We start from the raw sequence: 133,582 nt of genomic DNA on the forward strand, positions 1-133,582 counted from the left end.
GTTTAGTATGCAGAAGGACCAGCCCTGCAAGGCCACCGTAAATCCTGCCCCTGTCCTACAGCAGATCAATCGCCAATCGGCTCCAAATCCCCTAGATGTCTCAGTAGCTTGGCCCAGCTGTAGGAGCCATGGCCATGGCTGGCTCTAGATGCTGCTGGCTACATATATTGAACTTGAAGCATCAGATTACATGTTTGTTCAATAGCAATAAACTCCCAAGTTTTATGGGGTCATAAAACCGCTGTCTCGGCTCCCACTTAGGTGGTATGTAATGTACACAGGATGGTTTCCCCGCTAATGGGGCGGCACAGGTGATTTGGGGCTATTAGCTGGAAACATCACATCTGCATTTCCCAAATTCTCATAAATAAGGTGGCCCCACCGGAGTGCACCAGACCCAGCCTTGAAGTTCGAGGAGAGGAAGAAAACAGAGTGGGTTGGAGCCATGAGGAATGATTAGAGAGGGAGGGAGACCGGGCAGGGTGGGGGGAAGGCAGGGGATGTCAGGAGAAAGGAGGGGGCAGGGCTTAGCCCAGATGCCCACTGCCCTTGAGCACATCCCTGCCCAGCCTCTGGCTTAGGAGGACTCAGAGGACAGGCACCTCCTCCCAGGGTCCTGGGCCCCAGCCTTGCCCTCTAGAGAGGGCAGTTGAGACACCTGGGGAGCTTGGATGAAGGGCTGAACTGTGGACGGTGGACAGAGTGGAGGGAGCCAAGTGCGAAACAGCACCCAGGTGGGGCCACAATGTTCGGGTCTCCACAGACCCCACAGGGAGTCAAAGAGGAAGACAGCAGAAACATGGAGGCCGAGGCCAAAGCAGAGAGATGGCCAGGTGACCTTAAGCAGGCCGAGGCTGGTGTGTGCATTTGGGGAGGTGCCCCTCTGTGGCCCAGGGTCAGGGTGAGGCACTACTGGGGGTGGAGATGGAAGAGGCAGCTTACGAGGTAACGAGTTCCCATCTAGGGGTAGGGCCACAGTGAGAGCCCGAGGGAGGCGTCGTGTGAGGGCCCTCAGCTCTACCCTGGACCCGTGGTTACCATGTGCAGAACTGCTCAGGTCCTGGTGCCAAGCACCCCATAGGAGTATCCGGGATCCCGACGGGAAGACACCCAGACAGGACTGGGAGAGGCAGCCATGCCCCCCAGGAGCTGGGCAGGGGGCAGGCCCGGGGAGGTGCAGAGACAGGCAGTCGAACTCTGACAGTCAACCCCAACTTGCTCGTGGCCAGGTGAGAGTGAGGGGCCACACTGCCTATCCCCTGGGGTAGCCCAGCTGGTGGCACTGGCACCCGGGACATGGCCAGTGGCCTTTTAGCTCTGGCCAGGCTCTTCTCAGTGCTGGAGTTGAGCACGTAGATGACTTTGCCCTGATCCTTGTAACTTTGTTATCGACCCAGGTCCTTAGAAATGCATCGATTTGCCCAAATCAATATTTATTGTGGCTTCAAAGACTGGGGGTTGGAGAGGGGTGCCTGCGGGCTGATGAATGGAGTTAAGGCAGCCAGGGAGCAGTCACCCCCACCTCCAACCCAGCAGGCCTCACCGCCTCTGCTCCTGCCCTGCCCCCACCCAGCCCCTGCCTCCACCCTGAGAGCCCTCCGGGGACAGCCCACCCAGGTGTGAACAAAGGATGAGCTGGCGGAGGTCACTGGCACCCAGGCGACCCTGCCCACTCCTGTGCCTCCGACACCGAGTGTCCTGCCCTCTGGGGCTATTTGTTTCCTGGAGGCTCGAAGTGAGTTCCTGGGAACCAAGCCCATCGGGGTTAATTTCCTAGTGGAAGTCCCTCCCTCAGGAAGTCCAGAAGTCAGGGGTGTTGGAGGAGAGCTCCTCTGGCATCCCCACCTTCCGGGCCACACAGGGCCTATAGGTGGGCTCCTGTCTCAACTCCACAGGGCCCCTCGCGATGGGCCTGGGGCCAGCAGTGGGCACACTGGATGAGGATGTGGGGCATCCACCCAGGGGTCCCCTGCCCCAGGGCTCAGGGGAAGGACAGGAGACCCCCCACATCCCAGGGCCCCGAGGCCACAGGACAGAAGGACAGGCTACTGTGAACCCTGGGGGACTGGAGGGGGGGCGGCCCCTAGCCCACACAGGACCGGGAAACTCATTTCAGGAGGCTCTGATGAGGCTAAGGAGGCCTGTGGAAGGCAAAACATGTTCACAGAGAGAAACACACGTTTACAGAGAGGAATTCTCAAGGCCAAGGACCGACAGCAGCAGCAGAGCCCAGCACGCGGTGAGCGAGACCCCATGGGGGAGCAGCAGCTGGCGGCCGCATTCAGTGAGCACACGGAGAGCCTGAGCCAAGGCGAGAGATGGGGCAGACCTGTCCATTCCCTCGGAAGGCCACTGGGGCTGTGAACCCCAGCGCTGGCCACAGGCCGCCTTGGGCAAGCCCAACCCTGCGGAGGCTTCTTCATGTCTACTCTTGTCCCGTGGCTCCTGCTCTCCTCTGAGGGTCGGGAAGGGCCCAACCACATGCCCGAGAGTTGAGGACCTGCCCCTGGAAAATCCCAGCTCCCCTGGAGACACGGGTGCAAGTGGGAGCTGTGCAGAAGGCGGCTCTGCGGCTGTGTGCCCTGCTCAGACACCGTTGCCTCTCGAAGCCTCAGTTTCCTTCTCTGCAAGATGTCCCGGGATGTCAGGGAGGTGGTGTGCAGTGGGCTTCCCCCGTCCCGAGGCTGGTGGTTCAACCCCTCAGGCAGAACTCAGGGACAGAGGAGCCCCAGCAGAGTGGGCAGGGGTGAGGATGAGATGGACTGCCCTATCCGCAGGGGGAACCTGTGAGGACCAGGGGCTCCTCGTGCAAACACAAACCCACCCAGGCCCAGCTGGGGACTCAGAGGGGCTCCTGATCTGCCCGGCATCTGAGGCAAGCACAGGGCAGATGAGTGTGGAGGAAGCGGGCCTGGTGGTCTGGAGCTGCCTCTGGGAGCCTTCCTAGAGGAGGAGGCTGTGTCTCCAGCAGCCTCATAGAACAGCTAATGTTTCTCCGTGGCATGGCCGCTGCCTTCACTTCTCCCAACTCGGATCAATTTTTAATGTAGAATGAAAGCCGGGAGACCACAATTTGGCAGACTGGCTCCTCAGTCACTGAGTTCAATCTCAACCATGGCCTGACTGCCCCTCCCTCCAGCCCCCTCCCCTCTCGCCTTGGGAGGGCCTTCTCTGGCTCCACTGCGGGCCCCGCCCAACATCGTTAACCCACCGGCGCCTGCCCCGCATCTCAGCCTTCCAGAGTGAACACAGGTGTGTTTAGGGAACTCCTCCAAGACTCAGTGAATGCTGAGGGCTCCTGGCAGGGGTCAGGAGAAAGGCGTCCTGAGGGCAAAACAGCAGGCACCAGGCTGACCCCATGGCCAGGAGGGCCTGAGGGACGGGCCGCTCTAGGGTAGGCTGGAGCCTGGGGCAGGGTAAGGACGGGTGAGGAAGTGCAGGGAGGGCTCATGGGCAGGAGGAGTTCCCCTGCGTGGTGGGAGGGTGTGTGCCTGCTGTGGGGCCCAGCGAAGCACCCCGGGACCACGGCCCCCAGATTTTGGCCCCGGGTTCTCTGCCCCCAGCTGAGAGTCACCTGGCAGGTGCCTAACCAAGCATCCAACCTAAAAGCCTCCCCCACCCAGGGCCACTCTGTGGAAAGCTGCCTGGCTGGGACACCTTGTAGAGTGTCTCTGTCAGGGTCACCACGTGACCTGGCTCCTGGGGCTCTCCGGTTTTTCAGTGCCCTCAGTGAGTGCTATCAGCTTGTAGTTAGAATGTGCCACATGCCCACATGAAGGGGGTGAAGGGGGAGACGGGGAGGCCGCACAGGGCCTGGCCAGAGCCACCCCCACCCCAGGCCCACGGACTGGAGAGAAAGGGTCATAATGGGGGCCGCGTCCAGCCTGGAATGAACAGGGAAGCAGTGGCTCCCAGAGGAGGGGCTGCAGGGGGAGGGGTTCCTGCCAGGAGCTGGGGCCTTCTAGGGTGGTGCACCAGCCCGGGGCCCCACCCACCCTCCTTCCTGGGGCCCATAACAGAAGAGGGAAGAATCTACAGCGTTGACCAGGGGTCTGCAAGGAGACACTGGCACTTCCAAGCTGTCGGGCCCCCTGCCAGGCCAGACGGATGGGCTTGGGGCATCAGCCTGTGGTGAGCCCCCAAGGACGCTGGGTGCCCATGTGGGGCCAGCAGCTCTCGAAATAGGTGAGGGAGGGGCCCGGGTGGGATGCTGGGAGATGGCAGCACCCCCACCTGACCAGGGCCTGGGGTGGGGCCGGCTGTGGCTATAATCTCAGTCCTGCTGTGTGTCCAACAAGGAGACATCCCCTTGCTGATTTTTACAGATGAGGAAACTGAGGCTCAGAGAGGTAAAAACCCTTGCCTGGCATGGGCTTGGCTCACAGACCCACACACTGAGGACCCAGCCAGGCCAGGAGCTCTCAGAGGCCCTGTTTCCTACCCATGAGACGCTTGTCCACAAGCAGCCATAGCCCTAGAAAGGGTAGGCGGGACCCAGGAAAGGCAGGGCAGAGGGGCGGCTGGCAGACCCAGGGCTGACTTTGTGGGCCAGAGCTGCCTGACCCACCAGCTCCTCCAATACAGGCACCAACCCCATGTCCGGGGGGAGGGTTGAGGGATACCAGGGTGGGGGTGGGGGAGGCCAAGAGCCTTGCCCAAGCTCCCCAACCCGGAAGCTGCAGGCAGGACACGAGCCCAGGACATAGCAGCAGACGGCTGTCCCAGCAAGTCCTGGGCACCTCCTGGGTGCAGTGCCCAGCAGGCCAGGGGCGAGTGCTTGCTGCCCATGGAGCCTGGCACAAAGGTGCACACTCAGGGCTGGGGCTTCGGAAGGTCATGAGATGGTGGTGAGAGCCCCTCCTGGCTGGGAGCCTGAGATCCAAGGGATGTGGTAGGACCCAGAGATCAAGATGCCACATGCATGGGGAAACAGGCCCCAACCAGCACCTCGAGAGGAGGGTGGGGCTGTCCCGGCCCTCAGGCCGGGTGAGCTGCATCCAGAGGCCCGTGAACCTGTGCCCGGGCCAGCCCAGCACCCATTCTCTCCACCTGCACGCGCATTCCCCGGCCGGTTTGTTGGCTACTTCATTCGCTCGCTGACCCCTCAACTATTATTTATGAGTATCTCAGGTGGTAAATAAAGTCAGGGGAACGTGGCAGGAGCCAGGGTAGGGGGTCATGTCCAGGTCCTGCTTCCTTTTTGCAGAGGAGGGTGCTGAGGCATGAGAGGTGCCCCTCAAGGCCAGGTCCCCAAGAAGCCACTGGTCTGACCCCCAACGTGCTGCCCCAAGTCCGGGTCACTGGGGGAGCCGCACAGGACATGTCTAAGGTCGAGAGCTCTGTTCACCTGCCTGCCTGTCCTGTCGTAATCACTGCCTGGGGTCCCAACACCACACTGCTCCTCAGGGGCCAGCCTCCCTGTTCAAGTGAGCATTGATTTCTGTTTTTCCAACAGAGTTTGGAATTAGTAGCTGGCATTTGTTTGGGCAGAAACAGCATCAATATTGTCTCTGGGGTGTCCCAGGCCTGTTCCTGCCTGCAAGCCTGGAACAGCCCCAAGCCCGACTCCTGGCTCAGTCCACCAGCCCACTAAGGAGGAGGACACAGAAGGCAGAGTGACCTGCCTGAGGCACCCCCAGTGTCAGGGCAAAGCCAATCGCATGGGATGGGAGCTCCTTCCGCCTGAGGCTACTGCCTGAAAGCCCCCTTAGCACCTCGTTCCTGAGGCCTGAGAGCAGGAGCTCCCTCCATTCTTAGAAAGGAAACTTCCTCCTGCCCAGTGCTAAGCAGGCAGTTGCTGCAATCTGCCCTGACTAGGGCTGGCCAAATGCATGGATCCGAATCCATCAACTGAGCTGGGCCTGCCACATACCTCCTCCCACAGAGACCTGACACAGCCCCAGATGGGACAGCCTTTACCGCTGCACTGTGTATATGCCTTGAGAGGGATGTGCTGAGCAGCCCAAGACCCCCAGTCACAAGTGGTGTCCAGGCCTGGTCTCTTGCCGCCTGGTCCTGGTAGTGGTCTGACTTTGGTTTTCTTCATTCCTTCCTCTAATCCTTGTGTGAGCAGCCTGGAGGCCAGCATGGAGGAGGCAAGCTGAAGGAGCAGCAGCAGGGCCCTGAGAAGGGCAGGTCCTCCTCCTGAGGCTGGGGTGATCCCTCGGGACAATCAGCGGGACTCCTGGCTGTCCCACGGACCCTGCTGCCTGCTGCCTGCTGCCCTGGTGGGGTTGAGGCATTTTCAGGAACAGATATGTGCAGCAAAGTGCTTGCGGGAGCCCTGCCCCTAAGGTCCCCGGGGTCCGTCCCCCAGCTGAGGGCTGACAGCATCAGGGCCAGGTTGGGGAGATGAGCATGGGGTGTGGACGATGAGGGAGCTCAGGATGCATGTGGGCTCTGCCCTCCCGTCCCCCTGCACCTCCAGCAAGCCCCTTCAATCCAACCAAGCCTCCCCATCTGGGTAAGGCCATCCTGGAGTTTAAGCAAAAGGTGGGTACACAGCAGCTGCTCGCAGGCCTCGGCAGAGGATGGGGTGTCTTGGGAGGGGAAAGGAAGGCTGCTCTGGGGACCAGCACAGGAGACCAGCCATGGCAGCCCAGGACCACCTGCCGCCCAGCGTCCATCTGAAGGCCAGTCACCAGGAAGGCCAGTCTTGACCCAGATCTGTCACCTCTAAAGCATCTGTGGGGTGTGAAACATGGCCTCGCTGAGAGGCAAGATAGGGCTTCTCATGCCCAGCCCTGCCCCTGGGAAACGTGATGGGTTCCTGCCAGCGCTCAGCCCCCCAGAGGATCACTCAGTGCACGGATACACAGCAAGGCCCCCTGATGCCCCCACAGCCACTGGAAGAGCCAGCACTTCCGGGACCCCCATTCCCTGTCTCCCACCTGGGATGGCTGCAGCCTGCTTCGCAAATGCCAGGCCCTTGCATACAGTAGGTGCTCAGGGGCGGTGTGGTCTCACTCCCCCTAACAGCCCCCTCCAGGACCCAGGAAGGAAGAGGGGGCCCAAGGGTGGAGTGTGGGTCTTCAAGAGCTCTGCACGTTAAGACCCAGAGCCCAGCATGGCCTCCAGCAGAGCACCAGGGAGGGGTCCAGGGGTGTGCCTGCCCAGGAGGCTACGTGCAGGCTAGGCCCTGTGAGGGCGATCAGAGGGGAAGGTCACAGCAGCTTTGTGCTCTGTATTGCAATGCATACCCTGTTAATCCTCATGCAGGGCTCACACAAGCCCCTGTGTGACCCCATGGGTGGCCTTCCCCCTCCTGTGATGCTGACCCCCAACCCCCACCTGCCCACTCGCCTGCCTGCAGCATCTCCAAGGCCTCCGGAGCAGAACTGAGAATTACAGCAGCTTGTCGGGCAGCACTCCCAGCCAGGGTTGGGACCCGATCCATCCCGCAGCAGCATCTGTGATCTTCTAGAAAGGTCTCTGCCTGCGGGGGCAGGCAGGTGGGGTCCAAGGCCAGTTCCCTGAGATCCGCTGCCAGGAATCGACCTCACTTAGCCGGCAACACCTGCTTGAGCTTGGTGTTTAAGGAGCTATCCTGGAGTCGTCTATGTCCATGAAATCTCAGACACACCTGCACAGCCAGCTCCTGGGCTTCATGTAGCACAGGAGAAAGCTGCCGAATGAGTGACGGAGCCTCAGGCTCCCAGTACAAGTTGTGGACAGAGCCCAAGCCGTGCCGTCCTCTCAGCTCGGGGCAGAAAAGCTGGACAAGGCAGTGCGGACCATTCCCTTGAAACAGGAAAATTCCTTTGTACCCCTCACAGGGCATGCAATGAGGGTGTGGCTTGCTTTTTCAGTGCCCTGCTGCTCAACCCTGTAGGGGAGCATACCGACGGGCAAGTTGTGGGGCACTGACCCCACGGCAGTGTCTAGGGGTGGATATTGACAGCTCGTGAAGCCCCAGTGGGCGTGTTACAGGGTGCTCTTTTAGTTTAGCCATGTATAGGCAGCTTGTGTTAACCAACTCAACCAGACCCCTGCCTTATCACAGGGACAGAGGGCTTTCTGTATCCTGGGGTTCTTGCCTTGTGTAAATCTGACCACAGGTGGGCTTGGAGAATGAGTGCAAGGTTTTATTGAGTGGAAGCAGCTCTCAGCAGATGGAGCCAGAAGGGAGATGGTTTTCTCCTGGGTGACCTGAGCTCTCCTCCGACTGCCCCAGCCAAACTCCGCATCATTCTGCTGCAGCCAGCTTCACAAATGCCAGGCCTGCCAGTGCCTGTCAGTGGATTCCACTCGACGTCCAGCCTCTTGTGTGTTCTTCCACTGATCCACTCCTCTCAATGTTCAGCTGCTTGAGTATCTGCCTGCTAGGGTCTCAGGGGTTTTATAGGCAGAGGATGGGGCATGGCAGGCGAGGGTGGTCTTGGGAAATGCAACATTTGGGCAGGAAATGCCTGTCCTCGCCTAGGTCCGTGGGGGTGGAGCCCTAGCCAGGGACCACGCCTTCCTCTACCCAGCACTTTCCTTCCCCTCTTTTGAGACGGAGACTTGCTCTGTTGCCCAGCTGGAGTGCAATGGCCTGATCTCTGCTCACTGCAGCTTCCGCCTCCCAGGTTCAAGCAATTCTCCTGCCTCAGCCTCCCAAGTAGCTGGGACTACAGGGGTCCACCACCACGCCCGGATAATTTTCATATTTTTAGTAGAGACGGGGTTTCACCATGTTGGCCAGGCTGGTCTCGAACTCCTGACATGGGGTGATCTGCCTGCCTCAGCCTCCCAAAGTGCTGGGATTGCAGGTGTGAGCCATCGCGCCCAGCCCCCTTCCCCTATTTCACATCATTTAAAGGGACCACACTCTTCCATTTCCAGCACTTCTGTATCACCCCCAGGTTGGGTTCTGGGGGCTTCTCTCTTCCTTAGCATGTGGGCATTTCACACCTTTTGTGTCAATAGCGAGTACTGTCTTTGTCATGGGGTGGTGAAAGGACAGGAAAATACATGCTTTTTTGTGTTTTGTTTTTGTTTTTTGTTTGTTTTTTAGAGAAATAGTCTTGCTCTGTCACCCATGGTGTAACCATACTTCACTGTAGCCTCAAACTCCTGGACTTAAGCAATCCTCCTGACTCAGCCTCCCAAGTATCTGGGACTATAGGTGCAGATGACAATACCTGGCTAAGTTTTTTTGTTTTTGGTAGAGATGGGAGTCTCGCTATGTTGTCCAGGCTGGTTTTGAACTCCTGGCCTCAAGTGATCCTCCTGCCTCGGCCTCCCAAACCATGCTGGGATTATAGGTGTGAGCCGTTGTGCCTGGCCTCAGTACATGCCTTTTCTGTGGGACCATAGTAGGTGGGTATATCTATGGGGTACATGAGATATGAAGTACATGAGATATGTTAATACAGGCATACAATGGTTAGTATCACATCCAATGGAGTGTCCATTACCTCAAGCATTCATCAATTCTTTGTGTTACAGACACCCCAATTATACTCTTTTAGTTTTTTGTTTGCTTGTTTGGTTTTTTTTTTTGAGATGGAGTCTTGCTCTGTCGCCCAAGCTGGAGTGCAGTGGTGCCATCTCGGCTCACTGCAAGCTCTACTTCCCAGGTTCACACCATTCTCCTGCCTCAGCCTGTGGAGTAGCTGGGACTACAGGCGCCCGCCACCACGCCTGGCTAATTTTTCTTTTTTGTATTTTTAGTAGAGACAGGGTTTCAGTTTCACTGTGTTAGCCAGGATGGTCTCGATCTCCTGACCTCATGATCTGCCCATCTCGGCCTCCCAAAGTGCTGGGATTACAAGCGTGAGCCACCGTGCCTGGCCTCTTTTAGTTATTTTTAAACGCACAATAAATTATTGTTGACTGTAGTCCCAATACATGCTTTTTTTTTTTTTTTTTTTTTTTTTTTTTGAGACAGAGTCTCACTTTGTCGCCCGGGCTGGAGTACAGTGGTACAGTCTTGGCTCACTGTAACCTCCACCTCCCAGGTTCAAGCAATTCTCCTGCCTCAACCTCCCAAGTAGCTGGGACTACAGGTGGCAGGCACCAGGCCCAGCTAATTTTTGTATTTTTAGTAGAGATGGGGTTTCTCCATATTGGCCAGGCTGGTCTCAAATTCCTGAACTCAAATGATCTGCCTGCCTCAGCCTCCCAAAATGCTGGGATTACAGGTGGGAGCCACTGCGCCCAGCCCCAATACTTGCTTTTTTTTTTTTTTTTTTTGAGACAGAGTCTAGCTCTGCTGCCCAGGCTGAAGTGCAGTGGCCAGATCTCAGCTCACTGCAAGCTCCGCCTCCCGGGTTTACGCCATTCTCCTGCCTCAGCCTCCTGAGTAGCTGGGACTACAGGCGCCCACCACGTCACCCGGCTAGTTTTTTGAATTTTTTAGTAGAGACGGAGTTTCACCGTGTTAGCCAGGATGGTCTCGATCTCCTGACCTCGTGATCCACCCGTCTCGGCCTCCCAAAGTGCTGGGATTACAGGCTTGAGCCACCGCGCCCGGCCCAATACTTGCTTTTTAATGGTCAAGTCCAGTAGGCCCATGGGGCCTGAAGCAGGCATGCCCCTGGCATGGCCCAGGCTGATCCAGGTGTGGAGGGAGGCGGTGGCGGTAGCTTCACTCTCAAGTCAGCAGTAGGAGTCATGCCCCCAGGCGGCAGGAAGAGGGTGGGCACCTGGGGATCCCCTCATGGGGGTGGACAAGCCTGGGGTGGCTCCAGCTGTCACCTGCTCTCTGTGAGGCCTGGGCAGGGAACTCAAGGGCCCTCCTCAGTTTCCTCGTCTGCACGGTGGACGCAGTGGGCCCTCTCCGGGCTGAGTGATATCAGGGGCTGTGGGCTCTGGGCTCCCATCCCACTTTCTGGGAGCATCCCCTGGGCTCTGACAGCCCCTGCCCAGTTGCTGAGGCCGCCCACACCACAGGGCCAATGCTGTTCCCATGGAGCCCACAGAGTGTCCCGAGTTCCCACCGCTTCCCTCTCACTCTGACTCCCATCCCTCTGCGGCCTGCTGCCAGCCCCATGCCAAACCCAGGGTGGAGGTGACAGCTGGGCACATGCTGGACACCAGTGTCCCCGGCCTGTGACTGTCCTCACTACAGGGTGCCTAGGTCAGGATTCAAACCCAGGCCCGAGCTGCCCTTGTCTGTGCAAAGCTCTATGTCCCCTCCTTCCAGCCCATCTCAAGTGTCCGACCCCAGAGTGCTCGTGCCGGCCACTGGCCGTGTGGAAGACGCCTCCAGCCACAGGGAGGCCCTGCAGCCAGGGCCTGCGGTCCTTGCTCACCAGGGTGCGCACCACTCACCTGGAAAGGAGACAGGGCCACCTTCACACAGCCCCAACACACGGGCCTCAGGGGCAGGGACTGTGAGATGGAAGGAGGGCCTGGCGCCCTGGGGCACCAGTCGACTCAGCATCCAAACACCTGCCCTGGGCAGGTGAAGAAGCAAAGAGGTCAGGGCCTGGCTCCACCCAGCCATGCAGCCTCAGGCTAGAGGCAACACCCTAGGCCTCAGTTTACCCTCTGGGAAGAAGGCGCGTGTGAGGAGCTGGCTCAATACAGCAGGTCCTTACCGCTGCTCATGTGGGTTTGCGGGTGGAAGGCCCCCAGCTGCATTGGGTTTGGCTGTAGAGTCCTGGGACACAGACACCACCCAAAGTGGCCTGGGACAGGAGTCCCACTTTTCCAGCAGCCCCTTGCTGGTGAAGGACACTTCGGACTTTCGCCCCATTCCCCGTCACTTTGGTCATGAATAAGTATGCTGGGAGGTTAACAGGCAAATAAAAAGCACAGCTGGAAATAGTGTGAGGCCCCAGTGGCTATGGACCAGGAGGACTATGGAACCCCAGGGCTGGGCAGCATCTGGGCAGCCAACGCCAGCCTTGGCAGACCCCATGGCACCTGCCCAGAGGCTACGTGCAGGCGTGGCCCTGCAAGGTGGGTGGTCAGAGGCAAAGGTCACAGCAGCTTCATGCTCTTTACTGCAATGCATTCCCTCTGTTAATCCTCACGTGGGGCTCAGACAAGCCCCTGTGTGTCCCCCCGGGTGGCCTTCCTCCTCCTGTGACGCTGTCCCCCAACCCCTGCTGGTGCAGACCCCATGGCATCCGGGCAGCCAACGCCAGCCTTGGCCACCACACAGCAGCCCAGGGGGCCCAGCAGAGCCAGGCAGTAACAGAGGTCGGGGGGGGAGCTGGGAGTTTCCCAGGGAGGGTCCCCACACCCCCTGCTCCCCTTTCCTCTCCACCCCGCCCCTTCCCGCTTGCCCCCAGCCCACACACCGGCTCCAAGGACCGGCTCCACCCGCCCACCTGCTCCACTATTGTTTACTCGAGGATTTTCTCTGAACGGGCTTTTTTAACTTAAGTGATTACATTTTGAAAGGAAGTCTTACAGCACCACTGGAAATGGAAAACAAGCATCGCAGGTGGCAAATAGAAGGTATCCGTGCAAACAGAATGAAAGCAGAGTGCGCCATGAGATCCCACACAGCTGGGCCTGTGGGAGGCGCAAGCCCCTGCCCTTCGGCTCCAGCTCCACTCAGCCCCGGGAGGGGATTTCTTCCCGGTCACACCGCGGAGGACAGGGCTCTGCCTCCCAGCCCCACTCACCAGGAGAGCGCCCCCACCTGATGGTTGGAAAGCTCTACCTTTAATCAATGCAGCCCATATTGGGCAACACCTGTAAGCACTGCCTAGTGGAGACATGAAATGACTGAATCTTGGCCCCACTTCAGAGACAGTGTCTGGGGACAGAGACTCCTACTTTCCACAGTTTCCCCAGGCCCACCCTCAAGTCCCTCCCTGCACAGGAGTGTAAGCAGAGGAGACAGACAGCAGCCCTCGCCTGGTGGTGTCCACACCTTGACTACCTGGCCATCTCTTAGACTCACCTACACCCGCCATGCTCAAGGCACTGAGAAGTCCTGCAGAGGACACGTCAGCCTTGTTTAACTCAGTATTTCCCCAGGACTCCTTCTTCCCAGCTCTACCCTGGGTGTGGAGGGTCCTCTGTAAAGGACAGACAACAGGCAGCCTCCTGGTCAGAAGTCACCCATCCACACCGGTGAGCAAACTCACAAATCCAGCTTTGCTCAAACAGCAAACTGATTCCCACACAAATGACATATGGCAGCTCTTGTTGTGTCCAGCAAAGCCGTGGGACAGGCAGGACTGCCCAAGGCTCCATATATCCAGGCCAGGAGTGGTAGCCTCACCCAGCCCACTCCAACCCCCAACACCAGCCCGAGCAAGAGAGATAGCCCCCACTCCAGGCTCAGTCCTTTACAGTGTATTCCCTGCAGACCTTATCAGTGCCTTGGCCGATGACCCTCTATCCAGACATCTCAAACTCAGCCATGAAAGGAAAGTGAACATGGCTCTCTCCTGCACATGGCAAATGCTCATGCTCCAAAAAGGCTCTTGGACAGAACAAAGATGCTCGCCCCTCCCCGCTGGTCCTTGCAGGTGCTGCTGAGAGAGGCACACCCATCCCTCAGGGATTCGTGGGGAGGGCACCATGTGACTGCAGCCCAGCACCCAGCATAGGGACCTTAGAAGAGTCTCTGTCACCTCCCAGTTCAACCTACCCAGGAGGGTCCCATGACCTGTGCATGGCGCAGCTCCCAGGAAGCTGCCCAGGGAGGCCCAGTTCGTACGTCTGCGGCTGCAGAGCCCATGCCCAGCTACATTCTGGGAGGGGCAGCATCTGCAGTGGGGACTTTGGGATGGGGCAGAGCTTTGGGGAGGGAGATGCCAGGTGGAGGGAAGAGCAGAGAGTGTTTGGGAACCCGGCTCCCATAATCCCAGGGCTTTGGGAGGCCAAGAAGGGAGGATTGCCTGAGGCCAGGAGTTTGAGACCAGCCTGAGGAACAAAGTGAGACCCCCCATCTCTACAAAAAATAATTAAAAAAAAAATTATCTGGGCATGGTGGCACGCACCTGTTGTCCTGGTTACTTGGAGGCTTAAGCGAGAGGATCACTTGAGCCCAGGAGTTGGAGGCTGCAGTGAGCTCTGACTGTGCCACTGCACTCCAGCCTGGGCAACAGAGCGAGACCTCGTCTTTTTAAAAGGTGGGGAGGGGTAGGGGCTAAACAGAACAGTGGTCGCCAGAGCCTGTGGAGAGGGAGGGGTGGCCGCCCTGACCACTGGCCAGCCTGAGTGGCCCCAGTGTGCCTCTTCCCCCTGGCCTTCAGCCCGCAAGGCAGCATCCTCACCTGTCTCACAGAAGCGGGTTTCTCCCCAGGTCACTCTGCCCAGAGGGGCCCCACGGAGGCCCGGGGCGCTGCAAGGAGCTGCTTCCTAGGTGTCAGCCTCCATCCTTGGGCAGGTTCGGTCTGAGCCAACGCCCTAGGCTGGGCCACAGCAGGGACTCTGTCCAGGTGGCCAGGAGGGTACAGGAGTCCCTCAGCCCCAAGTCCAGGGCTGGGGAGAAATCCTTGGGTGGGGGCAGCAGCATTAGGGCTGACCATCCACCCTGTGGCCCTGAGCCCAGGGGCTCTGCTACCCGGGAGTCTCTTCTAATTGGCCCCAGTGCCTCCCGGGCTGAACATTGTTCAAACATGTCAACCTTGCCGCTTGATTGACAACCTGTCACTGTTTCATGAGGTTTCTGAGGTGTTCCTGGGACTCGGCAACCTTGAAAGTTGGATGAAGAACTCCAGGAAACCGGCAAGTCAGTCAGCGGCCAGAAGCGAGGCCCTCGCATGGGGGCTGTGAGGGGCTGCGGGACTCATAGGAGGCCGTGGGGCTCATGAGGGCCTGTGCGGTTCACGGAAGACTGTGGGGTTCATGGGGGACTGTGGGGTGCATGTGGGACTATGGGGTTCATGGGGGACTGTAGGGTATGGGAGCCTATGGGGTACATGGGGGACTGTGGGGTGCATGGGGGCCTGTGGGGTATGGGAGCCTATGGGGTACATGGGGACCTGTGGGGTACATGGGGGCCTGTGGGGTACATAGGGGACTGTGGGGTGCATGGGGGCCTGTGGGGTACATAGGGGACTGTGGGGTGCATGGGGGACTGTGGGGTGCATGGGGGCCTGTGGGGTACATGGGGACCTGTGGGGTACATGGGGGCCTGTGGGGTACATAGGGGACTGTGGGGTGCATGGGGGACTGTGGGGTACATGGGGGCCTGTGGGGTACATAGGGGACTGTGGGGTGCATGGGGGACTGTGGGGTGCATGGGGGACTGTGGGGTACATAGGGGACTGTGGGGTACATGGGGGACTGTGGGGTACATAGGGGACTGTGGGGTGCATGGGGGACTGTGGGGTACATAGGGGACTGTGGGGTGCATGGGGGACTGTGGGGGTACATAGGGGACTGTGGGGTACATGGGGGACTGTGGGGTACATGGGGGACTGTGGGGTACATAGGGGACTGTGGGGTACATGGGGGACTGTGGGGTACATAGGGGACTGTGGGGTGCATGGGGGACTGTGGGGTGCATGGGGGCTTGTGGGGTACACAGGGGACTGTGTGGTGCATGGGGGACTACAGGGTACATGGGAGCCTGCGGGGTATATAGGGGACTGTGGGGTTCATGGGGAACTGTGAGGTGCATGAGAGTCTGTGGGGTTAATGGAGGACTCTGGAGTTCATGGGGGACTGTAGGGTTCATGAGGACTGTGGGGTTCTTTCGAACATGCTTCTTTTGTAATGAGAAGAAACAAAAAGTTAAGGCTGGGTCAGGCAGGAGGGGCCCCTGAACCCCTGGGTCCCCGAAGCCGTGTGGGGAAAGTGACAGGGTGGGTAGACCCAGCCCCACCATAGGCCTGGAGCCCTGACACAGGGCAAGAGACCGCCCGGTGCCCGGGCCCTTCCCACCCTGGCCTCTGTGTCTGCCAGGTCCTTGCTCCACGCCCAATCCAAGGCATCCGGCCCCGAAGGATGGGGGCATGTGTCCTGCCAGCAGCCATCTGTCTCCACTGTGCACAGGCGCCCCAGGCAGGATCCCCCACTGGGGGCTTCAAATAGCCACCTGTCCCTACCTCACTGGCCCTGAGCTTTCTCCTGGGGACCTCCCAGAGGCCCTGCACAGAGAGGTCAGGCTCCAACTCTGGACCTTGGGCCATACCTAGTTGCTAGGGACACACTCAGCTAGGCTCTGAGCTGGAGTCACTGCCCTGGGGAATCCTCCAGTCTGAGTCTGAGCAGAGCTGGGACCAGATTGGGAGGTGAGTGGACATTGCCCGAGACTCTTCAGACAATGCCAGCCCCGTGGGCGCTCGTCTGTAGACCAGGCTTGTGGAAGGGGCTAATATGCCCAGGTCCACACAGGGCAGAGGGGGGGCACAGCCATGTCCATCACAGAGTGGCCAGACCTGAGGAGGCCAAATGGCTTGGCAGTCACACACAAGGCAGATGCCCTCAGCCCTGTGTGGCAGATGGGTAAACTGAGGTACAGATGGGACCAGGGTGCACAGGAAGCATCATGAGCCAGGGCTGAGCCAGGTCAGCGTGGGGGCAGCAGCCATGTGTTTCCATGATCTCAGGTGGCCCAAGAGCCGGGAAAGGCAGGTCCCAGTCTAGGGTGGAGACATGAGGCCGGGGAAAGTGGACATTGTCACACGGGCTGGTGACTCTATGAAGCAAGGCCCAGAGGAATGAGAGATGGAGACGAGGAGCAGAGAGAAAGAGGCCAAGAGAGGAAGCCAGTGGGAGAGGTGTGGGGCCAGGGGAGGCCAGAAGGAGGAGCAGGGCTCAGGGGACGAGACCTGGGGAGGAGAGGCCACTCACTGTCCACAGGGCCACGCCATCTGTGAGGCCCAACCCAGCCCAGGGCCCTCCCACCCCTGCCTCTCCTTGTCCTTCAGCCCAATGTGGCCCAAGGAGCCAACATCCCACTCAGAGCAGAGGAGCCTCCTTCTGTGGCCATGCTCCTCTGTGTGGCAGTCGGCAATGGAGCCCCCGCCTCTTCAGGGAGCACGGACAGAGAAGGGCATGACAGCCCATGCAATAATGACCACTGGATTAGCCACTGCTCCTGTCATTAAACTGGCACCATCATGAGACCTATTTCAGAGCCACAGGTGGAGAAGGGCCCTTCCTCATCGAGGGCCAAGGCCTGGGGATGGCAGTCGCATAGTCCTAGAAGGTGTCAGGGTCGGGGTAGCAGCTGGGAGCAAACCCGCTGTTTGGGAGCCCGGAGGAGGCCACAGAGCCCTGAGCTTTGCTGCGTGGGCAGGAGGCTCCTCCCAGGGCTCAGCTGCAAGGGCTGGTGCTCACACAGGGGACAAGAAAGATGGACCAGGTCCAGAGTCCCAGGCCTCTCCTGATGCCCCAGACCCAGGCCCCTCCATCCCACCCCCGGGGCCCTGCGTTGGTGTCACCCGTGCCCTCTGCCCCATGCCCGTGCCCATCCTGGGATGTTGTCTCCCCTCTCTCAGGTCTACCTCCCAGCACAGACCCTCGCAGAGGCCTCCTTTTGCTCCCCCAGGGACCCCACAGCACTCTCATCACAGCCCACAGTGTGCCCATCTCGGGGCTCCATCCGGGCCCAGCCAGCCGACAGCCAGAGTCCATCCATCATGCTGCCCACCACCCTTTCAGCCTGATAAGGTTAGTTCTCAGGGAGCATGGTGGCTGCTGCCAGCAAGGGGCCCCCAGGGAAATCAGCCGACATCAATAAACCTCCCTCCGACGCCCCACCGCCCCACGTGCACCATCACTCTTCCGCATCGACCGGCCCACCAAGGCCGAAGCTGCGGCGGCAAGGAGAGGCCCCTCGTCCATCAGCCTCAGATCCCCCGCAGCCTGGGAGCTTCCAGCCAGCTCTCCCTGCCCAGCCGTGTCGCCTGGCTCCCGGCCTGGCTCCATCACTGGGGCCCCAGCCTGTGTCCAGCCTCTTGGCGTGGGAGCAGGGATGAGGTACTGGGCAATGCCGCCACCCATCAGCCTGACATTTCCGAACAGCCTGGTACCACCTCCTCCGCGGGCAGGACCAGCACTGTCAGCAGCTCCCCAGGCTCCACATGCCAGCATGGCCACCCAAGCTTGGGAGCGAGAAGCCCAGAGGCCCTGCTGGGCATCAGACAGCCCAGGATGGGCATGGGCAGTGGGGGCTGCAGGGTCCCTGGGGCTGCTCCTCCAGCCTGACCTGGAGTGAGCGAGCTCCTGGTTGAGAGCCCGAGGAGCCACCCCAGGCCTCCCCCAGCCTCCCCCATGGCAAGTGTCCCACTGCAGCTGGGGGCAGGGGTGGAAACCGTGCAGCCCTGGGCAGGCTGGGCCATCCAGGGCCCTCTCCCTGCCCTGCCCTGCCCCGCCCCGCCCCACTGCTGTGTGGCTCTGCCACTGCAGGACTCTGCCCCCACAGTGACCCATGTGACCTGACAATCCAAGCCATGTTGGCCCCGGGAGATCTTCCCACCCGCAACGCTGAGCCCCAGCTGGAAAGTCACCCCCGGCACAGGCACTGGGGACAGGCAGTGGCCAGCCCTGTATGCTCAGTTGTTGTTTCTGTTTAAAGGATGAACAGGCTGAGTGTGGTGGCTCACATCTGCAATCCCAGCACTTTGGAAGGTCGAGGTGGGAGGATCACTTGAGCCCAGGAACTTGAGACCAGCCTGGGCAACATAGACAGATCCCCTCTCTACAAAAAAAAAAAAAAAAAAATTCACCAGGTGTGGTGGCACATGCCTGTAGTCCCAGCTATTCAGGAGGCTGAGGCAGGAGGATTCCTTGAGTCCAGGAGTTTGAGGCAGCAGTGAGCTGGGAGTGAGGAGCTGGAGCCACATCCCACAGGTAATATGCCGGGGGGATCTCGCCCACTAGTGCTGCATTTGGGGTGGGACAGCAATGAGCATGTAGCATCATGTGAATGACTCATGGGTGTCAGAGCCATGCGTGGCCCACTGGGTTCCACTCAACGCCTTGATCTTCAAGCTCTGCACCCAGCCTGTTCACCCTTTAGACAGAAATGACTGAGCTACGGGGCTGGCCACTGTCTGTCCCTAGAATACTCTTAGGACAGTACAGGTCTATGATAATAGGGCTCAGAAAACACGGGGCTTTTCCCATTCAGTTTGAAAGATTTCAATGCTACATGTGGGAGGTTCTGCCCACAATGACACTGAGGCGGAGTGACTCGCCCCCGGTCCCAGAGGACACGACCCTGGGAGGACCCGACCCTGACTTAGGAGTCCAGTTTCACTCTGACCCAAGCGGGCTGAAGGCAGGACAGGGCCACCACGCCTTCAGGCCCTGTGGTCACCGAGATACACTGGGCCCAGCCGCCACCCTCTATCTGCCTGCCTGCCCCTGGTGGTCACCCTGGCAGCAGCCAGGCCGGGCTCGGGGGCACTTGGGGCACTGCCGCAGGGGCAGGCTGGGTGGGCCAGGGTCTCTCTAGGGTGGGGTCTCAGAGCCTTGGCAGAGCCAAGCGCCTGAGGACTGTGCCTGGCCCATGAGGGCTAGGGCCTTAGGCAGGAGGCCAGGGCAGGGCGTGACTGGAAAGCCCCCTTTCAGCCCCCCGTGAGCAGGGAGCCACAGGCCGCCTTGGGAGTCCACACGCGACTTCGCAGCCCCGGGATGAGGGAGTATGCCCGGGGTGGCAGGGCAGACCTCTAGCAGCGTCATGGGGCGAGACTGCCAGAGGGAGGGTCCATAGATGTGGGCTCCCAGCAGGGCAGGAGCAGAGTGTCGAGTTGCAGGGGCAGAGGCAGTCCTGGAGACCGAGGTACAGTGTCTGCATTGGCGGGGGCTGCCCTGCACCAATGGGCAGCAGGTCTGGGCGTGAGATGCCCCAGCTGGGGACCAGGTTGGCTGTCAGAGCAGCTGGGGCAGCGCTGCTGGGCAGTGAGGACAGCCCTCCACCTGCTTACCCGGACACCACCCTGACCTGGTGAGGCACCTTGCCCATGTGCAGATCACCCAGGATGAACACTGGGCAGGCTGGGACACGAATCCCAGGGCGCAGGGAAGGGTGGCCTCTGCAGGGAGAGAAGCCAATCCCTGGCCTAGAGGGTCACTGGGGCTGGGGGAGCCCACCTCCCGTCACTGTCCCATCCAGCCCCCCTCCCCATGAGCAGCCAGCCGGGCATCTGGGAGACCACCTGAGATAGGAGGCGCTCAGTTAGGGCTGCTGTGTGCTGGCCTAGCAGTGCCCAAGAGGCACAGGCTCTCCCTGGGTAAAGGACCACGGGGCCTGGCTTTGCCGCCAACTCAACCACACCAGGGTCAAGGTGAGACAGGATCCGCTCTGTGGCCCAGGTTCCCCGACCCCCACTCCTGAGCTGTTCTGACATCCAGTTCAATCTACCTCCCCTGCCCACCTCCCCTCCCTTCCCCCACCTCCCCTCCCTCACCTCCCCTGCACCAGCCACACCTCCCGTGCCCACATCCCCTCCTTTAACTCACCTTACCCACATCTACATTTGCACAGATCCAGGTGGGCCTCAAGCCCAGGCCGGGAGGTCCTCCCAATGACAGACCCAGGTGTTCCCTCTGACAGCCAAGGCTTCCCTCCCTGTTAAGTGGGTCATACCTGGTCCCTCCCTCCTAGGGATGGGGTGCTCAGGAGGCAGGATACCCTGCCCCTCCCACTGAGTGACCATGGCTGGCCAGGGCCCCCCAGGCCCCCAGGCGCCCAGCATATGGGACACTTAGTCCTGCCCTTGATGATGCTGCAGCATCTTCCGGTGGGTCACCCTCAGCCCACCTGGGGTCACACCACCACGTGGGAGGCCGAGGGCTGCAGTCGGGTGTGAATGTGGACCCTGGGCTCCTTCCCTGAGTGGCCACCTCCCCAGAGAGCTGCGCCCTGCCACAGCACAGGGCCAACCTGGGGTGAGACCTCGCCCAGGCTGTCCTGCCCTCAAAGGCAGTCCTGCCCCTCAAGGGGTCTTGCTGGGCCATGGCCGCCCATGCACGCTAATGGGGCTGCCAGCCCCAGCAAAAGCCGGTTGGTGGCTGATTGATGGGTAATTGTTTTACCTCTGAGCAGCCTGAGCCCCATAATTTGGAGGCATAAATCCCAGCCTGTCGGGCTTGGCTGACATGGAATGACACCCAGAATTAAATGAAAGCATAACAATTAACAGCCCATAAAAATGTTCTGAGCGAAGCCCCGCCACAGGGAAGCGTGTCTCCATCTCCGAGTGGGGCTCCCGAGGGCTCTGTGAGGCCTGCCTTGGGGTGGCGCAGTGCCAGGTCTGGCAGGACAGGCTGCCTTCTCCTAGAGAGATAAAGCTCCTCTCCAGGCCCATGTTGCCTGCTCAGGTCCACTCTCCGCTCACCCCTGGGCCACCCAGAGGTCACTTATGAGCAGGTGTGGTCACAGGCGGGCACTGAGCTTGGGGCAAACACCAGCCCTCACGCCCCGCAGAGCCCACAGCAACCAACTCCCGGTCCCCATCCTGCTCCACGCACCACCTCCCCAACAAGCTGCTACACCAAGCCCTGTGTCAGGGGCCAGTGTGCGGAACCAGCACCAAGACAGCGCTCAGCAGGCTCTCCCCACGTGCCTGTGGGCGCACATGTCCCCAAGCCTCCAAGCGCCCACCCCTCACAGGCAGAGTGCTGTGGCCCCAGGCCCTCAGTGGGGAGCGTGGGTGCCTGAGGGATCCGAGGTTCACTGGGAAGAGGTGTGCCCCACCCCAGGGCCTCTCTGGCCCCAGCCTCCTCCCTTGGGGCTGCAGGGAGGCTCCACCAGCCTTGGCACCCTGAGTTCTAGCTAGATGGGGCAGAGGAGCGACATCCTGCCCATGGCTGGAAAACAGGACCCCTGCTGGGCTGGGAGGGCGCCTGAGGATGAGGACGTGAGGAACCAGAGGGTGCAAGTCCCCAGACCCAGTTTCCCGCCAGTCCCCGTGGACATGATGGTGGCCCGTAGGAGCCACGCTGGCCTTGGGGACAAAGAACCCCCAACCCTGCCAGAGGCATGCAGTGGATGCTTCCAGGCTCCAGCCGCAGCTGGGCAAGGTTCTGCCTGCGGTGGAGGGCTGGCTTGGGGCCCCAATGCCTGGCCACAGACTGAACACCTCCTCTGACGGATGCGCAGCCCGCGTTAAGACTCAGTTCCTAAACAGCCGCTTTCCCGGCATTGGGCACCGGTGGGCGGTTGCCTAACTCAATTGCCTCTTAGCTGTTTTGTGACTTGGTGATTGTGATTTTGTTTTCTTATTGTCATTGTTTTAAGCCTCCCCTGTGATACTCTCTGGGTTCCTCAGACAGAGTGAGGCCTCAGGGTGCACAGCAGGGCTGGGGCTCCCAAAGGCATTCTCCAAAGAGGCGCATGGATCCCAGGAGAGATTGGCTCACCTAGACAGGCCACCCACCCACCGCACTTGCCCACTGCACTCGCCGAGGGGGTCCTGGAGGGCAGAGGTGCTCTGGGCAGGCAAGGCAGGGAGGGCTTAGCATGATGCTCAGGGAGTCTGGGAGGTGGCGCCCTCGGGGTCAGCGCTGTAGCTGGCAGCAGGGCATGACCTTGACCTTGGATGTGCCACAGATAATTTGAGGAGTGTCCAATGGTCCCAGCAGGAGGACTTCAGCCAAAGGGTGCCCGGGGGAATCTGGGGGGAACCTGACATGACCGGCGCATTCCTGAGACAGCCCAGCCCACCACATAAAGCTGGAGGGCTGCCTTGGAGAAAGCAAACTTGGGGTGGCCACATGCAGCCCCCCAGGCTCCAGGCCCAGCTCCCTCCCCAGGTGCTCAGCGGGAGCCGCACCCACATTGGGAATTCGGGGCAGGTCCGGCCTGCATGCTGTGTCGAAGAAATGCAACACAATTAATTAGCCCCTAAAAAAAGCGTTTGAAGTGTTTATTGCGGGACGGCGCTCCTGGTTTTATAAGCAGATGGGGAAATAAAGTGGTGGGGATGACAAGCCGAGAACAGCTGCACAGGGACCCGGAACCTAATTCATAATTCAGCAGACTAATCAGAGAACATCTTCTGCGGGCGCCGTAATGAAGGGACGTGAGGCCGCAACTGATGAGCCAACCCCCATGCGCCCACCATGCCGGCCACACCCCTGCACTGCCTGACCCCAGGCAGCCCCTGCCTCCAGCCCTGGCCTGACAGAAACACCCCAGCCCCATCCCTGGTCACAATGACTTCCTGCCAAGCTTTCAGCAGCCATTTTCTCAGCAGCTCCCTGCAACATTTACAGTCGCAAGCCCACTTTTCAGGAGAGGAAACTGAGGCACGGGGAGGCTGAGCCTGAGGGACCTGCCCTGGTGGATGCATACCCCCAAAAGCCCTGCATCCTCGATCCACTGCCCAGGGTTTGGGTCCTCCTGGACCATCCTGGATCCTCTTGTGCAGGAGGGACTCCAAGTAGACTGAGGAGCTCTTCCCTTCCAGTAGTTGAGATGTGGAGGGAGAAGGAAGAAGGGGAGAGTATTTACCAGCCAAGAGGATGTGGGGTGGGTGTGGGGCTGGCCTTTGCTGAGCATGGGCTGGGCAGGGACCTAGGGGTGGGTTGCACATGGGAACCTGTATAGGTTGCCTGTAGCAGGGAACCTGGAATAATTGAACATAAAAATTCACATGCATTTGGCCAGGCGCGGTGACTCACGCCTGTAATCCCAACACTTTGGGAGGCCAAGGTAGGAGGATCACTTGAGGTCAGGAGTTTGAGACCCGTCTGGCTAACATGGCGAAACCCCGTCTCTACTAAAAATACAAAAAAATTAGCCAGGTGTGGTGGCACACGTCTATAATCCCAGCTACTTGGGAGGCTGAGGCGGGAGAATTTCTTGAACCCAGGAGGTGGAGGTTACAGTGAGCGGAGATCACGCCACTGCACTCCAGCCTGGGTGACAGAGTGAGACTCCATCTCAAAACAATAAAATAAAATAAAATAATTCACATGCATTTTATGAATCTTCTAGCTCTGACAGGAGCCCAGCATTCACGGCAGTCGTGGACTGTAAAATGCACAAGATGAAATGCTTGTGACAGCCGTGAAGTCCTTGTTTTCTCCTAGGCTGCGGTGGAAACAGTGGGCAGCGGGGGCGTGGGTGCCAAGCCTCCCCATCCCCCGCTGGTCCCGGCCCCTGCCGCACATGCTCGTGTGTGCCCTGTGCGTGCCCAGCAAGACATGGGGACCCAGGGAAGAACCCAGCTTACATCTGCCCTTAACAGCTCACGGCCTCCTCAGGCAGACATATGGGGTCAATTAAACTCAGCAACAAGCCTTTTACTTAAACACATCAAACCACAAATACCATCAGAGTGGCTGATGTCATAGCAGAGGAAGGCAAGGGGGCTGCGGTGCCCTAAAGGGATATTTCAGGGGCCTTGTGGAGTTGGGCTCTGAGGCCTAGGTAGGAGCTTGCTAGTGTGAGCAGCACCAGTCACCCTCCCCTGTGGCATTGGTGCTGGATGGGACTCAGACTTGGGTTAGACAGCCCCGAGTCAGACCCTCACTCCAACCTCCACTGGACCTCACTTGCTTTCTCCCTACAGGATTTGAGACGATGGCAGGGGAATGGGGAAACACGGGCCCGGTTACCTGCTGCTGCATGACAAAGCAGCCGGGTCTCTTGTGTGCTTGGTCTGTGGGTCTGGAGTCCAGGCAGGGCCCAGCAGGGCAGTGTGGGTGGCTCTTCTGCTGCGCGTGGCATCGAGGGGGCACTCAGTGTACTCAGCCCCAGCTGTGTACCCAGGCCTGGCCTCGGCAGGCTGGTCACAGGGCGGAGCCCCACAGGTCCTTCCGCTCCATGGGCTCTCCCTGATGGTCAGATTCCTTCAAGGTAGCTCAGGGTCAAAAGCAGAAAGCAGAACAGCTGGGTTCTGAGGGCCTGGAGTGCAGCCCAGCACCATGTCCACCCAACACCAATGGTCAAAGCTGTCCAGCTCCTGCCTAGGTCCAGGGAGGGATGAAGACTGACAGACACACAGAGGGTCAAGGAATGTGTGGCCACCTTTAATGGCCCCCTGGAGTCTCTGCAGGATGGCTCAGTACACAGTGCTGGCAGGGCAGAGGAGCAGAGCCCACCTGCACCCCAGCCAGGAGCCCACAAATGCCAACAGCTCCCTGGGAAATAGGACCAGGGCCCCCAGCTCCTGGGTGGGCAAGGTGTGCAGTAACTGGACCCTCAGGGGGTGGAGCCAAACTTGGGGACCCCTGCCGAGGCAGGGTCTCAGTGCTGAAGCGGGATTTGGACCCACTTCTTCTGCACTCTGACCCCCTTCCCTAAGTCAACCTCTCTTGATGCCCTCTCCCCAAAACGCCTCCTGACCAGCACAACCCTCCTCCGCATGCTCCAGGCAGACCCCTCCCTCTTCCTACACCACCTGCCCAAGGTCCCCCAGCTCTTGAATGGCAGAGTGAGGACATGAAGCCAGCATCCCTGACTCCAGGGCCGTGCGTGTTCTTGGCCCCAGCCCAGCCCCCTACATGCATCCACATCTGCTGTCTGCACTTGATACCTGCCACGCTTTCCCGGCCCCACTGTCTCAAAGCGAGACAGAACCCCACTCAGGCTCCCTGCACAGAGGGAAGGGGGCTGCCCCTCCAACCCTCCGCCCAGGTGGGGTGCTACCACAGGCTGCTCAGAGCCCCAGGAAGTTGACTGGAGGGCAGGACAGCACCTGGTGTGGTGGGGCCACCGTGCAGGTAGAAGCAACATGGGACCGGGGTGGACACAGCCCCACAGGCTGCAGGGCTTAAGCAGGGCAGCCAGGATCCTCCCTCAGCGCCCACCCCTGTTGTTTGTGTGGGCATAGTGTCCAGCTGGACTGCTCCAGCCCTCAGGCCTGCAGAGCCGTCACTTCCAGAGTGGTCCGGCTGTGGACAGAGTCACTCTCGGGGGGTGTTCAGTATGCACAGAGCCCCCACCCCTCTGTGCCTGGCCTGTCCCTTGGGCCAGGCCCCGGCAGAAGCAATCTTACTAAACAAACATGCCCCGGATTTGCTCTCTATGCAAACAGCAGCAACGGCTGTTCTGCAGATGAGGGGCTCAGAGGCTCCACAGTGAGGGCTTCCAGGGCTGCATCCTTCTAAGCAGGAACATGGGAGGCAACACCTCGCTCCTGCTCCACAGACACTGAGCTGCGGGGAGTCCTTAGAGGATGCAACCAGGTGGTGCTGGGACCCGCTGTGATCTCCTGAGATACCCAGCCTCTCACAGGCACCAAGCTAATACCGCAGAGGTGCAGCACGGAGACAAGGTGCATGCAGCCCTGGCCCCAAAGAGGAGGACCCAGACAGCAAACAAGCTTGAGAGAGAGCCAGGCCCTGCAGCCCACGCAGCAGAGATCTACCCTCCGCTCCACAGCTCCAGGGCAGACTGGGTCTCTGCCACCTGAGCTGGCCTCCAGAGGGAGGCTGCTCCTGCCTCAGAACCACCGAGTCTAGCCTGGGAGCCCAGTGCAGAGGCCGCTCAGTACCATCGGGTAGGCAGACAGGGAGACCTGTCCAGGGCGGCCCCCTCGCTGCCCACTTTGCCACCTCCTCGCCCCACTCAAGCCCTCTAGAAGATTGAACCAAGAGTCTGGGCTGGCCGGGCATGGTGGCCCAGGCCTGTGATCCCAGCACTTTGAGAAGCCAAGGTGGGAGGATCGCTTGAGGCCAGGAATTTGAGACCAGCCTAGGCAACATAGTGAAAGCCCCACTCTACAAAAAAATTTAAAAACTAGCCAGGTGTGGTGACCTGCACCTATAGTCCCAGCTACTTGGGAGGTTGATGCAGGAGGATCACTTGAGCCCAGGAGTTCAAGCTTGCAGTGAGCTGTGATCACACAATTGGACTCCAGCCCGGGTGACAGAGCAAGACCCCATCTAAAAACAAACAAACAAACAAATAAATAAATAAATAAGTTTTTAAATATTAGCCGGGTGTGGTGACACACACCTGCAGTCCCAGTTACTTTAAATATTAGCCAGGTGTGGTGGCGTACACCTGCAGTCCCAGTTAATTTAAATATTAGCCAGGCATGGTGGCGCACACCTGCAGTCCCAGTTACTTGGGAGGCTGAGGTGGGAGGATCACTTGAGCATGTGCGTTCAAGCCTGCAGTGAGCTGTGATGGTGCCACTGCTCTTCAGCCTAGGTGACAGATCGAGACCCTGTCTCTAAAATTAATTATAATTTAATTTAGTCTAATTTTAAAAGACTCTGGAGTGATGGACCAACCAAGCACAATGCCCTTGACCACTGGCAGAAGGCACCCTGAGGCTGTCCTGGACACAGGGCCATCAGGGTGAGAGGCTGGCACCAGAGATTGGTGGGTGCACCGTATCACCCCAGCATCCCCAGCCCGCCTCACCCCCATTGGCTCCCAGCCCTGCCCCCCCATCCTAGAACTTCCGGCTCCCGAGGAACCAATGGCACCTCACAACGTGGCCTCCGCCCGACGACTTCCCAGAGCTCCTGCCCCGGCCCCTACTGCAGGCCCTGGAGAGCATCTTGTAGCCCCTATGGAGCCCGAAAGGCAGGCCTGTGGGAGGACGGCTTGTTTCTGGGGTGGGGGGTCCCTACTTTCCTTTCTCTGATTTTTCTGCATTTTCCAAATGTTGATACACCGGTTTGAGTTTCTCATGGAGTTGGAACAGCAAACTTCAGCAAGAAGCAACCAGGCTGCCCTCGGGCGTGCAGAGGAGATGGAGGCCAGGGGCCCACAAGGGGAGTCCTCCCCGAGGGGCCTGGAAAGGGCCTTGTGGAAGTACTGGGGCTGCTGAGGGCTGGCCAGTGCGGGCTCAGTGCAGCCCTGTGTGCAGCTGCCTGGTCGGGCCACACCGTCCTCCAAGATGCATTCTGCGTCCCTCCCTGGGGTCCGTGCCAGCCTCATTTCACGGCCACTGCGACAGTTGCATTAACTTGTATCTAATGGGACGCTCAGCTATTGGACATGCAGCAATTCCAGTTTAATTAAGCGTCAGGAAGCTGGGCATTAATTAAAGTAACAAAAGACTCAGCACAAAGCAAGCCGGGCCCTGCTCGGAGAGGCTGTGGTCTAGGCATGCAGGGTTGACGAAGCGCAGGACCCAGGCCCGGCACTGTGCACATGTCCACACCCCCTGGCTCATCGCCCACCTGAAGGTCACCAAGGCCTCGCACTCTGACCTCCCTGGCCACCATGGCCCAGGCCCCAGGCTGGGCTTTGCGTGCTGAGCCCCCAGGGGCAGGGGATGGGGACCCCTGGAACACCCAGGGCCCTTGTTAAGGCGAAAGGCATGTCCCAGGAATGGCCACAAGGTCCTGGCAACCATGGAGACCCATCACACCCCAGCGCCTGGCTTTGGCCAAAGCCCCCTCCCCACTCCCCTCCAGCCCTCCCTCCACTAGAATTTGGACACCCCTCGATGGACACAGATCCTGGCCACCCTCAGCTTCCTCCTCCCACCCCACCGCAGCCAGGAGCCCACAGGAGGTACCTGGGGACACGCCAAAGGCAGAGGTCACAGGAGATGAAACAAGGACACCAAAGCCAGTATTGCCACCTGCAGTGGACTCAGACCACCATGCGGCCCCTCCCAGCCTCTACCCTTGGCCCTCACACCCCTCCCCTCCCTCCTCCTCTCACTCCTGTTGGGCCTTTGGCACCTCCAAGGCCATGAACAGAAATCACATGAGGTTTGCCTCTGTTGTATTTATGAAGACATTTTATGTGACTTTGGTTTGTTTGTTTGTTTTTTGCTTTGTTGTTGTTGTTGTTGTTGTTGTTTGAGACAGGGTTTCACACTGTCACCTGGGCTGGAGTGCAGTGGTGCAATCTCAGCTCACTGCAGCCTCCACCTCCAGAGCTCAAACGATCCTCCCATCTCAGGCCCCCAAGTAGCTGGGACTACAGGCATGCGCCACCACGCCCGGCTAATTTTTGTAGTATTTTGTAGGGAGGGGGTTTCCCTCCCTATGTTGCCCAGGCTGGTCTTCAACTTCTGGGCTCAATCAATCCACTTGCCTCAGCCTCCCAAACTGTGGGGATTCCAGGCATGAGCCAATGCACCCAGCCTGTCACTTTCTATTTTAAGGGCCCGTGAGTTGGGGGCTATGTCTCTCTTTTTCCAAGGAAAAACAGAAAACTAGATTACGATCCCCAGTCAACCCTCCCCGACATTAGCTGCCTCCGGGTCTCCTCTGCCTGGTCCTGCACTTGAGGCCTCACAGCTTGGATGCCTCTTGGCCCCAGACCAGGCTCCAGGCTGCCAGGCCAGAAGAGAACCTCAGGCGCTCTGGTCTAAGGCACTTCTCTCCAGCCCCCGAACAGCATCACCTCCTTCCGCCTTGCTATTCTACCTCTTGATGTTCTACCTGCTTTCCACCCTTGCTTCCCTGCTGAGGCTGGACGGAGAAGTCTGGCCTTAGCTGCCTCTTACAGAGGTGCTGACCTCTGCTGCCCAGTGGGCCTCGGGCTGGGTCCAGGCCTCAAAGCCCACGTAAAGCGAAGGGTGCAGCACTGACCAAAGGGCCCTTCCCTCTTGCACTGACTCACTGGGGCTGACTGGGCAGGAGCCCTGGATCCCCAGTTAGACTTGGTCCTGCCAGCCCAGGGCCCCTGGTGCAACACTGAGAGGACCCCAGCCACGTGACGAGAGTAGGTGGTCTCCATGGAGCACTGGCTGCTGCTGGCCCCAAGACACGCACCCTTGAGCCTCCCATCGGCCCAGCAGGATCCCGGTTCTGTGAGGCCCCTGGGTTCAGTCAGGGGTGAGAATTCAGGGACACCCAGGCAGCAAGTGGCAGACCCTTCTGGAAGGACCTGGACAAGGGTTCTGCATGAGAGCCCCGTGGCTGGGCCCAGAGCGGGGGCTCCGTTACTGTGTTGGGCCCAGACCGGCCCTGTGCCCAGGTACTTCCCATCGACGTTTCCCATGATGATGATCATATTTTCCCCATCAGTCAAGACCCAAATCAATGGCATCTGAGTCACTGGAGATTGATTTTAATTAAGTCTGAGAAGTTTTGTAACCATGCCTGATGGAGGACTCCTCCCTGGTCCACCAGATGAGGCATGGGTAGGGCTCCCCCGGGTGGCCTTGGGCTCTGGCCTGGGACTCCCCCGACCTGCCCCCAGGACAAACCATGTCCTCCACCCGGGCTAAGTCTGATGCTCTGCCCATGGGGCAGAAACCCACAGGCAGGGCTGACAGTGCGGGGCCCTGAGGAGTGGGCAGGGGCAAGGGAAAGACCCTGGCTGATGGGGGTGGGGGCAGTGCCTCTTCCAGGCCACAGTCCCCAGCTGGGCCTTCTGACCATGATTTCCAGGACGTTGCCACATTACTCCCTTCCGTCACCTCCAGGAGGGATCACCCCACACCTGCCTTCAAGCCTGTTTTTATGCAAACCTTGTTCTGTAACAATCCCTGGGCTGCTGCCCCCCAGGGCTGTGGGCCACTAGCACTGCCCTGCCCTTATTCCCATTCCCACAGCGCAACGACCATAGGACGAGGAGGGCAGCCCCCAGCCTGGCCCCTGTAGGCTGTTTTCTGCCCTGCCGCCCCCCAACCCCGCAAGCATCTCATGATGTCGCCCAGAGCTGGAGCCCCTCTACCTATTCCCAGGTGGTGCACCAGCCCTGTCCCCTCCTGCCCCCAGCCTCCCAGGGTCCCCTCTTTCCTGGGGGTCTGGGCCTCCCCAGCCACCACCAGTTGCTCCACTACCCACCAGCGAGAGGATGTGTTTAATGACACACAGTAGGGAAGGTTATTAGCAGAATGCATTATTAACGGGAGGCCCAGCGAGGCAGGCCACTGAATCACCCGAATCCTTGAGGACTCATGGTGGGTGCTGAGACCTGGGGAGGGATTGCCATGTGGCAGGTGCACTGGGGGAGCCTGGGTGCTGGGGCGGCACCAATCACAACTCATCCAAGCCCTGGACAGGAGCTCAGAGACTTTTGATGTTTTGTCCCTGAGGGCCCCGGTTCCACCCCAGCCACTGGCTGAGCCCAGTGCCTCTGAGAGCATAAACCACCCTCATCCCACAAAGCCTCTGCCACTGGCTTTGGGGCAGATGTAAGCAGTGCCCTCCGCAGTCCGCAGATCACTCATGGGGGAGGCACCTAGGGTCTGGGAACAGCTGCTCCCCAGGACAAATGTCTCCAAGTAGAGAAGGCTCATGGCTTTGGCCTTCTGCCCTCATGGCCTTAGGGTGGGACTTGGTGTCCTCACAATACATGAAATAGCAGCTGGGATCATCTCCTGAGACAGCCCAACCCCACCCAGGGGGTCACACGGGGACTTCACGCTGCACTGGCCCAGCTCCAAGGACCCTCAATAACAAATCTCGCCATGGCAGTGCATCACCTTTACCGCAAACCCACACTACACATGGGGAAACTGAGGCCAGCGTGGGGAGGGGGCAGCCCTCATGGCTGAGCAGGGACTGGGACCAGCCTCCCAGCCTCCCTGGAGGCCTGGACTTCCATCCCTGTCCCAGGCCCCGCAGTTGTGGCAGGATCCTCCCCCAAGATCATCAGCCCCTCCCAGGCTGATGCCAGGCACTAGGAGCGAGTTGGGGCATAGGGAGGTGATGGGCTCTGGGCAGCAGCTGAGCTGCGCTGGTGGGGAGCCATGACGGGGGAGGCAGGGCAGGGGGTCAGGGCCGTGGTGCTGGTGCTCTTATGGGAAGGACATTTGCAGGCACACAAGGTGGGTGGCAGGGCTCCTGGAGGAGCCTCAGTGAGCAGCCAGGCCCGGAGGACAACAGCCCCAGAGCTCTGACCCCAGAACACAGAGCTGGGACGCTGTTAATGAGGGAGTGCCAGTCGGGGCACACTCCCAGCACAGTGACCCCAGGCTGGAGGGCAAGAGGTTCTGGACCTGATGGCCTGGGCTGGGGGTAGCGGCGTGGGGGCCGCAGGGGCCAAGTACCTGGGGGCTCCCACACCGGCCTTCAGGACCTTGGACAAACCCAGCCACGGGGCCTCTGTTTGCCCATCCAGAAGTGACCTTGAAACAGAGGCCACAAGGGAGGCACAGCTCCCAGAAGTGGGAGACGAGAACCTGAGGCCGGGACCACACCTGCCGGGCCCATAGCCTATAGCACCCATCTGTGCCGAGCATCGGGAAGGCCCCCAACGGCCCTCCCCACGAGGCTGCCACCCGTGGCCTTCATGTCTCCAGGTGCCTCCTTTTTAAAATCTTGTGCCTTGAAGCATGTTACTCTCGAAGCAGCAAGAGCAGTTTAAGCGCCCCATCTGCCGTGCCCTGGCCCTGCCAGGGATGGGAAGCTGAGGCTGGGCCTGCACCTGTCTGGCCCACAGCCCACTGGGCTCTCATCCACCCCGTGGTCACTGTCATCTTTGCCATCGCTGTGGGATGATGACCTCTGAACAAGGGAAGCAGTGCAGTGGCCGCGGACAGTGGTCTGCATTTCCTGGTGACTTGGGGAGCGGCAGCTGCAGCAGGGGCACCACGTGTCTCTCCTCATGGGCTGAGCTCCGAGGGCTCTCCACCGGGACGACACCTTCCCCTCTCTGGAATTAGGATCTTGTGGGGAAGCTGAGCTCAGCCACAGGCCCGTCTGCATCAGCCTTTCACCCAGTGATTTCTGGGCCATCGGTGGTCCTGCCCAAAGCCATCATTACCACTGTGGTTAGAATACAGTTGTGGCCTCCAGAGCCAGCCGATCCCCACGTGGCCCCAGGGTGATCCGGAAGCCCTTCTTCTTTTGTTTTGTTTTTTTTTCTTTTGAGACTGGCTCTCACTCTGTCACCTAGACTGGAGTGCAATGGCACGATTATGACTCACTGCAGCCTCCAACTCCTGGGCTCATCTCCTGAGTAGCTGGGATTACAGGCACTTGCCACCACACCCAGCTAATTACTTTATTTTTCGTACAGACAGGGTCTTCTATGTTGCCCAGGCTGGCTTTCAGCAGCCCTCCCATCTCAGCCTCCCAAACTGCTAGGATTACAGGTATGGCCACCTTGCTTGGCCCCACCAAGACCCCAAGGTGGTCACAAACCCTTCAGACGTTTTCTCCCTTTCTCCCCTCTGGGTCTTTGTGGGTGAGCACCCAGCATTCCTGAGATGCAAAGTGCCAAGGTCCCTCATCCTTGGTGTCCAGGCCAGCATGTCCACTCAGGGCTTCGTGGAAGGCCATGTCTGGACAGCATCAGCCTGATAGGGGACCCGGTGGCTTCGAGGGGTCTGGAAGCTGTGACAACTCAGGATGGTCCTGTTCAGAGGATGAGGTGAGGGAGCTGCACAGCGGTGTCAGTTGGGAGGCATGCCAGACAGGGCAAGGAACCAGGATCAGAGAAACTGGCTTATGTGATGGGCAATAGGTCCCCAGGGCCTGCCCCGACCTGGGCTCCTGGCAGCTCCCAGCCACTGTCCAGGGCTGCAGAGTCAGCAGCCTAAGGGTAGAGGGAGCAGGCCTGCTTTGCCTGGGATCGCCCTCTTCATCCCCCTGCAGCTGAAACCTCCACACCAATAAACACATGAGGCTGCCAAGATTAGGGTAGCGCCAAGCAATCACTCACACTTTAGCGAGAATTGGCAGATGAAGTAGCCCTGGGCTAGATACCCGGAACATGGCAGGTCAAGTTGGATGGTGGAGAGGCTTCACCCAAGGCCTGGAGGGACTGGGGCAATCGAAGAACCAGAGACTGGCCCATGGGGCAGATGATGCCCCGCCCACTAGCCCAGATATCCAGGACACCTGCGGGCACAGGGCAGACTCCTGAGCCAACCCCATGGCCATCCACGATCCCAGTGAGGCAGGAAGAGAGACAGACTCTGCCCACCTGGCCCAGTACTAAGAGACACCCCTGCCTTTGCATGTGTGTGCAGGGTCCTCACCCCGTGTGTGATGCAGGGGGGTCCTCACACTCCAAGTATGGGTAACAACTCCCCATACGTGCCACCAGGATACAGCAGGCCAGGGGGGCCAGTCTCGGCCCAGTCGACGTGGCCACCCCCAGCACTAAGGTGCCCTCTGTACGGGGCCTCAGCAACTTTGATGAGTTTTCATTTAACGTTCTCTTTATCACAATTACTTTGAAAACTATTCAGTGCAGTTATTAATCATTGAGTAATTATTATCTGCTCTTATATTAATTATCTGGCCATCGGGAATGTCACCAAGATTTAACATTTTTAATTGTTAATAATATTTCCTGGACATGGGAGAGGTTTCCTGTACGTCCACACATTCCCTCCCTGCTCTGGGTGAGGCTGGCTGGGGCCCACCCTGTTGTGGGGAGCTCCCACTCTTGCTGGCATCGCCTGCAGGCTGCCCCCATCAGTTCATCCTGGGCCCTGAGCAGGGCTCTGGGCGGGCCTGGGTGACTGAACCCTCCCTCCAGCTGTTTCCACCGGGCCCTGGGGGGCCCTTGCTCGCAAGCCCTGTGGCCGATACAGGTCCCCAATGGCCCCCAGGATGGGCCTCACCTGGCCCCAAGTCCTGCCGGTTAGATTGCAGTGGGAGGCTGTGAAGCACCTGCCACATGAGAGGTGGCATCAGTGGCCTGCTGTGCTAGGTCAGCCCCAGCTGCAGATCCCAGGCTGCTGCAATCCCGCAGGCTCCCGGCCAGCCCCGCAGCGGCCTCCAGTGTCCTCATCAGCCCTGTGACCAGCAGCCTCGGGGAGCCATAGGAGAGAGGAGACACTCCATTGGGTGCACACAGACGGGCCCGGAGAGGACAGGATGGGCCACATGGACGGCTGGCTGGGGCTGCAGAGCCCAGGGGTGCTGCCGCAGGCACTGGGAGGTGGCATTATGTGACCATGGCAGCCTAAGACCACCACTGTGGGCCCAAGCTCGCAGCTCACTTCCCACTGTTCTCAGCGAAAGGACACAGGCTACCCCTCAAGGCCAGTCCACAGCTCTCTTACGAGGCAGCACCTTACGGCCCCTCACTCTGTCCTGTTGCTCTGCCCTTGTGGCCTGCTGTGCAGCAGGCACCACGTCACCCCTTTCACAGATAAGCAAGCCAAGGCTCGGGGCAAGAGATCTGTGCAGCAGGCTCTCACCACCTCATGGGAGCAGATCTGCACACGGCATGCTCTCGGGCCCCTTTGGCTGAGTGCCCAGCCCCAACCCCAAGCAGGCCTCCTTGGCTATCCAAGCACTGGGTGGGGTCTGGAGGCGAGAATGGCTAGGTGCTTCCTCTGGGTGGCCCCTCGCTTTATGGGAGACCGGGAAGCTGTTCTCCAGCCTAGGTAGAGGTGGCTGTGGCCGCCCCTGCCCCTTCTCCCACCTCTGCCTGCTTCTTCTGCTCCAGCCCAGTCAAGGAGAAGCGTGAGGTGCTGCTGAGACAGAAGGAGGCTGGGGAGATTGCCCATGACATGAAGTCCTTGAGGCCTGCCCTAGCCTCTCCCTTCCCACTCCACAATGCCCACCCCTTAAAGAGCCTTGTCAGGCATCCCCTCCATTGCAATCAGACCAGCATGGAGTCTCCTGTGCCTGAGAAATTAGTGCCAAGCAATGGCAGCCCTCAAATCCACTGTGGGCTTGACAGTGCCAATGACAGCAGTGATGATGGGCTCAGTCACAGTGACCATAGTGATGGTGGTGGTGGTGGTGGTAGTGATAGCCATGGTGATGGTGGTGGTGACAGAGGTAGTGATGGAGGTGGTGTTATTGCTGATGGTGGTGTGGAACCAGTGATGGTGGTAGTGGTGGTGATGGTTGTGGTGGTGATGATGGTGTTGGTCATGGTGGAGGTGATGGAGGTTGTGGTGGTGATGGTGGTGGTGGTGGTCATGGTAGATAGAGGTGATGGAGGTTCTGGTTGTGGTGGTGGTAGTGGTGGTGACGGTGGTGGTGGTGGTCATGGTGGAGGTGATGGAGTTTGTGGTGGTGATGGTGGTGGTGGTCATGGTGGAGGTGATGGAGTTTGTGGTGGTGATGGTGGTGGTGGTAGTGATGGTGATGGTGGTGGTGGTGGTGGTGGTCATGGTGGAGGTAATGTAGGTTCTGATTATGGTGGTGGTAGTGACGGTGATGGTGGTGGTGGTGGTCATGGTGGAGATAATGTAGGTTCTGGTGGTGGTGGTGGTGGTAGTGATGGTGGTGGTGGTAGTGCTGGTGATGGTGGTGGTAGTGATGGTGATGGTGGTGGTGGTGGTGGTCATGGTGGAGGTGATGGAGGTTCTGGTGGTGGTGGTGGTAGTGATGGTGGTGGTGGTGGTGGTCATGGTGGAGATGATGGAGGTTCTGGTGGTGGTGGTGGTAGTGACTGTGATAGTGGTGGTGGTGGTGGTGGTCATGGTGGAGGTGATGGAGGTTGTGGTGGTGGTGGTGGTGGTAGTGATGGTGATGGTGGTGGCGGTGGTCATGGTGGAGGTAATGGAGGTTGTGGTGGTGGTGGCGGTAGTGATGGTGATGGTGGTGGTGGTGGTGGTCATGGTGGAGGTGATGGAGGTTCTGGTGGTGGTGGTGGCAGTGATGGTGGTGGTGGTGGTGGTGGTGGTCATGGTGGAGGTGATGGATGTTGTGGTGGTGGTGGCGGTAGTGATGGTGATGGTGATGGTAGTGGTCATGGTGGAGGTGATGGAGGTGGTGGTGGTAGTGATGGTGGTGGTGGTGGTGGTGGTGGTCATGGTGGAGGTGATGGAGGTTGTAGTGGTGGTGGTAGTGATGGTGATGGTGGTGGTGGTGGTGGTCATGGTGGAGGTGACGGAGGTTGTGGTGGTGGTGGTAGTGATGGTGATGGTGGTGGTGGTGGTGGTCATGGTAGAGATGATGGAGGTTGTGGTGGTGGTGGTGGTGGTAGTGATGGTGATGATGGTGGTGGTGGTGGTGGTGGTCATGGTGGAGGTAATGTAGGTTCTGATTGTGGTGGTGGTAGTGATGGTGATGGTGGTGGTGGTGGTGGTCATGGTGGAGGTGATGGAGGTTTTGGTGGTGGTGGTGGTGGTAGTGATGGTGATGGAGGTTGTGGTGGTGGTCATGGTGGAGGTGATGGAGGTTGTGATGGAGGTGGTGGTGGTAGTGATGGTGATAGTGGTGGTGGTGGTGTTGGTAGTAGTGATGGTGATGGTGGTGGTCATGGTAGAGGTGATGGAGGTTATGGTGGTTGTGGTGGTGGTAGTGATGGTGATGGTGGTGGTGGTAGTGGTGGTGATGGAGGTTGTGGTGGTGGTGTTGGTAGTAGTGATGGTGGTGGTGGTGGTGGTGGTGGTCATGGTGGAGGTGATGGAGGTTGTGGTGGTGGTGGTGGTAGTGATGGTGGTGGTGGTAGTGGTGATGGAGGTTGTGGTGGTGGTGTTGGTAGTAGTGATGGTGATGGTGGTGGTGGTGGTGGTGGTCATGGTGGAGGTGATGGAGGTTGTGATGGTGGTGGTGGTGGTAGTGATGGTGATGGTGGTGGTGGTGGTGTTGGTAGTAGTGATGGTGATGGTGGTGGTGGTGGTGGTGGTGGTCATGGTAGAGGTGATGGAGGTTGTGGTGGTAGTGGTGGTGGTGGTAGTGATGGTGATGGTGGTGGTGGTAGTGGTGGTGATGCTGGTGGAGCTGGCCATGATGGTGGTTATGACCATGCTCATGGTGACAGTGGTGATGATGTAAATGGATTCTCCACCTGGAGTTTCCTGGAGAAACAACTCTGCTCCCCCAGGGCTGCCTGGTCCCTCCCTGCCTGGGGGAGTCCCCGGAGGCAGGAAGAGTAGAGAGTGGACTGAGCCTGACAGGGCAGTCAGTATCTTGAGCTCACAGAGAACATTTAATCTTAGTTAAAAGTAAATAAGTTCAATTACTGGGAAGGGAACAAGAGCCCAGTATTTACTGCGAGCATGTGGAGTGATTACTCCAGGAGGTTCCCTGGGGATGCCAGGCTCCATCCCCACTCCTGTCAGGTTCACCTGTGGCAGATTAGAGGGAACAGCATGGCCCACCTTGCCCATCGGGCCCCTGGGGATGCATCTTCCCCTATCCCCCAGGGCAGGGGCTACAGGGTTGGCAATGCTCCCTTCCCTCCCCCAGCCCCCAACTATTGGCAGGGCCCTGGCCCAAGGACCCCTGGATTCCTGCATGTGGGCACACCTCAGCCCCTGGCAGGATACCCCGAGGCCCTCACTGGCTCTGTTGCTCACCTGCTGTGTGACCTCAGAGGAACCCTGCCCCTCTTTGAGCCCCTGTCCTCACCTGGGAAATGGATGATAAAGGCAGGTGTCCCCGGCAGGGAATGGAGGTTGGTGCTGGTGGTCAGTGTCCCCATGACAATGACCTACTGGCTGTGCAGAAGGTGGGCCTCATCTTCCAAACTCAAGGAGTCCTCCACGAGCACAACCCTCAGCCACCAAGTTCCCCCAAACTCCCATAGTTCCCGAATCTCTGGCCCGGTGCTGAGACAAGAGCCCTGGGGCTCGAGGCCTCTCAGGCAGGGTGCGGTGAGGGCCCCTCGGAGGAAGGGCTTCCTCCTGCCCATCCTGGCTGGGCGCTGTGCTGGGCTGCAGGAGCCTGAGTTGGGGTAAAAAGACTTGAGTCAGATCCAAGGTCAACTGCCCAGCTCAGCCCAGGACTCCAGCCCCTTGCGACAAGATGGGCCAGGCCCCTCCCCGGAGTCTGCTCATCGAGGCTCCTGTGGGTCCCTGGGCAGGCACTAGCTGGGTCCCACCTTCAGCCTGGGGCCTCCTTCCAGCCTCCTCCCCGGTGCAGCCCAGCTAGAGCTCGTTCATCCTCTGGGGGCTCCCGCCTCCCCCTTCCCTGGCCCCGCACTGGGTAAGGGCGCATCTCCTAGAAGCAGCCCCCCCAGGGTCTGCTGAGATTAGGGGACCTGGAGGTGACTCCAGGGACACCCTGCCCCTGTGCCCCAGACCGGTGTCCCCCCCACTGCGGGTGATGAATGTCGAGGAGTTGCCATTATAATTAGCGTGGAATGTGCCGCCTCTGCCAGGGAGGAAAATCCCATCTTGGAAATACACCTCGGATGCAAGTTCAATTTACCCACGGGGCCATAAAACCCTTTTTCCAATCACCTGGTGCTGTTGGCTGCCGGCACCATTAATCCTGCAAATGTTATTTAGAGCCAAGACATCACTTGGGGAAAAAATCAGGTCCCGCATTCCACGAGGAACCCCTCTGTATTCCCCGCAGAGGCCTCAGCAGATGGATGAGACTGCTCAGGCACCAGGCAGGGAGGCAAAGGGATGCAGCCACCCTCACAGCCACCCTCATGGCCCAGGAGTCACGGCTCACTTCATCAACCCTCATCCCAAAACACAGACCCTCCCTACCAGAGATGGGCCCATCGGCAGACGGGAAGACTGAGGCCAGAGGGCTGGAGGAGCTGGAGGGCTAGAGGAACTGGTGAGCCAGGTGGCTCAGCTCCACTTGCCCTGCCTGTCCCCAGCAGACACTGCCCTCCTTTTCGTCCCCAAAGCCCCCACCCAACCCAGATCCTCTCCTGGATCAGTGTCATCCCACGGTCTTTTATAAAAAATCGTTTCCTTGATTACCGAGGGTAACAATGAAAACACGTAATTGAATCTCCAAGAAATTACCATTTTTATAACTTACGCCCAGTTCCCGAGATAAATTAAACGTTTATCACTCACTGCACATCAGCGAGGGGTTGATACGGCCCTTTATCATTGATGCGGGACTTATTAAGAAGAATGCCTCACACCGCCTCCCGGAAGGCTCCTGGCACCTCCAGCTCACGGCCCTGAGTGGGCAGAGCTGTCTGGCTGGAGGTGCCAGGTGGGTGGCCGGGTGGGCCCCTCCTGATCACTCCTGGCCCGGTTGCTGGCTAGCTGGTTGGCGGTGTGGGTGGTGGGTGGGAGGGCTGGTCAGGGTCTTTTCTTTGGGAGCCCAGGCTCCCAAGAAAATCAGGCCTGCGAGCAGCCCGGCAGCGACAGCTTTCTGAGCAGTGCAACCCTGGGAGCCAGAGTGGGGTAAAGACAGGGAAGCCGGGCAGGAGGAGGAAAGCGGAGACAGCATAGAGGGAGGAGGATTTACCCACCTGTCCCCAACCTGCTGGCCAAAGCTGATCCCACCCAACTGCGCCGGTGCCCAGAGGACCCATGACATTGCCAGGTCAGGCAGCAGAGCAGCTCTGAGAGAGGCAAGGCTCCGCTGAGTTGAAGCACCGCTTCGCACAGGGTCCGGGAGCAGGTGGGGGCAGCAGGGCGGCCACACCCACCCAAGGAGCTGCTGGGTTGGTCAGCAGAGGGGCGGGGAGGTGGGGTCAGCTGCTGGGATGGGCTGTCCATCTGTGAGCGGCTGGTAGTGGTTTTCCTGCTGGCAGGTGCTAGCGGCTGGGTTGTCGTGGCTCTCTGGCTGGCTGGGGGCCATTTGGGTTGGGGAGAAGCCCAAGCCTCCAGCTGTGGATTGAGTTTCCTGAAAATGTTTGCAGGCTGCACTCAGCAGAGCCAACTTCAAGCAAAGGACCCAAGTGTGACACTATTCACGTGCAAACCACCACCCAGAGTAGCCGGTTGCCTGAGGGCCCAGAGCCACCCCCTAGGGAACATCCACAGGTCAGAACCCTGGCAGTGGTGGTGGCACAGCGAGGAGGGGTGCTGTCAGGGGACACAGGACCTGCTCCTTGAGGATGGGAGAACTGAGGCCCAAACAGCAGCCTCCCAATTGATCTAGGCGAGCTCAGGGTCAAGGGCAACAGGCTGAGGTCACCAGGAGCTTCAAAGACTGGCTCTGACGGTGAGACCTCTTTTTGGGGAGAGAGGTGGCCTCTGGCACCCGCTGGCAGCTGGCCCAGAGGACTGGAGTGGGGTGCACCGGGAGGAACAGTTCGGGAAGGGGCGGGTAACCACACCCACAACTGTGCTTCTGCCTTCTCTCCCTCCCCTGCCTGGTCCCTGATTTCCCAGGGTCCCCTCCTCCCGCCACAAGGTCCTGCTGCCCAAGGGCCCACCTGGAGGCCCCAGTGGGGCTTGAAACCCCTACAGTCGGGCAGCAGAGCATGACTTCTCAGCTGTGTGTCCTGGGCAGAGGCAAGGGAGGCCCCAGCACCTCTCACCGCAACTCCAACCAACATGGGAATCCAGAGCTGCAGGGGACGGCCTGCCTCGGGACAGGGCTGGGCTCAGACCCCAAAGCCCAGGATTGAGAGAGCCTCTCCTCCGCTCTCCAGCCATCCCAGGCCCGTTCCCCAGAGCCTGAGGCACCAACCTCGACCCGCTCCCAGCCTCACTCCCACCCCACGCCACCCCACCAGGATACAGCCCAGCCCTCAGCCTGGCTCCAAGAACCACGCTTGTTGGGCCTGAGGGCCTCCAAAAGGGCTCTGTCACCAGGCCCGGGGGAGGGCAGAGGCCCCAGTCCAGGTCAGAAAGGGGCAGAGCGGACACATGGCCCCAGAAGGCCAGTGCTGAGATCCCTCCCCAGCCCTGCCCCCAGTAAACCTCTGGTGTGTCCCCTTGAGGCACTCATGAGAAGAATGAGGCAAGCAGGGTGGAAATGGTGTGGTCACTCCAGAGCAGTGGCCGTACCCAGCCTCCTGGCCAGCCCTCCGCCCCAGACCAAGGCCTGGCTGGCATCTCCCAGGCCAGAGCCAGGGCCAGCCTCCCGCCCTCGCCTGCTGTGGGGGCCGAGGCAGCAGTTGGAGGTGGGGGCTCCACCTCCCCCAGCCTCCATCATTCCCTCTCAGGTGACTCTCCATGTGGTTTGCCTCTTGCAGTCCCTGCCGGGGGGCCCCTACTGACCCTAAGCTGGCCTCCTGTGGGCTGGGAACCTCTGTTTCCTGGTTCTTCCTCCAGATGGGCTGTCTCTTAGCTGAGAGCAGCGCCTACACCCGGGCCACTCTCTGGCCACAGCCTCACTGACCCAGGCCACAGCGGCTGCCACACCCTGGTCAGGGGCAGTCACGACCTTGGACAGGAGCTAGGACCCCTCCTCCAGACCCCGCTGCCCACTGACAAGTGGGACAACTTGGGGCCAGGCTGGGGTTGCCCGAAGGCTACTATGCTTGGGAAGGCCCCAGGACAGGAGCCCTGCCCCTTGGGAGGGGTAGCAAACAGCCCCGGGACAGTGCCCGCGTGTCTGGGATGATTCCTCACCGTGTGAAATGTGGGATAGACACCCTCGACCCAACAAGGGAACTTCTGACTTCCCGGCCAGCCCCTGTCCTAGGCCCCCATGGGAACTTCGGATCCAAGTGGGAAGGGGGCTCCCCCAGCACTGCCCCTGCCCTGCCAGAGCTTCGGCTGGGCGGATGCCTCCACTGCAGCTCCCGAGAACCGCCTGGCCTGCGCTGGGCACTGCTTCTGTAGGGGCGTGGTGCCATCTGGTGGTGAGACTGGGAACTGCACCACAGCTCCAGCCTGTACGTGCACACAAGTCCTGGAGACCGAGGGGCGGGCATGGAGGGATTCCGGGAGCCCTGCCGCTCCTCACCTGCCCCTGGTCTCTCCCTCAACCCAGAAGCCTGGTCCTGGGGCACAGAGACAGGCCCCAGGGGCTCACAGCCCAGCACTGTGTTTCCTGCTCCAACAGGCAGCCTAGTCCCCAGGAGGTGCTGGGCGGGCACAGGGCAGCGACGGGGATGGGCAAGGAGTCCTGGCTCTTGGCCCCAACAAGGACCTGGGAAATGACCTTGGCACCAACCATCAGGCACTCTGCCACCCTGTCCCCCCCGAGCTCCACTGTTCGACTAGAAGGGGTAGGTGGGCAGGGAGTGCCAAGAAGGTGGACTGGCCACGCCGGGGGTCTCCTCAGGGGCAGGGTGTCCCTGGGCCTGGGCAGGGGTGGGTATGTTCAGTTCAGCCCGGGCAACTCTGGAGCCAGAGGCCTGGCAGCCCCAGCACAGCCACCTCCTGAGGCTTTGGAGCCCTGGTCATGCCGGCTAACAGTCATTTACTGGGGCTGCCTTGTCCATGAGAGGATTTTTCCTTGACATTCTTGTATCTCTCTGATTCTTAAATAAAAAATGTGAGAATCCGTGTCCAGAGACTCACTCAGGAGGGAGACAAATGACCTGCCATCGCCCGCACCCTGGGAGCGGCTTGGCCATACTGGGAACAGGGCAGACAAAGGGTGAGCCCTTACCTCTCTGAGCCTCGCCTCTGACATGGGGAAGCCCCAGGGACAGGGAGGTGTGGGCCCAGCATCCCCAGCACTCTGCCCTTCCCCCACACCCTGTTCCCAGGACCCAGCCCCCAACTGTTCTCTGTCCCCTCAGGGGTGCCCCACAGGGTGGGAAGGCAGAGGAGGCTGCCCGGCACTCAGGGCATGTGTCCAGTCGCCACCCTTGCCCTGGACAGGGCGGGGCACTCTGCAGGCCACCGCATCCCTCACACAGCCCCCCGCAGACCCGTCCTCTTGGCTGCGAGTCTAGGGGAAGCTGGGAGGCCCAAGACCACTCTTGGAACCCCACGGGCCTGACTGAAGGCCACCACGCACCTCTTCCCCTCCTGAGGCAAAGGAGCGCTCACACCTCAGGCTACAGCCCAGGCCCTGGGAGGACATGAAGGATAGTGCCCACGCCAGGGCCCATGGCCATTTCTCCCAGGTTTTCTGGGACCCCCAACCCTCCACATAGGGCAGCTCCGAGGGCTGGAGAGGGAGCAGACCCTGCCAGGCAGCCTGGGTGGGTGTGGGCCAGGAGCCCATGTTAAGGGACACAGAGATGGGGTCCTCTAAGGGCTGGAGCTGGCCCAGTGACCCCAAGGTCCATCCACTCAGGGCCTATTTCTTGGCTTTTGAGATATACTTGGAAGCAGCCAAGCATGGGCGAGGTGGCTCACACCTGTAATCCTAGTATTTTGAGAGGCTGAGGCGGGCAGATCACTTGAGCCAGGAGTTCAAGACCAGTCTGGGCAACACAGCGAGACCCAGTCTCTACAAAAACAAAATAATAAAGAATTAGCGGCGGGGCGCGGTGGCTCAAGTCTGTAATTCCAGCACTTTGGGAGGCCGAGATGGGCGGATCATGAGGTCGGGAGATCGAGACCATCCTGGCTAACACGGTGAAACCCCGTCTCTACTAAAAAAATACAAAAAACTAGCCGGGCGAGGTGGCGAGCGCCTATAGTCCCAGCTACTCGGGAGGCTGAGGCAGGAGAATGGCATAAACCTGGGAAGCAGAGCTTGCAGTGAGCTGAGATCCGGCCACTACACTCCAGCCTGGGCGACAGAGCAAGACTCCGTCTCAAAAAAAAAAAAAAAAAGAATTAGCTGGGCTTGGTAGCACATACCTATGGTCCCCAGTACACAGGAGGCTGAGGTGGGAGAATCCCTTGAGCCCAGTTGGAGGCTTCAGTGAGTTGTGGTCGTACCACTGCACTCCAGCCTGGGAAACAGAGTGAGACCCTGTCTTAATAAAAATAGAAAATAAATAAAATGAGCTTGGGGTACGAACATCAAGTCCGCAGTGTGGACAGCAGAACAGCCACATCTGGCCCCTGCCCTGGGCCGCAGCCCAGCTCCAGCAGGAAGGACTTGGGTCTCCATGCTGGGCATCGCAGCCTCTCCTCCTCTTTGCCCTCCCAGCCCATACCTGGGCATCGGAGGACGGGCAAGGGCACAGGGCGGCCCCTCTGAACCAGACTCCCCAAGGCCACCTGGACACCGTGGCAACATGGGCAGGAACCGGCTTCCATGGCAACTGGCGTCCAGGGAGGCGCTGCCTGGCAACGGGGCCATGGCCCCCCCAGCACGCCGTACTGGCCACACTTTCCGCCCTCAAGGCCGGGAGTTCCGGCTTCCAGCCAGTGCCCCCGCCACAGCCGCAGCCGCGCCCTGTCCTGCACGACATCCCGGAGCCTGGACCTGAGGCGAACCCCCATGCCCACCCCAATCCAGGACACCGCTTGGCAGGGTGCTTGGCCTTTGTTAGCGTATCTGACCCTGTGAGTAGGGGACCCCAGGGCTGGGGATCCAGGACCCCGTCTCTCCAAGAGTCCCCCACCTTTTCGGGCTCAGGGCGATTGGCAAGGACCACAGGGAGGAGTGAGAGGAGCTGGGGGAGGAGGGGCTCCAGGGCTGACAGAGAGCAGCAGCCTTCCCTGGCACAGGTAGGGAGAGGGGCGGGGGCGTCAGGGAGCTCAGGGTTTCCAGGCCAAGGAGGATGATGCCCAGGGGCAAGGGTGATGGGAGGACACTGGGCCACCCAGGGTGTCCCGGGCACCCCCTCGGGGCCACTGGGGAATCTCACCTGGGCCTGGGCACCTATGTTGGGACCTAAGGACCCTGCCCTGCTGTTCGCCCAGGAATCCAGTGTTGTCTTCCTTATTACAGGGGCCACCCGTCTCCATGAAGACCTTTCCCTCCTCAGCATCCTGGCCCCTGTGGGGCACCTAGCAGGCTGGGGACACACGGAGCAGGTGCAGCCCCCACCCCACTCAGGGATGCAGAGAGCAGGGGGCAGTCCCCACCCCACTCACTCAGGGACCTGGAGAGCAGGGGGCAGTCCCCGCCCCACTTACTCAGGGACACAGAGAGCAGGGGGCAGTCCCCGCCCCACTCACTCAGGGACACAGAGAGCAGGGGGCAGCCCCCGTCCCACTCACTCAGGGACACAGAGAGCAGGGGGCAGCCCCCGCCCCACTCACTCAGGGACACAGAGAGCAAGGGGCAGTCCCCGCCCCTGCTGCTCAGGACCTCCTCCACCCCACCCCAGGGCCACCTCGCCTCAGGGCTCCTCCAAGAGGCCTTCCTTAGCCCCCATCCCAAGTTGCCCCATGGGGTCTCTCAGCTCAGCACCTCCTGAGACCCATGACATTCCAGCAAAGAATGAAAAGGGCACAGGCTAGGAGAGGGTCCTAGAGGCTGCTGCCACCCTCTGGCAGCTAAACAGACAGCCTCTGGCAGCTAGGACCAGGTATCCAGCCGCCTCTGCTGGGGAGGCCCCATGTGGCACCGAGAACAGGAGAGAGGTCATCTGCAGACAAGATATTTCGAGACACTTGAGGTGGAGAGTGGAGGCTGACGTAGCAGGACAGCCTGGCAGGAAGAAGGCAAGCGGCAGCCAAGCAGTGGCCTCGTCACTGGTGTGAGGAGACACATGCTGCGAACAAGCATGGCAGGACAGCAGTGGGAGCTGGTACTGTCCCCACTCCAGACGGCAGCCCTGCAGCCCGAGATGCCGCCTGGAGGCAGGAGGACTCCCTCCCAAGACCTGGGTGTCCGGCTTCCTCAAGTTAAAAAGGAGAGAGGAGTGCCCGGCAGCTCTGCCTGCCTCCCCTATAAACAGGGATCGAAAAGAAGGAAAAGCCAGACATTTGAGCACTGAGTCTCATGGGAAGTTCCAAGACTAAACAAAACAGAACCACAAGAGAGAAAATGCAGAAAGAAAAGATTTGCCTTCCCCCAAACCCACTTTATCCGTAAGAGCAGAACAGAATTCTCTGGAACAAGAAGAGGGGAGCTTGGGGAACGATGGAGATGTCTTGGAAATGAAAAACAGGACTGCTAAAATCCAAAACCAATTTTTAATTTTTATTTATTTATTTGTTTTGACACAGAGGCTGGCTCTGTTGCCCAGGCTGGAGTGCAGTGACACAATCTCGGCTCACTGCAACCTCCGCTTCCTGAGTTCAAGCCGTTCTCCTGCCTCAGCCTCCTGAGTAGCTGGGATTACAGCCGCCCACCACCACGTCCAGCTAATTTTTGTATTTGTAGTAGAGACTGGGTTTCATCATGTTGGCCAAGCTGGTCTGGAACTTCCGACCTCAAGTGATCTGCCTGCCTCGGCCTCCCAAAGTGCTGGGACTATAGGTGTGAGCCACTACGTCCGGCCCCAAAACCAATTTTTTAAAAAGCAGAGAAAGAGTGTGTGTGTGTTTGGATTCAGGGAAGTCTATCTACAAGCAAAGGTGGAAAGAAGGACTCACAGGATCAATTCAAAAGGCCCAACATCTGACTGACAGGAGTTCCAGAATGAGCAGGAAATGGGAAGAAGTGTTATCAAAGAAATGCCAGGTCTCGAGGCAGAATGTGTTCACCAAGCACCCAGCGCTGTGAGGAAGGAATCACCCACAGTTGGTGTGACCCCCAGAGGTGCAGGGATCGGAGGGGACCCTACAGGCTTCTCACTACCAAGGACCACGACCGGCCTTCCAGTCCTGTGGGAAAACGCCCTTGGCCCCGATTCTCTCCCCAGCCCGATGTCCAGCAGGCACGAGGTCAGGGTAAGATGCTTGTAGGCCTGTGAGGCCTCTCAGTGTCTCCTCCCACATCACAGCCCACTCCAAAACTCAGCAGCACAACAACCATGGCAGCCCGGGGCTCTGCGGTACATGGCCAGCAACTTGGCTGCCATATGGGCCGGTTCTCTGGGGCTTGTCCACCCATCTTCAGGCAGCTGGGGACCGGCTGGGCTGACAGAAGCCTCTCCTGCCCCATGGCCTCTCATCCTGCAGCCCAGCCCAGGCCTCCTGCAGAGAGGACAGTCCCCACAGCCAAGGAAGAGAGGTCCAGGCCCAGCGCACAAGTGTCGTGCCACCCTCTACCCACGGCAGCTTAGGAGCATCCCGTTGGCCAAGTGCATCCAAGGCCGGCCCAGAGCCCAGGGGTGGAGACCAGGACCCGCCTCTTGATGTAGGAGGCGAAGTCACCTTGCAGCAGGGCCAGGACACCGAGAGAGCAGGGAACGGGGCTGTTCCCACCACATGAGGACTTCTCCAAGCCAGCTTTCTGAGGGTTAACTGAGGGCTGAGGGGTTCAAGAAGGAAGACACAGGCACTAGGACTCAGGGGCAGTGAGGGGCAGTGAGGGGCAGCGGGGCCGATGGCGTGAGGAGCACCAGGGAGCAGGAGGGAACGGGCCTGGGGCGTGAATCCGGCCCCACTGTTGGATGAGTGCTCTTCAGCCGCCCAAATCCCGTCCCACCGGTAACAGCGTGGCCTTCAGCAGGTGACTAAAGGGCTTCCTGCTTCAGCTTCCACACCCGTAAACAGAGGGTAACAATGGCATGCACTGTATCTGGCATAAAGTAAGTGTTCGATACATAGCTAGAAAAGAATGTTTTAAAACCTCAGAGATACATTAGGTGAAAAGAAAAGCTGGGCTACAGGATGACCTCTTCAGTGGGAATGAGGGGCAGGCTACGGGATGACCTCTTCGGTGGGAACGAGGGGCAGGCTACACGATGACCTCTTCAGTGGGAACGAGGGGCAGGGGATGGCAGCCCACCTCCAGGAGCTTAAAGAGGAGGCTCCTGTCCAGTGGGAAAGTCTTGGACACCATTTTTATTGTTTGATATTTTTTGAATCCACACTGTGTGTGAGAGTGTGTGTGTGTGTGTGTGTGTGTGTGTGTGTGTGTGTGTGTGTGTGTGTATTATCTGTTTTACATCTTAAGAAAAATAACCAGGCTGGATGCAGTGGCTCACGTCCGTAATTCCAACATTTTCAGACGCTGAGGCAAGAGGATTGCTTGAGGCCAGGAGTTTGAGACCAGCCTGGGCAACACAGTGAGGCCCCCATCTCTACAAAAAAATTTAAAAATTAGCCAGGCATGGTTGCACACACCTGTAGTCCTAGCTACTTGGGAGGCTGAGGTGGGAGGATTGCCTGAGCCCAGGAATTGGAGGCTGCAATGAGACATCATTGTGTCACTGCGCTCCAGCCTGGGTGACAGAGCAAGGCCCCTTCCCATAAAAAGAAAGAAAAAAACTCGCATCGTGGGTCGGTGGGTCAGAGGCAGTGCGGTCATCAGGCGGGACAACTTCAGAACCAGGTGGGAGGGGCCCATTGTGACCTCCCTGGCTGCACCCAGGCCTTTGTGACTGTTGCCTGGGGCAGCCTGGGAGCCAATGGGTCACCCAGAGCCCTCAGTAAGAGGGTGGCAGGTTGGGCCAGGCCAGAGCCTGGACCTGGGGTCAGGAAGGGGTTGCAGGGAGGGATGGAGGGGCTGAAAACCTTGGGCCCCTGTGGCCACCCCCACCCCCAGTGTCCCCCAGCCCCAGCCTCCGGCAGCCATGGAGAATGCCTGGACCAGCCCTGCCAGGGATTTGCAGGGTGGCCCTGCCTGGGCCCCATCTCCTCTGCTCACTCAGTGCAGTCCCAGAGACCATTCCCAGTCCCAGGGGCAGGGGGCAGGGGGGCCAGAGTGGAGGGTGAGGCTCCTGGGCTCTTTCTGTCCAGCCAGGAGCAGAGAGCGAGAGACCCTGAGGGGCCGAGACAAGGAGACGTGGAGGCAGGGCTTGGGTGGGGCTGGCCCCTGCACCCAGGGTCGAACCAGGGGGCTCCCAGGCAGGGGGAATCCACTGGTTCAGAGCCCAGACCCTGCCCATGCCCACCCCTGTCACCAGAGGGAGGGGCCCTGGCCTCTGCAGAGCCGCTGGGCTCTGCAGACCAGTCCTTCCTGCAGCTAGAGCAGGAGAACCACAGCCTGGTGAGCACCCCACCCACCGCCTGGTACCCCTGCCCCAGCCCCAGCCCCAGGAGCGGCCATAACAGGCAGTCCCCTCTCTCTGCCCCCAACCCCAGAAAAGGCAGAACCAGGACCTTCGAGAGCAGCTGGGGGCCCTCCTAGGGCCGGGGCAGCAGTTCCTGCCCCTGTGTCCCGAACACTCAAGCTGCACTGCTCTGGCCTGGGTAAGTACAGGGCCCAGGGACCCCATGCAGCCAACACCCCACTAGCCCACAGCTTTGGGGCTGATCTGGGGGCTCTCCCACAGCCCCCTGACCCAGCTGGCACGCAGCCCTTGGGGAACAGGGCACCTCTGCAGCTGCTGCGGCGGGAGCTGTGCCAGGGGCAAGAGGCTTTCGTGCAGCAGTCCCAGGTGGGCCTGGGGGGTTTCAGTGGAGAGGAACCTTCGTGCAGCAGGCCGGTGGGCCTGGGGGAGGGCTGTGGGTGGGGGAACCCTCGTGCAGCAGGCCGGTGGGCCCGGCAGGGAGGTACCGGCCACCCTGCTGATGCTGCCCAAGCCCACCCTTGGCCCCACCCTCAGAACGAGCTGCAGCAGATCCGCCTGTGCTTTGAGAGGAAGAAGATGGTCATCACAGAGGTGCCCGCCTGGCTAAGGGGGAGGGATGCTGGGGGCCCACCCAGTGGGTCTTGCTCCTCAGGCGTGACCCCACTCCCCGCAGGTGTGGGACAGCGTGGCTGAGATGCACATGGCCCTGAACAACCAGGCCACCGGCCTCCTGGTAGGTCCCCACAGGACAGCACCTGGAAGGACAGGGCCGGACAGGCGAGAGGCCGGGGAGGGTGGGGCCGGGGCCTGCTATGCTTACCTCCTCTGGCCCCCAGAACCTCAAGAAGGACATCCGGGGCGTGCTGGACCAGATGGAGGATATCCAGCTGGAGATACTCAGGTGACGTGGGGGCAGGGGCCAGGCCGGCTGAGCAAGGTCTTGGAAGGGGTCCTGGTCAGGACAGGGCAGACCCATCCTTGACCCCCGACCTCCATAGCACCAAGCCAGGGGGTGGGTGCCAGGCTGGGGGTGGAGGGCATGGGGTCCTGACTGTGAGGCCCCTGCAGGGAGCGGGCCCAGTGCCGCACTCGAGCCAGGAAGGAGCAGCAGATGGTGAGCATGGCAGTGAGCCCCCTACGCCCCACTCTGGGTCTGGACACCAGCCTCCCCACCCAGGGCCCTACTTGGGCGAGGGGGACAAATGGGCTCCAGGAGGGCAGCCCAGGGCGGGGGCATCCGAAAAGAGGCTGCAGGAGCCTGTCCAGAAGGAAGGGGCTGGGGTTGCGGTGGGGGGACCCCTGTCTGAGGAGGGTTTCCCAAAGCCAGGGATCCCTGCCCTCAGCCTGGACCCTCGGGGTGGGCTCTGATCCAGCCCCTCCCCGACAGAAAGGGAGGCCAAAGCTGGGAAGCTCCAAGAGCCTGGCAGGCCAGCTCTGGTAGGTGACTGCGCGGCAGAGACCAGCCCCCAGGCCCCCCGCGCGCCCCTGCCCCTGACCACCGCCGCCCGCAGGCTGCTGACCCTGAGGCTGCTGTTGGGCACCTTGCTGGTCTGGACTGCTGCCTACGTGTACGTGGTGAACCCCACGCCCTTCGAGGGGCTGGTGCCGCCCCTGCTGAGCCGTGCCACCGTCTGGAAGCTCCGGGCCCTGCTGGACCCCTTCCTGCGCCTCGAGGTGGACGGCTTCCTGCCCTTCTAGGCCGGAAGCCCAACGGCCCCAGCGAGGAGGCCAGGCGACCAGCACTGCCCCGGATGCCCAGTGGCCGCGCCGGCCCCCTGCACATAGCACCACTGTGCACCGTCCCTGCCAGGAGCTGCAGAGAAGGGTGGAGGCGGGGTCTGTCCTGAGGGCTGGGCCTGTGACTGGACATAGAGTCATGACATATGTGGCCGGTGAGCATGTCTCTGTGGAAATTGGGGGAGGGACACCGGGTGAACCAGCAGCGAGGGTCCGTCAGGGTGGAGACCCCAGCCTCAGGGCTGGCTTCCCACCCCACATCCCACCTGCCATCCAGAAGGCAGCCCCTCTGCACAGGGCTCTGACTCTTAAGGCGTCTTAGGAAGGTCTCCGCTGAAAGGCAACAGCAGAGAGGACCGGGGGATCCTCAGGTCTTGCCCCCTGGGCCAGGCCTTCCCGGGGACCTCAGAGGTCAGGTTTTCAGTGCTGACCCTGCTGATCCACTGACCTCATGCCCCTCATGCAACTCCCCTCCCTGCCTAGCCACCACCCGCCCTGCCCAGCTCCTGTCACCTCCCCAACCCAGGGCCCTGTCCGGTACAGGGGGCCACACTGGTAGACAGAGCTGTGGAGATCAACACCAAACATTTTATTTGGGGAATTAATTAGCAGGGGTGCCCTTAAGAACAACAGAGAAGAGTTTTGCGGCTTTCTCGTCCCCAAAGGGGAGAAATAGAGCCACAGCCCAGGGTGCACCCAGGGACGGGGACCCTGTGCTGGAGAAGGGCTGGCCGGAGTGCCACCCTGCTGTAGGCCGTACCACTGCTGGAGGACACAGGGCTTGGGCCTCGGGCCCTCTGACCTCCCAGCAGCATCGTCTCTGGGTGCAGGCAGCCCCAGTGGGGCCCAGGCAGAGCTGGCCATGACTACAGGACCTTGGTGGCAGGCAGGGGCCAGTGGCTCACCAGGCTGGCAGCTCCACGAAGTTAAGGCATCTGTTCATGTGTCAGGGGAAGGGCAGGAGGAGTGCAGAGACCTTCGGGGGCAACCTGAGACCCCCCCCAACCCAGCCCAACCCACGGAGGCCTGGGCTCCCCGAGGAGGAAGTGGCTTAGTCTAAAGTGCTTGGTTGGACAGGGAGGCTGGGCAAAGGTCGTGCTGGTCCCCACAGCTCTGGGGCTGCCCCCTGTGGGGTGCTGGACCCCCTGCAGCAGGTGAGGGACTTCCTGAGGTCATGTGGACCCAGGGTCTTGGGCCCTGGCAGGCTGGGAGTCTGTCAAGCTGTGGCTGGTGGAGCAGAGAGCCCAGCCCACCCCCAGCCCTGCCCGAGGGTCCATGGTAGTCTGACCTCCTGGGTCCCCAGCTGGGCTGTCCCGGGCCCCAGAGCTGCCTACTTGTCATCCTGCTAGGGCCCGGAGAGGCTGGGGAAAAGACTGGAGGCAGCCAAGTGCAGGCGGCACATAGCCCCGCGTGGGGCTGCCCCGGCGGCCGGGCTCCAGGGGGCCCGCAGTGGTGGGCGGTCCTCCGGGCGGCCAAGGTGGCACAGGTGCAGCCCAGGAGGCACCCAAGGCTGGCCACGCCGCCCCCATCCACGGGTGCAGGTGCCAATCCGCCCCCTGTGGGCCGCGGCGTCCATGAGAGAGAAGCAGAAAGGTGGAGGTCAGCTTCAGGGCCCTACAGCCCACACGCCTCCCGCGCTGGACAGCCCCAGCCCAGGCTGTCTCAGCCCCGAACAGCTGCGCATCCCTCACACTCCCTCAACCCTGCCCCTGGGATTTGGCAGGCAGGAGAGTTCCAGCAGGTTCAGCAGCCCCCACAGGGCCCTGAGCCAGCAGGTGGCCCCTATGCACCCCCATTTCATCTCCCCAAGCACTTGGGTTCCTGGGATTCCCCTGTGGGTAGCGGCAGACCCAAATCTTTCCCGTAAACACCCTGTCACTGCCAGAACTGACACAGACCCAAGGCGAGAGACCCTCACACTTCCCAGCCACAGACCATTGGCCGCCCCCTCCTCGCAGGCCTCTGAGTTGGCCCAAGTCGGCAGAAATGCCCCCGAGGAACCCACCTACCCCTGCACACCAGACAGCAGCCACCCCCTCTTCTGGGGCCTGGCCCCTGCCTTCCCCTAACCTGGGTGTCCTGCAGCAACAGCCCTGGCCTTGCCCAAGGAAAGAATCAAAATAACTCTTTTTCTTTTTTTTAATAAAATTATAGATATATAGATGTAGATATAAAAACATAAAACAGACACAACGCAAGCGGACGCTGTCGTGTGCTTACTCTCAGGTCCCTGACACCAAGGGAAGCACGGACCCCCTCCCCAGTGTGCTTTCCCGCGGCGCAAGCACCGCAGCCAGGCCAGGGCTGGGGACGTGGCATACCTTGGGGCGGGGATTCTCCAGTTTGGCAGGGAGGGCCTGAGGGCTGGGGAGGGGGCTCTGGGTGTCACTGGCCCCCTGTGGCAGCATCACCCCCGTGCCTGCTCCCGCCTGCCCCCCGTCGCCTCCCACAAGAGCATGAAGCAAAGGTTAAGGCTTTGATGAAAGGGACAGCGGCGGCCGGAGCACTGACACATCAGACACGGTGCGGCAGCACAGCACACAGACACGGGACACAAGCCCGCCCGCCGGGCAACACAGGACACATGGAGCCGGGCCCCCCGCCACAGCTGGCTGGCTGGCCGTCTGTCCACCTATCCACCACCACCCAGAGCAGGCCAGGGCAGAAGCATTGGCCTTGCCAAGCTACAAGCTTCCAGCGGGGTCCGTGAAAGGCAACACGTTAGTTAGGAGTAGCCTGGCGGGGGACACTCGGTCCCGGAGCCCACAGGCTGTGTTGGAAGGAAGGTGGGGGCTCTGGATGCCTCTGTCCATCTCTGGGACCCGTCCGTAAGGGGGCCGTTGGGGGCTGGCCTGGCGATGATCTGGGGTGCATGGGTGATGGGAGTGGGCCAAGCTTGGCTGAGAGAGGGTGCCCCAAAGAGGCTGACTGGGGCCCCTCACTGCCCCAGCCATGGGACGGGCCCAGACACAGAACAGCCCAGTGGCCCTTGGCCCAGTGAGCCGACTTCCCCATGGGCAGATGAGTGGACGGGCAGGCAGAGCGCTTGGGGCAAGCTGTGGAGGCGTGGCACTCTCTCCCGCTGATGGGTCCACACCAGGTTGGGGTGGTTCTCTGTCCCTGGGGCAGAGAAGTCGGTGGGGGGAGCACGCTGCGGGGTCCTGGTCCCCGTGGCACCACGGCAGATGGGTGGCAGTCAGTCCTCACACCGAGATCTCGTACGTGGTCCCACCCACGCCGGATACCTTCTTAACCAGCGTGTGCCTCGTAGGGCTGGCAGAGGGCCCTGAGGGGCCGGTGGCAGGTCCCAGCCGGGCCAGGCCCGGGGACTGCCCATTTAGCTTACTTGGGGGAGTCTTCAGCTGAGGGTGGTCCCTGCATCAAAACAAGCACATACACGCATGCACACAGTGAACACAGGAACACATGGGGACAGAGGACAGAGGAGGCAGCAGGACAGAGACGACGCAGACGTGGACTAGTGTAGCCGGGTCCACGGGGCCCCAGGCAGTCCCTGCCCTCTGGGCTCGGAGGGTTCACCTGGAAAGCAGGCGGGAGATGCAGAGCCTGCCTGGGGAGTGGCTGTGCCGTCACAGGACAGACAGATGTCACCACAACTGCCACCACCCTCCCGGGCCCCTGGGTCCCTCCTAGGCAGCACTGGCCCCAGAGAGCATGGGGCAGCCAGGTGGGCAGTGACCGGAGCCCCTGCCCTGCCCTGGGAGCCTGGTCTCTCTGCCTGGCCTCATTCCTGCTCTCTCTCAGGAAAACGAGGGGCTGCCCTCCTGCCCACTAGCGCTGACCAACAGTAGCTCTACCCTTGCTGCTTAAACCTTCTTGAGGCGAGAGCCCTTTGTCCCAGGGCTGCGATCCCTGCCTGGCTGCAATGCTGCCCACTTCTAGGTCTCGGGCCCCCCATTCATCACTGCCAATGGCAGCCTCCTCCCCAACTCCACAAAAGCTGAACAGACTCCCACGCTGTGGGGTAGGGGAGGTCTGCTCAGGGCTGGATGGACTGCTGTGCCCTCAGCCCCTTTGTGGCCAAGTGGCCTGGGCTGGGCTGGGCTGGGCTCTCCCCCTGGGGCCGCATCTGCTGACGGGAAACAGCTGAGCCTGTGCTTGAGGTTTCCAGGCCTGGACCGGGAGACAGACGCCATGAGGACACCAAGCGCCGCAGCCTGGGTCCTGGCCCCAGCAGGTGTGCAGTTCTCCTACCTGGGCCTGGGCCTGCGCGCCAGCTGACCCCGCTGTCTCAGTTACCAACCTGCTGGTTGCCTGGAGCCAGCCTGCTTTCTCCAATCCTCAGTTTCCCCACCTACGAGCAGGGAAACCCCTGCTTCCTAGAACTATGTCCCACAGGGAGGGCCAGGAACTGGTCACCCAGGGTGGCACATTCTGCGGCTAGGTTATGTTCTCAGCCCCAGCCTCCAAGAGATGCAGCAAAGCAGACCCAGGGAGAGCCCTGGGTGGACAGGGCCACTGTGACCCAGGAAGCCAGAGCCACAGCCTAAAGGAGGCCCAGGCTGCCGCATGACACCGGCCCCAAGGAGAAAGCCCCACGGCCTCCCACATGCTGGGTCTATGCCAGCTCTGGGGGAACGAGTTGTTGGGATGAGGACACAAATTCTCATACCCTGTCCCCAGAGCGTGCCCAGGACATCCTCAGAGCTGGGCCACATGGGCTAGCCAGGGCCTTCAAGGCAGGGTGAGGCGCATCCTCCCTGTCCTGACCCCAGAGAAAAACTCAGGCCCCTGGGATGACCTATGAGTGCCCAGCCAAGAGGGGCCCTGCAGATGGCTGGACAGCTGCCCTGTGCAAGGAAGCCCACCCGCACCTCCCGGCACCCACCTCTGCACGGCCAGCGAGGGCGGTGGCTCTGGGAGGTCCGTGTGGATGAAGGCGACAGCTTTGGGGCCTGCGTAGGACGGTGAGTGGGGAGTGCCGGGCGGGGAGGGCAGGCCCTGCCGTGCAGGCGACCTATGTGAGCCACTGCTGGGCCGGGGCCCCGGGGCGTTGCTGCTGGCCTGATCAGCCTGCAGGGAGGAGGACGACGTCCGCGGTGCACGGCTCACGGAGCTGGACAGCGAGGACAGTGATGTCTGCAGGGCAGGGTTGCGGGCGCCGCCAAAGCCGGGCCCGGCCACAAGGTCGTCTCTGGAGCCGTAGCGCAGCGTGGAACCTCGGGGGCCCTCGGACAGCACACTGGCCTGCTGCAGACTGTAGGAGCTGGGCGCGTCATAGACGCCTGAGTCGCCGAAGAGAGAGTCGGCCTGGGAGCGCAGCAGGCGCTCACGCTCCTCCCTGTCCTTGCGCTCCTGGATGGATGCCATGATGGTCCTGGACAGGTTGTCGTAGCGCACAGGCGAGGGCTCCCGGGGCCTGGGGCCCAGCACGGGGCTGAAGCTGCGGGGCAGGGGCCGTGGCGGGTCGCCCGTCGCCCCAGGGTGCAGGTAGGGTGAGTGGTATCCGGCCACGCCAACTGCTGGATGGGCGGGGCAGGCGTGGCCACCAGGTGAGCCAGGGTTGAGCAGGCTGTCGTAGGACAGGCTGCCGTTGCGGTTGGGCAGTGCATGGGGGGCAAAGATGCTACGGTGGGGCGTGGGGGGCCCACCCTCAGAGCGGAGGGGCTGCAGGGCCACGTGGTCCCCGCCCCGCCGGCTCGAGGCCTTGAGGCTCAGGGAACGCAAAGCGCCCGAGAAGGCATCAGAGGCGCTAAGCGGGGGGGATGGCGGGTAGGCTGCGTGCAGGCCCCCGGGTCCATAGTCAGGGAGGTCCAGGCTCGGCTCGGACACAAAGTCCAGGCTACGGATGCTGTCATCCCCCAGGGTCAGGGAATCAGGGCCTGGAACCTGTAGGGAGAAGGTATTCTCACCACTGCCCACCTGCCACCCTACCTGCAGCCGCCAGTCAGCACCCACGGGGGCCACACCTGGCACCGTGGCCTCAGGAACTGGGCCTCAAGGAGCCGTAAGAGTCACACAGTGACCTTTGGTCCTGTCCCTGAGCACCCAAGGCCCTGTCCCTGAGCATCCATGGCTGAGGGGCAAGGGCTCTGCAGTGGGAGGGAGGCCACAGCTGGCTGTTGCAGATACCTGGGGCTCTGCCCTTGGAGCCACACAGCCCCAGGGGCCCACCACTCAGGGCAGCCACAGGGAGGAGGGGCCTCGTCTAGCCTCTGTGACGGGCACATGGGCATGGGCTTGGGCTTGGGACAAGAGCCTCAGGAACCACAAAGCCAGAAGGGGATCAGGGCAAATGTGGGATCAATGCACTGGGCCAACCAGACCCAATCCCCCACTGGACTCAGGAGTCCCAGGAAGATGACGTATCCGGAGCCCTCATCTCCAAGCAGGGCTGCCTCCTCCTTCAAGGCACAGCCCCTACATGCCTGCAGACTCAGACCCTTGGCCAAGGAGGCCCAGACTCACTGCTCCACCCAGTGACTCTCTCCAGGAAGGACATCAATCCTGAGGGAAGAGGTCCCGGGGATGGGGCTCATCTAGGTGCACGGGGCCCAGCCACAGGGTGCCTTTTGGGGTGGCCCAGAAAGAACAGAAAGAAGGATGACACTGTGGGACTGTTGGGTGTTCTGGTTCACTGCACAGACCGCCCCACGCTGCCTACTACTCCAGCGACCACAGAGCACTCATGCAACTCAGGGAAGAGAAATGTGCTTTCTCAAGCACGTCTCAAATTCCTCCGAAGTCTTCCCGTGGGCCTTACAGAGTGACTAATGGTGGAATTCCAGGCATCCTGGTACACAGTGCTCCTGGGGGCAGCCGCCTACCTGGTCTAGGGCAATGCCAGCCAAGGGACAGACGTTAAGCCTGGACGGCCCACGCCAGTCTCTTCCAGGACACCCTGCTCCCCTCCGTGGGTCCCAGTTCTGGGTGCACACAGGCAGGGTCCTACCAGTCACACAAGGTCCTTGGTGACCCAGGCAGAGCCCTGAGGGGCATGGTCTCAGGGGATGTGGCCTCCACTGGAGAAGCCGGGCTCTGAAGGTGGGGCCTCCATGGGGTGAAGGCTGTGGGGAGAGCTCCTGGAGGCGGGCCTGGGGGACAAGGCCTGCCAGGGGACAGGCTAGGCCTCCTTACCTGCTCGCCTGGTCCACAGAAGGGCGCCTTGGGACCCGTGGGGAAGGCTGGCCTAAACTTGTACATGGCAGGCGTTGGGGGGCTGGTCCTCTGCACCGACAGGGCACTCTCTGGGGATGCAGACCACTGTCAGACTGAGGTCAGATGGGGGTCAACCCACGTCCCTCCCTAGGTGTGGCTGCCCCGACCTCACCAGCACTGCCTGGGCGCGGGGTCTGCAGGTCACTGCTGAACGTGCCAGCCTCTATCTTGGGGGGCAGTGGCGGCCCCAAGTCCAGCGGCTTCTCATCCAGCCGGTCCAGGCTGCCCTTGGACTGGGAGGGGGCAGGGTCAGTGGTGTGTGGGGCTTGGATGAGGGGCAGGGCTTCACTAGGGATTTAGCCTGGGACCTGGTCCCCTCCCCAGAATCCGTCTACAGCTCCACCTGCCCCATCCACCTCTTGTAGGCCCCCACCAACCTGCCTGTTTCCCCATCCACGGGCCTGACTGCCAGCCCATCCCCAAGCCCAGGCCCCCACCTTGCTACGGCCCAGGCCAGCCTTCAGCCCGTTGTCACTAAGCTTGACCTTGAGCGGTGCAGCTCGGTCCAGGAGTTCAGGTCTAAGGAAAGGCGGCTTCAAACTCACCGCGAGCGGCAGCCGGGGCGGCTCCACCACGTACCTGCACCAGGGCACAGGGGTCAGTAGCCAGCCCACCTGCCACAAACACACAAGGGCAGGGCTGGCCACACCTGGCAAGAGCCAAAACGGACCAAGCTGAGGGTCTAAGGCTGCCCGCCCCACACCCAGCAGAGGGCCCCCACCACCCTGCCCAGGCCGGGCCTCACCGGGGCGCCAGGGGGCTGCACAGCACGTGCTCCACATTCCCACAGCAGCCTCGGGTGAAAGGGTTCACACCCCCACGGAACTTCCCAGTCACCTGTGGATGCAGGACCCTCAGCCAGCCTGGCCTCCCAAGGTCCAGGCCAGGGTGGGCAGGGGGCTGGGCAGGGGAGCTGGGGTTCCTTAGAAGCTGGTACTCATGGGAAGTGGCTTGGGCGGGGTAGCCCAGGGCTGCCCCTCATATAGGTTACCCAGCCTGTCCTTGCAGGGAGCTGTGGGATTTCTGGGTCACTGGTGGCTACACTGTCCACAGGTAGGATGTGCACAGGGTATGGGGCAGGCGTGGCCCCACATGGGGGTCTCAGAGTTGGAGCCTCGTCTCAACACAGCTGCACAAGCTACCTCAGACAAGGGTGCCCCAGGCCCCACCCTGTCCCCATGCAGGCCCAACTCTCTCTGCCCTTTGGGGCTGCCCATCCCCCGTGGGGTCTGCACCTGCTCGTTGGTGGTGCGCCCCCGAGTGACCAGCACCACATGGAAGCCAGTGAGGCCAATGACAGGGATGAAGAAGAGGCCGGCCACACACATGACAGCCATGCTAGCCCGTTAAGGCGAACGGCGCAGGCCAGGACACCACAGACCCCATCGCAGCAGCACGGAGCAGGTGCCTGTGGACAAACCCCCTCCCAACCTAGGGACGGCCACCTGCCCGCTGGGGATCCCTGGGCAGCAACCAAGCCTTCTGAGGCTCCATCTCCCCAGTGAACGTGTCCCCGGTCCACATCGCCTCTGCAATGAGGCCCACAGGAACCAAGGATACGTGATGGTGGTGTGTGCGGCTCCCAGCCCCTCAGCGTGGTTCAGCACGTAGACCAGGCCGAAGGCCACGACGCCCACCATGTGTGCGCTGAGTGACAGCAGGAACAGGAAGAAGTAGCGATAGTTTCGACGCCCGATGCAATTGTTGACCCAGGGGCAGTGGTGGTCAAAGTCCTGGGCGGGAGCAGTGCGTCAGGGCACGTGGCAGGCAGGGATGTGGCACAGGGCTGGGGGAGCGCAGGGCAGCAGGGCGGTCACCTCTACACAGTTGTCACAGACGCTGCAGTGGGAGCAGCGCGGCGGGCGGTAGAAGTGGCACGTGGCGCACCACTTCATGCGGACCTGGATACCTCGCACATCCACGTTCTTGTACAGTGGGGCCCGGAAGTCGTCCTCCTTGTCCTCATCCTCATCCGCTGCAGACCAGGAGCCAGGCAGGGAGCACGAAGTTGACTTTCCTGGCAGGTGAATCCCTCCCCCAAGTCCAGCCCACCCACCAGGAACCCCTGAGGCTGTCTCAAGTTAGCCGCTCACACTCTAGTGAAAGTGAGATGAGCTGCCCAGCACAGGGCCCTACCTCGGGGGAAAACACCAGGGTCCATGAAGGTGGCCATGCTGAAGTTGGCGAGGACAAAGAGGAAGATGATGCCATTGTAGACGGGAACAGCTGGGGACACAGCTCGTGTCAACCATGGGCACCTGCAGTAGACAGTGGGGGCAGAGAGTGGAGTCTGGGGGTGCAGAGGGGATGCAGGGGCAGAGCTATGTGGTGCAGCAGACTGGGCCTGCAAGGTCACCCTCAGAGCTCAAAGGCAGTGGGGAGGCTGCCACAGCCCGGCCAAGAAACCTCAGCCACATGGCTCCTTCGAGTAACCACCAGAGGCTGTGCGTATCAGTACAGCATGTGGGCTACCCGTGCCCTGACCTGGCAACCCCTCAGGGCAGCCATCTCAGACAGGCCCACAGGCCTAAGGTCACACCATTCCAGCGACGTCCCTGGGCTCCACTACCGGGGCGGGGGGCCGGGGGCTGGGGGGGACAGTGCACAGGCTGGAGGTGGGAGCCGCAGATGGAAAATGCGCCCACGACGCCTCATCCAGGCCCATCCCTGGCACAGTGGGACCTCTCACCAGGGAGACTCTGGGGTGTGGGGAGCCTCAATCCTTGGTCAGTAAATGCATGGGATGCCCCGACTCTTCCCAGACAGGCACAGCCCCATCTAGACAGCCCCTTCTTTTGAGTTTGTCACCTCCCTCCCCAGATGACAAAGTAGAACACTTAGGGACTCTAGAAATGCACAATGTCCCCCACCACTTCCCATCTTCCCAGCCCTCAGCACTTGGCTCCAAGGCCACCCCCTCTTCCGGGAAGCTTTCCAGGACTCCAAGCTGCCCTCCGCAGCTTCCCTGTAAGGTGTGCCCTCACACGTCTTCCTGAAAGGTGCCTTCCTCAGCCCGCAAGGGGCCTGGCCTGAGTCCCCTCTGAGGAGACCTGCCAGTCCTCGGGCCACACGGCCTGTAGCAGGTTCCTAAATCCACCCACTCAGCTTCCGAGAAGCCCCTCTGGCCTCAGGCTCCTCGTCTCTCCCCTGCACATCCTGAGACGGCTGCTGTGACAAGCAGCAGGGACAGGAACACAGGATTTTGCGTCCCTCCCTGTACCCAGGCCCTCTGCATAGTTGGGGGACTAGTGGGGATCCCCCACAGCAGCCCTGACCTCCGTGGCCACTAGCAGTGGACGGGGCCCACGCGCTGCTTACCACCCCAGCGCACGTGGCCACGCTGCTGCACCCACACCCGCCTGGCCAGCAGCCAGCCCCGCCGCCCCGGCAACCACCTCCACGGCAGCAGAGCTTCACTATTTTTAGTGGAAAGCAAGAGGCTATTTAAAGACTCTGCTTCCCACGACAGCCATCCTCGGCAGGGCCGGGAGCCCAAGTTACCCTTCCTCTTGTCCAGGGCCCAGCCCGTGGCGTAGACCCCAGGGTGAGGACACAGCTGCGGCCACAGCTCCCTCTGCTGGGAGGGCTCTCCCTGTCCCTGCCCAGTGGCCCAGCCCCCTGGCTTCCTTCCACCCTCCCCAGCCCTGCCTGGCACACAGGCAGCACTCAAACGTGCCTGGCCTCCAATGCAACGCCATTCAGCAAGGACCACAGGTCCCTAAGGCATGGTCAGCCCAGCAAGGTGGGCACAGGCAGGTGAGCGGCCCTCCAGGGAGAGGCAGGGCGTGTACTCCCCACAAGCCTTCTGGGGAAGGCTGGCTACGTAATCTGTGCAAAATGAAACTGTGGGCCCCTTATTTTAAAATTACAGAAAATTTTAAGATGTTGACAGCAGAGCATTAAATCAAACACAGGCTCTCATGGTGCCTGTGGGGCCGGCCTGCTCTGGGAAGGGATGGGGCAAGTGCCATTGGTCAACCCTTGGGCTGCGAGGAGGGAGGCAGCCTCTATCCTACCATTGCTGACCTGAGGATGGAAGCCTCGGGGCCCCTCTGCACCTGCGCTGGCTGCCAGCCTGCCTCCTGGCCCTAACTGGGGCCTCAGGAGTGCGTTTGCCCATCAGGCAGGTGGGGCCTGAACCTCATGCTGACTTGAGCTCCCTGACAGCCCAAGCAGGCGGTACTGCTGTGTCCTCCCTGAGCCTGGACTCTCCCACGCCAGGCGGGCCAGACAGCAGCCTCACAGCCACAAGGCCACTCTGGGAAGTCTGCAGTGTGACCGGGTCCCCCCGCCCAGTGCGGGTACCACCAGCCTACGTGCCTGTGAGGGCCCTTATGGGCACTAAGCCAGGGGTTGGGGAGGCTTGTTGTGGGTTCTCTGACTGGGACCTGAGCTTGCTGCCCACCTCTCCAGTCCTTCAGGGTGAGGCAACTGTCCTCTCTGTAATCCCCAAGGTGGGATCCTGCCTAACAGGGACCAGCTCACGGGCCAAACCACCAGGGCCCAGAGCTCTCAGGGCTCAGTGGGGAAGATGAGGAGCACGTGCAGGCATGTACAGACACATGTGTGAAGATACGGACATACGCACAAACATGCTCCAGGGCACATGTGCATGAGGCGTGTGCACACACACAAATATACAGGCATGTACACACATAAACACACAGACAACCTGCTCTGGTGCACAGAAGGCACACACGCATACATGAATCATATCTGCATGCAAGACACATACATCCATGAACACTTGCATGCAGACATGCACACATGCACACGCCGGCGCATATGCAAGAATGCAGACATGCCTGCACATCACTCACCCAAGACCGATGTGTGTGCACACGTGAACACAGGCGTGCACAGACACACGCCTCCTCACACCGCATCCAGCCCTATCCAGCCTCGGCTCAGCTGCCCCTCACTCTGGCCTCAGACATGGCCCTCCCACTCTCTGGGCTTCCTTTTGCTCCTCTGTGGATAGGGCAAGTGTGGGGACACACAAGCATTCTCAGGGATGTGCAAGAACACGGGAGGACACAGGAGGACATGCAAGGATGCATGAGGACACATGGAGACAGGGGAGGCCATGTGTGGATGCTCAGGGACACTCGAAGACACATTCTCTATGGGCAGGGCCCAGCAGCCAATAGTCTGGGTCCTGGTTCGGGGAGGCTCCACTCCCACCCAGACCTAATGGTGCACACCAGGCTTGCCTGCCGGAGGGCCAGGCAGAGACAGGCTCTGGGCCTGGGCTGGGGGTGGAGTGTCTGGCCTGCCATGTCCCTCTGAGCCCCTCCTGGCTGGCTCCAGCCAAGCAATGGGCGGAGGGCAGGTCCGGGGGACCCAGCCCCGAAGTTCCAATCCCTCATCCAGGGCCACAGGCTGGGACATGCACCACCACCATAGGCCCCACCCGGGCTGAGGCCCCAAGTCCCGCCTGGGCTGGCAGGGAGACACCGCCCAGCAAGGGGGGGTGGCTTAGGGGCAGAATGTCCGCCACAGCTAAATGTGGAATGGAAAATTTTAACTCAGACGTTTTCATTTAAATCAGGTTCTTCATTAGCACTGTTTGTGTATGAGTGGCACTCGCCCGTGGGGCGCCCGGGACCGGCGGGACAAAAGCCGCTGTGCCCTTGTCAGGCTGGGCCTTTGGACCTCAAAGTACCTGCACCTACCTGTCCAGTCCCTACAGACACCTGGACAGATGGGGAAACTGAGGCTTAGGGGCCAGGAATACCCCAGGCCACATTCGGTAGATCCCAGCAGGGGGGCTCACACTGAGTTTTCACCCCCAGGGTCCCCAGACTCATGAGGTCCCAGTCAGCAGTTCAGTCCCTCTTGGCCCCCCCAAGGCTAGTCTGGCCCAGGGCCTGTTCTGACTGCTGTCCTGAGTTGGGCCTCCAGGCAAGGAGAGGGCTCAGGACGATCTAGGGACCAGCCACACCATCCCAGATGCCCCAGAGAGAGATAAGCCAGCCTGGCTCAGCCCCAGGCATTGGCAGCCTGCCAAGCAGCCCCAGACCTTGGACATTCACAGGGTCTCTGTCATTCTGCAATGTGGCTCTGGAGTGAAGTCAGGGCAGGGTCGGGAGCCTGGCCTAAGAGTCTTCGAACCCTCTGCCAGCAGCTGACCCAGCCTAGCATTATGCCACGGTGTAAAGGGCTTCTGCAGCCCAGCGGGACACAAAACACCCAGAAACATAGGAAGGGGCCGGGAGCAGTGATCACACCTGTAGTCCCAGCACTTTGGGAGGCTAAGGCTGGCAGATCACCTGAGCTCAGGAGAACAGCCTGGGCAACATAGCAAGACCCCATCTCTATTTAAAAAAACACAAAAAATAAATAAATTAGCCGAGTGTGAGGGTGCCCACCTATCATCCCAGCTACTCAGGAGGCTGGGGTGGGAGGACCACTTGAGCCCAGGAGGTCGAGACTGCAGTGAGCCGAGGTAGCACCACTGTACTCCAGCCTGGGCGACAGAGTGAGACCCTGTCTCAAACAAACAAACAACAACAACAAAATCCTGGGAAGGTTTCCTGAAGGAAGAGGGCCTCTGACAAGCTACCCTGCCATATGTGCCCCATCCTGAGAGGGTACCCCTCACAACCGGGCATGCTTCCATGCCCAGACCCTCCTAGAGAGATGTGTGAATGTCCTGCTGGTCCCAAGACCCTTGGCGATCTGGCTGACGGAGGGGTCCCTGGTTCTCAGGCCTCCAGCTCCCCACACCACATGACACCCAGAACTCCTGCCTACCTGGCGCATGGGTGAAGCCGCCCCACTGGCAGCAACTCATGTTTACTGAGTGCAGAGACGGGGCTGGGGCCACTCACTGTCTGGTAACGTCCGAGGAGGAAACAGTGAAGTCGGGAACCCTGTATAGGCCCTGAGGGCAGGGATAGGGGGCACAGGAGCAACCTGCTCTCCTTCCTGCGTACCTGGACCAGATACAGGGCAGGAGGTTGGGCAACGGGTGGACAAGTGGCCTGCCTCAAGAAAGGGGCCGCCTGGACCCCTGCCTACTCAGAATCAGCACAGCTGCCATGGGTGTCATCAATGGGCCAGCCGACCCAACAGAACCCTTTCTCAGGAACTGAGCGGTCTTGGAGGAGCTCAGCTGAGTTGGGGCGGGTCGGGGAAGAGGCCAGGATCACTGACAGCCATTCAGCCCAGGGGTGTGGCCTCAGGGCAGCCCTGTCCTGAAGGGGCAAGCAGGGCTTCTTAGCCTTGCTAGGTGGCCACTGCACATCAAACCCAGGTGAGCACCCAGGCCACCATCCTTCTACAGGGACACATGGCACCTTCTCCCATGTGCAGGGCCGTCAGAGGTCAGCACAGGCCAGGCATAGGGTTGGGTGCAGGCACGGCCCGCACTGCCCCAAGAAGGAACCCCATACCTCAAGACTGCTGGTGTCGCTGAAACAGAACCCCAGAACAGAGGAGGAGAAACTGGTGCTCAGCAGAGTGCAAGCCACCCAAGCACTCCATGCCTGGGGCTGGGTCAGGTTCACAGGCAGAGTCACAGAAAGGGCCCTCTGACATCCATCACACTCGAGGGAACCAGTAGCCGCAGCCACCACAGCCGGCTGCAGATGCGGTGCCAGGAACAGAGGAGCCGTCCAAGGAGGATGGGATTTGGGGGGTGTGCAGGGTTGATTTTAATTTCTTTAGCATATTTTTTTTCTGAATTTCACAAGTTCCCCAAAAAGAACATACATTACTTTTTTTTTTTTTTTTTTTCAAGACAGAGTCTTGCTCTGTCACCCAGACTGGAGTGCAGTGGTGCGATTTTGGCTCACTGCAACCTCTGCCTCCCGGGTTCAAGCGATTTTCCTGCCTCAGCCTCCTGTGTAGCTGGGATTACAGGCGCCCGCCACCACACCTGGCTAGTTTTTGTACTTTTAGTAGAGATGGGGTTTCGCCATGTTGGCCAGGCTGGTCTCAAACTCCTGACCTCAGGTGATCTGCCCGCCTCGGCCTCCCAAAGTGCTGGGATTACAGGCGTGAGCCACTGTGCCCGGCCCACACATTACTTTTAAAGTCATGAGAAAGGACACTGAATTGCATGGAGGGAGTAAGGAACCAAGCCAGACCCCCACACTGACAGAGGCCCTGGGGACCAGCACTGGGCTGGGCCCACCCCTCCAGAAGCCTTGGTGGGATGTGTTCACCCAGGCCAGGCTCCCCCGGCTGCCCACCACCCACCTCTCTCTGCCCCACACCAGCACTGTCTGAGTGACAAGAACACACTGGCTTGCCCGAGCCAGAAATAAGCCCGTCCACACAGGCCTTTTTTAAACATGCTCTTGGCAGCCTGCGGTGCCCACCCAGCCCCAGCCTGCAGGTAACTCTCTCGCCTCCACGGGCACCCGATTCAGCTTGGCCATGCATGCGGCGACTCCCCAAATTCTTGCAAAGGTGACGAGTGTCAGGCAGCCCCTACCTGCCCCTCTCCAGGCTCACATGCTCAGGGGTGGCCCCACCTTGGAATAGGTCGCCATCGTTCATGTCACCTGGGCTATGTCTCAACCCCAGATTGGTGGAAGGGGGGTGGGTGGTTGAAGATCTGTGCAACCGAAGCCTGGAGCCCCCAACCCTCCTTGTGCCTGAAGAAGCCCTGTGGTGACCCCACAGCCACAGAGAGAGGCTGTGCTGTCCACATGCCTCTCTGGTCCTAAGCCAGCCTGTATCTTGGGTGAAGAAGTTGAGGCTGGAGGGGCCCAGTGTCCAGCAGGCGCGGGCTCTCACTCCCAGAAACAGGACCTCAAGGGTCCTGGTGTGCACCATGGCTAACCACAGAGGTGCTGTGCTAACATCGAGCCCTGGGTGTGGCCTGACCTGGGTCCTCCAACTGTGATGACCACTGGATCTTCCTGAGAGGGAGGCCAAGGGCCAGGCCCAGGTCACCAGTGGCTGTGGGGCAGGCATGTGGCAACCAGGCCAGGCCACACCTACGTGCGGACAACTTGACTCTGGCCTGGGGCGGGCAGCCGGGAGGAGACCCGAGAGGCACCCACAGCCACCTGCAGGGAGGGCTCATGGCTCTGGGTTGCCCACGTCCCCTCGGGAGCCCCATGGGGAGGGAAGGGCTGCAGCCACACCCAGAGCAGCCCGGCCTCCTCCCCTGCCCGGGCCCAGCACTCCCGGACAGGGCCTGCCTGGACACTCCCGAGGTGCCCAGCCCGCACTGGTGTCCCCACACAACGGACTCACCCCGGTGCCCGGGATGCCCGCACACGGCTTCAGCTCCCCCGGCCCCAGCGCGGGGAGAGGGACTGCCGTCGCCTGCAGCCGGCGCCCCGCCCGCCCACTGTCCCGGGCCCCGCCAGCCCCCGCGACCGCCGCCCCCGTGCCCGGGCTGTGCGGGCCCTGCCCATCGCTGCCCCGGTGCTCCCAGACGCGGCGCCGACTCACGTGAACACGAAGAAGAGGGTGCTGGAGCCGACCAGCAGCGCAGCGGCCGTGGCCACCGGGATGTACTTGGCGGGTTTGAGGCGCGTCCCGGGGCTGCGGGGCATCCTGGGCGCCGCGCCGCCGCATCCCTCCCCGGGGCCGGGCGGGCGGGGCCGGCCGGGGTCGGGCCGGGGTCGGGCGGGCGGGCTGGACGCGGCGCAGGACCCGCGGCGGCGGCGGCGGCGGCGGAGGAAATCCCACCCCACTGGCGGCGGCGGCGGCGGCGCGCTGATGTCAGCGCGCCCCTTAAGGTGGACCGGGCGCCGGGGGCTGCGGCGAGGAGGGACGGGGCGGGGCGAATCGACGGGTCCCGGGGGCCGCCCACCGGTTCCCGGGACCCTCGGAGGGGGCGGGGCCTCGCGGCCTCGGGGACTCCAACTCGGCGAGCGCCCGCGGCTCTCGGGGACCGGGCACCCACGCACCCCTGCGGCCCGGCCGGCCGGTGGTCACCACGGCGAAGGCCAGGGCTCCCTGGTTCCGGGCCGCGGAGGCGTGCAGGTGGCCTCGGGGGCGTCTGTGGGCGCAGCCCTCTCCCTAACGACCCCTCTGGTCTGGAACCCCCTGGCATTCACTAGGGGGCGCGGGTGTGACACCGCAGCGGCGTCGTGGCTGTTTTGCCTCCTGACCGCCTCGCAGCCCTCCCTCGGGCGACTGGGCTGGAGGAGCCCGGCCAGCGGGCGCCAGGCCCTCCGCGTTCTGGCCCGAACTGCAGGCTTGAAAGAGGGTAGGCTGAAGCCCCCATCCTCCCCGAGGCGGGCCCCTTGGGAAGCCCGGCGCCCCGGCCCTGCCCGATAGGCCCTGAGCGTCTCCTCCCGCAGGAAATCCCACCCGCCCCGCCGCCGCTTAAGGTGGACCGAACCGGGGCCTTCGGCGCTGTGGGCGGGGCCTCGTGTGGGTTCCCCTTGGCAGAGCAGGTGGCGCCAGCGGGATACCCTCAGTCAAGCTCCGGAGCCTCCCCAGTGAGGGTCATTGTCCTCGGCGACGCCAACATTTCCCAATCACCCCCAGTTCTGAAACCCAGACCCATTAGACTCCTCCCTAGGTGGAGATCTGTGGGGGGGACCTCACCCATCACCCCCAGCCCTGAGTGTCTGCTCCCCTACAACCAGAACCCCATGCGGCCCTACCATGCTGTGCAGGCATGAGGCTCCTTGGCCTGGAGGCCCCTGCTCGCCTGGGGAAGCACCCGGCCCCAGCTCCTCAGGGTGGGCAGGCCAGGGTTGTGGCTGTTGAAATGGTGATGGGCTTTCTCCCAGGCAGCTCTAGTGGTAAGCACTGCTCTCAGGGTGCCCTGATCCAGGAGGTGCTCGCAAGCACTAAGGCAGTGGAGGGGTCTCAGGGCACAATGGTGAGCCTAGAGCAGACACCACTGGAGCAGATGCCTCCTTACCTGGGCTCTGCAGTGGCCACGAGTGAGCCTCTCGGTTGGCAACACACCTGCCACTTGGCGCCCATCTCTAGCCTCCCCCTTGCTCCTACCTTCCCCAAGGAAGTGCCTCCTCTAGTGGCACACACCACAGAACCCCTCAGGGTCCAGGTCTGACTCCAAGTCCATGCTTTGTGCAGGGTGCCAGGACAGTCACCTTCCTCCACCAGCTGAACCCTGGAGTAAACTATCAAATGCTGACTGTGGGAAGAAGCGGAATCAGGCCTACTTGGTGAGATGCCTTTTCCCTTGAGTTTTTAACACAGGGTTTCACTCTGCCACCCAGGCTGGAGTGCAGTGGTGCAATCATGGCTCACTGAAGCCTCAACCTTCAGGGTTCAAGTGATCCTCCCACCTCAGCTTCCCAAGTAGCTGAGACCACAGACGCGCACCACCACGCCAAGTTATTTTTTAAATTTTTTTGTAGAGATAGGGTCTTTCACTATGTTGCCCAATCTGGTCTTGAACTCCTGGCCTGAAGTGATCCTCCCGCTTTTGCCTCCCAAAGTGCTGAGGTTACTGGTGTCAACCATTGCATCTGGCCTTGGGATCCCTTTTCCTTAACACAGAGGCCTGGGCAGAGGGATCCCCAGTAGTACAGACCCACTACTGGAGACAGAGAACTGAGTGAGGTCAGCACCGGCCTCCCCCACCAGCATGGCTGCCGAGCCCATGGCCTAGTTTCCTCCCCAAGAAGAGCTAAGATCCCAGGGAAGAGGAAAATGAAGCAGAAAGCAGGAGGCTCCCCAGCCTGCAACCTGGCGGACAGACCTGGGATGGAAGGCTGAACCACACTGCATTTCTCACACAGTCCCTAGCACCGGCAGGACCCCATTCCGCTCACCATTGTCTGCCAAAGGGGACCCACTGGAAACACACTGGGCTGGACAGCTGGCGTGAGTGCCCACATGGGTGTCCTTGTAGAGCCTACCCTGTGTTCCCGTGGGGCCAGCACAGCTCCCTTCCTGCAGCACATCACATCCTGCAGTGTCAACAAGCTGCATCCTCAAATGCGCCCTGCAACACAGCCCCACCACAGGATGGCACTGTATCCCAGCCATTCCGAGGGGCCTTCCCACTGTTGAGGACTCTCCTTGGAGACATTTCTCCCATCCGCAGATGAAGGAAGTCAGCCTGGAATTTTACTAGAACCCCAAATCAAATACAGAATGCTAAACATCCTTTCTGTGCTGGGGGCGTGGGGTGCCTGTCCTAGCCAAGGGCTTCCCTCCTGGAAGCTCCAGCCAGTGCATGGAGCCCTCCCTTTCACAGACATCAAAGCCTCCAATTGACACCTGTACCCAGCCTGTGGCCCCAAGGGTGACACGGCACAGCAAGGCACTGTCTGCAGTGGACAGCGTCACCCTCCCAACACGAGGACCTCACTCGGCACGGGGCACAGGCTTCACCTCTTCTTGGGTGCAAAGTGCACCACTGTCCCCCTGCCAACCTGCTAAAAAGCCGTCCACGAGCATGAGGGCCACAGCTCACAGAACACAGGCAAGATGCCAGTGAGGAGTCTTCAGTTGGGCTGTTTAAAACCAGGAGCAAAGACCATACTTTCAGGGATCATTTCCATAGTTCATTACCAAAGAACTTTCTCTGAACATGTAGGGCACTGGAAACCACGAGGAGTCAGCACAGCCTTCTTTCCTGAGCTGGCCTTTCCCTCTGCAGGGGCCACTCTGCCACAGGGGCCAACCAAAGTCAGCCTTGGCTGATGCTAGAGACCATAAAGTGGTTCCCATTTATGTAAAAATAAACAAACCTGAGTAGTTGCCTTTGGAAGTACATCCCCCAGAGCGGTGGTCCCCAACCGTTTTGGCACCAGGGATCAGTTTGGTGCACAATTTTTCCATGGACCAAGGGTAGGGGAGTGGTTTCAGGATGAAACTGTCCACCTCAGATCATCAGGCATTAGGTTCTCATAAGGAGTGCACAACCCAGATTCCTCACATGTGCAGTTCACAATAGGGTTCGCACTCCTATGGGAATCTAATGCCCTGCTTATCTGAGAGGAGGAGCTCAGGTGGTAAAGTCCGCTCGCCCACCACTTACCTCCTGCTGTGTGGCCCAGCTCTTAACAGGCCACAGACTTGTACGGGTCAGTAGGCCAGGGGTTGGGGACCCCAGCCCCAGAGGGACAAAGGACTGGTGTTTAAACCAGCAGGCACTGGACATGGACACTCCACCAGACAGGACACAGCACATGGAGACCAGAGAGAACTGGGCCGGGGCCCAGGCCCAGGTGGAGGACACAAAAGAGCAAGTGATGGCAGCAGGCAGCCAGCCTCACAGTGAAGCACGTCTGTATGATAAACGCTGTATGATAAAGCATGATAAACGGTGACAGGGCACGTTATGGCAGTTGAGACCACACACTTAAGATGGTGTTTGCAGAGACAATCCATTACACGTGACAACCCCCAATGGCACACTGGAAAACATCTCCTTCTTTAAAGTTACTGCAGATGCCCCTAACTCCAACACTGCCAAGTGTGGACTTCAAGTTCAGGAGGCCAAGACCCCAGAAGTTTTCTCCAAGGTCAAGGTATGACAGGCTTTCTAACAGAAGCGCTACAGGGCTGAGCCCCACCCAGCACACCGGACTGGCCTTTCCCTCCACAGGGGCCACTCTACCACAGGGGCCAGTCAGCCTTGGCCGATTCCAGAGACCCACTCAATTGGCTACTGCCTCCTGCTCCAAAGCCAAGGTACTCTGGTGGTCTTCCTTTCTCTCCTCAAAACACAGAAAGCCCACCCTTCCTCACCACAGAAAAAAGCAGTGGCTGTTCAGGCCATAAGGCGCAGTGAAGCCTGCCTTGGCAGAGCCCACGCTGCCCAGCCCACAGCCGTGCATCAATACAACACTTAGCACCAGACACCCCTGGCCAGGCTCCCTCACCAGCACCAGCTCAGACACCTCAGCTTCAAGACCCACAGCAAAACACACACACGACCTCAGACACCAGGGTCTCCCGGGAACCCAGGCTATAGTGAGGTGCAGCACGCACCTGCGCTGCAGACAGGCCTGGACATACACCTGGGGGGCTTTTACGCAAGCAATGCTCACAGCACAGGGGCCCGTACACACACAGTCCTGCCATCTGGTCCAGGTTCCAAATGTGTTTTTTATTCACTATTTTTGATGACTATAAATAAGTGTTTCCACTATGGAAAAGAAAGTTAGCACAGTACATTTTCATGACTGGGGAATGGATTTTCTGAAGTCATCTTCAATAGGGCAAAAACTTAGAAACAAACAAAAAAAAAACAACCTGAATGTTGAATTCAGTTCTTTATATAACGTCCCTTGTAAAAATGAAAGAATAAAAACAAACCAAAAAAGAGGGGCAGGGTAAAATTTTTTAAAAAAAGGAAAGGAAAGAGAGGAAAAGGAAATAAAATAAGACGATTTATTGCTTCTCCTCAGCATCCTCCTTGGTCTCCTCCTTCACCGAGAGAGCTTCTAGCTTTTCCGCCACTTTTTCGGCATGATCATTTTTGCCTGATCCTGCTAAAACACAAGCAGTACAGTGAGAAAACAGAAGCACAGTGCATTCAAGCACATGGCCCTCGCCAGGACGGTCCCAAGCGCCGTCACCCACCCACAGTGGCTTGCCCGCCCTCAGGACAGACTCCTGCCTGGCCAAGCCACCCCTGGAGTCTGTCTTCTTGAAATTCAATGACCAAAGGAAGCCAAGTGGATGCATTCAAGCACTGCCTAGACCATGGTCAGGCTGCTCAGTGACATCTGGTCACTTGCCACCACAGCTGCAGTCCAGCCTCACGGCAGAGGTGACCAAGCCCTCTGAGAGACAAACCGAGGGCCATCATAAAGCACCTTCTGGTGAGCTCCAGGCAATGCCTGGACTCCAATGCCTGCCCAGTTGGATGTGAGGCCAGCAACACTGACAAGTGCTCAGGGCTCCCCAGGAAGCACCTGTGTCCCCAGGGAGCTGCATCGCCCTGGATAGGTGAGGCAGCCACAGCACTCTGGAATGTTTATCTGGCAGACAGAAAAAGCACCCGCCTGGAAGTACAGTCAGGTGCAGAGTGAGTCTGCAAAGAAGCACCCCCACCCATGGCACCACGTCACCTTTCTTTTCTCTCTCTTCGATCTCTTTCCTGCATTCTTCAAACTTTGTTTTGAATTTCTGTGCATCTGTGGAAGAGAGAGAGATTTCCTAAGAGCTGTGAGCAGTGGAAGGGACATGCTCTGCCGGGTCTGAAGAGTTGGGATTCACAGAAGACCCATTTCATGGTAATTTCTGACCTAAAAGGACTGGACCACCTGACATCGGCCCTGGCCTTTTGTCTCCTTCATCTAACTGTAACCATTTGGGCAGAGCGGTAAAGAGCACGGACCCTTGGGCAACCAAGGGGCATGGGCCTCTTTGCCACAGTCTTGGCTCCCAACCGTGTTGGAAGGGCTGCTGGGGCAGCCACTCCCAGAGCAAGGACAAGGTCACTCGGCACCAGACGGTCAGCTACCAGGCGCCAGGCCACAGTACCCACTGACTACTCTAGGAGCCACTGGACACAGCTTGGACGATCTGGACTGTAAAGACCTCTGAGCAGGGGAGAGATCAGCCTGGGCCTGTGGATCTCTCCACAGGAGAGATGCCAGCCCCTGCTGGCACCCAGGCAACCATGAGGGGCCCCTGGCCCCAGTAAGCCAAAGCCTGGCACAAGGATCAGCACTGGGAGGAAGCCCTGGGTTGGGCCTTAGGCTCTGCAACAACTGATGGGAACCGGAGCTTGGAGAGCAAACCAAAGTGCCAGCCACAAGGCGGCTGAGGGGGCACTGCTGTTTAGCAGCTACTTGGCACAGCTTTGAGTTTTAGGGGGAAGGCGCTGCTCGTGGCTTCAGTCTGGGCATGGCCCCCAAACGGCGGGGCAGGGTAACCCACACGACACACTTCCCAGTTACTGCCCCCTCTCCCCAAAAGGCAACAGCATTTGTTGCACATAAGCCGCCACACTGCCACGCAGGTGAGCCCTAAGTTGGGCAGGTCCCCAGGGCCCCTTGGCTCACTCTCAGCATTCAGGAAGCGGATGGCCAGCAGCTCTGGCTTGGGGCACTCGTCGGCGAAGTCAGCATGGGTGTTCCAGACCCAGGCACGGTCACTACCTGCATTGGGCTTCAGCTCCATCATCGGCGTGACTGAGGGGAGAGAAGCTCGTGAGGATGGTGGGATGACTGCAAAGGCCAGCCCACCCAGCCCTGGGCCACAGAGCACCCTGCTCACCAACCTGAGGGGTCTGCTTCAGACAACACGGGGATGGTCAGTCTGGGGTCGGAGAACCAGGCTTAGACAAAGTACCACAGAGCCTGAGTTTTATTCAAACCTCTTTGAAAATGTCCCATATTTACTTAAAACCAGGACCATCCTAACCAGGAATGGGCAGCCTGCTCCCTGACCGTAAAGCTATCTCTGCAAGGAGATCCTGAGCAGTGTTCAACACCACTTGGCACACAGAGAAGCAGAGCTGGCAAAGCAGGCCCCAGCTGTATCCCAGGGCTGCACTCAAGCCCAACCCTGATCATCCTGACCCCGTCCGTGAAGTCAGAAGCCCTGGGTCAGACATCAGAGCACAAGCCAGGGGGTCCAGACTCTCCTGAGGGAACTCAACACATGGAGCCAGCCTGTCTGAAAGTGGGGGCAGCAGAAGGCTAGAAAGTGGGGCAATTGCCAGAAGGGAGCCCACTGGGGGCCACGGCCATGCATCCCCATGACTGATGCCTGGAGGACACAGGAGACAGAGCCACGGCCTGCAATGGACGCCTCCACCCCAACTGCCCAGGCACAGGCAGACCCAAGGGGAGATGGCCCTGCAGGCGACCACTCTTCAGAACAGCTCCCTGAGAACCCGGACCATTCCAGGTGCCCAGGCCCAGCCCAGGCCACATGCACCCCCAGGATACCCCACATGTCACCATCTGAACTGGGAGCTGGGGGGTCTCACCTACTGCAGCCCGCCACAGCAGATGCAGGCCCCCTGCATGCCCCCTTCACACTCCGCCCCCGAGCCAGCCCACAGCCTCCCCAACACCCTACCCAGAGGGCATCCTCTACCCACTGCCACTTTCCCTGTCTACTAAGGGCCCATGATGGGCACAAGACACTACTGGCTACGCAAATGGCTCTGCCCAGATGCCTAGGGGCCCAGGACCAACTTATGATGCACACACAATAACCCACAACCTGACCAGGCTCTGGGAGCAGCACAGGGCATAAAGGAAGACCCCCCAAAGAAATTATTCATATTGGGCTCAAGGAGGAGGACCAGCCAGAGTACAAGCTTCCCCAGGACTAGATATGCTGGGCAGGGAGGGCGGGGAACCCAGGAGCCAGTTCCCAAGGAAGTCTGGCAGGTCAGGCCATGCAGCGAGGTACCATGGCACAGGCAGACCACTGTCTACCCCTCTGCATCGCCCTCAAGGGCTTAGCCACTCAGGCTCCTGCCAGCAGTCATCCTGCACCTGGGATGAGGGGCCCTGCCCCGCCGGACACACATCACACTCGGCAAATGACACTAGGGAGCTTACCAAGGGACACCCCAGGACAAGTGTATTTCCAACATGCCACCAAGCCGGGCAGCACAGGTTCAATCTAAGGACAGCTGGCAGCCAGGCACACTTGGGACAACCTATTGTCACTTCTTTGCAGGCCAGGCTGGACCCTTCTCAGGGTGGCTGGAGCTCTTGGCTGAACCTGCCCAAGGGCCTCTACTTATGTAGCTTCACAGGCGCCCAGGACCTGGTCACCTTCTCAACCCCGTCCCCTCCCGTTTCCTCCCCAGGGAAGATCCTGGTGAGGGTAGAATGCACCATAATCGGGGAGGCTGGCGCCTGGGCACCTCACACATCTACCCTCACACCCCTAATCTCACGCGCGCACGCACACACACACCCCCCCAAACACCACATACCTTCAGATGCCACCCCCACCCCAGACACCACACAACCCCCCATACCACAACCCCCCGACACCACACACCTCCCGCCCCAGACACCACAAACCCCCCCAGATGCCCCCTACACACACCCGCGGATACCACACACCCCTCCAGACACCACATACACACACATACACAACCAGACACCACACCTTCAGACACCACACAAGTCCCCCAGACCACACATCTTCAGATACTACACATACCCCCAGACAACACACACCCCCCAAACACCCAACTACACACCCCCAACACCACACACATACCCCAGACTCCCAACCACACACCCCCAAACACCACAACCCCCCCCAGACACCCAACACTGCCCCCCAGATGCCCCCTACACACACCCGCGGATACCACACACCCTCCCCCAGACACCACACACTTTGCACTGCCCCCCCAGACACCACACATGCCGCGACACCACACCTTCAGACACCACATAGCCCCTCCAGACACCATATACACACCCCGAACACCCAACCACACCTGACACCACACACACACCCACAAAACACTACACCCAACCACACCCCCAAACACACCCCCCAGACCAACTATACACCCCCAAACACCACACCCAACCACACCCCCAGACCCCCAACTACACACCCCCAAACACCACACACCTCCCCGCCCCAGACACCACAAACCCCCGACACCAAACACTGCCCTCCAGATGCCCCCTACATACCCCCCCAGATATCACACACACACCCCTCCAGACACCACACTTTGCATGCCCCCAGACACCACACACTGCCCCGTCCCAGACACCATAAACCCCCCAGACACCAAACACCGCCCCCAGATGCCCTCCAGACACCACACACACACCCCAAGACACCACAACCCCCCCAGACACCACACATGCCATGACACCACACTTTCAGACACCACATAGCCCCCCCGGACACCACATACACACCCCAACGCCACACACACACACCCACAAAACACCACACCCCCAAACATCAAACCCCAAAACACACCCCCCAGAACCCCAACTATACACCCCCAAACACCACACCCAACCACACCCCCAGACAACACACCCCCCAGATACCACATACACACACACACACACACACACACAGCGCCCCCTTGCCCTGCAGCACTCACTCCTCGTCCCGAGCCCAGCCTGGGCGCCGCGTCCTCCCATCAGGGCCCGTCTGGCTGACTCCACACCCCCGTGTGCTCTAAGCTTCGCTGCGGGCCTGCTCTGAGTTCAGAGGCACGTCTGAAAAACGTATTTCTGGTTTTAAATTCAACAAACACACCACAAACTTGCACTCCATGTAATAACACGCTCCCCAGTTCCCAGTCAGCCCTGAAAGAATCTTCCCGAAGGTCCCAGGCTGAGCTGCTGAGGACTGTTGGGCCCAGCATGAACGCCCACCCAAGGCCACCTACTGTAGTGGTTGGCACAGATCTTCAGGGTCTTGTCCCTCCGCATGAGAAGGCGGATGGCCCCTTTCTCCTTGTGCTTCAGGAGCTTGACGTCACCAGTGCCTCGCTCCTTCCATTCTGGGAGATCGTTCTCTGAGGCAAATCGGAACAGTTTTGCCCGCCTGCAAGAAAAGCCATGAGGTAAGAGTGCAGACCTGCGGCCCACATGCAGGGCCTGCTCGGGAGGACACAGAACAACTCTGCACTGCAGGACCCGATGCCTCCACAAACGCCCCAGCCCCTCTTCAGGCTCCAAGAACTGCCTGTCACGACACCACCAGAAAGTGCAGCAGCCCAACAAACTCCAGGTCATCTTGAATTCCAGTTCCACAACCAAAAGAATTAAGATGACCAGGCGAGGTGGCTCACTTGTAATCCCAACATTTTGGGAGGCCGGGGCAGGTGGGTCATCTGAGGTCAGGAGTTCAAAACTAGCCTGGCCAACATGGTGAAACCCTGTCTCTACTAAAAATACAAAAATCAGCTGGGCATGGTACCTGTAATCCCAGCTACTCAGGAGGCTGAGGCATGACAATCACTTGAGCCCAGGAAGCAGAGGGTGCGGTGAGCGGAGATCGCCCCACTGTACCTACAGTCACAATATTTCCCCCAGTGGAGACCAGCTCGGGCAAAACAGCAAGAAACCATCTCTACAAAAAGATAAAAAATTAGCTGGATATGATGGCTAACACCCATAGTCTCAGCTACGCAAGAGGCAGAGGCAGGAGGATCCCTTGAGCCCAGGAGTTCAAGGCTGCAGTGAGCCATGATCCCACTGCTGCTCTCTAGCCTGGGTGAGAGTGAGACCCTATTTAAAAAAAAAAAAAAAAAGGCCGGGCATGGTGGCTCACTCCTGTAATCCCAGCACTTTGGGAGGCCGAAGTGGGGGGATCACCTGAGGTTAGCAGTTTGAAACCAGCCTGACCAACATGGAGAAACCCCATCTCTACCAAAAATACAAAATTAGCCAGGCATGGTGGGACGTGCCAATAATCCCAGCTACTGAAGAGGCTGAGAGAGGAGAATCCCTTGAACTGGGAGGCCAAGGTTGTAGTGAGCTGAGATCACACCATTGCACTCCAGCCTGGGCAACAAGAGCGAAACTCCATCTCAAAAAAAAAAAAAAAAAAGAAAAAAAAAAAGAGGCCAGGCTTGGTGGCTCATGCCTGTAATCCCATCACTTTGGGAGGCCGAGGCAGGCCAATCATGAAGTCAGGAGATTGAGACCATCCTGACTAACTCGGTGAAACCCCATCTCTACTAAAAATACAAAAAATTAGCTGGGCGCCGCGGGGTGGCGGGCACCTGTAGCCCCAAATATTCAGGAGGCTGAGGCAGGAGAATTGCTTGAACCTGGGAGGCGGAGGTTGCAGTGAGCTAAGATCATATCACCATACTCCAGCCTGGGCAACAGAGCAAGAATCCGTTTCAAAAAAAAAAGAGAGAAAAATGGCCCAATGTAGGGAAAGAAGCCCCCTGGGTGGGCTGGGCATCCCATGGTCACTGTGCAAGAGCACCCCAGCCCCAGAGATCTGCAGGGACAGCATGGATCAGGTGCGGGCCAAGGACCTCCGTCACACCACCAGAAAGCGCAGCAGCCCAACAAACTCCAGGTCATCTTGAATTCCAGTTCCAGAACCAAGAGAATTAGACGACCGGATGCGGTGGCTCACGCCTGTAATCCCAGCATTTTGGGAGGCCGAGGCAGGCAGGTCACCTGAGGTCAGATGACCCACAGAAGAGGCCCAGGCCTCTAATCAGGCAACAGGTCCTGGCCAACACCCGGCCCTCCTGCCCAGGAACAGCCCCTCCCGCTGGGGACCAGGGCACCCAGAACCTAGCAATGCACTCAGGGCTCAGGCTGGCGCCCTCCTTCTGGGCACAGCTCCACCTGCCTCTCTGACGACTCCACTCTCTGCCCCAACATGATTCTGGCAAGAGACTGTCTCACAAGGTTCCCCAACAGGACGCCCCTGAGGCTTTACTGCAAAGACCGGGGCCCACCCTGCTGGCCTCACCTCCCTCAGGGAGAGCCTGGGCCCAGGCCACCAGGAGCACCTCCCACCCGACGTGGGCAGTGAGAGGATAGAGGCAAGCACTTCACCCCAGCAAGGAGCTACTCCCAAACGGGCTGCAGCAATGCATCAGCAGAGTGGAGACATGGCCACCCAGTGGCTTCAGGGAGATGTCCATCACGCTCTGTGACCAAAGGGTGACACACAGCTCTCCTTTCCCAGGTATCCCTCCTGGCCCCTTTCCTTAGAGAAGAAACTCACAGTAGGAATGACTCTCTCTGGTTCCCTCTCCCACCCCAGAGCAACCAAACCTTAACCTGTACTCTTAAAGCTACTTCAAGGGTGGGGGGTTCCGTGAACTTGAACAGGGAAAAACTACAATCTCATTTCACTACGGTGTGTAACTAAACATGATGTTTGTTGCAATCCTGAGTGTAGGCGACAGGCCAGTCTCTGCAGTGCTGTGACGCTGTCACAAGACACAAGGCTGGTATCCACCACTGCAAATAGCTCTTAACTGAAAGTGTCAAGAAGCACACGTACAGAATCTTTTCAGGTGTTTTTGATAACTAAACCATCACCTATTTTCACGTGTAATCGCAGTATTACGTTGTGTATTAAGGGTGGGCCAGGCGAGGTGGCTCACGCCTGTAATCCCAGCACTTTGGGAGGCTGGGGCGGGCAGATCAAAAGGTCAGGAGATCGAGACCATCCTGGCTCACAAGATGAAACCCCGTCTCTAATAAAAATACAAAAAATTAGCCGGGCGTGGAGTCCCAGCTACTTGGGAGGCTGAGGCAGGAGAATGGCGTGAACCCGGGAGGCGGAGCTTGCAGTGAGCTGAGATCACGCCACTGCACTCCAGCCTAGGCGATAGAGCGAGGCTCCATCTCAAACAACAACAACAACAACAACAAAAACACCAGGTGGGGGATTTATAAGCTTCACAATGCCAAAGAACTCTGCTGCAAAAAGTTAAAATCCCCTGCTCAACCAAAGGGACTCCCTGGATCCTCAGAAGCCAGTGGCAAGAAACAGCAGTGGGGCCGCCATGTCAGTGAACAGAGTAGCAATAATGGGATGCCCTTCATGCAACTGGCTGCAGGGCAGCAAGGGCACCTGGTGAAGATTCATAAAAGCAATGGGTTAAATTTCCACATGGGATTAGTCATCAAGCAACTTTAGGCCCTTTCTTTAAAGAACCTCAGTCTGATTAAAAGTCAGGCCAAGACCTTAACACCCAAAAAAGCTGTAACTTCAACCTTAAAGGGTCCTATTTCTGGGACATCAGATTACTTACATTTTAAAAAGTTCCTCTTCATCTTCTTCCAGCGTTTTAATTTCTTGCTCAGGAAGAGAAACTATTGGCTCAAACTGAGGGTCATGGTTGGATTCGTCTGTATTCTCAGTGGAAGTATCATGGTCCTCATGAGTGTCCTGAGGAAATACAAAGAGGTTACACTGCTGGCCTATGGATCCGGCTCACAGCCAGAGCCCAACCAGTGCCTGCAGTGGTCTGCCCCCCGACAGTGAAGGGACTTCAGCTACAAGGATGGGCTCCACCCCAAAGCAAGAAATTAGGCCCTCTCTTCCACGCTAGGAAAGGTTTGCATTTACGCCCAGCTCCATACACTCAGTGCATGAGCCTACAGCGAGACACCCGAGTTTGGGGCCCCTCCCCCAGATTGACAGACATCAGTCAGATCTGTGCACAGACTGATGGGGGGCCCTACAACTCCGCCAGCACTTGCAGAGTGGCCTGGGAGTAACTGCCTCATCTCTTTGAGCATCAGTTTCTTCCTCATCCATAAAATGCAGACGATACCTGCTGTGTGAAGATCAAAGGACACAATGATGGGTCGAAATAGATTTTGAAATGTTACTTTAAAGCAAAATGTAACTATTTCAGCTTTTACTAATTAGGAAATAGTTGTGCTCTTGCTTACTAGAATGAAAAAAGTCGCTACAGGACTGGTAGTATTTACATTGGATTCATAGCTCTGCCAGCAATTTTTTCACAGTTCAAGAAATTAAGTTAGTAACTAGATAAATTGTACCGGTGAAAGTCATGAAATCCTGACCCAATTTAGAGGATAAGAGAGCACCAATAATCATATTTTAGGTTCGAGTCTTCCAGAACACGTGCCTTGGTCACCCAGAAGTCCATAAGAGACCTAAGACTTCACCACTAGACTCAAACTGGAAAAGAAAACATAAGCTTTTCGCTGCTCTTCTGTGTTTCCCACAGCACTGCGGCTCTGCAGCGGCCCGCACTCAACCATACACCTCAGCCAACAAAGCCGCCGCCCGGGTCGGCGCGTCCAGGACCTGTGCCCCACGCTGGAACGCGAGCTTCTGCCACAGAGGCCAGAGCCGGTTCCAGACGTGAGAACCGAATGAATGAAGTGCTGCGTGGGCGACGGAAGGAATAAATGCACCGTACTAGTGGGAAGCCCCAAGTGGGCCGAGCCGGAGGAAACCCGCCGCCCGCACCAGTTCCCGGAGGCTGGGGCCGCCCCGCGTGGCGACGGCCGCCCCCAACCCACCCCAAGGTCACGCGGGCGCCCTGCAGCCCCCAGGCCTCTGCAGAGCCTGCACCCCCAGAAGCCCCAACTCCGCAGGCCTCGAGCCCCCAAACCCCACGCGTCCCGACCCCGCGCCACCGAGGCCCAGCAGACGGCCGAACCTGCAGGCCGGCGGGGGTTGGTGGCTGCTGCGCGGGCCGCCCACGTGGCCGCTGATAACGGCCCCGGTCCCACCGGCCCCGCCCGCCCACCCTGTCCCCGCTTGGGCCAGGCCGCACCTTGGCGGCCGCCATGGGGGCGCGGCGGCGGCGGCGGCTCGGCTGGGTCGGTCGTCGCTGGCTCCGCGGCCTCTGGGCGGCTACTCGTAGCTCCTTCCCTCCGCGTCTGGCGCCGGCGCCTCCCGCCCGCCCGCTCGCTCTTCCCTCCGCCCCGCGACCCGAACCTCGACCCCTGACCCCAGCGGCGGGAAACGCGCCGCGATTCAAAACCAGTACAGCTTTATTGGCTCAGGCGGCGGACACTCTCATTGTCCGGCCCGCCCCGCGCTTCCCGCCAAAACGCCCGTGGCGCATGCCCGGCCCGCCCGTCAGCCAGAGGAGCGCGCATTCCCGGCGACCCCTGCGCGCACTTCCGTCCCGGCCACGCGCGCCCCAAGAGCTGGCTAAAGTGGTTGGAGCCGGCGCGTGGCTATGATGTTGCAGGAAGTCAGGATCATAGAGACGCTCGGCCTCCGCGGCACGCGCTGGCGGACTAAGAGTGGCTGGCGAAGCGTGCGGCCGGCGCGGGCCCCTGGCGGGCGGGCGGTGCAGCCCGAAGCCTGAGACCAGGACCTGAGCACCGCAGGTTCGAGTACCGCCCCATCTGGGTCGAAGCCGGGGCTGGCGGCGACCTCGCGGCGTTGCACTGGCTCTCTGAGCACTTCCCCTCTGAGCACTTCCCTTGTGACAGGCCCAGGACGAGGTGACCAGGCGGCCCCCGTGGCACCCCTGGTCTAGGCGGAGAACCGCCTGAACGATGAGTGAGAACCTCGACAACGAGGTAGAGTGCGGGGAGACGCTGGGTAGAGACGGGGATGGGGTGGGAGGAGGCGGGGTGGGGCAGGAAACCTGCCAGAGAATAGGTGGGGACGAGGAGGATGCGATGGGGGAGGAAAGGAGACGGGAATGGGGTCGGGAGGGTAGAATGGGGGAGGGGAGGGGCAGGGTTGAGTACAGAGTGCACCGACGGAGGTTTGGGTGTGCCATAGGGGAACCTGGGGGGCCAGGCCCCAGGGTCTAGTCCTCACCGTAGCACCCCATCTGTCCCCACACAGGGCCCAAAGCCCATGGAGAGCTGTGGCCAGGAGAGCAGCAGTGCCCCGAGCTGCCCTACAGCCTCGGTGCTCCCTGCAGACCCGGCAGCCCTGGAGGAGGTGGAGAAAGAGGGCGCTGGAGCAGCTACAGGGCCGGGGCCTCAACCTGGGCTCTACAGCTACATCAGGGATGACTTGTTTACCTCTGAGATCTTCAAACTGGAGCTGCAGAACGTGCCTCGCCACGCCAGCTTCAGCGACGTCCGGCGCTTCCTGGGCCGCTTTGGCCTGCAGCCCCACAAAACCAAACTCTTTGGGCAACCACCCTGCGCCTTTGTGACATTCCGCAGCGCTGCAGAGAGGGACAAGGCCCTGCGCGTTTTGCATGGTGCCCTCTGGAAAGGCCGCCCACTCAGTGTGCGCCTGGCCCGACCCAAGGCCGACCCCATGGCCAGGAGGAGGCGACAGGAGGGTGAGAGTGAGCCACCGGCAACACGAGTGGCCGACGTGGTGACCCCTCTATGGACAGTGCCCTATGCTGAGCAGCTTGAGCGGAAGCAGCTGGAGTGCGAGCAGGTGCTGCAGAAACTCGCCAAGTGAGTGAGGGCGCAAGACACCCCTCCTGGCTGGGGCTCTGCCCGGCCCTGTGCTTCCTCAGCCTGCCTGTGCACCAGTCGGGAGGCCCAGCACAGGATCTGGCGGCCCCTTTGGGAGCTAGCGAGTGGGACACCCATGTTACAGGGGGCACAATGAGGTCCGAAAGGAGGGATTGGGAGCCTAGACATTGGGGAGTGGCCTAGCATGGGTGGGGGACAGTAGGTGGAGTCCAACCACAGATCTGCTCCTCTTACAGGGAAATCGGGAGCACCAACCGTGCCTTGCTGCCCTGGCTGCTCGAGCAGAGGCACAAGCACAACAAGGCCTGCTGCCCACTGGAGGGGGTCAGGCCATCACCCCAGCAGGTCAGGCTAGACTTCGGTGGCCACAAACCCCTATCCCGGGATTTGAAAACTTTGCTTTTGCTCACCCTTTCTGTTGATCTTTTTGTTTTCTCTGGTAACTTATCACATAGCTATCAGCTATTCCTCTTGTTTGACTGCCAGCCCCTGTGGGGAAATCAGGGTTTCCAGGCACAAGTGCTGGGCAACCAGGGTAAGGTGCAGCTGTCTCTCCCTGCAGACTGAGTATCGTAATAAGTGTGAGTTTCTGGTTGGCGTCGGGGTGGATGGGGAGGATAACACCGTGGGCTGTCGGCTCGGCAAGTACAAGGGCGGGACGTGTGCTGTGGCGGCCCCGTTTGACACCGTGCACATCCCCGAAGCCACCAAGCAGGTGGTGAAGGCCTTCCAGGAGTTCATCCGGTGAGGACCTGTGACGGGGCTCCTGGGAAGTCCTGTGTGGTGTGGGAGCAGAGGGTGGGGATCCCACCCAGGGAATTCTGGAGTGCCTGCCATTTCAGCCAGTTGAAGGAAGGTGTGGCCAGAGGAGAGAGCAGGGGAGCTGCTTCCCCAGTCCCGGGCACTCAGGCCAGCTCGTGATCCCCACAGGTCAACTCCATACTCGGCATACGACCCAGAAACATACACCGGCCACTGGAAGCAGCTGACTGTGCGCACCAGCCGCCGCCGTCAGGCCATGGCCATTGCCTACTTCCACCCCCAGGTCTCAACGGGGGCCCTGCCGGGGGAGGATGCCTGGCCTGGGTGGGCCTCGGCACAGCCTGATGGGACCTTTTCACCACTTATTCCAGAAACTGAGCCCGGAGGAGCTGGCAGAGCTGAAAGCCTCCCTAGCACAGCACTTCACAGCAGGGCCAGGCAGGGCCAGTGGAGTGACCTGCCTCTACTTCGTGGAGGAGGGACAGCGGTGAGGAGCCCGAGTGGGGCGGGGTGGGTCCCTGCAGGGACTGTGACACTGAAGGACCTGCACCTCCGCCCACAGAAAGACTCCCAGCCAGGAGGGCCTGCCCCTGGAGCACATGGCTGGGGACCGGTGCATCCATGAGGACCTGCTAGGGCTGACCTTCCGGATCTCTCCGCACGCCTTCTTCCAGGTAGCCCTGAGTCCCTGGTGGGCATGGGGACATGTTGAGGAAGGCCTGGCGCACCATCAGGACGTGATGGGAACAGTGGGCTCAGGTGGGAAGATTTGGGGGAGCATCCAGGCAGGGAAGCCACAGGGGAGGTGAAGTAGGAAAGAGGTTGGTCATCACTGATTTGACTTGTGACAGTCTAGAGGTACACATGGTAGTGGCCCTTGTCACAGGGAGGATGAGGAGTGGCCCTCAGTGCACTACCACGGGGTGCTGCTCTGGGCTTGGCAGGAGGGAGGCCATGGTGGCTTCTGGACTGGGAAACACTGTTTCACTGTCCGCTCACTGCTGCAGGAAGGCTGTGGGGACCTGGAGCAGCCCTGTTTTTGGAGACAGGCCCAGCAGGACCTCCTGGAGGGCCAGGTGTAGGGGTGGGAGCTGCAGTTGGGTGAATCCAGGGACCCTGGTGTGAGTTATGGGAGGCAAAGCCCCCTTGCTGGGGCAGGGAAGGTGCACTCTACTGGCCTGTGGGGCCTCGTGAGCCCTCAACCAAGCGGGGCAAGGAGGAGGCTGTGCTCAGCACAGGCTTGGCTTTTAAAGCTGGGGGCTGGGTGAGGGCATCAGCAAGGCTGATCCAAGATGGGGTCAGGGATGGGGTTGGGCACCAAGGTAGGGGAGTGGGCGCTAGAGGTCCCAGCAGGATTGAGGGACCAGGAATGTGGGCCTCAGAGGGCGCCAGTGGCACCACAGGAGAGGAGCCACTGACATGCTGGGCACTGCCTGCCCCCAGGTGAACACACCCGCAGCTGAGGTGCTCTACACGGTCATTCAAGACTGGGCCCAGCTGGATGCAGGGAGCACGGTGCTGGACGTGTGTTGTGGCACCGGCACCATTGGCCTGGCCCTGGCCCGGGTGAGCCCTCCCGCCCTGCTGAGGGCACCCTCTTCCCACCCCCAAGACCCGCACTGACCCCAGCTCGAAGGCACTGCAACTGACTCCATCATGCCCCAGGCCCAGCTCCTCTTTGCTTCCCTCGGCCCCATGCACTCCCCTCCCTGAGGTAGCCCTGGGTGGGGCGACACCACACTTTCCTGTTTCAGAAGGTGAAGAGAGTCATTGGGGTCGAGCTATGCCCAGAGGCCGTGGAGGATGCCCGGGTAAACGCCCAGGACAATGGTGAGTGGCAAGGCCGAGGGTGGGGGTGGGACAGGGGCAGCCGCCACCCCTGCTGCAAGCGTCAGCCACAGCCAGGGCTTGAGGGCTACCCAACAGGTAGAGCAAGCGAACAAGCTCTTTGGCTAGGGGTTCCCCAGGGCTGGCCCTGCTGGGAGGGCATGCGGCCCTCTGACAGGCCGCCGTGCCATCTCTTCAGAGTTGAGTAATGTGGAGTTCCACTGCGGGAGGGCCGAGGACCTGGTGCCCGCCCTGGTGAGCAGACTGGCCTCCCAGCACCTTGTGGCCATACTGGACCCACCCCGTGCCGGCTTGCGTGAGTGTCTTTTGCTTGAGGTGGTGGCATGGGAACGAGGACACATGGGGTGACTCACCAGGTTGTGGACTCTCTGGCTGTGGGGACCCAGCTGGTATTTGCCTCCTCAGATTCCAAGGTGATCCTGGCCATCCGCAGAGCCGAGAACATCAGGCGACTGCTGTACGTCTCATGCAACCCCCGGGCAGCCATGGGCAACTTTGTGGAGTGAGTGTCAGCAGGGGCCTGGACGGGGGCCAGGCCTGGCACCAAGCCCCCAGCTCCCACAGGAGCCCGTGACTAGCCCATCGGCTGACCTTGGCGCCTGCCTTTTCCCCCCACAGCCTCTGCAGAGCCCCATCTAACCGGGTGAAGGGCACCCCCTTCCGGCCAGTCAAGGCCGTGGCAGTGGACCTGTTCCCACAGACCCCGCACTGTGAGATGCTCATCTTGTTCGAGAGGGTGGAGCACCCCAATGGCACAGGGGTCCTGGGGCCCCACAGCCCTCCAGCTCAACCCACACCAGGACCCCCAGATGATACCCAAGAAACTGGGGCCTTCCCCTTATCCTAGGCCCAGGACCCATCATGGGGACAGGAGCTGAAGGGCTCCCAGGGCCCCAGGGGCGGCAAAGGCATGGCTTGCTGGCCAGGATATTCAGAGGTAGGCAGCCAAAGGGCACAGAACCCTGCGCCCCACCAGGATTGGCCTGCTGCTGGGGGCCGGGGGCCTGACCAGGAAGGCAGATGGGCTCCTGCAGCCTGTTCCCCACCCGCGGGGTCTTTGTGGACTAGCCAAGGCTATGAGGGCCAGAATAAAAAACTGCTCAATGAGGGGTATTTCTGTGATGAGAGCCAGGGGTTGAACACAGGGCCTGGGTGCCAGGGAAAGGGTCAGACAGCCTGGGCAGCTCTGCAAGCCCCTCTGCACAGCTAGGGGAGTCAGGGCATAGAGCTTACTTTTAAACAGAATGTTGGATTTGATACTTAAACTTGAGGAGGCAAAGATAAGTCTGGGAATTGCACCAGCTGGGCGCGGGGGTGGAGAACACTGGGCAGAGTTGGCCCCTCCGTGGCCAGCCTTGCCCTCACAACCAAGGAAGGGGCCATCCTGTGGTGCTGTTCAGCTGTTACAAAGGCAGGGTGCAGCCTGCAGAGGCTCCAGGAGGGGATCTGCCCGGTCAAGGGTCCACAGGGTGCCAGCCTCTCACACTCAGAATAAAGACATTAGCCATTCCCTTCTGGACAGTTTGCTTTATGCGTTCAGACAATTGAGGCTCGCCTTCCAGGCACAGCCCAGTGCCCTGGATGGCATCAGCATAGGCTCCCCTGCCCTAGCCTTGAAGCATGGCTGTGTGCACGATTCACACCCACACTTGGCATATGGGTGGGGGTGGGGGCGTGGGGGCACGGAGACCACGAGAGTATGGCAGCACCTGCTGTGGTGGTGGTGCCTGGGAACAGCAAGACACAGCGAGGCTCCCCAACCTTTAGGGGAACACATGTGCACGAAGCTTTGGTTCACAGGCGCATCTGGCTGGCTAAGGGCAACAGTCACAGTCAAATGACTATTCACAGCTGCAGACAGGAGGCAAGACAGAAGCAAGTATCTAATTACAGCAACTTGAGTTGAGGGTTTCCTTTTTAAAGGTCAACAGAAGCCAACCTTGGTCACACAGGTGGTGAGGGAGGGATATGTTGTGGGCGGCCCATGGGCCAACATTGTTCTCCTGACAAAAACAAAACAAAACAAAAAAAAAAAACCATCAGTACCACCTGTGGGGGGTGTGGTGGAGGACAGACATGGCAGAATGCTGGACTCTTGCTTCAGATGGTGCACCACAAGCACACGGCACCCTGCATAGGTGCCTTTGAGGACACCCTGGTGCCTCAGACTCAGGCAGGAACACATTTCCATCCCACACCCACACACAGGGGCCACCAGTCGAAAAGCAAGCTGGGCACCGGGCAGCTGCCTTGGACATCCAGAGAAGCCGCTGTCAGTCAACATCTCTGGATGAAGAATGGGCTACACTGAAGGCCCTTGCTTCCTGTTTAAACAGGTCCACTTGCTAAAATGCATGATTCCAAATCTACCTTCTACTCTCACTGTAAAAGTCTCTTTCAAAATGCTAAGATATCACAAAAGCTTTAAAAATCAATGGGTGGACATACGGACTCGACTGCAAAAAATCTTTGTAAAAAACTGTTGCCGGAGGCCAGGAAAGGCAGGGAGGGCCTCAGTGTCCAGAGAGGCGCTTTTAGGGTGTTAAGACTTCATCAGAAAAAGGGGCCCTAGGAGGCCAGGGCAACTCCAGGAGGTGGCGGGACATCATCCTTGCTGGCATCATGTCCAGACTGAAGAGGGACCACCTTGATGGTTTGCCTCCAATCCCAGAAAGGTAGTTCTGATACTAAAATTCTGCTTATTTTAAGCCAAAAAGGTTTAAAATACTCTTTTCTGTTCTACCTTTTCAAAGAAGGGGAAACACAGAAGGCAGGTGAGGGCAGGGCACCATGTGCACCTCCTAACCAGGTCCCTGCAGCAGCCCTGCAGGCATCCTGGGCACATGGGCCACCTGGCATCACGGGCCAGCCGCAGGACTCAGCCATCCCCTCTCATCTGTCATCCAAGTATCATGTGTCATCAGTGCATATTACATACTAAAATTCATGAAAGCCTTCATAAAAAGAGCCTGCAGCAGGTGCACAGAAGCAAGGTCCGCCACGGTCCACAGTCACCAGCTGCCACTGGTGCAGTCGCTGAGTCCATCCATTCAGGCCTGGAGCTTCCCAGGGGGAGCCGCTGCTCCACATGTGTGCTGTGTGGCCGTGACTGTCCCTGTACACCAGAGCCTCCACCCTCAGGCCAGGCCCACAGGTTGGCCACAGGGAAGGAGCTTGGGTTGGAGGCCTGACACTGTGGTGCACGATGCATGACTGCCGGTCTCCTCAGAAGTGCTGCTGGCGGCCCCCGCGCCCTGGCCTGTGCCACCTCCCTCACACGTCCACGGTGCACAGGGGCTCACCGCCAGGCTGGGCGGACGCCACAATGGACATCTTGGGCTTCTTTCGAGTCTCCTCCTGAAAGAACAACAAAGGTCAGGGGTGCCAATGAGGGGGGCTCGGCAGAGGCTCAGGAGGGCACAAGGTGGAGGGAGAGCCCAGCAGACCATGCCAGGAGGCCCTGGAGCCCAAGGGCAGGGAAGGCTAGAAGAAGCAGGGAAGGCCTGAGGCAGGCCAGCCTGAGACTGCAGAGGCCCCCTGGACTGCCATCAGAGCACAACATGCGCAGCCTACCTGGCAATCAGGACATGTACCAAGAAGTGAAGAATTTTGGGTGTAGTTACAGTGGCAGGCCAGGCTTCCCCACTGGGTGTTTCTCCCTTGCCCAGCTTTTGCTTGCCCCAGGCCCAGCCAGGAGCACTGTGTCCTGCACCTGCTGCCCTTGAGCCCCACAGCCCCTCTTCCGACTAGGGGCAAACCAGGAAGTCCCACTGGCTCCAGGAGGCCAAGCCCCACCCCAGGGAGCAGCGAGGGACCTGCTGGCCTGGGCAGTGGCAGATACCTCCTGGGGCTCTCACCCAGGCCAGGGAACTGCCACACTTAACTCCCACCCAGAAAGCCCAGGCGGGTGCGTCACGCCCTGGCCATGCAGACGATGCCTGAGGACAGACGACACCACTGCCAGCCTGACAGACCCCTCTTTGAGTGGGGTTCCCAAGGTGGCTTTAGGGGCTTCATCAGGACCAAGCCCTACAGATTCAACCCTGGCAGGCGCACTGACCTACCTCCAAACACCCAGGGTGGACATGGGACCCAGGTGGCCCACCAAGGCTGTGACCTTCATGGTCCACCACCAGGCTGCCCTGCCAGCTCTCTAACAACAGAACCAAAACTGAAGTGATTTATAAAAGTATCACACATGTTGAAGCTCAAAGAAAAGCCTGTATCTGATTTTGGAAGGAGGATCCAAGCATTTCCAAGGTGTCAGCTCAGACACGGGTCCTGGGGGCGCCTGCTGTCCCTCCACAGCTGCCACAGGAATGGCCGTGGCCCAGCAGCTCTCCCGCTAGGGTGGCACTCACCCTCTCCTCAGCCAGCCTCTTCATCTCCTCCTGGAGCTTGCTGAGGATGTGCAGGTTGGGCTTGTTCTTCTTGGCATACTGCTGCAGCTCAATCACACTCTTGTCCGACGTCTCCTGGGAAGTACAGCACCTCACGCTCAGGACTGCAGGCTGTAGCTCCATGGCCTGCCCACTGCCCAGCAGCTGTGTGCCTGCAACCCTGAAGGCAGGCGCATCCAGGGCCTGGCAGACACCAAACAGCCAGGAGCTGTGGCCACATAACTGCATGCTGACTACCCGCCTCAGTGATGCCAGGCCCACTGACAGCAGCGAGAGTGAGGGGCAGTCCACGGCTGCCAGGCCTTTCTGCCCACACGAGGCCACTTATGCGGCCTCCTGCCATGGGCAGAGCAGGGAAGTGAGGTGCTCGTGGTGCCCAGAGCCCTCATCAAGGAGAGAAACCAGAGTGCGGCCGCAGCCAGTTAAGAACAGCATGCTGCAGCCCAGCCCATCAACCCCAGGCACTGAGCTCTCTGCAAATATCATGACTGCAGAGGAGCATCAGACTGGCCTCAGCCCCAAGTCTTAGGCTAGCCCCAAGGCTGCTGTGGTTCCTCGGGATGCCAGAGCTCCTCCCAGCTGTGGCTGTGCCAGGCTGGGACTTTTCCCCCTCCTGGTTAGGGAAGTTTCCCACCCCCGGGCCAGAGTGGGTCTTGCCTTCTCTCCCTCCGTCGGAGCCAAGGACCATGCACAGCAAAGGCAGAAGCAAGCGCTACCTACATTTCAATTTGCTTCCCAACAATGTCTCTCCTCAAGTTCCTCAACACACCCTGGTGGCCCGTGTGGGCCCCCTCACCCTCCCTTATCATGTCCAGAGTAAGGGCCTCTTCAGGGACAGTGCCGAGGCCATGGTCTCAGGGACCTAAAGGCAGGCCCTGCTCTTGGCAGCTGGCTCTGGCATAGGGCCCACCCACCACACAGTCCTGGGGCCGCCCCACCTGCAGCCCCAACCCCTCCACACCTACTTCCCCTTCCACTGACCAGAACCCAGAGAGTTTCTGTAATCATTTGGGGAAAATGAGGAACGTGAACACTCACCTCCCCATGTTACCCTCCACCCCTCAGGAGTGGGCACTGGTACCAGGGAGAGCTACCCTGACACTCTCTTTCAAGCAGGGAGGGCTGGCCCTGGCTCCTGAGCCTTTGCATACCCCGGAGCCAGGCGCACCTTCAGCATCTCCTGCCCGGCCCTGCCTTGCACTTCAGCCATCTCCCTACAAGCCACATAGCTGGGCCCAGGCTGCATTCTCAATCACCCACATTTCACTGACCATTCCCAGCAGGCCGGGATGGGAGATGTGGCTAGGACGACCCACCCACTGCCCACAAAGCCACACAAGTGGCCCAGGAGAGAGGCAGCTGTGAGCAACCCTCTGAGCACAGAGCCTCAGGAACACGCTCCAGGGTGGCAGCACAGGCTGCCCTGGGACCTGCTGAGGGCCAGTTACCTGCTTGACCATCTTGCTGCTCTCACGGCCGTACATGCGCAGTAAAGAACCCCAGTTCTTGACATGTGGGTGCAGCAGCTGAAGGATCTTCTGTGAGGCTAACTGCTTTCCAACTCTCTTATTCTTACCTACACAGAGAAAGAGCAAGCACGGAGAAAGGGTGTCACAAACACCCAGTGCTCACGGGGCCCCCTGCTGCCCCCAGCCCTCCTGACCCACACCCTGAACGCCAGCAAGGGCACATTCTATAGGAACAGGCAGCACTCTGCCACTGCTCTGGGCACCTGAGTCTCACAGTACACAGCTGCCACCTTGAGAGTAGCCCTCAGAGTCCAGGAGCTAAGGGCACCACCATTCAAAGCCACACAGCTGAGAGCCTCCCTCCCGCCAAGACCCACACCTCCAGAAACAGGGAGCAGCAGGATTCTGCCAGCTATCTGAGAAGGAGAGCCTTTCCTCCTGCCACAGGGACAAGGGCTGGACAGAGACAGGGATGGCAGCGGGGGAAAGGGAGAAGACAGAGAAAGTACAGGCAGGACGGCCGCAAGTCTGCCTTAGGCTGAATGTGTGGTGGCCAGCACACACAGCTGGGCTCAGGGACAATGCCAGGGCAGCAGCTGAGACCAAGCCACAGAGGCACAGGGCCACACCAGGGGCCGCCTGCCCGGCAGCCACCAGGCAGCAGGGAAGGAGTCCTTACACCACCCGCGCACTGTGTGCTTGCCACACGCCATGATGTATTCACTCTTCTGGTTTTTCCCAGGAACCACTTCAAACTTGATAGACGTGTCACCCATCCCATGGTTTCTTTAAGAGAAAACAGACAACAGGTGGTGTCCCCTGAGCAGAGCAGCCAGCTGCCTCTGAGGAGGCCTGCTCTGGGAAGCCCTTGGGAAATGACCAAGCCTCTCCCCCGACTGCATCTTAGCCAGAGGGGGGAATTCTCCACACGCCCTATTCAGGCCTGCGGGACTGACTGGTGGCCAGGGCCAAGGAGTTGCTGTGTACCAGGGAAACCTGGCCATGCCTCTGCCTTAGGACAAACAGCCACGAGAATATGAGACGCCAGAGAGGAGCTCCCCTGACCTGACTCAGGAGGGGAGGCACCCCCCTACCCTACCTTTTAAGGCACTCGTGGAGGATCTGATATGGAGACAACAGCCCAGCCTTGCTGGTCAGCTCGTAGACCCGCGAGTCCTCGATGCTGATGTGGTTAAAATACTACAACACAAAGCAGAGGCTCATGAGTCCCCACCAGGCCCGCCTGCCTCTTCACGGCTGGGCCTGGGGTTGGCTTTCCCCAGATGCTTAGTATCTGTTCTTGTGAGCTCGCCTAGCACATCATACCCTCAACTCTGCAAGGAACCCACCGGATATGGGACACGCTCCATACCTCACCATCCACTTGCCCATCTCCAGAGCCCACAGCACCCTTCCGCCCTGAGCACTGTGGGACAGAGTCTGGCATCCCAAGAGAGCCCCAGGCACATGGCTGGCTGGCCAGGCCCACCTCATCTGGATCTGATTCTGATCTACAAGGCACCTTTCTCAGAACTCTATAAAGATAAAGCACTTTTGGAGAGAGGCTTTACTATTGTCACAACTGAGACTACAGGAGAGGGAAAGTCAGCCAGACCCAAAAGCTGGCCTTAAAAGGCCCAGCTCCCCAAAGGACAAAGCCCCACACAGCCACACAGAGCCCAGCCCCAGGTGGCCCAGCCCAGCGCAGCTTCCAACAGTGTCATCACCCTGGCTCTGCAGCCAACCCAAGAAGACACACAGGAAGGGCAAGAGAGGCATACAGGTAAACAAGTTCCCTAAGTTACACTCGAGGGGATGGGGAGATTCTGCACAGTTGAGGCATAGGGAAGCTACACTGAGCTGAGGTGCAGAGGCAGCGCCTGCTGTGCCTTCCCCAACTAGGCCTTTGGCTGAAGCTGAGAGCCCCTCCTGGGTGAAAGGAAGACGCCATCCAGCCCACTGTGGAGCATGGACAACCTCCCTGGTGGAGCTGCTGTGACAACATACCACAAACTCAGTGGCTTAGAACAAGAGGTTTATTCTCTCACCATTCTGAAGTCTGAAATCAAGGCCTCAGCAGGGACATCCTCTTTCAGAAGCCTCCAGGGAGCCTCTGCCAGCTCCTGATGGCCCGACACCCCTCGGCTATGGCAGCATTGCTCCGATTTTCATGTGGTCTACTAGCCCTGCCCCTCCTCCCTCTTCTTAGAGAAACCAGACACACCTGATCACACTACCACTCTGCTTCAGTGTGATCTCATGTTAACCCAACTAATTCTATCAGTAATCATCCTCTTTCCAAAAAAGACCACATGCTGAAGTACTGGAGATTACCCATCAGCCACACCCTCACAGAGCTTCCCCCACCGGCCCTGTTCTGGAGAGGTCTGCAGGGACCTGGAGCCTGCCTGGCCCATGGGCAGGGAGGAAGCCTAGACTCAAATGATTCACACACCTCGCCGTGCAGGCCCCACAGTGTGGCAAGCCCACTCCACAGGGACGCTGGCCCTACAGACAGGGCAGCGGGCAGCTCCTCTGCCCTTACCACTCCAGTAAGCAGCAAGAAGGCCAACTCGCTGCAACTGCATGGAAGAGGAAGGCACTAGCACTGAGGTTGGCAAGCGAAAAATCCTCACAGTATGGCTTGGCTACGGTCTTCAAATAGGTCTCCAGAAGACACTGCTCCTCTCAAGTGCACAAATCAACGTGGGTCTTTTTCCAGGGAAGGTCACTCACCAAGACATCAGGCCCTGGAACCTCAAGGGCTTGTCAACCAGCCAACCAATTAGCAACGTCTAGTGCTCTCGGCCCACAAGGACCCACATACCCCGCGGCTTCGGGACTGGCCCTAGAGAAGCCATGGCCGTGGAAGCTAGAGAGCATGCTCAGAAGTTTCTGGCAAAAGACCTAAGCCAGGATGCCCGGCACCAAGCTGCCTGAAGCCATATGTGCTACTGAGGGTTAACCCGCCAGGGACAGGTGGAGGCTCCAGCTCGTGAGAGCAGATGGATGGCAGAAGCGACCTGCAGACGAATCCCTGTTGCTTCTGACAAACAGCACAGGAGAAACCTAAGCAATCAGTGCCTGGGAGATGCCAAAGGACCATGCGGGAGCACCACAGACGCCTGACACCTCTCCATTCCACTATCTAGATGAAATGGACCAATGCCTGGCAAGACACAAACTATCTCAGTAGCCTCAACAGCCCTACACCTGTTCAAGAAACTCAACAGTAGTTTAGAGTAGTCGTAGTTATAGTTAGTAGTTCATACAGTAGTAGTTTAAAACTTTCCCACTAGGAAAACTACAGGCCCAAATTTTAAGGAAGAAATGATACCAATTCTACATCTCTCTTGCCCTTCTGAAAAACTCAGGAGGAGGGCTATTTCCCCTTCACTTGACGACACTAACCGTACCATGACATTAACATCCAGAACACAGATGCAGTGGGGAACTAGCAAATTAAAGCCATTAACACACGAAAAGGAATATAAACCATGCCCAAGTAGGACTTATTCCAGGAACACATTTTTAAAAAATCAACATAATTAACTATATTGACAAATAAAAGAAGAAAATTGGATACGGAATCTACAGAAAAACTACTAGAATAAGTCAGTACAAATAAAACAAATTCTAGCTCTGTATGCTAGCAATAAACAATCAATCAGAACTAAGGTACTATTCACCACAGTGCCACGCATAAAATATTTAACTATAAATCTAGTAGAATATACACAGATGTGATGAAATCTATGTGATCAAAACTGCCGACCACCCATGAAAGATATCAAAGAAGACCTAAATAAATGGACAGATGAACTATGTTTATGATTTGGAAAATTCAATATTGTTAGGATGTCCATTCTCCCCAGATTGATCTACAGGATCAATTCCAATCAAAATGCAGGCTTTTTTTTTTTTTTTAAGATGGAGTTTCGCTCTTGTTGCCCAGGCTGGAGTGCAATGGCACAATTTTGGCTCACTGCAACTTCACCTTCCGCCTCCTGGGTTCAAGTGATTCTCCTGCCTCAGCCTCCTGAGTAGCTGGGATTACAGGTGCCCGCCACCACACCCGGCTAATTTTTGTATTTAAGTAGAGATGGGGTTTCACCATGTTGGCCAGGCTGGTCTCGAACTCCTAACCTCAGGTAATCCACCCACCTCAGCCTCCCAAAGTGCTGGGATTACAGGTGTGAGCCACCGCACCCAGCCCAGAACTTTTTATGGAAACTGACATACTGTTTCTGAAGTCTACATGGAACAGCAAAGGACCTAGAATAGCCAAAACAATTTTTTGAGAAAGAATAACAAACTCGGCCGGGCGCAGTGGCTTAAGCCTGTAATCCCAGCACTTTGGGAGGCCGAGACGGGTGGATCACGAGGTCAGGAGATCGAGACCATCCTGGCTAACACAGTGAAACCCCGTCTCTACTAAAAATACAAAAAAAACTTAGCCGGGCGAGGTGGCAGGCGCCTGTAGTCCCAGCTACTCGGGAGGCTGAGGCAGGAGAATGGCGTGAACCCGGGAGGCGGAGCTTGCAGTGAGCTGAGATCCGGCCACTGCACTCCAGCCTGGGTGACAGAGCGAGACTCCGTCTCAAAAAAAAAAAAAAAATAACAAACTCGGAGGATTCCCACTATCTGATTCCAAGACTTCAAGTCATCAGCAAAGTGTGGCATCAGTGAAAGGACACACAGCTCAAGAGACAGTAGAGAACCCCGAAACAGACACACTTCCACGGTCACCTAGTGACTGAGAAAGGTGTGAGGGCAATGCTAACGTAAGCGTGCACCTGCCGCATGGCCCAGCAACCCCAACCCAGGGGTTTACCTGAAGGAAACGAATCTGTCCATCACACACAGACCTGGACAGCCTTACAGCAGCCTTACTGCCCATCACCAAAACCTAGAAACCTGCCAGTGTCCCTCAAGGGAGAATGGAGAGATGCACTGAGGGGCACAGCCACCTGGTGGCCAGCACTCAGGAGTACAAATGACCACATGACGGATGCATCATACCACACCAAGCCACAGGCCAGGTTCAAAGGCTACCTACCATGTGATTCCACTGAGAGGACATTCAGGATCTGGCAAAACTACAGGGGAAGTTCAGTGCCCACCAGAGGATACAGGTGGCAGAGTTTGGCCAACAAAGGAGCATGTGGGAGTGTACAGAAATGTTCCGCATCTTGATTGCAGTGTTGGTTACATGACTGCATTTGTCAAAACTCATAGTACTGCACGAAAAAGTGAATTTAACTCTATGTAAATTTTAAAATAAGTTGAAAAAAAAAAAACACTTGGTCACTAATACCTAAATTTAATAGCCACGAAACACCAACCCACAGCTAGCAACAAAATACCAAGAAGAGATCACCACAAGCTTTATGAAAAGGAAATGATGCCAGTTCTGTTCCTCTTTTTCCCTTTTTAATCAAGTAGCACACATACGTGGCCACCACACCTCACAGGCATCAACCCACCCTCCTGCCACGTCTGCCCCACCTCCGGAGTCCACACGAGGAGGGGATGCCACCCCACGCCCCAGGCTGTCCAGGGGACAGTCCAAGGACAGGTGTTGGCACCTCTGCACAGGCAGCTGGGAGGGGCAGGGGGCAGGAGCACAACCTGAGAGCCTCACTCAGGAGGACCAGCAAATAGGAACTTCCAGGAACAGGAGACAGCCAACCCTGTCTAAACCCGCGCCCTACCACTGAGGGAAAAGCTACTTTCCCCTCTGACAGATTTTAAAATGGGGACATGACAGATGACATATATACAAATCAGAGGGTCAAAGAGCTTCTCAGGAGGGACACATACAAAAGGCACCCTAAACCAAGGCATGGCATCATAAAAATACATCGTCTTCTCTCAGGTTCCCAGAACAGAGCTCTTAAAACCCTGAGGATTTCCTGAGGCTAAGTTTGTCTGTGATTCAAAACGACCCCACCACAGTGCTTATGCTGAGATGGCTCAGGGTGGGCTCCCTAGAGAGATCAAATGTGTCATTAGAGGGGAGGAACTCTCAGCCCTTCATGAAAAATAAGTTTCGCAGCACACCAACATGGCACAAGTATACATATGTAACAAACCTGCACGTTATGCACATGTACCCTACAACTTAAAGTATAATAATAATAAATAAATTAAAAAAAAAAAAAAAAAGAAAAATAAGTTTCGTAAGTAAAATGTTCTTCCTGAGTTCCCTGAGTCCTAGCAAATTTCCAAGCATGAGGAGGGGTCCTGTGCTGGGTGGTGGGGTTCCCATTTGCAGCTGGCACAGGAAGTGGTGGCAGTCCCACAGAACTGAACTCCTTACCTGGGGAGATCTGACGCTAGCTCCAGACAGACTGTAGTGTGGGAGGCCCGGAGGAGGGTGTGGAAAAAGCCCCAGGCAGGCGAGTCTACAGCGGAAGCCACCACATGCCCCACCCCCATGTCCTTCTCCACCTGGGGAAACCTATTCTTTCTCAGACTACTTTGCAATATAGTTTCTGAAAAGCTTCTCCACTTCACAGAAGAGCCCCAGAACCGAGGCTGAGAACCTGACTCCCAGCTGGGCCCTCTTCGGGCGCCAGAACCCATAGTGGTTCACGGACATTTCCACCACCCCATAGCAAAGAAAAGGCAGGGCTTTTACTCAAACAGGAAGGTGGCGTGAGACCCATACAACTCAGGCACCATCATCTGCAACAACCCATGCTAAGAGTCTTGGTGGGCAGGGGTCTACGCAAGCGCTTCCCCAGAGGGCCTTGGAAGCCTCCCTGGGAGCCATCTTTCCCACAGTTGGATCACTCAGAAATAAAAGTCAAATGTGGCCGGGCGCAGTGGCTCACACCTGTGATCCCAGCACTTTGGGAGGCCAAGGTGGATGGATCACGAGGTCAAGAGATACAGACTATCTTGGCCAACATGGTGAAATCCTGTCTCTACTAAAAATACAAAAATTAGCTGGGCATGGTGGCATGCGCCTGTAGTCCCAGCTACTCAGGAGGCCGAGGCAGGAGAATTGCTTGAACCTGGGAGGTGGAGGTTACAGTGAGCGGAGATCGAACCACTGCACTCCAGCCTGGCGACAGAGCGAGACTCCATCTCAAAAAAAAGGTACAAATGTGACTCTTCCTGGAGCAGCTAGTACTTGGAGACTGTGCTTGATCCAAGTGCGGCCTGCGATCTGTCTGCCTGTCCATGATGAAGCAGTTACATAAAGCACAGAAAAAATGTAGAAACTTGAGAGCAAGAGGCTGGGTGTGGTGGCTCACGCCTGTAATCCCATCACCCTGGGAGGCTGAAGCAGGAGGACTGCTTGAAGCCAGGAGTTCGAGAAACTTAAGAGCAAGTTAGTACTACCATGGACACTTAACCATATTTTACAATAGCCCCAGTACACAAAGATGACAAAACTTTACAAAACCATAAAGTAGTTCTAGAATGGCTGAATAAAGATCTTCAAAATCTGCTCTCCTCCATCAAAGCAACAAGAACACTAGCAAAAATAGTCAGAATCAATTCTTTCAGAACTCTGGAAAGTAAAGAAAGGCTTTCAACAATCCGAGGAGTGTTGATTCAAGAAAGACAATGAGTCTTGCTAAGAACAAGAAGTTGCTGGCATCTTAACTCACCCCATTCCCAGCCTTTCTCTCCAGCTCTGTGGTAGCCACTCAATGCAGAATGGGTCCTCAAGGCCCCAGGCCCAGAGAACTGTCACTGTTGGGTCCACCTGGCCACTCTCTGGAAAAGCCTCATGGCAGGACTTGTCTTTATTTGACCTCACTCAGTGAAAACAGCCCAGTTCCTCAGAGCATTTGTCAAAAGGAGTCAGCAGCAACTGTTTCACCCTGCAGCTGCCAGAGGCTGGGGCACTAGTTGGGCAAACAAGAGGCTGGCCAAGAACCTGAGAAGGAAAAGTTGGATATGTCCTTGGGCCTCTGAAAGGCTCTAGCGTATGTCTGGAGGTGGCTGCATGCGGGCCCAGGAAAACCTCCCAGCTGATTGACCTGGAGGCTCTGTGCAGGTGGCAGACAAAGGCTAAGACAGTTAGCAGCCACCGGAGCACACCAGGTGAGCCCCACAGACCCACAGACCTCAGCACAGGCCGGGAGACTTACTGGCTCAGGGAATTTAAGAAAATCCCTGTCCAGGCCGGGCGCGGTGGCTCACGCCTGTAATCCCAGCACTTTGGGAGGCCGAGACGGGCGGATCACGAGGTCAGGAGATCGAGACCATCCTGGCTAACACGGTGAAACCCCGTCTCTACTAAAAAAATACAAAAATTAGCCAGGCGCAGTGGCGGACGCCTGTAGTCCCAGCTACTCGGGAGGCTGAGGCAGGAGAATGGCGTGAACCTGGGAGGCGGAGCTTGCAGTGAGTGGAGATCACGCCACTGCACTCCAGCCTGGGCGACGGAGCGAGACTCTGTCTCAAAAAAAAACAAAAAAAAACAAAAAAAACAAAAGAAAATCCCTGTCCAAGCATCAGGAGACCACTCAGCTAAAGGGCCAGTGTATTCAGTGGCCACAAATCACAAAGAATACACACTTCACAAAATCAATCTAGGAAAGTCACTATTATGAGGCAAACTGTCACCCCCAAATTTACATGTTGAAGTTCCTCAAAATGCAACAGTATTTGGAGACAAGGTCTTTACAGAGGTCATCACGTTACAATGAGGTCATTAGGGTGGGGCCTAATCCAGTGAGACAGGTGTCTCTCTAACAAATGGAGAATGTGGAGACCAACATGCACACAGAGAGAAAGGCATAGACATGAAGATCGCTATCCTTCACCCACGGAGAAAGGCCTTCTCTTAGCCTTCTGACACTTTCATTTTGGACTTCTGGCTTCCAGAACTTTGAGACTATACATCTCTGTCATTTAAGCCTCCCAGTATGTGATACTTTGTTACAACATCCCTAGCAGACTGATACAGTCACAAATAGAGAGCAAGGACATATGACAAAAACTATAAACTTAAGGGAGGTGGGGTAATCTGATTTCCAGAGTTGCCATATATTTTAAATGTCCAATTCTCAACAACAACAAAAAATTCTGAGACAAGCAAAGAAATAGGAAAATAGAGACAGCCTATACATGAAGGGAAAGGCAGTTTAATATACACGTTCTCTGAGGACTGGACTTACCAGAAACAGATTTTACATCACCTACAGAAAACATGCTCAAAGGACTAAGAAACCATGTCTGAAGAACTGAAGTATAATGCCAGCACAGTGACTCACGCCTGTCATCTCAACACTTTGGGAGGCTGAGGTGGGCAGATTGCTTGAGCCTAGGAGTTTGAGACCAGCCTGAGCAATATGGCGAAACCCCATCTCTATCCCCAGCAAAAAATACAAATATATATTTTTTTATATATAAAAATATATAAAAATTATATATATATATATATATAAGTTATATATATATGGTTTTTTTTTTTTTTTGAGACAGAAGTCTCACTCTGTCACCAGGCTGGAGTGCAGTGGCGCAGTCTCAGCTCACTGCAACCTCCACTTCCTGGGTTCAAGAGATTCTTCTGCCTCAGCCTCCCGGGTAGCTGGGATTACAGGCACCTGCCACCACGCCGAGCTAATTTTTGTATTTTTAGTAGAGATGGGGTTTCACCATGTTGGCCAGGATGGTCTCGATCTCCCGACCTCATGATCCGCCCGCCTCAGCCTCCCAAAGTGCTGGGATTACAGGCGTGAGCCACCACGCCCGACCCTATATATATAACTTTTTAAAAAAAGAATTAAAGTATAAAAACAATACATTACCCAATAGATAATTTCAAAAAAAAAGGATAGAAATCATGAAACAGTCACTAGAGGGGTTCACCAGCAGAACCTGAGCCGACAGAAGATAGAGGAGCAAACTTGAAGACAGGGCAACTGAAATAATCCACTCTGAGAGACAGAAAGAAAAAAGAACAGAGAAGAAACAATAAAGCCTCAGAGACCTGTGAGATATCAAGTGTAACAATTTACTGACCAAGAAAAAGAAGAAAACCTCAAACTACTGAAATCAGGAATGATAGCAACGGACCATCACAACCATATAGAAATAAAAAAGGGTCATATGGGGATACTAGGAACAAATATATGCTAATCAATTAGATAATCTATATCGAATGGGAAAAAAATTCCAAAACAGACACAAACTATCAACACTGGCTCAAGAAGAAATAGATAATCACAACAGCCCTATAACAAGTAAGATTGAATTAGCAATTAAGTAGCTCTGGACAAAGAAAAGCCTGGGACCAGAAGGTTTCACTGAGCACAGTCTATCAAACATTTAAAAAATGAACACTAATCCTTCACAAACTATCCCACACAACAGAAGAAAGAGGAACATGTTCCAACCATTTTTATGAGGCCAGTATTATCCTGATACCTGCACCTGTTGTTACACTGGACAAAGATATCACAAGAAAACTACAGATCAATATTGCTTATAACTACAAATGCAAAAATCCTTAACAAAATACCAGCAAAACGAATCCAGCAACATATTAAAAAATTCATTATATGTCATGACCAAGTGGGATATATCCCAGGAATGCAAGGTTGGCTCACCATTCAAAAACCAATATAATACACTATATTACTAAAATAAAAGACAAAAAAAAAAAAATACATGATCATCTGAATAGAAGCAAAAAAACACTGACAAAATCTAACATCCCCACAAAAACTCTCAGCAAACCAGGAAGAAAAGGAAATTTCCTTATTCTGATAAAAACCTACAGCTGACAATAGCACACTAAATGAAAGAAGCCAGTCACAAAAGACCACATATCGTATGATTCCACTGATATGAAATGTCCAGAGTTGGCAGATATATAGAGACAGAAGACAGATTAGTGGCTTTTGGTGGTTGGAAAGAACTAAGAGTGAATGCTAATGGGTATGGAGTTTCTTTTGGGGGTGACGAGATATTCTAAAATTAGGTAGTTATGATGGTTATACAACTCTGAATATACAAAAATCCACATAGTTATAAAATTTAAAAGGTCAAACTTAATACTATGTAAACTATCTCAATAAAGCTATTATATAAATAAGAATGCAGCCTTCAAAATTTCAGAAGCCCTTGCTACAAATAACCATTTACCCAAAAAGGTGTACAGCTAGTTTTATTGTTTTTGTTTTGTTTTTTTGAGACGGAGTCTCGCTCTGTCCCCTGGGCTGGAGTGCAGTGGCCGGATCTCAGCTCACTGCAAGCTCCGCCTCCCAGGTTTACGCCATTCTCCTGCCTCAGCCTCCCGAGTAACTGGGATTACAGGCGCCCACCAACTCACCCGGCTAGTTTTTTGTATTTTTTAGTAGAGACGGGGTTTCACCGTGTTAGCCAGGATGGTCTCGATCTCCTGACCTCGTGATCCACCCGTCTCACAGCTAGTTTTAAATGGTTCTTCATATGGCTGACCCTTGAACAACATGGATTTGAACTGCATGGATTTGAACTGCATGAACAACATGGATTTGAACTGCATGTTCACTTATACAAAAATTTTCTTCTGCCTCTGCCACCCCTGAGACACCAAGGTAAACTCCTCCTCTTCCCGCTCCTCCTCAGCTATTCAACATGAAGATGTGGAGGATGAAGACCTTTATGATGTTTCCATTTCAAGAATAGTAAATAAATTTTTTCTTACGATTTTCTTAATAACATTCTTTTCTGTAACTTACTTTAATGTAACAATACAGTATATATCAGGGGTCCCCAACCCCCAGGCCACGGACAGGTACCAATCCATGGCCTGTTAGGAGCCGGGCTGCATAGCAGGACATGAGTGAAGGGGGCGGGGGTGCGGAGTGAATGAGCAAGTGAAGCTTCATCTGTATTTACAGCTGCTCCCCATCACTCATTTTATGCCTGAACTCTGTCTCCTGTCAGATCAGCAGTAGCATTAGATTCTCACAGGAGTATGAACCCTATTGTGATCGGTGCATTCAAGGGATCTAGGTTGTGCACTCCTTATGCAAATCTAATGCCTGATGATCTGTCACTGTCTCCCATCATCATCAGAGGGAACCATCTAGTTGCAAGAAAACAAGCTCAGGGCTCCCACTGGTTCTACATTATGGCGAGCTGTATAGTTATTTCAATACATATTATAATGTAGCAATAACAGAAATTAAGAGTACACAATAAATGTGACGTGCTTGAGTCATCCTGAAACCATCCCCGCCCCCCAACACCGTCTGTAGAAAAATTGTCTTCCCTGAAACTGATCCCTGGTGCCAAAAAGGTTGGGGACCACTGTAGTAATATGTACATAACAAAATATGTGTTAACCAATTATTTATGTTATTGGTATGGCTTCTGGTCAAGAGTAGGTTACCAGTAGTTAAGGTTTGGGAGGACTGAAAGTGATGCGTGAATTTTTGACCTCATGAGAGGCTGGTGCCCCTAACCTCCACATTGCTCAAGGGTCAAGTGTATAAAGAACAATCTAGGGCCGGGCACAGTGGCTCATGTCTGTAATCCCAGAACTTTGGGAGGCTGAAGCAAGTGAATCACCAGAGGTCAGGAGTTCGAGACCAGCCTGGCCAACATGGTGAAACCCTATCTCTACTAAAAATACAAAAATTAGCCAGAAATGGTGGCACACACCTGTAATCCCAGCTACTCAGGAAGCTGAGATAAGAGAATCACTTGAACCCGGGAGGCGAAAGTTGCAATAGGATCAGGATCCAAGTCTGTCACCGCCAAGGTGATAGAGCAAGGCTTCATCTCAAAAAAAAAAAAAAAAAAAAAATCTAAATCTTGTAGACTCTGCCTCAAAGATTCATTCCCATCACAAACCTACATGTACCCGACATTTACGGTGCACACTCAATGCTGCAAAACAGAGGACAAAAATCTCTAAGAAAAAGGACATTTTTTCTCTGCCTATACAAAGACAGGCAAGTTTCCTCTTTTATGAAAATACAAACAGAAGAACCTGGAGGCTGGATGACTAACCTGCAGGGCATGGAAGGCATAGGCACAGCCCTTGGACACCCCCAACTCACACTAATAGGGCAGGGTAGCCACACTGCACCCGCAGCTCCCAGTAGGGCAGGACCACAACACTCACCTCAAGTTCTTCACTGTCTTTGGGCTTCTCTTCCGAGGTCTGTTTAACAAAGTCAGGGATGAGGATTTCCAGTGTAGCTCGGGCTATGAAAAAAAAGAGCCTGAGGGTAAGGCTTGGGCGCTGCCCTCTTCTCACCATCCTGCAGAGTGAACTGTGCACTGCTGCCTCCCATCCCCACAGCTCAGGGGCTGAGCGAGGGCCCTGAGGAGTGGCAGCACTTCAGAGACAGGGTCAGGACAGGACAGACGAAAAGCCCGTTCTAAAGAAAAGAGACGTGGGGCAGGCTGCCGGAAAGCCTCACAGGCCATACTGGGTATGTGCGCTCTCACCCTGGGGTCCTGGGAGCAGGCAGGGAAGAGCTCAGAGCTGTGTGTTAGGGAACCACTTTGGTGGTACGCGAGAAAACAGCTTCGTGGGCCCTGGACCACACAGGGAGGCCTGAGAGCAGGCTGCTGCAGGCACCTAGACCAGGTGGCAAAGGCAGTGGCTGGCGTGGGTGGAGAGATGCAGCCAGGTCTGAGAGACGTTAGAGGGGGCTGCCGGAGGGCAGAGCACAGGCATGGCCACTGGGGTCAGAGGTGCCGTAGCCAACGGCTGATGGCTCCATAGACCCCACAGAGCTATGAGTGCTGGCAAGACATGGAGCCAAGATGTCTATAAGGCAGCCAGAGTCTGGGCAGGGGAAGTAGGTTCCAGCACATGGGGAGGAAAGCGGGTGACCCCGCAACGGGAAGAGCACACAGCCATGCCCAAGGCATCTCCACCCCCACACAAGACCCCACTGCAAGTTATCTGTCAAAACCTCCACCACACCCACTTTGTTGAGCTGCAAAAGTCTCTTAGGCAGAATCTCTCTAAGATGGGCAGTAGGTATTCTGGAAAACGCATGCCAATGACAGATACCTCAAGAATTGACCTGTGGGTGCCAAGGCCTGGTGTACGCCCAACACCACCCTACAAGAGGCCAACTAACCCTGACGCTGAGGCAAATGGCTTTTCGTGAAAGAACGTCAACTACCACGAATGCACGGCATGAATGCAAATGGCAAGGGCATGGTACAAAAGGGCAGTGGGTCTTCACCAGGACACACGGCCTTCCCAGAGCTGTGCTGTGCCAGGTGTTCTGTGTGGCTAGGCACAAACATGGAGTGGGAGGACTCAGGAAATAGTGCTGGTAAGAGCCGGCACCACTGGGGAAGGATGCCGACAGCACGCTGGCCCGCTTCTCCTCCCTCCTGGCATGCCCACATGCTGCTCAGTTTAAAAACAAACAAGCACTACAGTGTGTGCCCAGTACAGCCCAGTTGGCTCTAGGCACACCCCTGAATATGTGCAGGGCCAGGACTAGGGAGGGGTATACTGGCCCAGCTGTCACTCAGTAGAGACACCTTCTACTTTTTTTTTTTTTTTTTTTTTTTTGAGACGGAGTCTCGCTCTGTCGCCCAGGCTGGAGTGCAGTGGCCGGATCTCAGCTCACTGCAAGCTCCGCCTCCCGGGATCACGCCATTCTCCTGCCTCAGCCTCCCAAGTAGCTGGGACTACAGGCGCCCGCCACCTCGCCCGGCTAGTTTTTTTGTATTTTTTAATAGAGACGGGGTTTCACCGGGTTCGCCAGGATGGTCTCGATCTCCTGACCTTGTGATCCGCCCGTCTCAGCCTCCCAAAGTGCTGGGATTACAGGCTTGAGCCACCGCGCCCGGCCGACACCTTCTACTTTTTTTCTTTCTTTTTTTTTTTTTTTGAGACGGAGTCTCGCTCTGTCGCCCAGGCTGGAGTGCAGTGGCCGGATCTCAGCTCACTGCAAGCTCCGCCTCCCGGGATCACGCCATTCTCCTGCCTCAGCCTCCCGAGTAGCTGGGACTACAGGCGCCCGCCACCTCGCCCGGCTAGTTTTTTTGTATTTTTTAATAGAGACGGGGTTTCACCGGGTTCGCCAGGATGGTCTCGATCTCCTGACCTTGTGATCCGCCCGTCTCAGCCTCCCAAAGTGCTGGGATTACAGGCTTGAGCCACCGCGCCCGGCCGACACCTTCTACTTTTTTTCTTTTTTTTTTTTTTTTTTGAGACGGAGTCTCGCTCTGTCGCCCAGGCTGGAGTGCAGCGGCGTGATCTCAGCTCACTGCAAGCTCCGCCTCCTGGGTTCACGCCATTCTCCTGCCTCAGCCTCCCGAGTAGCCGGGACTACAGGTGCCCGCCACGTCGCCCGGCTAGTTTTTTGTATTTTTTTTAGTGGAGACGGGGTTTCACCGTGTTAGCCAGGATGGTCTCAATCTCCTGACCTCATGATCTGCCAGTCTCGGCCTCCCAAAGTGCTGGGATTACAGGTTTGAGCCACCATGCCCGGCCTCCTTTTTTTTTTAGACAGAGTCTCGCACTGTCGCCCAGGCTGGAGTGCAGTGGTGCAATCTCGGCTTACCACAGCTCTGCCTCGCTGGTTCATGCCATGCTTCTGCCTCAGCTTCCTGAGTAGCTGGGACTACAGGTGCCCGCCACCACGCTCAGCTAATTTTTTGTATTTTTAGTAGAGATAGGATTTCACCATGTTAGCTAGGATGGTCTCGATCTCCTGACCTCGTGATCCACCCGCCTTGGCCTCTCAAAGTGCTGGGATTACAGGTGTGAGCCACCGCATCTGGCTGAGGCCTTCTACTTTTAAATCTCACACTTTACTCTATTTGAGTCTTTTCCAATGAGCATGTAATTTTAAAAATCAAAGTAGATGATTACATAAATAAAATAAACATGCCCCACCCACACCTGCCACTTGTCACCACTGCTCAGCCCCTCCCTAACCAAGCAGCAAGGCAGACACAGCAGGCAGCACGTATCTTTGACACCCAAGCAAGCATATTACCAGCTTTATTCTTCGCAAGTTTTTTGCTGCTTGCAGTTCCAGATCCGTAAGTCACACCATCAATGGTCACCGAGGCACCAAAAGGCTCACTTGGGTTCTCTTAAAATTAAAATTACTTGTTTTAAAACATACTAGTCAAGACATTAAAAGCGTGTAGACAGTCTGCCCACAGCGACAGACAAGGCACAGTCAGGGGCTGTCCCTGAAGAGAGTCAGCCTGTGTTTGACTGCAGAGACCTGGGGCTCCCTGGGACTGGAGATGGGCAGCGGACAGGCAGCAGCAAAGGGCATAGCTGGGAAAGTGGAGGGAAATGGGGCACATGGGAGATGGTGAGCCAGAGGGGCGGCAGAAGGCTGAGGGGCAGAGCCTCCTATGACAGGGACTGAGGTCTATGAAAGACGGACACAGGACTGTCGGAATGGGAAAGCACAAGATGTTGCTTGCCAAAGAAACACCACCCCAAAGGATGAGTGACCCCCAGGCTCCAGCTTCCAAGGGGAAGACAGAGTGGTCTTCACAAAGGTGTGTGATGAGGGCGCCCAAGGAAAACAGAGCTGGTGGGAAATGCATGCCCAAGGACCCTTCAGACACCCAGGGGCACCAGGAGACCAGGGAAAGGACCCAGTGCACAGTGGGGAGGACTTGCTTGCAATAAGGCTGTCCATGACAACACAGGATCAGAAACCAGCAAAGCAGATGGGGCAGGACAAAAGGAAGGTGGGGAGAGGGGACAGACTGGAAGGGGAAAGCAGAGCCACCCACTCGGATGGGGCGCAGCTCCAGGAAACCAGCCACCCATCTGCAGCACCTTGCTCTCTACCTTCCCTTCCCTCCCATCCCAGTAGAGGAGGGCTAGTGGTCAGCGCCTGCCTCCCCAGCCCTGACTGAAGTGACACCTTGTGATTCTTTAGGACTGACATGGGGGAGGTTAGACTTACCACATTCAAAGAAATTATAGACAGGGCGGACCTTGAGGACACGCTGCATGTACTCGTGCAGGATGCAGACCTCGGACTTCCCATTGGGGTTAATGACAAACTCTGTGACAAAAAGGATCATCTCAGCAAGTGTGAAGCAGTGCCACAAGCCAGCACACAGCTTCCTGTTACCATGTCAGTAACTAGGGGCTCACCACCATGAATGTGGCAGACCCCTGCATTCATGGGATAAACATAAGCTTTGAACGAAATGCAACTCATAAAACATGCCCTCAACACATCATATTAGAAATAAAAACAGAATCAGTCTGCTGATGTTAAAACGCAGAGGCTTATACCTTTCTTTGTGGGTGCATCTTGCACTGATAAAGTAATGAGCTTCTGATTGGCCGGCAAAATGGGCCTCTCAGACTCCGCCTGCTTCCGCTTCATTTCCCGATTGAATTGCCGCCGCTCAGCCCAAGTCCTGAATTTCTTCACAGTAACTTGCTCAAAATCAAAACGCTTCTCCAGGTAGCTTCGAAATTCCTCGAGATCTGTCCCAGATTTACCAGAGAACCAAATTACTTAACTTCGAACACAGGAGTCAGGTTATCACAGCCCAGTGCGTGGGGCAGGCCCAGGTCACGTTACACTATTTCCCTTCCCCGCCCCTTTCAAAGGGGAGGGAAGCAAAGAATGAAGCCCTCCCTACAGCAGCTCAGATTATTCTGGCAGGTCCCTTCCGGATGAATTTCTGAGACGTTCTTTTACTTCATTTGGAGCAAGAAGAATATAAAAATAAAAAGGAAAAAGAAAGCTTAAAAAAGTCAGATGGCCGGGCGCGGTGGCTCACGCCTGTAATCCCAGCACTTTGGGAGGCCGAGGCGGGCGGATCACAAGGTCAGGAGATCGAGACCACGGTGAAACCCCGTCTCTACTAAAAATACAAAAAATTAGCCGGGCGCGGTTGTGGGCGCCTGTAATCCCAGCTACTCGGGAGGCTGAGGCAGGAGAATGGCGTGAACCCGGGAGGCGGAGCTTGCAGTGAGCCGAGATCGCGCCACTGCACTCCAGCCTGGGCTGGGCGACAGAGTGAGACTCCGTCTCAAAAAAAAAAAAAAAAAAAAAAAGTCAGATGGCCTTCGGGACCTCCTCCCTGCATCAAAACAGGTGCCAGAATGCCAGCAGCACCCGGGCTCCATGCGCCCGCCACCTCTGACCACCTCTTTTCCTTCTGGCCATCCTGGCCACCTCTGTAGTCAGCAACACACCCAGGCAGCTCCCTGCACAGGGTCTCGCATTTGTCACATTTCCTCCCGGGCCACTTTCCCATCCTTGGCAAGAGCCCCCATCACAGGCTCTTCTAGGGCACCCCACACTCCACGGAGTTATGAGACAGGCTGGGTAGTGATGTACAGACAAACAGAAACCTAGAAAATGGAAAGTGCTCTTTGAAAGTAATCCAGCAGGTGGGTTCACAGAGACCTGCCGCACCTGAAGAGAGAACTAAGACTTAAATGGTGGGACTAGGCTAAAAGACATGGAAGAGAGAATGGGAAACACCAGTATACATCCAACAAGCAATTGCAGGATTGAAGAGGGAACTGTCCACAAAATGGTGACAGTTTCCCAACACTGAGTCATGGATTAAAGAGGCTCATTGAGCTCATCAAGATAAATCAAAACAATGCCACATGAGCACATCCTACTGAAAAAGCAAGACTTAGGGAAAGATCATACAAACAACCAAAGAGAAAAGGGCCCACTGCCAGTGCCAGCAGCCATCTCCCCAGCAGCCTCAGCCATGCAGGCCCTGCAGAGCCCAGGGACAGGAGCCTAGGGTGCTGCGCCCAGGCAGGTTCTTGCAAGGACAGAAAGACAAGCCTTTCAGCCACATCAACAGTGGAGGTGCGCAGCCCCTTGCTGACAAGTACAACTAGGAACAATGATGACCTTCATTAGAAAAACAAAGCTCATGGGTCCCAGGAGGCAAGAAGGGAAGAGTCCTTCAAAACTCACCAACAGATTCGTCTTTGCACACCTCGACTTTGGCCTTCACCTGCCCCAGGGCCCCAGGGGCTGCCTCAGCCCCTAGTGGGTCTTTCTCATCTGGGGGCCCCGGGTCAGCACCCATAGAGTCAGGCTCATCCAGGGGAAACTCCAGCTCTGCAGATCGGCTCAGAGGCTTGACAGGGGACACATCCCCACTAGGGGTGAGGTCACTGCTTTGCTCCCGTTCCTCGTTGTCCTTCATTTTCTTATAATGCAGACAAGGGATGCTACTCAGAGGAGGGTCGTGTTTCTGTGGATAGCGAAATTGCAATATGGATTACAAGGACAACCCGAGAGTCTGAAACTCTGATGCCTTTCACCGGCCTCTGCTTGGCTGCGGTGCCGTGTGTGGGGATGTGCACATTTTGGTCTGAGAACTTACAAGCCTAAAGTCACGACTGATGCCTCCCCTACCCGTATGCTTCCCGTTCCCAAGAAGTATGGCCTGGACCAGGTGACCACCCGAGACTCTCTGTGTAGGTACACTGGGACTCCAGAGTTATGGAATGTCATGATCCACCCGTCGGGCAGCGGTTCTGTAGGTGGGCGGCCACGACCTGCACAGGAAGACAAGAACATCCTATAATCACTGTAAAAACATTTGGAATTGTTGTCACAGCACCTCCTGCACAAGAAATTGTTGGGTACTATGCATGTGTTTATCTGGATCTTCACAAAGAATCGAAGTTCCTCTCTCCTTCCTCACTGCTATGCCTCTAGGCCTAGGACAGATAGCATGCGGCCTGAGGTGGGAATTTACACGTGTCAAACCAGTAAATGAAGGAGCACAGAACAGGTCCATGCAAGATACAAGTCCCAGCCTCAGCTCCTGCCTCCACATCTGGTAAGCACTGCAGACACTGGACTCCTCTCCTGTCTGCCTGGCTGTGGCCAGAGGCGCCTTGGGGCTGGGTGAGCTTTGCTAATAAACTGCATGGCTGTCAGCCACTGCTCCCAGGGACCAGGTGACAAGTCTTCATTGTAACTGAGCTGCACTCTCAGCAGCATACAAAACACTGCTTCAAATGATTCCGTTTCTAAGTCAGTTAAATGCACTACTCCCAACCCCTTCTTTGCTTTATAGGCAGTTGTGAGGAAGAGGTTTACGACTTATCAACTTGACACCTGCCACCAGGCCTGACTGCTGGGAAGAGCATAAGGCAAAGATGTAACTAAAACTTAACTTTCTCACAGGTATTGGGAACAAATTAAAAACTTAGAAAGACCAGCCTAGGCAACACAACAAGACCCCGACTCTACAAAAACCTTTTAAAAATTATCCAGACATGGCCACACACACCTACAGTCCCAGCTACTTGGGAGGCTGAGGGGGTAGGATCACTTGAGCCTGGGAGGCTAAGGCTGCAGTGAGCTATGATCATGCCACTGCACTCCAACCTGGGTAACAGCAAGACCCCACCTCAAAAAAAAAAAATTAGAAAACAGAAGAAAGCAAATTAAATCTTTAAAAATATACATAAGGAGAAAAAGGGCCAGTGACTCTCAGGGCCAGGTTCCCACCAAGTGGCCCTGACCCTGGACCTGACACCTACACCCAGGTCACCATCAGGTGATGATCCAGGAAGGGAGTGTTAAAGGTCGGAGTGCACGCACACTGCGGGGGTGCTCTCCCCACGGAGTCAGGCCCAGATGGAGCTGCCTCCTGCCAGCTTTGGGCTAAGTCAGGAAAAGAAGCAAAGTGAATAAGGAGCCAGGCAAGAGACGGGCCACAGGTCCGCTGGGGCTGCTCCTCTGTGACTGTGAGTGGACACAAAGCTGGCCCAGCCACCTGAGGGAGGGATCACATGCAGCTGTCCATCTGTGAGCGTCCAGGCATCCAGGCCAGAATGGCTGCTGACCTGTGAGCTGTGCAGGACAAACATGGGTTTACCTTCTGAATGAGCCTGCTGAAACTGCAGCACCAAACCAGCCTCCTAGAGGCCCGGAGGTCAAGCCTCCTGTCCCCAGCCCCAGAAGCTGAAGCCCCAGGTTTACCCTGCCTGCAACCTTTTGGCCCAAAAGCCCTCCTGCTTAACTGCTACCAACACGACATAGGCAGCAACATGTGGCACCTGGCATGGCTGACTTGTCCCCTCAATGGCCCAAGGAGGATGGCCATGTGCCACCCGCCCCTTGCTTTGCTCCCAGTTGCACCCTGCCACCTTCTGCACCCCAGCCCTCAGCCTGGGGTCTCACCTGTGAGCATGAGTCCCCGTGCATCTCTTTAGTCCCTCTACCGAGTCCCACATCTCCACCAAGACCCTCACAGGTGCCTCCAAGCCACCGACTCCAACTCCCCCAACACCTGCACCACATCGATGACAGAGCCTCACAGTGCAACTCTGGGTGCCTCCCAAGTGCTCTCCCCACTGCCCTCAACTCAAAGTTGAGGAAGTGCCACATCTACCAGGGCACTTCCACCCTGCCCACCTGAAGTACATGCACCATGTGTGGCCCAGAAGCCATGTTGTTAAACAAAAATCAGGTAACACCACTTGCTTCTGGTGGCTTCCTGTGACACTTGGTACAGAACCAGAACCTGGACCACAACTATCACCTGCCATCTCACTGTGCACCCACCTCTGCCCTTGGCCTCCACACCCTCCAGCTGACGGTCATGCTGGCTCCTGGCATGCACCAACATCTCCTCCTGACCCCCTCAGAAGTCCCCTCCTATTCCTCTGCACAGTGCCTGCTGCTCTGTGGTTTCCATAGCACACACCAGGATCTGAATCTGGGTCATGCACCAAGACGTCCTTGCATCCTTACATCCTGTGTTTCCCTCCTCAGACATGACTGTCCTGTCCTCAAACATGCCTCCACCCAGCCCATTACCTGGCACCAGAGCTCTCTCAAAGCATTTCTGCTAAGGAAGCAACCACCCTTCCACTGCCCTGGAACACCCACCACTTCTGACCCACCCACGTACTTTTGAGCACTGTTTTAATCTTGGTCATCATCGGCTGCACACTCGTCTCTCCATCGGACGGATGGTCGCTGTCTCCGCCATATTTTTCCTCTGTTCGCCTCTTTTTGGGGGCACAAAGGCCTTCTTCCAGCAGAGCATCCACATCGTTGTCAAAGTCATCCTGCAAAACACGCTGTTCAGACACCAGAGCCCCTGGCGCTCATGCTCCTGCACCAGGAGAGCTCAACAGCATTCCTGAGAACAGACACAGAAAGGAGGTGCTCTCACGGGGCCTAGATGTGCCCTTAGGGTGCATGATCATCTGAAAAACAAACGGGATGAAGCTACCAGCTGACACCAACACACCTGGTCCAGGGGCACACACTGCCAAGGAGTGTCTCAGCAGCACCTGTTGCCTCAGGTGCTGGATCAGGGGTGCAAGGCCTATCCATGGGCCAAACTTTTCATTAGGAAACTTTAAAAATGTGGACTCCTTACATCTTTCTCTTCTCCACATTAACATTATTCCACCTCAGAGACGATTTTGGTTTTTTTTCAATTTCCCTGCTTTCAAAAGATGCTGCAATTTCCAAATCTCTCTTTGGGTTTTGCTAAGAGCCCTCTAAAGGAGGGGCTGCCAACATACCTCGTAGGGGAAATTCAAGGCCTCTTCATCCACTCTGTCTCTCTGAACGATTGCTTTAGCCGTGAACCCGCCTGCTCCTTCTTCATCTAGCTCCAAATTGTCAGTAAAATCTTCTAACTCATCGAGCACTGCATACTCCACTCTCTTTTCCTGATCCAGCTCATTCTCCTCATCCTTCTTATCAGCACTCTCACCCCCTATGCCTACCCCGTCACCAACACTCCCGCCAAAGGGACAAGCATGCACGTCCCCAATGACAGGGCTAAGGAGCAGACCGCACTCCGCCCGCACGTCGCGCTCTGCTCCTGTGTACAGCACCTTCCTGTCCTTACTCCTGCAGCTCTCGGTAAAGCTCACGCTAATCTTTACATCCTTAAGCAACTTAAGGTCAGGGGAGAACTTCCGGACCGCAGGTGCGTGCCGGGCGGTGCGCGGGCTGTGGCCACTACAGTTCGGGTCTATGAGGAGGCGGCCCTTAGAGAAGGATCCTTTGGAGAGAAGAGAAGCTCCGTAGAAGTTGAAGGGGTCCTCGGCAGGGAGTTCGGACTGTCCATCACCACCAGAGCCAACGTCCATTACCTCTGCACCACTGGACGTTTGCAGGGGAGGTGGTGGAGACTGCTCACGGGGCAGCGCTTGGAAGGGGCGAGCTCGGCTCTCCATCACCGCTTCTCCTGCGGGCCCACACGGGAGCGGAGAGGGGCTCTCATCTGTCTCCATATTAAAAGCGCTTAAGACTAGTTTACAAGACCAGAGTTTTACAAGCCCTCACATAAATCTACACAGCTAACATGCAAAAGTCCGCTGAGACCCAGGCGCGTCCTGCCGCGCTGTGCGCTGGCGGCTTAGTCAAGCTGGCCACATTGCTCTTTTCATTAATGTAGACAGCTTTTAGAACCACTGCCTCAATTATTGGAAATCACAATGCACTCAGCTTAAGTGATTGGCGACTAAGCGAGTCTGTCTTCATGCCGGAGTGGCACCTTTCTTCTTCTACCTGCAAAGAAATTTAAAAATATCATCACAAAATGACAGAAACCTTCCACTTCCCTGGTACCAAGTTAAAAGTCAAGCACTATTAACAGCACAGTAAAGGGCTTCAAATAATATTCCCTAAGAGGACCTTTTAGGCATCAGAACAAATTAACCTTACTTTTTTTCTTCAGAACCTGAATTATAACTTAAGTCCAAAGTTAAATATTTTGTTAACTGCCCACTTTAATTCCTACTTCAGAAACACAAAAACTATATAATCATAAGGCTCAAAAAATATTTTAAAAATTTACACTAAACCCCACCACAGCATTCTTCTAACTCAGATAAGCAAGCATGCGGTGGGAGGCACCCTTTCTGGAACACACAGAAGGCACGTGGCCTCCCTCAGGCCACTAGAGCACAGCAATCCACTCACCTGAAAGGGCTGGGTCAGTCAGAGGGTGAGCGCGAGACCCTCAGCTCAACTCTGCGGCACTAGGGGCCTCAGAGGCATGGCCAGGCGCTCTGCTACTCAGGGACCCCAGGGCTCTCCTGGGCCCACAGGGTAGCACGTGGACGGGGACAGTGATGCAGCGTGCTGAGGTCACCAGAGGTGGCAGCATAGTTCTGTTCCCGATGGAGAGGGGTGGGTGGCTGTGGGGAAGGGACCTGCCAGGATTTGGGGTGGGGAGCCACAAGAGACAGCTGGAGCCGAGGCACAGAGAGGCCTGGGTGCCATCTGCAGCCTGTTCCGCCCTAGGGACAATAAGGAGCCACTGAAGGTGAAGCGACTCTCATGCCACAAGTAGGTTTCTGCTTGAGAGGGGAGACCCACAGCTGTGCCAGGCAGAAGCAACTGCACCCGAGGCACAGGGACAGTCCTCCAGGCCAGAGGACAAAGGTGTAAAAGAGGCCCAGGCAATGGGCCAAGAACAATGTCACAGAACTGACCGCACTTGTTGACCCAGTGGAGGTGGAGAGCAGAGAAAAGAGGGAACTAAAGACAAGGAAGGACACCCAAATTCCAGCATGCAGACAGGAGCCTGGCGAGGAGAACGGAGAGGACCTCCAGGCAGGCTCTGAAGGTGCCAAGGCCACAACTCTGGAGCCATGACTGGCCCAGATACGGAAGGCCAAGATGCACTGAGGAGGTAGTCGCCAAACCCACAGGAGGAAGGCCGCCCCGAGGGTTAAGGACGAAACTGTAGGAAGCCTTACTACAGAGGAAGCATAAAGAAAGGGACAACATGAAGCAGGGAAGATGGGTCTGAGGGGGCAGCCAGAAAACCTTGCATCGGAGCAGGAGGAGCACATGCAGACACACGCACATGCACACTCCCAGAACGTGCACAGGAACACGCATGCATGCACATGCGTGCACACCAGTAAAGATGCACACATGCAAACCGTACTGCATGACATAACATCCTCCCAAGATTCCCAGAAAGAACAGGAGATGCAGACATCACACATTTAACAAGGGATAGGGCATGGTGGCTGTACTTCGAAGGGGACACGACATGAAAACCAGAGACTAGTTTAGGTTTACTCAATACATTGAACAACTATCTACTGGCAATCTACTCTGAGGAACGCACTACATGGACAAGAGACAAGGTTACAGGGCCTGGACACACTGGCAGGGCAATGACCACTGTGCTGTCACCCCATTTCCTGGATTCTAGGATGTCCTAACATTTCTGAATCCAATGGGAATTTCACACAGCACATCTCGAAAGATGTGTCCATCAAAGATGCTAAGGATCCAAGAAACACAGCACATAACTGACTATAATCCAGGAAACACAGCACATAACTGACTATAAAGTGCCGAAGACGTTCAGGAGGCTGTGGGCGGCAACCAGGTAGGCATGAGGAACACTAAGTGGGGTGAGGTCAGTCTCCTGACAACCAAGAAAGACCATTTCAGAGAACAGACCGAGGGGTCAATGCGCCCAGTGCCACAGATTACCAGACACCTCAGAACCTGGCAGTCCCATGGAGACCCTGGTGAGTCAATCCGTGATTCTGGGACACAAAAAGCTACATGAAGAAGCTACAAGGAGCAGGGGATTAGAGACCAACAGTGTGGCGGAATGGGGAAGCCTGCTACCACAGAAGGCAAAGCAGCAGCTAGAGTAGACATTCCAAGCAAAGGTGCTAATAGGGGCTGAGCAGCGGCCCTGAAGAAATGCACAGCAGGGAAGCCTGGCGCGGTGCAAGTGAGTGAGCTCCTTGAGAAAGCAGGAAACCTGCCCGGTCCCAGAGCTCAGTGGTGGGCAGTCCTGGTCAAGTTCCTTCCTCCCCTCTACAAGCTTTCTCCATTCTTCACACACACACACCATCCTAGATGCTGCAGACACAAAGTGGACAAAACCCTGCTCTACAGAGCTCACATTTTAGTGGGGGTGATGGACCGCTAACAACTAAGAAGAGTATGTACACTGTCACATGCCAAGAAGTATTCAAGCAAAAACAAAACAAGGAAAGCGCCTGAAGAAGGGGAGGCAGTTTTAGGAAGGAGGATCCAAGAAGGCCTCATGACCTGCGTCCACGTGAAGGCAGAGGAGTAAGCCAGGTGGGTAACAGGGCTGGGAGGAGGGGAAGTTCCAGGTGACACTAAGAGGAAAACCAGAGGGCCGGGGTCAGAAATGTGGTGTGGCCAGCTGGGGCAGTGTGCTGAGGGAATGTGAGTGGGCCAGGTCCATGAGGGCAGATGGATCAGGGCTGGTCCTCCGAGGCTGCTGCCAGGACTTTGGCTTTTAGTGAGAGAGATGGGCCACCGGAAAGGAAAGCCCACGCAGTGGCATCAGCTGATTCCAGGATAGCGGTGGCAACCAACCCTCAGCCAGGCCCTGTTCTAAGCACTTTTAAGCATTTTAACTCACCCAGTTCTCACATAGCACTATGAAAGAAAGGTTCACTCATGTGCTCAAGGTCGCACAGCTAGGAAGTGATGGAACTGCTTTACAAGCAGGCAAGCTGGCTTGCATCTACACCACCTCTGTTTTATACCATCTTATGGTTTAAAAGAATCACTCTGGGCCGGGTGCGATGGCTCACGCCTGTAATCCCAGCACTTTGGGAGGCCGAGGCAGGTGGATCACAAGGTCAGGAGATCAAGACCATCCTGGCTAACATGTTGAACCCCATCTCTACTAAAAAAACAAAAAATTAGCCGGGCATGGTGGTGGGTGCCTATAGTCCCAGCTACTCAGGAGGCTGAGGCAGGAGAATGGCATGAACCCAGGAGGTGGAGATTGCAGTGAGCGGAGATTGTGCCACTGCACTCCAGCCTGGGCAACAAAGTGAGATTCCATCTCAAAAAAAAAAAAAAAAGGTCACTCTGTGTCCAGGCATAGTGGCTCACGCCTGTAATCCCAGGGCTTTGGGAGGCTGAGGCAGGCAGATCATTTGAGGTCAGGAGTTTGAGACCAGCCCGGCCAACATGGTGAAACCCCGTCTCTACTAAAAATACAAAAATCAGCTGGGCGTGGTGGTTGTGGAAGCCTGCAGTCCCAGCTACTTGGGAGGCTGAGGCAGGAGAATCACTTGAACCCGGGAGGCAGAAGTTGCGTGAGCTGAGATCGCACCACTGCACTCCAGTCTGGGCGACAGGGCAAGATTCTGTCTTAAAAAAAAAAAAAAAAAAAAAAAAGAAGAGGAAGAAGAATCACTCTGTGTCCAGAAAAACTATAGGTGGTGGATGGGGAGTGAGGACCAAAGGTGACAGTAAAGAGAATTAGAGGTTCACTAGGTAGGCTGGGCCAGGATGTTAACCTGGAGGTGGTGGAAAACGGTCTGTGCTTAGAAATAAAAGGTGAGTTGACAGGGCCTCCTGTCAACTGCATGAAGTTATAAGAAAAAGAGGAATCAAAGGGACTTTAGACAGGCCAAGGAATGTTTTGGCATGGGTGAAGATTTGAGTTTGGTTTGGATATGGCTATTTGGCACCAGAGTAACACATGGAGATATAGAAGAGGTGGCCAGAAACACCAGGCTGGAGCCTAGAAGGGAGGCCAGGGCTGGAGCTGTTAAGATGTCAAGGAAAGTTGGCATTAAAGCCAGGAGGCTGGATGACATCACAAAGGAGGGGGCTACAACAACAGAGTCTAAGACTGGGCAAGCCAGCCAGAAAGCACATTTCCTACCCCAAGGTCGTGGTGAGACTACAAAACAACCCCTGGGAAGTGCTCCACACAGTGCCTGGCCGCAAAGGGCTCAAAGGGGAGCTCTCCGCCCATAGGCCTCCCCACTGCTCCAGCTGACCAAACACCGGATGCAAACCCTGCCTTGCCAACAGGACCATCAGACAGGAATGGGCTCAAGGCAAGCTCCCCTGGACCCCTGGCACGGGGAGAAAACCCATACACTTGGACAGCACCCTTCTTCCTAGTCCACTTGCTGTGCTAGCTAACCGAGGCACTGGCCGCGACCGGCCAGCACCAGTGCCAGCGCCATGGATGCTGCTTTTTGGTCAAGTCTCTCCCGCTGCAGCCTCCCGCCCAACCCAGCGGCAGTATGACCTCATCCGTTCCTTTTGTCATCCTCCAACAGGCCTCACATCCCGCACTTAGAGGCAACACTGGGTACCCCGCGCTGGCCATTCACTCCCTTTTGTGAGTGAAGGCCTGCAGCAGGGTTTGGGCCACACCCACAGCCAGGAGTCTAGTCTGGCCAGGAAATAGTGGATCCTCGCCTGGTGGTTGGCCTCGAACAGTCGACAGCCATAGACGGGACTGCCGTACAGGAACAAGGTACATGCAAGCATGCAAAAAGGCAAATCAGACTCCTGCCACAAGAAAGCCAAGTCCATCGGTTGACACCAGACAGGCATCACTGTCAACAGGTTGCCACCTTCCATTTATTTCCGCCATGCTCATTGTTACAATAAAACCGTATCCCAATTATCTACGTGACACTCAACCAGTGAGCATTTGGTGGACAAAAAGACTTAGGCGACTTCTTGGATTTCCCAAACTGTGTTAACGCCAGCAGGGTCCCAGGCGAGCACTGTCCCTGCCCACACCTTTCCCGCCTGAAGGCGATGCTAGGGCTTCGGGCCCGCAGGGAGAGGAGCCTCTTTACCCCGGCGGACAGCGACCAGAGTCGGCAACGCCTGGGCCCGGGGCCAGCCCCCCAGTCCCGGAGGGGTCCCCACCCCGCGCTCTCCACCGCCCGCGGCCATGTTGCCTCACAAAGGCCGGGCTCCGCGCCCCGGCCCCGCCCCACCCGCGGCCTCGGTCCCGGAGGGAGGCGGGAGGGAAGGGCGCGCCCTCGCGCAGGCCGCAGCGCCCGCCCGCCCGCCCGCGGGGCGCCCCTCGCGCCCCGCACCTACCTGAGGCGCCCGCGGGCTACCCGAGCCGCCCGCAGCCAGACCACAGCCGGGAGAGCCTCACCGACCGACCGCCGCAGCCATCTGGAAAGCCTGTCCAGACCCTCCGGTCGCCGGGACCAGCCTGCCGCGCCGGGCGAGCGGAGGGCGGACCTTCGCGGCGCGCGGCCAATCCCCGCACGCGGCCGCCCCGCATTGGGGGAGCCGCGGAGCGGGCTGCGGAGGCCGCCAATCGGTGGCGCGTAGCGCGCGCGGCCGCGGCGCGCGGCCCAATAGCGCGGCCGCGCGGGCGGGACCAGACCTCCAGGCCGCTGTCGCGCTAACAGTCGCTGCCCGGGCGGGGCTCGCCGGCCGGAGGGCGGCGGCCGCGAGGAGCGACGGGAACGGGAAATGCCGGGAATGCCGGGAGCGGGGGAGCGCGGGAAGCGCGGGGAGCGCCGGGAATGCCGGGAACAGGGAGCGCGGGGTAAGCCGGGAGCGGACGCGCAGACGGGCCACCTTCAGTGGAGACTGCAGAAGAGACCGTGCACACACAGGCGTTACACAACCCGGTTGAAAGCATCACTGTATCAGACGTCATCATTTACAAAGAACGCGTGTGCTCAACTGTCTGGAGCTTTTCCATTTGCTAATACTATAACAGGAGATCCCAAACAGGGAGGGTTAGGCCGGACGCGGTGGCTTGCGCCTGTAATCCCTAGAGCTTTGGGAGGTCGAGGCAGAAGGATTACTTGAGCCCAGGAGTTCGAGACCAGCCAGGCCAACATAGTGAGACCCCAGTATCTACATTTTTTTTTTTTTGAGATGGAGTCTCGCTTTGTCACCCAGGCTGGGGTGCAACTTCTACCTCCCGGGTTCAAGTGGTTCTCCTGGCTCACCCATCCGAGTAACTGGGATTACAGGCGCCACCAGCACGCCCGGCTAATTTTTATGTTTTTGGTAGAGACGGGGTTTCACAATGTTGGCCAGGCTGGTATCAAACTCCTGGGCTCAATTGATCTGCCTGCCTCGGCCTCCCAAAGTGCTGGGATTACAGGCGTTAGCCACTGCGCTTGGCTCAAAACAATTTTTTAATTAGCTGCTTGGTGGCGGGTGCCTGTGGTCCGAGCTGCTCTGGAGGCTGAGGTGGAAGGATCGCCTGAGTCCAGGAGTTCCAGGCTGCAGTGCTCCGAGATGGCACCACTTTCACTCCAGCCTGGGCGATAGAGTGAGAGTCCGTCTCAAAAAAAAAAAAAAAAAAGGAAAAGGAGGATATGAGTAAGTGGAGGGTACAGCTCTTCCTTAGACTAACTTTCCTGTCAATAAATGTGGAAGGAATAGTGGAAATAGAAAAATTTCCCATTAGGTAGCCACCCCAATAATAGCTGCTGACGAAAATCTTGAGTGATAAAAATAGTGGGCCGGGCCCTGTGGCTCAGGCCTGTAATCCCAGCACTTTGAGAGGCCCAGGCAGGCGGATCACTTGAGCCCAGGAGTTCGACACTAGCCTGGGCAACGTGGCGAAACCTTGTCCCTTGTCTCTACTAAAAATACAAAAAGTAGCCAGGCGTGGTGGCGGGTGCTTGTAATCCCAGCTACTCGGGAGGCTGAGGCAGGAGAATCGCTTGAACCTGGGAGGTGAAGGTTGCAATGAGCTAAGATTGCACTCCAGCCTGGGCGACAGAACGAGACTGTCTCCAAAAAAATAGTGGGCAAGGCCGGGTATGGTGACTCATGCCTGTAATCCCAGCACTTTGGGAGGCCGAGGCGGGCAGATCACTTGAGGTCAGGAGTTCTAGACCAGCCTGACCAACATGGTGAAACCTTGTCTCTACTACAAATACAAAAAATTAGCTGGGCGTGGTGTCACGCACCTGTAGTCCCAGCTACTTAGGAAGCTGAGGCAGGAGAATTGCTTGAACCTAGGATGTGGAGATTGCAGAGAGCCAAGATCGCGCCACTGCACTCTAGCCTGGGAGACAGCGCGAGACTCTGTCTCAAAAAAAAAAAAGTGAAAAGTATTGTATTGTTGTATTGACAAAAGATTATTTGCTTGGCCAAACTTTATCAGGCTCCTAAACCTAGGTCCATCTGTGTGAATTCCAGTTTAGCAAGAACCACCCTGCTTTTGATTTCTGATTGCCCTCAATACTTGAAGGGGTGGCCTGCCCCTCCACACCTGTGGGCGTTTCTTGTTTTGTGGAACGAGAGACTTGAGAAAAGAAATGAGACACAGAGACAAAGTATAGAGAAAGAAAAAGTGGTCCAGGGGACCAGCGCTCAGCATACAGAGGACCCAGGCCGGCCCCGGTCTCTGAGTTCCCTCAGTATTTATTAATCATTGTCTTTACTATCTTAGAAAAAGGGAAGTGACAGGATAATAGGATCATCGTAGGGAGAAGGTGAGCAGTAAGACATATGAATAAAGATCTCTGTGACTTAAGTTTAAGGAAAAGTGCTGTGCCTTGATATGCATATGTAAACATCTCCATAAACCTTTTTAGTGCATTAAGAGCAAGCATTGCGCTAGCAAGTCCCATCTTTCGCCCTAAGGCGGTTTTCTCCTTTCTCAGTAAACAGAACATACAATTGGGTTTTACACCGAGATGTTCTATTGCCCAGGGACGGTCAGGAGACAGATGCTGTTCTCTATCTCAACTGCCAAGAGGCCTTCTCAGCACAGACCCTTCACGGGTGTCAGGCTCCCGGTCGATCAGGTCTTTCTCTTCCCACGAGGCCATATTTCAGACTATCACATGGGGAGAAACCTTGGACAATACCTAGCTTTCCTAGGCAGAGGTCCCTGCGACCTTTGGCAGTGTACGTGTCCCTGGGTACTTGAGATTAAGAGAATGGTGATGACTTTTAACCAGCAAGCTGCCTTCAGGCACTTGTTTAACAAAGCACACCCTGCACAGCCCAAAATCCTTTAAAGGTTGAGTCACGAGAGCACATGTCTCTTGCAAGGACAAGGTTGGGGGTAGGGTCACAGATTAACAGCATCTCAAATACAGAACAAGGTGGAGTCTTGTTCTGTCTACTTCTTTCTATATATATAGACACAGTAACAGGCTGATCTCTCTTTCGTTTCCCCATAATACTGATGAAATTCCTCATCCCTCCACCATCCTCTAGGTGATGTCTGATCACCCCAGCCTGTTTTCAGCAAGAATCCTCTTAGGTCAGCTTAGCCAGAATCCCCCTTATCACTCATGTTTCCTCTTAGTAATTTTCCATCCACTCACCCTCCACCCTGCTTCTTAGCTATCAGTTCACGCTTGTCCCTGCTGTATTCAGAGTTGAGCTGAATCTCTCCCCTGCAGCCAAACCCCATTGCCTGTGGTCCATATGCCGGTGGCAATACTCCTTAATAAGGCCTTCCCTACCATGCTTTGACAAAGGCTGAATAATTTTTTTCTTTAATGATTGTGGTGCCACAGGACTCTCACCCAGGACTCTTTTTTTTTTTTTTTTGAGACGGAGTCTCGCTCTGTCGCCCAGGCTGGAGTGCAGTGGTGCAATCTCGGCTCACTGCAAGCTCTGCCTCCTGGGTTCACGCCATTCTCCTGCCTCAGCCTCCTGAGTAGCTGGGACTACAGGCGCCTGCCACCACGCCCGGCTAATTTTTTGTATTTTTTAGTAGAGACGGGGTTTCACCGTGTTAGCCAGGATGGTCTCGATGTCATGACCTCGTGATCCGCCCACCTCGGCCTCCCAAAGTGCTGGGATTACAGGCTTGAGCCACCGTGCCCGGTCTAACCCAGGACTCTCAGTGTGCAACTTTGCAGCCTTTGTCTTCTCTCCTGACTGGCTGATTGGGGATGTACTCCTGAGCCATGGCTGTAGACAAACTTTTATTCTAACTGGTAAGGACAGATTTTGATTTTTAAGGTCCCAGGCTTCTTTTGTGAGGTATAATACTTCCTGGGTTGGAAGGTCTTCCTCCTGGCTCCTTGTTCTGAATGGGGATTCGCTCCCTGACTCCTGGGCTGGAAGTCTCTTCTTCCCAGTTCACTATGAGGCCTCTCTGTTCTCTCTACTGGATCCTACTTCTCCCATCAGAACTTCTCAGTCACCTGAATCCCCTCTCCTCAAACCCCTCCAGACTGTATACTCTGCCAAATTTATTTATTTATTAATTTGAGACAGACTCACTGGGTCACCCAGGCTGGAGTACAGTGGCGCAATCTCAGCTCACTGCAGCCTCCACCTCCTGGGTTCAAGCTATTCTCCTGCCTCAACCTCCCAGGTAGCTGGGACTATAAGCACACACTACCACGCCCAGCTAGTTTTTTTGTATTTTTGTAGAGACTGGGTTTCACCATGTTGGCAAGACTGGTCTCAAACTCCTGGCCTCAAGTGATCTGCCTGCCTTGGCCTCCCAAAGTGCTGGGATTACAGGCATGAGCCACCGCGTCTGGCCTCTGCCAACTTTAGTTGCAGAGCAACTACATATGTATGTTTGTATGTTATGTATACATGATATTTTTCTACCTCCAGATAGTAGCACCAAATTAATTTATAAAATCCCTTAAAGAAATAACTGACGCTGTGCTAATATATATAGTAACTGGTTGTTTCAGAATGAGAAAGAATGGCCGGGCGCGGTGGCTCACGCCTGTAATCCCAGCACTTTGGGAGGCCGAGGCGGGCGGATCACAAGGTCAGGAGATCGAGACCATGGTGAAACCCCGTCTCTACTAAAAAAAAATACAAAAAATGAGCCGGGCGCGGTGGCGGGCGCCTGTAGTTCCAGCTACTCGGGAGGCTGAGGCAGGAGAATGGCGTGAACCCAGGAGACGGAGCTTGCAGTGAGCCAGGATCGCGCCACTGCACTCCAGCTTGGGCGACAGAGCGAGACTCTGTCTCAAAAAAAAAAAAAAAAGAATGAGAAAGAAAATGTAGGGAAAAAAAGTACTGATAGATTTTTTTTTTTTTTTTTGAGACAGAGTCTCACTCTGTTGCCCAGGCTGGAGTACAGTGGCACGATCTCAGCTCACTGCAACCTCCACATCCCAGATTCACGCCATGCTCCTACCTTAGCCTCCTGAGTAGCTGGAACTACAGGTGCCCGCCACCATGCCTGGCTAATTTTTTGTATTTTTAGTAGAGACAGGGTTTCACCATGTTAGCCAGGATGGTCTCAATCTCCTGACCTCATGATCCACCCGCCTCGGCCTCCCAAAGTGCTGGGATTACAGGCATGAGCCACCGTGCCTGGCCGTAATTTTTTTAAGTTGTAAAAGATCTATAGAAAAGAAATCTTGGAAAATAAATATTATCTTGTGTGAGATTAGATGGATTCATTTATAAGGTTTCGTTAAAATTAGCTTTATTAGTAGTACAGTGATGCAGAACTTTTAATTTGGTCTTCTCTGTTAAAATGACAAAGTTTTCTTAGAGTATTTGAGATTGTGAAGATTTCTGTTTACCTTTTAAATAATTGACCTTGGAAACAGATGTTTGTGTTATATCAAGATAGTTCCTTATTCTTCATATTGTTTTTTTATTAGGTTTTTGATTACTTAAAATTGTGGCTGGAGCCAGGCACTGGGGCTCACACCTGTAATCCCAGCACTTTGGGAGGCCGAGGCGGGCGGATCACGAGGTCAAGAGATGGAGACCATCCTGGCCAACATGGTGAAACCCTGTCTCTACTAAAAATACAAAAAATTAGCTGGGCATGCTGGCGTGTGCCTTTAGTCCCAGCTACTCAGGAGGCTGAGGCAGGAGAATTGCTTGAACAAAATTTCAAGAACTCTGGAAAAAAATTTCCAGAACTTTTTTTTTTTTTTTTTTTTTTTTTGAGACAGAGTCTTACTCTGTCATCCAGGCTGGTGTGCAGTGGTGCAATCTCGGCTCACTGCAACCTGAGTAACTGGGATTACAGGCGCCCACCACCACGCCCGACTAATTTTTATATTTTTAGTAGAGACAGGGTTTCACCATATTGGCCAGGCTGGTCTCAAATTCCTGGCCTCAATTGATCTGCCTGACTTGGCCTCCTAAAGTGCTGGGATTACAGGCGTGAGCCACCACACCTGGCCAGAATTTTCAGAACTCGAATGACGACACTGATGGGTTCCTGAAACTGCTGACCAAGATCAAACAGAACAAGAATAAATTACACGGCGATGAATAAACCAATGACATTTATTTATTTAATTTTATTGTAGAGATAGGGTCTCGCTATGTTGACCAGGCTGGTATCAAACTCTTGGCCTCAAGTGATCCTCCCATCTCAGCCTCCCTAAGTGTTACAGGTGTGAGCCACTGCACCCAGCCAGGATAATTTTTTTATGTTTTGTTTGAAACATTGCTGGTTCTTTAATGTTTTGTTTTCCAGATTTAAGGAAGCTTTTTTTTCTCCTTTCTTTTAAGCTATCCATAGCTTACAGCAGTTTGGTAAAGTGTGCCTTTGTAAACAAAAGTGAAACAATTACTTTTTCTCTCTGCCTTATCCTTCCATAATTCAGAAACTATTCATGAGTATTTTGATTTTCATGTCAATATGTTTATTTACATAAGTTCAGTAAGAACCTCTTCTCTTTGTAACAGGACACAATTGGAAATGCTGTTTATATTACCAAGGCTTTGACTGAAATGCCATATTTTCAGATATGGCCAGACAACTTTAAGTAACTAAGGATGACTTTATAGAACCAATAAAGCCCTTGGGGAAAAATGGGTTTGATACCTTGAATACATGGGTCACATGGTTGCCTTGTAGGTGAGTAAGGAAAGTCACTTCCTGACAGGGCCAAGAATGTCAGGATATTTTGGCGGACCTCAAAAAGAGAGGAATTCACCCAAACCTGTAACGACTGCAAATGAAGTATGATGGTGAGGCTTTGGCTTGGCTTCCTAGCCTGGCAAGGCTTTTAAAAGCCCAATCTGAGATGCCCATTAAAAGTCCTAGCAAAGCAAACTTAAAGAAAGCCTATGTGTTCACTCACTATTGTTGTGGCACTTATGTAAGTAATTAGGCCAAGTTTAATCAACCTAAACTTATGCTACGAATTAGTCTTACTTCAACATCTTTGATAGAAATAGGGTGACTATATAGAGAAAAATTAGTTTCAGAAGAAAATTACAGTGCACCCATTATTAGATTCTAGCCCTGTTCATTGTTTTTGAGGTTTTGATCTTTACCTACAAACTGGATTGGATCCTGAATTCTTCTAGTTTCCTCTAATATCTGATTTTCTCTAAACTGATGTTTCCAGTTTTTTTCCCACCCTTCTGGCCTGGAACCACTAAAAAATAAAACTTCCCATTTCCGGAAGCCCTGTAAGCTGAAGCTGGACAACTTGATTGAAACTTTAGGCCGGGCACAGTGGCTTACACCTGTAATCCCAGCACTTTGGGAGGCTAACGTGGGCCGATCACCAGGTCAAGAGATTGAGACCATCCTGGCCAACATGGTGAAACCCCGTCTCTACTGAAAACACAAAAATTAGCTGGGTGTGCTGGCGTGCGCCTGTAGTCCCAGCTACTCAGGAGGCTGAGGCAAGAGAATCTTATCCAGGTCCTTATCCAGGAACCTTATCCAGGTCCAGCCCCAGGGTTGCAAAGATTGAACCTATGAGGCAGAGGTTGCAGTGAGCCGAGATTGCGCCACTGCACTCAAGCCTGGGCAACAACAGCGAGACTCCATCTGAAAAAAAAAAAAGAAACTTTAGAGATGGCACCATAACAGAAGATAATTTGTGGGCAGCCTTCGTGACATGCAAACTGCCATCCAGGAAAATCTGTTAGCCCCTACTCCATCTGAAGATGCTTCAAGCACAGCACCCGGAAATCTTCTTGAGTAGCTGCCCTCTGAACTCAGAAACTGAGTTTATAGTTGGTTCCAACTAATACCTTTGTTTTGCTTTTATCTTCAACATGCAAGGCCTGATGGCTCAGACCATGTAGGAGATCTCCTCTACTGCCGGTCCCAGCAGATGATTCAGCTGGCCCTTAATGAACAAAAGGCAGCCCAGCAAGGAAATGGACTTGTACTATTTGAGGAAAGATAATCTCTTCTTCCCTTGAACAAGAGGAGGGACCGACATAGATTCTTTGCTTGGCCAAACCAGGCTTCTGAACCTTCTTCTAGGCCCATCTGTGCACTTTCTTGTAAATTTCACTTAGAGCAAGAACCCTGCAGAGTCACTTTAGCAAGAAGCACCCCCGACCCTCGACATCTGATCACCCTCCTTATCTAATCCGTTCCTACACTGTCCCCCGGGTGAAGATGTCTGGTCACCATGGCCTGTCTTCAGCAAAAATCCTGTTAGTTGGTGTAGCCAGAATCTCCCTTACCAGGATGTTTCTTCTTAGTCATTTTCCATGTGCTGACCCAGCTCCCACCCCCTTGCTCCTTGGCTGTCAATTTCCGCTTGCCCATTCGGAGTTGAGCCTAATCTCCCTCCCCCACTGCAGAATCTCATTCGCATGGTCCCTATACCTAGCAAGACGGTCCTGAATAAAGTCTTCCCTACAGTGCTTTGGCAAGTGTCATTCAATAATTCCTTCTTTAACATTATCAGTGTTAATTTCCTAGTTGTAATCATTTTTCTGTGATTGGGTGTGGTGTTAACATTTGAGGTAACTGGGTGAAAGATATTGGAATTTTTTGCTCTACTTTTATATCTTTTTTTTTTTTTTTTTGAGATGGAGTCTTGCTCTGTTGACAGGCTGGAGTGCAGTGGTGCCATGTCAGCTCACCGCAACCTCTGCCTCTCGGGTTCAAGCAAGTCTCCTGCCTTAGCCTCCCGAGTAGCTGGGATTACAGGCACCTGCCACCATGCCCAGCTAATTTTTGTATATTTTGTAGAGATGAGGTTTCTTTTGTTGTTGTTGTTTTTGAGACAGAGTTTCGCTCTTGTTGCCCAGCTGGAGTGCAATGGCACGATCTCGGCTCACTGCAACCTCTGCCTCGCAGGTTCAAGGGATTCTCCTGCCTCAGCCTCCCAAATAGCCGGGATTACAGGCATGTGCCACTACGCCTGGCTAATTTGGTATTTTTAGTAGAGACAAGGTTTCTCTATTTTGGTCAGGCTGGTCGCGAACTCCCAACCTCAGGTTATCCACCCACCTCGGCCTCCCAAAGTGCTGGGATTACAGGCGTGAGCCACCGTGCCCGGCCATTAAAATCATTTCTAAATGAAAAAGTTTAAAGGAAGTGGGGAGAGGAATGTCGCTGATGACAAAGCTGTAGGCCTGCACAGGCCTCCCCAGCCACCTCAGCACCAGATCCCTCACAATGGCCTCCATGCCCTGGAGGGTCTGGGTCCAGGACTCAGCTAGGGGATGCCAGCCTTCCTGTGGCTGGGCCAGTCAGAGTCCAGCACATGGCCATTCAACCACAGCAACCTCTCACACTTGGTTGGTGAGCTGGAGGCTCCACTGGCCCCCGTCAAGACTTGAGACGTCAGACCTGTCCACCCCAGCCAGTTTCCCACACAGCCTGGGACTGACTGGGTGATGGAGAAGGATCCTTACCATGGAACCTTATCCAGGTCCAGCCCCAGGGTTGCAAAGATTGATGACTGGAAGCTGGGACTCCACCCCAAGCTGGAGGAGGATCCTTTCCTCTCTGGGCTCCTGTTTCCACCTAAGCCCAGCTCACCCATGAGCCAGGCATCTGCTGGCACGTGAGAACAAGACATGGTCTCAGGAAGTCTGCAGGCAGATCAGGAACCCAGGTCTTCCAGGATGAGACCTGAGGCCATGCCGCATTCCTGGCCTGGCCATGTCTGTTCATAGAATTGCCTCCACATTGGCCAGCCCCATGCCTCCAGACTCTATGTCTACACAGCTCAACTTGGCCATCTTGGGGCCAGAGGGCAGAAGCAGCTTATGTTGGGAAGTGGCATCTGAGAAGGAGGTGAGTTCCCCATCTGCCTGGGAGAAAGGGATCCATGCTGGGGACTCAGGGATCAGGTGCATCTGGCGACAAGCACAGAGGACTGGCTGGGCAGTGCCAGGAAGGCCATTGTCCAGGCCCAGCCGTTGCTGGTGTCACGTCCAAAGCTCTTCTAGAAGGTATTGGCCTTGGGCCCCTATACCCTCTACTAGCACAAGGGCCTTGCATCAAGAGGTTGGCCCAAATAGATGGGGGCTTGGGAAGCACCAGCACTGTCATTCTTGGCTCAAATGTCTACCTGGCCTGGGCATCAGAGTACGGTGGTGGGGCAAGAGAAGAAAGGTCCCTGCCTTTCTGAAGCTCCCATTCTGATGGAGAGACAAGCAAGAAACAATCCTAGCACAAAGCACGCCAGATGGTGCGTGCTCATTGCCATAGAGAAAAAGAGAGTTCCTTCCTTCCTTCCTCCTCCCTCCTTCCCTTCCTCTTTCCTTCCTTTTTTTTTTTTTTTTTTTTTTTTTTGAGATGCAGTTTACCTGTGTCACCCAGGCTGGAGTGCAGTGGTGCAATCTCAGCTCACTGCAACCTCCCCCTCCCACGTTCAAGCGATTCTCCTGCCTTAGCCTCCCGAATAGTTGGAATTACAGGCCCCCGCTACCATGTCCAGCTAATTTTTGTATATTTGGTAGAGACGGGGTTTCATCATGTTGGTCAGGCTGGTTTCGAACTCAAGTGATCCACCCGCCTTGGCCTCTCAAAGTGCTGAGATTACAGGTGTGAGTCACTGCGCCCAGCCTCCTTTTTTATTTCTTTTTTCTTTCTTTCAAGATGGGGCTCGCTGTGTCGCCCAGGCTGGAGTGCAGTCGTGCAATCATGGCTTACTACAGCCTCAAACTCCTGGGCTCAAGCGATTCTCCCACCTCAGCCTCCCAAGTAGCTGGGATTACAGGCCTGTGCCACCGTGCTGGGCTAGACTGAAACTTTAAATGAGTTGCCTGCCCGAGACTTCAGTAAAGACCTGCAGGAATTGGGGGAGCAGTGTGGTTTGGATATCTGCAGGGGAATTGTGAGCACAAAGACCCTGGGGCAGGAGCTGTGCAGAGTGTGTAGCTGTGAGTTGAGGGTATGGGGTAGGCCTGGGCAAGTAAGGTGAAGTGGAGAACAGTGCCAGACATTGTGGGGACACCAGCATGGGAGGACCACGGATCTGTGGGGCAGGCACCCTCAGAGGTGCCACCTTGTGCTCATCCTATTCTGTCCTGGCCCATGGGTCTGCCTCTCCACCTGGCTGGGAACTGGGGGGCCATTATGGTGTCTCCCCAAGCTGCAGTTTCTTCATCTGTAAAGTGAAGATCACAACTGTGTTAGTCTGTTAAGGCTGCCTTAAAAAAGCAACACAGTCGGCTGGGTGCGGTGGCTCATGCCTGTAATTCCAGCACTTTGGGAGGCTGAGGCGGGCGGATCACAAGGTCAGGAGATCGAGACCATCCTGGCTAACATGGTAAAACCCCGTTTCTACTAAAAATACAAAAAATTAGCTGGATGTGGTGGCGGGGGCACGTGTAGTCCCAGCTACTCGGAGCCTGTGGCAGGAGAATCGCTCGAACCTGGGAGGTGGAGGTTGCAGTGAGCCCAGATTGTGCCACCATACTCCAGACTGGGTGACAGAGTGAGACTCTGTCTCAAAAAAAAAAAAAAAAAAACCACCACAGTCTGGGCTCGGTAGCTCACACCTGTAATCCCAGCACTATGGGAGGCCAAGGTGGGAGGATCATGTGAGCCCAGGATTTTGGGACCAGTTTGGGCAACATGGTAAAACTCCTTCTCTACAAAAAATACAAAAAATTAGCTGGATGTGGTTGTATGCACCTGTAGTCCTATCTACTCAGGAGACTAGGTGGGAAGAGTGCCTGAGCCCAGGAGGTGGAGGCTGCAGTGAGCTGTGATCTTGCCACTGCACTCCAGTCTGGGCAATGGAGTGAGACCCTGTCTCAAAAAAAAAAAAAAAAAAAAAAGGCATCACAAATTGAGCCGCTTAAAATAATAGACATTTATTATAGTCACACAGCTCTGGAGGCTGGAAGTCCATGATCAGAGTGACGGCAGGCCTCCTCCCTCTGAAGGCTCCAGGAAAGGCTCTGAAGCAGGCCCCTCTCCCAGCTTCTGGTGATGCCTTGGCTTGTGGAGCAGAATTCCAGTCTTTACACGGTGTTCTCCCTGTGTGCGTATCTGTCCGTGTCCAAATCTTTCTTTTTCCTTTTTTTAAGAGACAGGGTTTTTCTCCATCATCCAGGCTGAAGCGCAGTGGTGCAATCACAGCTCACTGCAGCCTCCACCTCCTGAGCTCAAGTGATCCTCCTACCTCAGCCTCCCAAGTAGCTGGGACTACAGGTGTGCACCACCATGCCACGCTAATTTTAATTTTTCTGTAGAGATGGGGTCTTGCTATGTTGCCCAGGCTAATCTGGGCTCAACAGTCCTCCAGCTTTGGCCTCCCAAAGGGCTGGGATTACAATGTGAGCCACTGCGCCCAGCCCAAATCTTCGTTTTTTTTTGAGACAGTGTCTCTCTGTTGCCCAGGCAGAGTGCAGTAGTGCAATCTTGGTTCACTGCAACCTCTGCCTCCTGGGTTCAAGCGATTCTCCCACCTCAGCCTCGCACTACAGGTATGAGTCACCATGGCCAGCTAATTTTTGTATTTTTTTTTTGGTAGAG

General features: G+C 57.1%; 5 protein-coding genes, 2 long non-coding RNA genes, 1 other non-coding gene and 1 pseudogene across 19 annotated transcripts; 5 read left to right on the forward strand and 4 right to left on the reverse strand.

Moving 5' to 3' along the window:
- The first annotated feature begins 44,459 nt into the window (after positions 1–44,459).
- LOC141407867 (uncharacterized) lies at positions 44,460–47,719 on the forward strand. Its single transcript, XR_012419001.1, has 2 exons — positions 44,460–44,609; positions 46,224–47,719. It is a non-coding gene; the product is annotated as an uncharacterized lncRNA (long non-coding RNA).
- A 749-nt stretch (positions 47,720–48,468) lies between these two features.
- Positions 48,469–53,052, forward strand: CCDC188 (coiled-coil domain containing 188). 2 transcript variants are annotated; one of them, XM_045363955.3, is made up of 9 exons: positions 48,469–49,095; positions 49,191–49,298; positions 49,382–49,486; positions 49,655–49,711; positions 49,794–49,853; positions 49,957–50,021; positions 50,189–50,246; positions 50,508–50,557; positions 50,632–53,052. In XM_045363955.3, exons 1-9 carry the CDS (start codon positions 48,604–48,606, stop codon positions 50,816–50,818), a joined length of 1,182 nt encoding a protein of 393 aa, XP_045219890.1. In that variant the 5' UTR covers positions 48,469–48,603; the 3' UTR covers positions 50,819–53,052. The 2 variants fall into 2 exon arrangements, with proteins under 2 accessions (XP_045219890.1, XP_073860509.1); XM_074004408.1 differs by lacking the exons at positions 48,469–49,095; positions 49,191–49,298 and having other exon boundaries at positions 49,411–49,486; positions 50,189–50,234.
- Positions 51,424–69,899, reverse strand: ZDHHC8 (zDHHC palmitoyltransferase 8). 5 transcript variants are annotated; one of them, XM_065522478.2, is made up of 11 exons: positions 69,760–69,899; positions 60,173–60,294; positions 59,854–60,011; positions 59,597–59,769; positions 59,272–59,374; positions 58,782–58,873; positions 58,474–58,615; positions 58,149–58,269; positions 57,956–58,065; positions 55,707–56,707; positions 51,424–52,413 (listed from the first exon to the last, which is right to left on the reverse strand). In XM_065522478.2, the coding sequence occupies exons 2-11, from the start codon at positions 60,207–60,209 to the stop codon at positions 52,203–52,205; spliced, it is 2,148 nt and encodes a 715-aa protein (XP_065378550.1). In that variant the 5' UTR covers positions 60,210–60,294; positions 69,760–69,899; the 3' UTR covers positions 51,424–52,202. The 5 variants fall into 5 exon arrangements, with proteins under 5 accessions (XP_065378550.1, XP_015312898.1, XP_005567997.1 ...); XM_015457412.4 differs by lacking the exon at positions 69,760–69,899 and adding an exon at positions 67,451–67,696 and having other exon boundaries at positions 58,582–58,615; XM_005567940.5 differs by lacking the exon at positions 69,760–69,899 and adding an exon at positions 67,451–67,696.
- LOC135965481 (uncharacterized) lies at positions 67,739–70,703 on the forward strand. The gene is made up of 2 exons (XR_010578450.2): positions 67,739–68,213; positions 69,056–70,703. It is a non-coding gene; the product is annotated as an uncharacterized lncRNA (long non-coding RNA).
- On the forward strand, positions 70,466–70,657 carry LOC123567396 (small nucleolar RNA U3; annotated as a pseudogene).
- Positions 70,704–72,026: 1,323 nt separating the features above from the next.
- Positions 72,027–82,256, reverse strand: RANBP1 (RAN binding protein 1). 2 transcript variants are annotated; one of them, XM_005567949.5, is made up of 6 exons: positions 82,149–82,256; positions 80,646–80,782; positions 77,295–77,452; positions 73,954–74,082; positions 73,015–73,080; positions 72,027–72,429 (listed from the first exon to the last, which is right to left on the reverse strand). In XM_005567949.5, exons 1-6 carry the CDS (start codon positions 82,161–82,163, stop codon positions 72,332–72,334), a joined length of 603 nt encoding a protein of 200 aa, XP_005568006.1. In that variant the 5' UTR covers positions 82,164–82,256; the 3' UTR covers positions 72,027–72,331. The 2 variants fall into 2 exon arrangements, with proteins under 2 accessions (XP_005568006.1, XP_005568005.1); XM_005567948.5 differs by having other exon boundaries at positions 72,027–72,432.
- On the reverse strand, positions 72,857–72,981 carry LOC123567370 (small nucleolar RNA SNORA77). Its single transcript, XR_006690285.1, has one exon. It is a non-coding gene; the product is annotated as a small nucleolar RNA SNORA77 (small nucleolar RNA).
- A 330-nt stretch (positions 82,257–82,586) lies between the features above and the next one.
- On the forward strand, positions 82,587–87,899 carry TRMT2A (tRNA methyltransferase 2 homolog A). 2 transcript variants are annotated; one of them, XM_005567946.5, is made up of 12 exons: positions 82,587–82,908; positions 83,183–83,757; positions 84,015–84,123; positions 84,341–84,522; positions 84,709–84,823; positions 84,912–85,027; positions 85,103–85,214; positions 85,984–86,106; positions 86,295–86,370; positions 86,567–86,683; positions 86,794–86,890; positions 87,007–87,899. In XM_005567946.5, exons 1-12 carry the CDS (start codon positions 82,885–82,887, stop codon positions 87,233–87,235), a joined length of 1,875 nt encoding a protein of 624 aa, XP_005568003.1. In that variant the 5' UTR covers positions 82,587–82,884; the 3' UTR covers positions 87,236–87,899. The 2 variants fall into 2 exon arrangements, with proteins under 2 accessions (XP_005568003.1, XP_073860484.1); XM_074004383.1 differs by lacking the exon at positions 84,341–84,522.
- A 1-nt stretch (position 87,900) lies between these two features.
- On the reverse strand, positions 87,901–121,161 carry DGCR8 (DGCR8 microprocessor complex subunit). 5 transcript variants are annotated; one of them, XM_065522481.1, is made up of 15 exons: positions 121,039–121,161; positions 116,137–116,369; positions 114,726–115,722; positions 114,101–114,260; positions 111,586–111,728; positions 111,139–111,421; positions 109,476–109,673; positions 109,138–109,239; positions 108,199–108,297; positions 105,345–105,427; positions 93,357–93,457; positions 92,937–93,043; positions 92,237–92,364; positions 90,750–90,863; positions 87,901–89,745 (listed from the first exon to the last, which is right to left on the reverse strand). In XM_065522481.1, the coding sequence occupies exons 3-15, from the start codon at positions 115,443–115,445 to the stop codon at positions 89,662–89,664; spliced, it is 2,322 nt and encodes a 773-aa protein (XP_065378553.1). In that variant the 5' UTR covers positions 115,446–115,722; positions 116,137–116,369; positions 121,039–121,161; the 3' UTR covers positions 87,901–89,661. The 5 variants fall into 5 exon arrangements, with proteins under 5 accessions (XP_065378553.1, XP_045219887.1, XP_065378554.1 ...); XM_045363952.2 differs by having other exon boundaries at positions 116,137–116,456; XM_065522482.1 differs by lacking the exon at positions 116,137–116,369 and having other exon boundaries at positions 92,961–93,043; positions 114,726–115,718; positions 121,035–121,161.
- Positions 121,162–133,582: the final 12,421 nt, after the last annotated feature.

This window comes from Macaca fascicularis, chromosome 10 (genome assembly GCF_037993035.2).
Source record: "Macaca fascicularis isolate 582-1 chromosome 10, T2T-MFA8v1.1".
NCBI classification, from domain to species: domain Eukaryota; kingdom Metazoa; phylum Chordata; class Mammalia; order Primates; family Cercopithecidae; genus Macaca; species Macaca fascicularis.

What these genes read in the sequence shown, in the direction of transcription:
- TRMT2A (XM_005567946.5), top strand. Translation starts at nt 82,885, where the DNA reads ATGAGTGAGAACCTCGACAACGAG. An exon ending in GTGAGAACCTCGACAACGAG is followed by an intron (nt 82,909 to 83,182) that starts GTAGAGTGCGGG and finishes GTCCCCACACAG; the next exon opens with GGCCCAAAGCCCATGGAGAG. An exon ending in TTGGCCTGGCCCTGGCCCGG is followed by an intron (nt 86,107 to 86,294) that starts GTGAGCCCTCCC and finishes TTCCTGTTTCAG; the next exon opens with AAGGTGAAGAGAGTCATTGG.
- CCDC188 (XM_045363955.3), top strand. Translation starts at nt 48,604, where the DNA reads ATGGAGGGGCTGAAAACCTTGGGCCCCTGTGGCCACCCCCACCCCCAG. An exon ending in AGCAGGAGAACCACAGCCTG is followed by an intron (nt 49,096 to 49,190) that starts GTGAGCACCCCA and finishes CCCCAACCCCAG; the next exon opens with AAAAGGCAGAACCAGGACCT. An exon ending in ACCAGGCCACCGGCCTCCTG is followed by an intron (nt 49,854 to 49,956) that starts GTAGGTCCCCAC and finishes TCTGGCCCCCAG; the next exon opens with AACCTCAAGAAGGACATCCG.
- DGCR8 (XM_065522481.1), bottom strand. Translation starts at nt 115,445, where the DNA reads ATGGAGACAGATGAGAGCCCCTCTCCGCTCCCGTGTGGGCCCGCAGGA. An exon ending in AGATGCACCCACAAAGAAAG is followed by an intron (nt 109,240 to 109,475) that starts GTATAAGCCTCT and finishes TTTTTGTCACAG; the next exon opens with AGTTTGTCATTAACCCCAAT. An exon ending in GCACACAGTGCGCGGGTGGT is followed by an intron (nt 92,365 to 92,936) that starts GTAAGGACTCCT and finishes TTCTCTGTGTAG; the next exon opens with GTAAGAATAAGAGAGTTGGA.
- ZDHHC8 (XM_005567940.5), bottom strand. Translation starts at nt 67,554, where the DNA reads ATGCCCCGCAGCCCCGGGACGCGCCTCAAACCCGCCAAGTACATCCCG. An exon ending in CTGGCCTGGGCCGTAGCAAG is followed by an intron (nt 58,270 to 58,473) that starts GTGGGGGCCTGG and finishes GCCCCCTCCCAG; the next exon opens with TCCAAGGGCAGCCTGGACCG. An exon ending in TCTGTGGACCAGGCGAGCAG is followed by an intron (nt 56,708 to 57,955) that starts GTAAGGAGGCCT and finishes TTCTCCCTACAG; the next exon opens with GTTCCAGGCCCTGATTCCCT.
- RANBP1 (XM_005567948.5), bottom strand. An exon ending in GATCTGTGCCAACCACTACA is followed by an intron (nt 74,083 to 77,294) that starts GTAGGTGGCCTT and finishes CTCTCCCCTCAG; the next exon opens with TCACGCCGATGATGGAGCTG. An exon ending in CGAAGAGAGAGAAAAGAAAG is followed by an intron (nt 72,433 to 73,014) that starts GTGACGTGGTGC and finishes CTTGTGTTTTAG; the next exon opens with CAGGATCAGGCAAAAATGAT.